The sequence below is a fragment of the Solanum stenotomum genome, chromosome 12, assembly GCF_019186545.1.
Source record: "Solanum stenotomum isolate F172 chromosome 12, ASM1918654v1, whole genome shotgun sequence".
Lineage (NCBI taxonomy): Eukaryota > Viridiplantae > Streptophyta > Magnoliopsida > Solanales > Solanaceae > Solanum > Solanum stenotomum.
The window spans coordinates 28483509-28603177 of NC_064293.1; the positions used below are offsets into that span (position 1 = coordinate 28483509).

General features: G+C 33.0%; 11 protein-coding genes and 1 pseudogene across 18 annotated transcripts; 8 read left to right on the forward strand and 4 right to left on the reverse strand.

Annotated features, from left to right (window-relative positions):
* Positions 1-5636: 5636 nt before the first annotated feature.
* On the forward strand, positions 5637-13042 carry LOC125847782 (WPP domain-associated protein). Its single transcript, XM_049527473.1, has 6 exons — positions 5637-5784; positions 6257-8671; positions 10460-10586; positions 10983-11084; positions 11517-11595; positions 12687-13042. The coding sequence occupies exons 2-5, from the start codon at positions 6270-6272 to the stop codon at positions 11592-11594; spliced, it is 2709 nt and encodes a 902-aa protein (XP_049383430.1). The 5' UTR covers positions 5637-5784; positions 6257-6269; the 3' UTR covers position 11595; positions 12687-13042.
* A 4885-nt stretch (positions 13043-17927) lies between these two features.
* Positions 17928-19367, forward strand: LOC125847925 (caffeoylshikimate esterase-like). The gene has a single exon (XM_049527648.1). It carries the CDS (start codon positions 18016-18018, stop codon positions 19039-19041), a length of 1026 nt encoding a protein of 341 aa, XP_049383605.1. The 5' UTR covers positions 17928-18015; the 3' UTR covers positions 19042-19367.
* Positions 19368-19483: 116 nt separating this feature from the next.
* On the reverse strand, positions 19484-24101 carry LOC125847926 (2-succinylbenzoate--CoA ligase, chloroplastic/peroxisomal). Its single transcript, XM_049527649.1, has 10 exons — positions 23754-24101; positions 23047-23119; positions 22603-22768; positions 22408-22506; positions 21848-21945; positions 21555-21748; positions 21089-21216; positions 20415-20794; positions 19985-20199; positions 19484-19836 (listed from the first exon to the last, which is right to left on the reverse strand). The coding sequence occupies exons 1-10, from the start codon at positions 23951-23953 to the stop codon at positions 19707-19709; spliced, it is 1683 nt and encodes a 560-aa protein (XP_049383606.1). The 5' UTR covers positions 23954-24101; the 3' UTR covers positions 19484-19706.
* Positions 24102-29169: 5068 nt separating this feature from the next.
* Positions 29170-30013, forward strand: LOC125848410 (uncharacterized). Its single transcript, XM_049528264.1, has one exon. It carries the CDS (start codon positions 29327-29329, stop codon positions 29810-29812), a length of 486 nt encoding a protein of 161 aa, XP_049384221.1. The 5' UTR covers positions 29170-29326; the 3' UTR covers positions 29813-30013.
* Positions 30014-50093: 20080 nt separating this feature from the next.
* Positions 50094-51378, reverse strand: LOC125847289 (uncharacterized; annotated as a pseudogene).
* Positions 51379-59881: 8503 nt separating this feature from the next.
* On the forward strand, positions 59882-66443 carry LOC125848068 (E3 ubiquitin-protein ligase DIS1-like). Of its 2 annotated transcripts, XM_049527862.1 has the most exons (4): positions 59882-60190; positions 61522-61754; positions 62492-62878; positions 65846-66443. In XM_049527862.1, the coding sequence occupies exons 2-4, from the start codon at positions 61545-61547 to the stop codon at positions 66164-66166; spliced, it is 918 nt and encodes a 305-aa protein (XP_049383819.1). In that variant the 5' UTR covers positions 59882-60190; positions 61522-61544; the 3' UTR covers positions 66167-66443. The 2 variants fall into 2 exon arrangements, with proteins under 2 accessions (XP_049383819.1, XP_049383818.1); XM_049527861.1 differs by lacking the exon at positions 59882-60190 and having other exon boundaries at positions 61500-61754.
* A 1907-nt stretch (positions 66444-68350) lies between these two features.
* LOC125848069 (nuclear transcription factor Y subunit A-7-like) lies at positions 68351-74345 on the forward strand. 5 transcript variants are annotated; one of them, XM_049527865.1, is made up of 6 exons: positions 68351-68475; positions 69184-69247; positions 70018-70163; positions 72104-72211; positions 72302-72466; positions 73730-74345. In XM_049527865.1, the coding sequence occupies exons 2-6, from the start codon at positions 69220-69222 to the stop codon at positions 73913-73915; spliced, it is 633 nt and encodes a 210-aa protein (XP_049383822.1). In that variant the 5' UTR covers positions 68351-68475; positions 69184-69219; the 3' UTR covers positions 73916-74345. The 5 variants fall into 5 exon arrangements, with proteins under 5 accessions (XP_049383822.1, XP_049383824.1, XP_049383825.1 ...); XM_049527867.1 differs by having other exon boundaries at positions 72110-72211; XM_049527868.1 differs by lacking the exon at positions 68351-68475 and adding an exon at positions 68796-69077 and having other exon boundaries at positions 73687-73947.
* A 638-nt stretch (positions 74346-74983) lies between these two features.
* Positions 74984-76849, reverse strand: LOC125847805 (40S ribosomal protein S25-2). The gene is made up of 4 exons (XM_049527505.1): positions 76707-76849; positions 76549-76623; positions 76312-76446; positions 74984-75210 (listed from the first exon to the last, which is right to left on the reverse strand). The coding sequence occupies exons 1-4, from the start codon at positions 76707-76709 to the stop codon at positions 75097-75099; spliced, it is 327 nt and encodes a 108-aa protein (XP_049383462.1). The 5' UTR covers positions 76710-76849; the 3' UTR covers positions 74984-75096.
* Positions 76850-83540: 6691 nt separating this feature from the next.
* On the reverse strand, positions 83541-87324 carry LOC125849425 (uncharacterized). The gene is made up of 2 exons (XM_049529510.1): positions 87061-87324; positions 83541-83897 (listed from the first exon to the last, which is right to left on the reverse strand). The coding sequence occupies exons 1-2, from the start codon at positions 87244-87246 to the stop codon at positions 83706-83708; spliced, it is 378 nt and encodes a 125-aa protein (XP_049385467.1). The 5' UTR covers positions 87247-87324; the 3' UTR covers positions 83541-83705.
* Positions 87325-90465: 3141 nt separating this feature from the next.
* LOC125847807 (homeobox-leucine zipper protein ATHB-14) lies at positions 90466-98316 on the forward strand. 3 transcript variants are annotated; one of them, XM_049527508.1, is made up of 19 exons: positions 90466-90610; positions 91031-91213; positions 93022-93181; positions 93505-93623; positions 93716-93806; positions 93919-94014; positions 94128-94241; positions 94343-94426; positions 94565-94720; positions 94802-94876; positions 94953-95059; positions 95364-95553; positions 95657-95845; positions 95955-96035; positions 96118-96252; positions 96525-96850; positions 97145-97259; positions 97379-97528; positions 97752-98316. In XM_049527508.1, exons 2-19 carry the CDS (start codon positions 91041-91043, stop codon positions 97896-97898), a joined length of 2508 nt encoding a protein of 835 aa, XP_049383465.1. In that variant the 5' UTR covers positions 90466-90610; positions 91031-91040; the 3' UTR covers positions 97899-98316. The 3 variants fall into 3 exon arrangements, with proteins under 3 accessions (XP_049383465.1, XP_049383464.1, XP_049383466.1); XM_049527507.1 differs by lacking the exon at positions 90466-90610 and having other exon boundaries at positions 90617-91213; XM_049527509.1 differs by lacking the exon at positions 90466-90610 and having other exon boundaries at positions 90617-91213; positions 93508-93623.
* An 802-nt stretch (positions 98317-99118) lies between these two features.
* On the forward strand, positions 99119-102928 carry LOC125849304 (uncharacterized). Its single transcript, XM_049529367.1, has 3 exons — positions 99119-99314; positions 101811-101963; positions 102474-102928. The coding sequence occupies exons 1-3, from the start codon at positions 99199-99201 to the stop codon at positions 102574-102576; spliced, it is 372 nt and encodes a 123-aa protein (XP_049385324.1). The 5' UTR covers positions 99119-99198; the 3' UTR covers positions 102577-102928.
* Positions 102929-105953: 3025 nt separating this feature from the next.
* On the forward strand, positions 105954-112181 carry LOC125847290 (zinc finger protein ZAT10-like). Its single transcript, XM_049526941.1, has 2 exons — positions 105954-106170; positions 111960-112181. Exons 1-2 carry the CDS (start codon positions 105955-105957, stop codon positions 112179-112181), a joined length of 438 nt encoding a protein of 145 aa, XP_049382898.1. The 5' UTR covers position 105954.
* The last annotated feature ends 7488 nt before the right edge of the window (positions 112182-119669 follow it).

Consider the following 119669-nt stretch of genomic DNA (forward strand, 5'->3'; position numbering starts at 1 on the left):
TGGCCGAATTATAATTGGCCACATGTAAAAAATGTTTTTGCAAAAAATGTTTGTTCAGAATTTTGATTTTTTATTATAAAAAAATAATGACGTGGCGGAATTATAATTGGCCACGTGTAAAAAATGGTTTTGCAAAACCACCATTAAAAAATAATGGCATGAATGAGCCTTTTCTTAAACGGTAATGGCATAGATGAGCCAAACTTTTAACGGATGACATAAATGAGCATTTTCTGAAAGTTCGATGGTATATTTGAGCCTTTTCCCTTTATTAAAACTGAATAAACAATTATTGTATAATAAATATTATATCTAAACATATGGTTAATATTATATATCCCAACAATCTCTCACTTAGACTTTTAACCATCACAATTGTTATAATGTAATATATCTAAATGCATGGTTAATAGTATACACCCTAACAATCTCCCACTTAGATATTTAATCTTGAAATTGTTAGGATACTATTTCTAAACACATAATTAATAGTATATACCCTAACAGTTTGCAGACTATTACACAGTAAGGGGTTCACCCAGTGCGCATCCAGGGATTCAAAAAAAATAAATACATCAAAGAAAATCTAACTTTCTTGATTAGGAAGTTTTGGACATTGATTTTGGGGGATTAATGACTTCTTTATTTACGATAAATATATATATATCATATAAAGCTAAATATCGACAAGGTGATGTGGCACCTCTCTAAGACCTCTATTGTTAGTTATCTTTTTTCTCTTTTTTTTTGACATTTTTCTCTAATTATATCTTAATTATTGAATTTAATAATAGAAAACTGAAAAGACAACTTAAATAAATGAAAAGAGATTAATGACAAAATTAAAAATGATAATTAACTGGTAGAATATGGAGGAATGGAAAAGGCAAATATTAATTGTGATAAGTTAATCCATCAAACACTCACCATATGTTTGGAAAAGAGTCTGAAAAATACTTTAACTTTGGTCAAAATTGTTGTTACGATACCAAACTTTATGGAGGACCTTTTACCCCTGCACTATTTAATAGTGTATTTAAAAGGTATATATATACTCACGTGGACACATTATTATTTATAATTATGCAATATTTATGGTGTCCACGTGGGCATATATATACCTTTAAAATACACTATTAAATAGTGTAGGGGATAAAAGGTCCTTTTCAAAATTTGGTATCGTTACTACNAATGTATATATATACTCACGTGGACACATTATTATTTATACTTATGCAATATTTATGGTGTCCACGTGGGCATATATATACCTTTAAAATACACTATTAAATAGTGTAGGGGATAAAAGGTCCTTTTCAAAATTTGGTATCGTTACTACAATTTCAATCAAAGTTCAAATACATTATTTGAGACCCTTTCCCTATAAATATATTACAAACAAAAAGAGATCGTTATGCAAGTTATGAGGTAAAAATGATTTGTGATTGTTGGGTATAAATTGTTGTGTCCAATGGAAATTTGTTCAGGATCAACAAACGATTGAAAGTTGTTGTGTTCAAAAGGAAATTCGGCATAAGTTGGTATGTATACTTTTATTTCAATGTATTTCTTTTTTAAAAAAATTGTTCTTTTAGTATTTTGATGGAATATTGGTCTTAAATTTGGTAAAATAAACGTTGAGATGTATATCTTTGCAAATTTTAAAATTAATAGAAGAAAATATATGATGCAGGTGTTGATGATGTCACTATTGCCTTTTAATTTCGCTTTTGTAGAATCGATTCATCTGGAATGAAGGCTATACGAATAATTTTGTAATAATAATTTTATCGGTGAAAAAGAGATTGTTCGATTAATGTCTAATATATATTTCATCATTTTAGATTGAATAAAGCAATTCTTCTATTTATACTTTTTTTTTCATATGTACATATTTGTCTTACAATTATTAATCTTCACATATTAATGTTTTGCTTGCTGTAATTTTCTTTTGATGTTTTATTCAACTTCTAAGTATTTTCATAACGTGATGTTTTTAACTAATCTATCTATATAATTATATAAAGTTACGCATTAGAAATGTAATGAGACACTTTTATTAGGCCAAAAATGTGATTTAGCTTTGTTTGTCATTATTTTGCATGTCCTTCATTCCTAAATGTTTCCTTCTTTTCAAAGGAAGAGTATAAAAACTTCTAATAATCATAATGGTGAAATTAAACGTAATAAGTAATCTTCTTAACTTTTAGGTTTGTCATACAATCCCTAACTTTTTGCATTTTTCATTCATTCCTCTATCTATATCTATATCCATATGTTAGAAAAGTAATGTGACACTTATCTTTCGCTAATGATTCTATTTATCTTTTTTTCTTCTCATTTTTTTGATGTTTTTTAATTATATTTCTATTTATTTATTATTTATTAACTTAACATTATATTATTATAAAAAATAAATGTGTAAGTTACTACTTCCTCCATTCATTTCTATTCTTAATTATAAAAACTTAAATGTCTCAATATTGACCATTCCAATTTTTCATTTTCTCTTAAAAAAACATATATGTTAAAATAGAATAGTCTAATAACACAATAAAATCTATTTTAAAGTATTTTTTATTAAATATTTATTTTAAAAGTCATCTTCATAACTCATAGCATTTTATTTTCATAACTTCTATTTTAATAGTATCCACTAATGTTGAACCTTTTAACTTAAATAAGCAGCCTTAAAGTCCCTACTAAATTCTTTAGATTTTATGGTTCTTTTACTCTCCTTTTGATCAATTTATGTCATTTGCATCAAGCATCGTGGGACACTTGATGATATTAATTTCAATATTGAATGTATCTCTTTCAATATAATCATATCGTTTTTTATAACTGCGCGAAGCGCGAACAAGTTAACTAGTAGAAAAGTGGGAGTGAATTGGGTATGGAAAAAATATGAATTGAGCATGTTTAGGTTTCAAAACGAGATAAATTTATTCATTTAATAAAAATACGATGCGTAACATTTCAAAATTAAAAACAAATTCTAAACAGATGAGAAATACATTTAACATTATTATTGTTTAATTTATTTATCTAATTTTAATTTGACATAAAATTTTAAAAAATAATTTTCTCTTAGAAAGATTACAATTTAAATTTAAAACACGTACAATATATCTCAAAAAAAGAAGTAGGTTACACAAGCTTCAACAGAAAGAGGAATATTTTTCTTTTGATTTCTCATCCGATGTCAGGAGTTCGTATTAGAACTTCGACTAAATTTGAATCGTGCACTATATGGTCCATTCGATGATAATACTCTAAATAAAATTTTCTCCATCTCAAAAATTTAAATATGAAACCTCTGATTAAAAATGAAACTATCTCACTATTGTATCACAAGTCGCAGCTCATATTGGCGGAAGGAGGACTACTTTTTTGCGGTCATGTGAGCTGTATTTTATTTTTTTTACCAACCAAAGAAATCTATTTTAAGATTTTGTAGTACTAACCGAAAAAAAAGAAAATATTTTAGCATCTGAATTATTATTTGACCTTTAGTATTTCTAGGTTGAAATGTTTAATATTTCTTATTGAAGTACGTGTTGACCTTGCAATTGACTTTTTTTTTTTGGTTGGTTTAAAAAATAATGAACACTAATTTAGTGCCAAACTATTAGGATTTCATAGTAGTAATGACATTGTATTGTCGTATTATATGTGAACAAGTAATTGAAAATCTGTGGCGATATTTTGATTTTGAAATTTACAAAGTTTAGATATTTTATTTAAAAGTTGTTATGTTTTAAATTAATAATGTATATAAATTTAATGAATTTTAAGACAAACGTAAAATTTGACTCAAAATTATTGAGTTCAGTCAAATTTGTAGCTATCACTTTAACTCATCTTTGCTGAAGATCAAGATGAATCGAAACGAATTCAATATTTAAATATATCAAGATTTGACTTTTCAATCTTTAACAATAATTTATTTGCCGTTTAAATTTATGAATTCAAAATACATTTGTTAAAATTTCACGTATTTTTTTTACAACCACACACGTTATATTTATATTTTCATTACCTATATCAAAATATGACATTTTGAATGGTAAATATACATCATAAAAAACTACTAACACATTAAAATTTTCAGCTCCTTTGAGTCCCCTTCCAACTTAACGTCTTTTTTTATTTTTACGCACTTAAATTTTGTATTATTAGATTTATCTTAAACATATTTATGATACGCGAAATAAAAACCATATTTAAACATGATAATACAACTTACATATTGGAGGGTGGTTATCCACACAGATGACCTGGGATCGATCCCCCCTCAATGCCTTCTGAGTCGAGCCTGTCGCATAGTGCTTGCCTAGTGCGGTTTACATCCCATGTGTGGTTTGCAGGCTATTACACAATGGGGGGTTTACCCAGTGCGCACAAAGTGCTCACCACAGAGTGCTCACCCGAAGGGCAGAGGCTGTGGCAGAGGTTGTAGCGGCTGCGGGTTATCCTGGGGTTCCAAAAAAATACAACTTACATATTCATAGAGAAATTAAAAATCTCTTCTCAAAAGACCATAAAATTTAAAAATAGATTTAAGTGACCTACGAAATTAATTTCACGTTCGCTTATATAGTCGAAAATAAGAGGGAGAAATTGGAGGGGTATTCATGTATTATCTCCATTTATTTCATTCACATACAAACAAAATATATATGCGGTCAACCACCTGATAGGGCTATCTACAACCTCCCCATATCTTCAACCACCTCCCCCACCCAAAGAAAATTATTACTATTACTATAAAAAGAACGAACGATAAATACTCTTTTATCTTTAATCAGAGATATTGAGTTCAAATTTTTTTGAGTATAAGTCATTTTTGTTAGGGGATATTTCATTTTTTAATGTGATATTTTTNATTGGAAGGGTATTCATGTATTATCTCCATTTATTTCATTCACATACAAACAAAATATATATATGCGGTCAACCACCTGATATCTACAGCCTCCGCATATCTTCAACCACCTCCCCCACCCAAAGAAAATTATTACTATTACTATAAAAAGAACGAACGATAAATACTCTTTTATCTTTAATCAGAGATATTGAGTTCAAATTTTTTTGAGTATAAGTCATTTTTGTTAGGGGATATTTCATTTTTTAATGTGATATTTTTTTATACGAATTCGAATTTAATCAGATTCTAATATGAATATCAAACACCAAATAAGAAACTTTAAAAAAAAAAACACCACTCCATCCTTTTTCAATTATGTGATCCCTTTTATTTATTTTAAAATTAATTAAATTAGACTAATATTTTTTTGAAAAGTCATAAATTATAATTCTCTCGTGTCACGAAATATATATATTTTTTTAAATATTGATGAATTGACATGTACTATATGCATATTACTATATTAATAAATTAGTGCAACGTATATATTTTGTTAATCAATATATTAATATATATTGTTTTCATAATTGACGTACTATGACTATCTTCTTAAGTAACCAACCTTTTTTCTAATTAGAATCAAACTCCATAATCAAACGTTCCAAAAGAAAGAAAAATAATTAAAAAAACAATTTAATTTAATCCTTCATTTCTTATATGTATATAATTATTAATCACTCCCGCTCATTCCCCCAAACTTTGTTGAAGCTAATTTTACTCTCTCCCAGAAAACCCTAACCACTCCACTGATTTCTCAGAAGAATTCAAGAATTGCTTTTTCTTAGCATTTAACAAACACCCAGAGCTTTTTTGGTAATTTTATTGCTTGAAGGAGAATATCTATTTCTTTCCTTGTAAGTTCACACATTTAAGGTTTTTTTTTTTTTTTCTTGTTTGAGTATTGTTTCAGTTAATTGTTTGATTAATAGTTGTAATAATTGAACACCCTTTTCCCTAATTTGTATACTTTGGGAGTTTTTTTCTTTGTTGGGTTTGTGTTAATTGAGCTTTTGAGTGTGTTTAGTTTCTTCTATTTTTTTGGTTTTCTGTTTTTTTTTGGGTTGTGAAATTTCAGGGGTTTGTTTCAGTATGTTTTGCTTTAGTGTGGGGTAGTTGTTCAATGGTGGCTTTGTGAAGTGGGTTTTTGTTTTCTTCTTTGTTTTAATCATTTTCTTCTGGTTGATGGATTTCAGTGTATATTTTCATTAAGGGTATGTCTGTTTGATGGTTGATTTGTTGAAACTGATTATTTTTTTAAAGCTTAATTTAATGTTTTTCTATTTTGGGTTTAAGTGGGTTTTCTAATATTGGGAAAAATATATGCAGATATGCTTTTGTTATGGGCAGTTCAGAGGTATTAGAGAATTGGGTGGTGAGAAATGGGAATGGTGTAAAGTCATGTGGTGATGAGGACCGCGAGGGAATGACAAATGGTGGGTTTGAGCAAATGGTTAATGGTGCAAAGGAAAATGAGAATTTGGGTGATGAGATTTTGGAGGATTTTGAAACATACTGGGAAGATGTTAATGACCGCTTAATGGTATCAAGGATGGTAAGTGACTCAGTGATTAAGGGGATAGTGAGTGCGGTGGAACAAGAGGCAGCTGAGAGACTAGTGACTAAGGATATGGAATTAGCCAACTTGAAGGAATATTTGCAATTTCATGAAGGGGGTCTTAGCAAAACTGAACTTGAATCTTTTGGGTCACTTATGTCGCAAGATGAGCTAGGAAGCATGGATTTTCGAAAATGTGTGACTTTATCAAATGTTTTTATGGAGCATTGCAAGATGGGAGACTTTCTAGATGGGCTAAGAAGTATGGAAAAAGATGAATTCAAGAAGTTGAAGAAGAGTATTGATGAGCTTAGAGGATCCAATTCTGTTACTAACAAGAGCTCTCGCTCTGAGATGGTGAAACTAGAAGGTATTCTACAGGAGAAAGAATCTGGAATTTGGGTTCAGTTGGACAAAACACTAGAGAACATAAGAATGATGGTGGATACCATCTTTAAACAAATGGATGTTATGCTACAGTTGTCCAAGACATCACTTCATCAGTGGCAGGAGGAACATCTAATCAAAGTGGAGCTTGAGTCCATGGTAATGCGTAGTGTAATTCGGACCGTGCAAGAAGAATTTGAGTACAAACTGTGGGACCAGTATGCTCAGTTATGTGGTGACCGAAATGAGAAGTTGAATGCCATCTCTAGTTTACGGACGGAGTTGGATGCTGTTTTGAAGTCATTGTCAAGTTCAGAAAATGGGCATGTGACTTCCCATGGATTGCATGATGCAGATTTATTTACACGCAAGACATCAAGTGAGTACGTGACTTCTACAAAATCAGTTTGGGATGGAAATGGAAATGGAAAGCTGGAGGATTCTAAGACTGATATACCTGAGAATTTTGATGCTGTCACGTTGAAGCACATGTCAAAAGATGAAATGGTGACCTATTTTAATAATATAATGACAAAGATGAGGAGACACCATGAGTCCATTCTGCAAAAGAAAACCGATGAATATTTTGTTCTAAGGGCAGAGTATCTAAATCTTAGAGGAGGCTCTGCTGTGCCACATAAAAAGGATAAGGGTGAATCTGACATTCTAAGGAAGAAGATTCCAGAAATTATATTCAAATTGGATGATATCCTGGTAGAGAATGAAAAACATCCTGCATTTACCCAGGAGACTCTAAGTTTCGGTAACTTAAAGGATAGGCTTGATAACCTTCTTTCTGAAAATCACCAGCTTAGAGACTTGCTTAAAGATAAGAAAAATGAAGTTAAGTCCCTTTTGTCCCAAGTTTCAGATGCCACTGAGAAGAGGCTGCAACATTCTTTGGCAGAAGCAGACATGCTAAAACAGATAGGAGATCTCAATTTAACCATGGAAGAGTCACTGATAGAAGCTTCTGTAAGGGAAGATGTGTATACCTGTTTTCTAAGGGATCTCAATGGTGGGGCAAGAAATGAAGTTGAGGAATTAAACTTTGGATTTGATATGCTCAATGAAAGTAATGATACTAATGCTGGAAGTACTAAAAAAATTGAAATTGAAGATTTAGAGATGGAGTGCCTGATTATGCAAGAAATTTGTGGAGTAATTTCCGGTGAAGGCATTAAGGAGGCTAAAGACATGCTTAAGGAACTGCATTGGGAGCATTTGAATGAAAAAGAAATTCGAACTTCTCTTGACACAAAAGTTATTGAGATGGAAAACAAATTAAAATTCGAGGTTGAAGAGAAGGACAGACTGAAGCAAATGGTTTCTGTGCTGGATACGTTAGTGAACGAAAAGGAGAAGTTAGCAACAGATGCATCAGCTGCTCTAGCAAAAGAGAGGGATCAGTTTGAGCAGGTTCGTCAAGAGTTGAATGCTGCGAAAGAATTTGCTAGTCAACAACAAACATTAGCTTCTGGGTGCTACAAAGAAGTAAATGTAGTAAAGGACCAGTTGGCAGAAGCAGTGGAGCGAATTGAAGTATTGAAAGAGAAGGCAGCCCAATTAAATATAAGTCTTGAGGAGAAGGCGGAGGAGTTAAAAGAAGCTAATCACAGGGCAAATATGGTCCTTGCTATTTCTGAAGAGAGGCAAACTCTTTTGTCCTCTCTTGAATCAAAAGAAATAGAGCTAAGAAAGCAGGTGGAAACAATAATTGGTAATATAAATGAATCGTCAAAAATGATTGCTGATTTTGAATGCAGGGTGACAGGAAGGTTGAGAACAAATAATGCGAGGTTTGTGCTTTCTTTTCTTTTTTGATAAGTAACTGGAATATCATAGTGCCAATATATACATAAAAAAAAAAACTTTTTGCCCCTTCAAGTATGCAGAAAATATAAAACGTCAATAAAAGGTTTTTCAGCCAGAGGAACTGCAAATTACACCAAGAACGTAACATTTGCAGGACTCTACTTTGTAAAACAAACACTAGCATGGACTTCTTTTCAGAATGCTTGCTGTTCTGTTCTTGCCATAAGGACCTTAAAATACATAAAAGGACACTATTCTGGTGGCATTTATACTTTTTCGTTTGCGTTTGCAGCGAAAAATTCCTCTAAATTTGTGGTATTGTTCCCTTTCATCTTCTCAACATGGAGCGATCTGCCCCTTGTGTTAAACTTTTTCTTTCAAACAAGAGCCCAAATCTCATATACCTTGCAGTCCTCTTCTCTACTTTTCTAGTTCCCCTCCTCCCCCATCCCTTACAAAAGCGTTTATGGACCCATGCCTTCTTCTCCGTTCTCTTTCCAACAAAAATGGCTTCCATCCCATCCTGAGGAAACAATGACCTAGATCCAGTACTTTTTTTATTTTTTCTCCAATTACAACCAGCAGAGGCATACACCAGCAATTAAAGATGGGGATGTTGGGAGGAAAGTTGCTCGCATGCCAATGGGGATGAAGACCACAAAAGAGAAAGAAAAGCTAGATTGAAGGTTCACTTTCCTTAACAAAGCAATCTGGAGCTGCTATTTACTTTGGGAGTAGACAAAGCAAATCGAAAGCTTATTTACTCTAATTTTAACTTTTCCCAACCAATCAAAACATTCCACAATGTAAACCAGATACAACTAAGCCAAAGGCATTGATCAAATAATTATTAAAGTTAGAAATTCCTATAGGGAGCGGCAATCAGAAGGAGTAGTACTTTTAGGACATGAAATTGAGAAGGAAGAAGGTGAAGAAAAATGAAAACAAGATAAAAGTAAGGAATAAAGAGAGATTACATTTTTGCCCTCAGATTTGATGGTTTTCTAACAAGTGACTGATGTGCACTTAGTATGGAAAAGGGGTATAATGCCACAAAACTAGTTAAGGGGATAAATTTCACAGATTTAATAGCTGCGGCCATGTTAAACTTTCATCTTTTCCCTTTTACTTTCTTGTATTGACCTACGTATTTTCTTATCTCAAAAAAAGATTTAGTATGGACCTGCATATTTTCTTATGCGAAAGAAGATTTAGTTTTTGGTGTCACTGTATCCATAGTATTGGAGATTTCATTCTCGTTGACCTATTAACTGACTATATCCTTCTACCTTATTATTTCTTGTCCCATATTTGCGCAATCGGAAGTTGTATGGACTATGGCGAAACTCTTCTTTGTTTTTAATAAACGTTTTCCAATAATTGAGTTGTTTTTCTGTCTGCCAAAAGATAAAAGAGAATTTGTTTTATCTATTTTTCCAGCCGACAGGCCTTCTTGGTTGATATTGATGTGTGTGTGTGTGCGCGCCATCTTTTCAAATGATATATTGGTTGCTCAATCCCCATTCCCATCCACTTTTGTTTCTAAAGTATTGGTAGTGTTTCGACTTGCCATCATTTTTCTAGTCATTGGCGTAATCATTCTGTTCTTGTAGGGGGGAAAAGGGAAAAAATTATGTTAACATTTTTGTTTTAACTGGTATACACATACACACACTCAAAAGCTTGTTCTGCTTAGAAGACATGACTCGTGTGAAGTTTACATTGAATTATCCTCACTCAGACCTAATGCAATTTGTTGGTAATACTTTCAGGTTTGAACACTCGTATTCTCAATTGGATTGTCTTGTTAAGAAGGCCAATTTGCTGAGAAGAACAACGCTACTGTATCAACAAAGGCTTGAAAAACGATGTTCAGACCTTAAATTGGCCGAGGCTGAGGCAATTACACAGAATTCATCTTTCTTTATATTTCTCTTTTTGTAGATAATTAGCAATTAACTATATGCAATATTTTTAATTGAAACTTGGGCTTTTTACCTAGAGTTGGATCCATGATTTGAACCTGATTGGTTCGATCTGTAAAGTTGTTAGCACTGAACTCACTCTACTTTTGAAATTATGGGGTCAGTGCCTATTTTTATTAAAATTTGTAATTTTTCACTTATATATATGTTCTGGGGTCAGTTCAACTTCAACCCATAGCTCAAGTGCATCACGCTTTAACTTTTTGAAATTTGTAATTTACACCTATTACCAAAAATTGCATCATGCTTTAACTTTTTGATGGTTTACTACGGTTTACGAAGTTTTTCAGAGGATTTCTTGTACATTCAGGTTGATCTTTTGGGAGATGAGGTGGATACACTTCTAAGCCTAGTTGAGAAGATTTACATAGCGCTTGATCATTACTCGCCAGTTTTACAGCACTATCCTGGGGTAAGATGAATCACGACTTAAAAGATATATATTATATCAATTTTTCCTATGAAACAAATGTTAGTCTGTTTTTTTTGGATTCAGTTATATGCGCATAGTATTCATCTCGAAGTTCCAATATTCTTTAAGTATGTTCAGGCAGGCTTCAAAATGAGAATCTGTCCTTTTTGCATCTGAACATAAAGTATTAGTTGTTAGCTGGGTATCTAGTTGTTAGCATGTGCAACTTTTACAAACCAATGGTTAAAGGTCAAGTGACGAGGGGTGAAGACTAATTCTACTGCTCTTGCTCTCTCACTGAAGATAATCGGGTATTTTGGGCATGGGAGGATAGCTACTTCCAGTATAAACTTGTGTCACCTCTGAAGCATGCAATTGCATTTATATGGGGCAACATTATATCTTGTTTACATGTTGCTTACTTTAATGCAGATTATGGAGATTCTTAAGCTGATCAAAAGGGAATTAACTGGAGAGTCTACCAAGCTAGTAAAATCATCTCCTGCTTAAGGTAATTTTTCTTCTGCTAAAGTATAGTTTTCACTTTTCAGTGGGTGATATTGCATAACATTTGGTTTCATTGTTGTTAGCTAGATCAGCCTCTTAAGACAAACTTTTATGAGAATGTCTAACTATTGATATTTTTCTTGAATATGAAATTGCTGTTTGTTACTTTCTCTATTCTAAGTTACGTAGCACTCTTTCCTTTTAATTTGTTCTAAAATGAATGACACCTTTCTATATCTGCTTTCATTTTGTCATGGTCTTGTACACATAGAAATGTCAAGGCATGTTTATGATCCCCACCAAGTTGTAACAGTACTAGAAATGTCAAGGCATGTTGATGACCCCCACCAAGTTGTAACCGTACTTTTGGTATATGTGCTAACGGTCTTTCTGAGTTGCATAAACTCCAGACCCAGTCAAATGTTGCCAGCTAAATGAATAGAGGGAGTAATGAAAACATTTGCTGAAAAATTGTCACCTACTCAAGAAAAGGGGAGAGCAAAGGACAGCAAATTAACTGCTTTGTATAACCATGCACCATTATTCCTCAGGGATTACTCTAACAACGAAAAGAAACTGAAAAGGGGAGGAAAACAGATGAGTTGACAAAAAAAAATTAAAGGTTGAGAAAACAAGGGCTGATGAAGAAAGGTGTGATCTTTAAAGGAAAAGGGCGGAGGAAAAAAAGGTTGCTTTAGAAAATTTTAAAGAGGAATCAGAAAATGAAAAAATAAATAATCAAAGGTGGAGTTGGTGAAATCGGAGTATGAAATAAGCGGCTGGTGGTAGAAAGAGGTAACAAATAAGAGAAAAGACGTGAAATTCAGCCGTGGCTTTTAGAACAAAAAAATCTTGCAGAACTAACTGCAAAATAGCTATTGTTTGATAAAAAAAGTGTCATGCTACTGATTTTTCATGGCAGTTGGACGAGGTAGAAAATTGGGAACACCACAAAATACAGAAGTATACAATAACAGGCATAACAGCTTGTAATCACGCCTACTGCAAGACATCAGAACATATCTTAGGTTTTCTTTAAATCGTTTCTTCCATAAATCAACCAGTCCTTTGACGCTTGTTTCTTTTGTTGAACAGATAAAGAGTTCAATTCCCGGAGTTTTTGCATTCCTCCATCCCTGCTGGTGCTAGTTTGAAGTTCAACACGAAGCTAGAAAAACAGATTTTAGTTAACGTGACAGACGACATGTAGTATTACTTTTGTAGCAACTTGAAATAGCACAAAGTTCTTGAAGTTTCAACTGACCTGTCTTGTAGAGGGTGAGATCCTAGTTAGTTCTGTATATTCTGTATCATCATCAGGCAGCAAAATCCCCACACCTTTAGTTGCAGCTGTGAAATTTTAGGTACATTTGTCAGCTTTCTTGTATATAAAGAATCAAAATGTACAGACTACTTTTGGCTAGTTTAATTTTATGGAAATCCATGTGTTTTATCATTTTTCTTTCATTGAATAATTCAATTCTGGACTGACAATTATTCTCTCAGTAGTCAGTACTCAGTACCATATTTTTTTACACGCATGTTAAGAAATCATAAATAAAAACATAGTTTTATTAATTCACCCGTTAAAAAAACTTATTGCAAGGATAATGTAGGAAAAATATAATTGATACTTTCTTGATTCAGTAAGGTGTACAACTAATTATGGGACAACTATTTTTTAGGAAGATGATCAACTAATTTTTTTTTTTCTTTATAAATTATTTGAATTCTTCCTTCCTGTTCATTGACAGTGATTTAAAATGATTGTTTTTGAGCTTTTGTACTTTTTCTAATGTTTTCCTTGATTGGGAGATTGAGTAATTTGTACTCAATTAGGATTTTAGATTAATTTAATCTACAAAGTCATTATAACTAAATATCTAAACGGATAATTTTATAGACTTCCCCTCAAGTTTGATATTGTTATATTAATTTACTTATAGTTTATAATATTACCCTTACTTCTCTTTTTAATTATAATCATAACAATGAACTCTTCTTAATATTTCATAATGATACAAATAGTATTTAAGCAAATAACGTAAACCACTTTCACAATATATGCATGCCTTATATAGGTAATAACAAATTTGTCTAGACAATAACCTAATTAAAAAGAAACCATGGGTTATAAATGTATTTATTATATTATATTGATTTTACTTTATTTATTTGAAAAAGTTAGGAATTCTAATTTTGGAATTAAGGTAATTTTTTATAAATAAAGAAATTTTCGTTCATTTGTAATTTAACCGTCAAGAAAAATAAGAAGTTACTTCTCTTTTAACTTTATTCTTTTTCTTGTTGTTTTATTATTTTCAAAACAATTTCATTCTTTTGGTTTAATGGCTTAGTGTAACCCATCATAGTACAAAAAAATAAAAAAATTAATTGCATCATAAGTCAACTAATAAAGGACCTTAATTATTGAACGAAAAGTAACTTACCTTCGATTGTGTCACTTAAAAGATGACAATTAGGGTAGCGCGGGCAAGGTTAAGCGGATGGGGTGTGACCTGACATGACAAAGATTAATTTTATTGAAAAATTAATGGAAATTTCAATTAAATAGATCACAGACGGATCAAGCATATTAATGAACTAAAAAAAAAACAAATCAAAGGCCTTAAACCTTTGAAAAAATCAATATTATTTTAATTTAAAGTTTCGTAGTTATTAAAATGCAAAATTGTTAAGTAATATATTTCTCTTAAAATTATTTTTGAGATGTTGTTCTTTCTTTTTATATCAAAAATTTCCTTCATGATGTCAAATAAAAATGTACGAAGAAAAACTCATTTATTTATTNGAAAGTATATTTAAGGGATTAAATATTATTACTTTGGTTATATATGTTATTAATTACTGACATAACCGAATAACCAAACCGAAAAAAGCCAAACCGAATAGAGAAAAACCAAACCAAACCAAATTTATTTTGGATCGGATTGGGTTACACTTTTACAAAACCAAAAACCGAAAATCCAAACCGAATAGTGTAAAACCAAACCAAAAAACCGAATGCACACCCCTAAATCAAACCATAAGATATTTGTTATGGTTTTTGGTTTATCAGTTTTGGTCTTTAATGATTTGGTTTTCAGTTTAACCAATAAGAAAATGCTTTCAAAACAAATATATGATTTGTTCAACAATTTAATGCGAAATAAAAAAGAGAGAAATCTAATTACTAATTGAGTGCAAAAATTGTACTTAGTGTAGTAAAAGTATAGTAAATACTCACAAATCACAACCCTAGTCATTGCCTAACCTTTGCCGTCTCCGTTCTTAGTTTTTTAGGTTTTGACATTGTGAACCTAAAGACTAAAGTAATACTAAAATAAACCTAAAGGGTAAATGCAGAAACAAAGTTAATTAAGTAATGTTAAGGGTTCTTATAATTATAGTCTAATATAGTGATTATATTAATATTTTTTGTTTGATATTTATATCTGAATAAAAATTAAAACAATAAATTATTATATTCTTAATGGTTATTGGTTAACCCAATAACTCAATATTAAAAAATCAATATCGAACCGATAACCCAATAATTTTTTTTATAAAACTATTAAATAATCATTAACCCAATAAATCAATAATACTTTATTCGTTCGATTTATTGCTCGGTTTGATTTTTGCACACCCCTATCTACCTATCACGAATTAAAAGACAATTACCACATTTCAAATATCATAGTAAAAAAAATACATCAAAGTATTAGTAAGAAGTCATGATATTTAGGAGTCATTCGATCATGAGAATTATTTATTTATTATGGAATAATTTTTTTATTTTAATTCTAAATTATTGTTCGATTATACAATTTCATGCTCTANTTAATTAAGTAATGTTAAGGGTTCTTATAATTATAGTCTAATATAATGATTATATTAATATTTTTTATTTGATATTTATGTCTGAATAAAAATTAAAACAATAAATTATTATATTCTTAATGGGTTATTGGTTAACCCAATAACTCAATATTAAAAAATCAATATCGAATCGATAACCCAATAATTTTTTTTTTATAAAACCATTAAATAACCATTAACCCAATAACTCAACAACAATAAATCAATAATACTTTTTTCGTTCGATTTATTGCTCGATTTGATTTTTGCACACCCCTATCTACCTATCACGAATTAAAAGACAATTACCACATTTCAAATATCATAGTAAAAAAATTACATCAAAGTATTAGTAAGAAGTCATGATGTTTAGGAGGCATTCGATCATGAAAATTATTTATTTATTATGGAATAATTTTTTTATTTTAATTCTAAATTATTGTTCGATTATACAATTTCATGCTCTATCTGAAAAAGTGTTTCAAACCTATATTTCATTTTCCATCTTCATAAATTTCATGTAACATTCTCTCTTCTCTTCTTTGTAAAGGAAATATAACTAAACAAAACTCTATTTTTAGTTTCAACTTCATAAAAAATTCAAACAAAATGAAAAACATTTAAAATATATGTTGAAACGTCTATTTATAAAGAAAAAACAAAAAACAAATCTAACACATATAGACAAGGCATGATATTTCCCATTGACAGAGGCAACTAAAAAAGTATGGTGGCCTGAAACAAAACTTTAATGAGAGGCTTTAAAGTAAAAAAACAAAAAATACATACATATATATAAATTAACAACGTATCTTATTTTTAAAATTTTTAAAATTATTTTTCGAGGAGACTTATATATAAATATCCATTAAACGACCTAATAACGTAGAAAAGTTATTTATACTAAATAATATAATATATAAAATTTAAATTTAATTAATAATATACACATTAGGAAAAAAATTGATTTTTGGGTTCTAAAGCAACAACTTTAGTTGCTTCACTATTTAATCTTGCCCTGCCAATTGTACCTACTTGCTTTGAAGTAGCTTGATTTGCATTTAAGATTTTATTTTTCTTGTTGTATGTATCCATAAAATATACATTACAAGATATCTTTTTTTATTTATTTATTTGGATGTGTTGAATACCAAAGTTTGAGTTGAATTTAGACTTAAAAATTCCACGGCCCATTTCAAGGATGTTTTTGTTGCAACTTGCATCTACTACGTGTGAAATGTTTGGTGAAAAAATAATTAATACAGTTGAGAGTTAGAAATAAAAATGATGGAAAATAAATAAATTTTCTTCAAATTGAAGCGGGGATATCTCACTCTTTTTAACAGATTCAAATTTATTACAGTAGAGTAGTAATACTCTTGATTTGTTCCGTTCAGAATATAGTAGCTCGAAAATGTTGTATGACTTCCGAACTAGTTATTGATTTCATAGTTGCATCAATAAAAACACTTTCCTTCGACAAAATTACAATTTTTTTTTGTTTGTAGCGAATAGGTTGAAGACTTAGGGGTTATTTGGTACACTGGATAATATAAGATATTCTAAAATTAAATTTAAGATAAAATTTATAATTTGATTGACGGTAATTTTTTTCCTCTATTTTCAATTATCTTTTTCATTACACCAACCTCATGTTTCTCATGCTTGCTTCAATTATTTTCCACACTTCATATACGTCAAACACCATTATTTATAGGTGTACAAATTCTTCCATAAATTAAATAATGAGCTAGTGGGATAATAATATTATAGAACATGATTTAAGCTTTAATGAGTAATTGGTGGTAGATCATAATATGAGTTGGACCAAAAATTGCATTGTAATAATGCTTCTACCTCAGCTGCTTGGTTTAATTATGTCAGGTGCTCCAAAAAAATCATGTCAAGTTTAGAGGTAACAAGATATTTGTCTAAAATTTAATGAATTGCACTTTTAATTCATAGTCCCTCCGTCTCTATTTACTTGCCAAATTTTAACTTGACATGCTTATTAAAAAAATAATGATTGATATAGTGAGTTTACCATTTTGTTCCTATTAAATGAGAGGATTCCAAACATATTTACTCACTATATTTTTCAAAAAACGTTAACTCAACGGTAATAAATTGAGGGTATAATAGAAAAAGAGTTGTCCTTCTTAGAAATCAAATTAGAAAATATTTGACAAGTAAATAGGAACGGAGAGAGTAACAAGTTGAAAATTTTATGAGTTTCACTTTGAATTCATAATAAGTTGGCTACATGGCATGTCCTAAGGATATAGCTAACTAGCCCTTTATTTTATCACTAGAATGTAACAAATCACCAACCTCTTAATTATTACATTAAAGAGTGTCAATTATTAGTGAGTAAAATTATGCAACAAAATAAACAGAAATTTATAAGAAGTCAAATTTGGTGTGGAAATAAATAAAATCCTTATCTTAAAATTTATGCAATTGATTTCATGTCTCATATTTCTATTTATTACCCCAGCATGAAACAGTTGGGAGGTTAAACTCCCAACCTATCAGTACTATTGAACAACATAGATATATCATAATGCACATTTGTGTGTATCTATCAACTCAAATAGACACAAACACAAACAAACTCACTAGTCATACAATGTCTCACCCAATTTTCCAATCTAATGAGAACAGCCCTTATGGTAACTTGACAAGAGAGGAGTTTTACAAGCAACATAAAATCATGCACAAACAAAGTTTCATGTCAAACAAACAAAACATGAAGATATTCACACAATCTTGGCAGCCTGAATCAAGTAATCAGTTAAGAGGCCTTGTAGGCATGATTCATGGTTATACGTCCGAAAGCAGTTGGCTTTTTGAGCTAAATGCAGTAGCTATGGTAAAAGCTGGATTTTTCGTTTGTTCACTTGATCTACAAGGTCACGGTTACTCAGAAGGCTCACCTGGTTACATACCGTGTATTCAACCTTTAGTCCAAGACTGTATACAGTACTTTGACTCTGCTCGTGCTGATCACCCGAAGCTCCCTGCTTTCCTGTATGGTGAATCATTAGGTGGTGCAATTTCTACACTCATATGTCTAAGGCAAAAGACTGTATGGAATGGTCTGATGTTAAGTGGACCGATGTTTGGAGTGTCAAAGAAATACAGACCTGTTTGGCCACTGGAGAAGCTACTACCGTTGGCCGCCTTCATAGCACCATCATGGAGGATTGTGATCACCAAACCACCTGCATCTATATCATACAAAGAGGAGTGGAAGAGAAAGATTATCTCAAACAGTCCAAATCGCGTGGCTTCCGAGAAGCCACCAGCTGCCACTGCACTAGAGCTTCTGAAAGTCTGTGAGTATATACAGAAGAACTCTCATGAACTACAAGTCCCTTTGCTGATTCTTCAAGGTGGGGAAGATAAGGTATGTGATCCTGAAGCTGCTAAACTTGTGTATAAATCGGCAGGAAGTAAGGACAAGGCTATAAATATTTACCCGGGAATGTGGCATCAACTGATAGGTGAACCAAATGAAAGTGTGGAGCTTGTTTTCAATACTATGTTATCATGGCTTGAGGTGAGAGCAGACTTGGCAAAAATCTAATAGATATGATCTCAAGTTATTCAGATGTTTACACACATCATCAGAAGTTCTCTTTTCATGTACACATAACCCATGAATAATAATTTGTAAAAGCTACTGGCAATTACTATATTGTCAGAGCAGTTTCCGTCCTATTAAAGTAGTGTTCTATATGCTAAAATGATGAAACCTACTAGGCATCATATTTCAAAAGTAACTACTAATCAAATGTATGGTTCTCAACACAGAATCCTTAATGGTTCAGTTATTTCATTTGACTTCCTGCAACAACGATGAGCTTCTGTGTTGATTAGCAATGCCTAATAAGCAAGAAATAACAAAAATTGGGAAATAGGTGCACTACAATATTCAACTTCATGATCATTCAGTTTCGATGAATCAGGATGTTATTCCATTTGATGTTACGTAGTGAACAAAGAAGAATCTGTATGAGTATATGCGTAATGAAACAAAAAAACAGTATATTGTAGGTTACAACTTAATGGGAAAATAACAAATACATTAAATAATCTGAGATACGGAAAAAAATGACTAAATGTTGTGAGGAACAGCTGCATATTTTCCAAGCACCATGTCATAAAACTCTCAGTATTTGTTTCATTCTATTGTATTCTCTTACCATGTAATTAGCCGTTCAAAAAAACACAAGAGAAGAATAGGTGGAGTCATAGTCTGCTGGGCGGTAACTGCCTATAAGACATAAGTTCTGCTCTCACTTGATCTCTTCTTAATTTCCCAGTTGTTGTCATTGGAAATTGATTTTTCCATACCACAAACTTCTTGGGTATTTTGAACCTGCAAAATATTACATGTCAATATGTCATCAATATGTATCAAAGCACAGCAAACATCAAGATTCAAGAAGGCTGAGATTGGGGATGGAATATGAGAAAGACTTGCTTCAATCGAATTCATTTGAACAACAAAGGAAAAAAGAAAATACGCTGTCAAATCTTTTGCTCTACAGAAGTTCTGGAGGACAGAGCTGGACAAACAATGCTCGTTCTTGTTAACCGGATGATTAGAGCTTGAATCAGTCCACTGCCAATTGTCTTTCAGCCTAATACAGGCAACGACCATCTCGGTCAAGCGAGAGTCGGGAAGCCCAATAACAACACTAGCAGAAATCCCTGGATGTTGCAATAAGACAGCTTCCACCTGTGTCACAAACAAACTCACTGAATTATTTACAGGCTATTACATTCCCATAGAAACAATGCAAAAAGAAATTATGGTGTTCTATTACCAGAAAATAATTAACACACATATATCATTTTCTCATCAACTAAAGAGATTTCACGTAGGCAGTTCTCTTTTGTGTTGATAGCTTAATTGAACGAAGAGAACGAAAGCATTAAAGTCTGGAGGCTTACCTCTTCAGGATAAACATTTTCTCCCCCACTCTTTATTCGGCCCTTCAAGCGCCCAACGAGCCAGATATTTCCACAATCATCTATATGCCCTATATCACCAGTGTCAAGCCAACATTCATCAGTTGGAGAAGAATTATTGCTTGGCATTTGACCCCAGTATCCAAGCATTAAATGGGGACCTCGTGTCAAAATCCTCCCTATACAAGATGAATCATCCCCAGCAATCCTTATTTCAATATGTGGAGCAGGCTTTCCAACACAGATACCATCTGGTTTATGTGCCAAATTGGAGCTGTTGGCATAAGAATGCTGGATACAACTCTCTCTCGCGGGGTCATAAAGAGTCATGAAAGTCAGAGAAGAACACGCCTCGGTCATTCCTGCAAAACATTTAAAGAACACTTATCAGGAGAGTACAACTAAAACAGAATGATTTGTTTAGGGAAGAGTAGATATTCATGAAGCTAACTTCACAGAATACACCAAGAAGGTTCGGACTTGTGCCACTATAAATTTGTAATGCTAACACAATGTGTAGTTTATGATATATGTCATACATCAGGAACACCACTTTATAACTTGCAATCTGCTGCTATCAACAGAATATTTGTTCAGAAAAAATAAGTACAGAGAAAATGGGAAACTATGTCAAAGCAGTCACAAGACCAACATACCGTAAGCTGAAAGAAGTTTAGCCCTCGGGAATATCTCAATCGCATTTTTGATAAGACCAGATGAAAGACCCCCAGCTCCATTAAGAACCTTCTTCACAGATTTGGACCCTACAGATATGTGCTCCGTCCTATGACAAGTGAAAGTAGAATCAAACAATTGCACTTATCATGAACTAAGTTGTCCATGCAGAGAAACGTAGAAAATAATCAATCACCACTGAAAATTGGCCCAAAAAGAGAAACAAATTTCTTTTGATCTTAGAACAGGACATCACAAAAAGTATTCCTTGTAAAACCAAAAGGAAATAATGCTACAAACTGATATTGGTAGTAAACTTTGAAGGATAAAGCTTGATAATCCAGTCATATGTATGCCCATACAGTTATTATTCACTTCAACTTTGTTCAAAAGATAAATCCTATTGAAACTCGTCTTTGCATCAAGTAGAACAGCTGAGTGCTTTACCTATAAAAAGATATCAGATCAGTCATCATAGCTGGAACTGTAATGAGAGAAGTAACACTATGCTGGTCTATGGATTCAACAGCCAATTTAGCTTCAAACTTTGGTAGTAAAATATGACAACCTCCTGCCATTAGCAAGGCCAGGGCTGATGATATACCACCAATATGGCACAGTGGTGCAGTGTGTAAATAGACCTGCAAGAAAATAACATGAATCAAATTGGCATCTGTTTCAAACATTTGGATAATATATCTAGGTTGCAACATCCATATTATCACAACAGACAAGCATACATCATCCTCACCGTAACCAACGATTGCAATTTTTGCAAGGGATTGCACCACCAAAGCTGAGTGGCTTAAGGTAACTCCCTTTGGCCTCCCTGTGGTCCCTATTGTCATTAGGAAACAGAAAAAAAATCTTAAATATAAGTCAATGGACTTAGCAATACTCCTTGTACCAGAAAAGGAGACACACAATTAGATTGAGGGTTTAAGAATTGAACAGATAAGAATTACTTTGGACATGCAGTTCAATGACTCGACCTACACAACACATTTCTCAGTGGAGCAAATATACAGAATGACCATCTTCTTGTTCAAGAATTTTGCTAGTAGACAAATAACTTTACCGAGGCTAAGAAACAAGATTTTTTCCTAATCTGATCCAGATAAAATTGTGGGAGAGACATTACGTTCCTTAGTTGAAAAAGATGTTTCCAGTACCACATTTCTCTTAGAACTTCATTTTGTCAGTTTCCGTAGGTGTGAGAGATTTGAAGATCACTTTCTGAATCATGGTAAAGAAATGGAAGAACAGGAAATACACATGTGGAAAGGTAGTGCGTATATGCCTGAGGTAAAGCATATTATAGCTGCTTCCTTAGGTGCCCACAGGTAGTCTGCTGTTAAACTCCTTTTGCAACTTCTTTTCAGCTGTTCAGTAGTTAATCCTGGCAGATGTAAGAATGATAAATTAATAAACAGAAGAAGAATATTATTTTTAAAAAATCTATATTCATACTGGTCATGAATGCTTGAACACATACGAATATTAGTGCTATGAACTTCACAAGGAGTATTCATTAGGACTTGCCACCTTAGAGAAGGCACAGAATCAGCATAAGACTCGAACTTCCAGAAATTACCGGTTGCATCGTGGACCAATATTGTTGGCTTTGCTACCTGAAGAGCTGCTCTTGCTTCTTCCAGGCTCTGCATGCTGAGAATAGTTACTAGGAGAACATGCTTGTATCCAGAACAGTTTCTTCCATCCATATCATACAGAAATCAATGTTTTTCTGTAATAGGAATACTTATCCACGTTACCGATTTTCATCTTCCTCATAGAAGTTTAGTTTATATATATTTAAATTGTTTACAACCAAGAGCTGTGTTGTATGGACTTTTCAGATTTGAGTAAATACTTAACCCCATGTCCTACAATGTCAGAAGCAAATGGAAAATTAGAGACTAAGCGTTTGTGCATTTACCCAACGGTAATTGAAAGGTGCAGTAATCCCTCCTACATATGCAACTGCCAGTAACCACTCCAAATACAGATCACTGCAACAAAAATTGGATGATGAAAAAGATTTGTTAACAATTCAACGATAGTTCCGTGACGAAAGCTTCCATACACTTTATTATCTTCTCTAACAAAATATTCCATCAAAAGGTCAAATTTTATTCTGAAATAGTGAATATGTTAGCAATTACTCTTACTATGTAATTTTAGCTATCAAATTCAACTTAGAACCTTTTTAAAGAAATATTGTTCAAACTTCACAAGGAGGGAAATGATATGACTTCACATTATCTCTAACACTTTGTTTTGATAGTTACTTAAATTTTATTGTATCGTATCATCAAATCCATTATGTAATGATGAAAAGCCTCATTTTGTGTAACAATCAATTTGATGTGATTGCATCTTTACCTTAATTTTCTTTCTCATTTTGTCCCTGCCTTTTTATCGGTATCCTATTTTTTGTGGGTTTATCTTTCAAATTGTTTGTGTGTAATTAACACTATGTAACTATATAGTTTATCCGAACATTGTATTCATTAAAACAATATAATACGATACAATAAAACACAACACAATACAATATGATACGTTACGAAACAATACATAACAACCATCCAACCACCTCATACAATGCATTTACAGCTAGTCAGCAGGTAAGTAAGTAAGTACCTGTTAAGAGCGGAAATGGCAACGACATCACCGGGCTTCAGGCCCAATTGAATTAGCCCATGAGCCAGGCCCAAAACTCCCTCAACAAATTCTATACCCGTCTTCCTCCTCTCTCCCATTATCATAACCGTTGAGCTCCGGCGAACCGTTGACAGCCGGCTCAAGCACTGGCAAACGTGAGCCTTGGAGTAATTAGCCATTTTTCTGGAGAATAAATTCGGAATTTCCTAATTTTCCTTCTTCAACCGTTCTTCTGAGCAAACAAAACAGCAAATTCTCTCTAGTCTAGTCTAGAGTATAGAGTTTGGTAGATTTATTTTAGCATAGGGATAAGTCTATAAACAAAATTTCCACAGTTTTAATAGATGGATTATAGTTTTGAAGAATCAATTTGGTTAAATATCCAAGTAAGCTTTGAAGATAATATTAAGAAAGTATTTTTGTTTAATTCTATGGATAAGAGGACGGAGGAGAATTGCAGATAGTGGATACGAACTATTATCATTACTTGTCTTCACATTTTAATTCTTTAATCTTAATGATGTAAAAAGTTTCTTAAATTGATAGTGAATTGTGACAATAAACCTATTTTGATCCATAAGAGATTTCAAAAGTGATTAAATTTAAGAATAAAGTAACTCAAAAGTTCATTTTATTAAATAGAGATTTGGTAAATTGACCCTTACAAGTGTAAATTTGACAAATATATTGTGAGTGAAGTAGTAGTACTTTTCTAGTAAATTTGAATGGCATAAATTGGAGTGGATCCTATTTCTTATCTTACCTTTGTACTCCAAATATGGGAAGATTGTGTGAAAAAAGAGGAAAATCTGAAATTTGATTAATGGGCTTTCAGTTGTGGGTCTTAAGAAGCAGGCTGATCCATAAGGGACTTGTCATGCATTGGACAAATTAGTCCAATTGAGCATTCACAAATCACAATAAAGAGAAAAATTCATAAATATCTTTTATTGTGTAATTAGGAAATGTAGCTATTGTTTTTTTAGGTATATAATTGGTGTATAACATATATATACATGCTGTTTATACATAGATTATACCGTAAGGACAAAAAAAAAATTAGGAGTTTTTTTTTTTTTTTTTTGGGATGAGATTTGTGTCCTATTTAGGATTATACTTTTGGAAAAAGAATGTGTCCTTTTAGGATTTTCATTATAATATATTTTCGGAAAAGTAAAAAAAAACAGCCAACTTTCAAAAATTCATATATCACTCGTTTTAAATCCGTTTTTTCATTATAATATATTTTCGGAAAGCTACAAACGAGTAGATCATGAAAAAATAAGTTTCGACCAAATTTATTGTACAACCAATTTTCAGATTGCTACAAACCTTCTTATCAACAATACAGTGAATGTACATGGAAGAAGCGAATTATGGGATAATTAACGATGACTCTGATACCAATGAAGGACTTTTAAAGGCAAAACAACAAAAAGATGTGTACCTTGTAACTTCCCGCGGAAATATTTTTTGTTGATTTTGTTGTTGAAAGAGATTGTTCCAGATCACTCTTTGAATCTCAAGGAAATAAAGATCGATCTTTGTTCACAAACTAAGAGTCTTCTTAGAGTGTTGATTGATTTGTCTAAGAAACTTACTTCTCTGTTTCTTTACTGAGCTTGTTTTTCCTATTTCTCAGGTTTTTCCTCCTCTCTTTTTTACATTTCACGTCTCTTAAAAGTTACTTCCACTATGAGTCTTTTAAGGAGAGGTTGAACAGTTACAATACTGCCCTATCCCTTTAAAAGAATTATCCAATTTAACTAATTAATTAATTAAATTATATATATAGGACAAAACAGATTTTGGATCGATCTACATGAGCGATCCACGACCCAAAACTTTCCCTATATTACATCAATACTAAAAGGTTCATGCACGCATAAAAGGGTTGAATCTTTACATTATTTTCTTGTTGGTACAATTTGGATCATTGAGATACAAAAATAAAAAACAAATTAAAATATCTGAGAATACTTTCTCGTGAACTAAAAGAACTTTTTCCATGTGCCAACTCTCAACAGTACTGTACATATAACAAACAATAACAACAATTTAATTATTTAAATTTATTAAAACAGAAAACAGTTCTGTTGGCACAAATTTTAATAAGAGGACAAGAACATATGTCCACTCGAAACATGAAATTACGTTCTTACTGTTTTAGATTTTCTAATGTGGTGTTAAGGACCCATCCACATGATATACGACTATATGTTGGAACTTTTTTCTTTTAATTAGAAGTTTCAAATTTTAATTTCGGAAATAAAATCTTAATAATTACGTGACATGTATTCAAGTTACGTGATCATGTAGACATTTTGTACCTCAATTGATCAGATATTTAAATTTTAAACTTTACTATGATAATTTTTCATTAAAAACAAGTACACATAATTTGTAAAAATGTGTGTGCATGATTGAAGCTATAAATTTCAAAAAGTTGCCATCTTTTTCCAAAAGATATTTGACAAAATGCAACATACTAATGATTAAAGGGATTATTAAGCATACCAAATTAACGTGGCCCATTAATGATAGGTTTTAGCTTTTAGGGCATTTGACTTTTGTGTTAGATAAGCCGTCTCTTTCTCTTTTTCTTTGTTTCACGAGTGCACATTAATTTGTGATATAAGATGTTGTATGACATTGTTTATAGGGAAAAGACCTGATATACCTTCAAAATTAGTTTTAAATTTATATTTTTGATTTTTAATTTTCTTTAAAATTATTTAGGGATATATATGATTCTTCTAGCAAAGTTCAAGGTATATTTTAATCTTTTTCATACATAAATTATTTTTTGACTTCTTTGATTATAATTATTTGAGTTTCTTATTCTTATTTTATTTTTTTTCTTTCATTCCTTAGTGTAAAAGAAAAAGATTTAAAACTATTTTTTGTGGCAATATTATAATTTTAAACTATTTTTTTTGTCAATATCGTAATTTAATTTTTGTATTTGAAGAAACAAATTTGGTCATCTATAATAAGTTTTACAAGAATATTAGTGAAACATAAATAAATTTGACCATAAAAAAAAAATCTAAATTAGTCATTGAAACAAAAAAAAGTCAACAAAAATATGTTTGAGGAGGATTAAATATACTCATATGGGATTATATATATTTTTTTAAAAAGTAAAAAATTAAACTAAATTATTTTTTTCCATTTCCGTTAGAGGAAAAGGGTATATATGAGTCATTTGTATATAAGTAAGAGTATTTATGAGTCACTTTCATAACAAGGAGTATATCAGCTCTAAATGACAAAGTTGAAGGGTATATCAGACCCTTTTCCCTTGTTTATATATGAAACTTTGGATCCTTTTGGCAGTAAAAAATACAGTGTCTTTTTTTAATTATCTTTATTATTATTATTTGAAAATGAGTGTTAGGACTATGAATATTTCAAATCTAACTTGAAATTGTATTTTAATTTAGAAAATAATTTATAACGCACTTCAATTCACTTTTCACTTTAAAGTTGTATCGAGATATATTTAGGCATAAACATTATCTCGAGTATTTTTTATAAAAATATATAATTAAATACAACATCATCTTCAATTCTGACTTCACGATAAATTCTAAATAAAGTGAAAAATATTTAGAATCTATAGTCAAACACCTACATAATTATATAGTTCGATTTGGGTGTGTATATTACTCACTTTGTTTCAATTTGTTTGTTTGGTTTGACTAGACACAAAGTTTAAGTAAGTAAAAAAAAACTTTTGAATTTTATGATCTTAAATTAAAGATATATAATAAATATCAAAATATTATTTGTACTTGTAATCTTAAACATATCATGTGAGAAGTTAAAATTAAAAAGTTGTAAAAAATGATTTTTTAAACAGACTAAAAGAAATAAGACAAACAAACTAAAATCGTGAGGATCCATAATAAAATATTAAGTATCACAATTAAAAATTTATTCTGATTCAAAACTTGCGAAAGTTATACTGTAACTTGCTATAAAAGTAATTCACGGGAATTTTGCTTTTATGCGAATCAATTTAAAGTAATTTGTTAACGTAGAAATTAAGGCGACTATTTACCATGGACTAGCAAAGTTTTACTTTGCTTGTTAATCTACTGTGGCTCTATTTTTTTATCCTAACTTGAGACGGACAATATGAAAAAGCTAACTTAGATAACGTTATAATTCATGACAGAGTCAAAAAATTTATGAAGTGAGTTTAAAATATGAAAAAAACATATAAAGAAGTTGAATGTACTACTCAGAGCCGTATCTAGAATTTTGAGATGATGTGTGCACTATTACGAACAGGTGGATCTAAGATATAAAGTTGGTCGCGGTTTAAAATTTAGGTTTTTATCACTAAAAATAATTAAAATTTAAAAATTATAGATCCAAAATTATTTTTACCGATCCAAACCACTTAGAGAGACGTTATCCAATTTTAGAAAGGAAAATAAAATGAGAGAATAAAAAATTCAAATTTCTAACTTCACTTAGAGAGGTGCACCCAACCATATACCAATCACATGGTATGATACTTCAACTATGAGTTCACATATCTATATTTAAATATATGATTTTAGGAGGGGAACATGAGTTCACGTGAATCCGATGACCTCCTCCTGAATACGCCTCTAATGTACGTAGTGTTGAGTTTTAAAAGGTGTGAATGGAAAATGAAGAGTTGCGACTTTTATAAAGAGTTGCGACTTTTATGAAAAGTTGTGACTTTTATGAAAAATTATGACTTTTATGAAAAGTTGTGACTTTTCTGAAAGGTTGTGACTTTTCCAAAGCTTTGTGACATTTCCGGTAAGGCACAATAAGAACCTTTTCACACTATCCTTTATTTTCTACTAAATCTAGTATTCTAAGTGTATTTTACTGTCGTTGAGTGGTTCGATGACACCGTGATTTTAGGTACCGATACACCGATGAATAAGATCGTTCTATCCTGGGAGGATATATTCCATTAACCTCGGGTACTTGAGGGGAATAATTTCCTTAAGAGGACACTGTGCATTCAGTAGGCTCGATTTTCTTCTTAAAGAAAAATATTTTGTATATTGTTTCTAATCTATTTCTGGTTCTATTTTCTCTACTAGTTTAATTTTCTAGTTTTGAAAATACTCTTTAAACTTTGTTGTTTCTTATTAAGATCTTCAAAAGTTTTTGTTCCAAGTATCTTAGGAATACAAGATGAACAACATGTAGTTCAAAAATTCCAATAAACCCCTCTGCCCTGCCTTGTTCCGACCTTGTCATTAACTCATAGTTGTAGACAAGTAGTTACGGTTGCTGATAGCGTAAAAAAAAATCTTTTAATACCAACAGAAATATACCTTTCTTGAGTGTTTAATATGCGTCTCACCCGACAAGAAATCACGCGCATTCTTTATGGGTTATAAAACTTGACAAACTGGCTAACTAATACATGTGCTACCTCCCACACTGCATTTATATCAAGCTCAATTCACCACCATACAACAACAGTATATCTCATCTACTACTCCCACTTTTTCTTTTTTTTTTCACTCAACTACTCTTCAATAATTTTTACAATGAGGCAAAATCTCCAGATTGTTGTTCTCACATTTATCGTCATAGTATTATCGTCGTTTCAATCCAATTGCAGAGAGCTTCGTCCGGCGGAGCACGGGTTAACGACGACGGAGAATCAAAACTCAGATTCCACTACCACGACTACAAACGATGAAGTTCCGGAGATGATGTCGTTCTTCGGCGGTAATGACGGCCGGCGGAATACTCAGCCGCCGGTAGCAAAGCCGATTGCGGAGAACGTGACGTGGATCGGTGGAGAGAGAGGAGGAATGGCAGTTCACCACAACAGCAGAGATCATGTGAGAGATGTGTTGTTGATTTCCAGTTTGGTTTGTGGAGCTACCGGCGTCGTTTTGCTTGCCGTTTCAGTGTTTGTTTGCGTCGTTTTGAGGTTCAGAAAGGAAAAATCAGTGGAAAATGGAAAAGAAACGACGTCGTTGGCTACGCCAGTAGATAACGTTGTTCTCGCCCAGAAAGGAACGTAACTACAGTGCTTCGACAAAAGGGAAATTGCTCGGATGCTAAACATTTTCACCTATAATCGTTATGAATCCAAGTGAGCAAAAAGATGCATGAAAGCAAGAGTAAAAAAAAAAACTACAGTGGTTCATTTATCAAAGGATGATAAGTGGTTCATTTTCAATGTTTTTGTAGTACCTTTTTAATATTCTTCTTTCTTTTTGTTATATTCTGTATGTATAGCTGGAGTATATATTTACCAATTTTTTCTTTTGTCTTTCACTTTTATGCATCATATAAAAAATATTTATACAATTAAATCACAAGTGGTAGACATTAACAATAAGGTGATAAAAATGGCAGGCAATCTGTCATAATTCTACCAGAATTTAAAGGCCAGTGCAAATTCAATTTGGAGAATTTAATGAACGAAATTATGTATATATTGTCCCAATTTACTTGACAACTTTTTAGTCCATTTTATAAAGAACAATTGGAACATGAAAATGTGATTAAATTGGTTCTACTCACTCTTTGAGGCGGAATGGAAGAGGGGAAGGGGGTCTATGCAAGTTCTTCCCTTCTGAGTCAGATAATAAGAATAGATTGATAATAAGTTCTTTCAAAATGATTATTTGCCCCTTTAAGTTAAACATATTCTAAAAATGTGTTTCTTTCATATTTGACAATTACTAAATTGCACTATTCTCATTTTATCATTAGGGTCTCACTTAATACTTTATTATTAAGGAAAAATAACTAAAAATAAATACTAAAGTAACTTTCCCTTCTTTCTTGATTCACTTCAAGAAAAATGGCTATTTTGCAACAAAAATTGGCAAAAGTTGCCCACAAAAGATTTCTTGTGGCGACATAACGGTTGTTGGAATTAAGCCCATTACAAAGGTTTTTTGTAGTGACATCAGACCTGTGAGCCTAAGAACGTCGGTTATCAGACTAGTACAAACTTGAACGGGAAACATAAAATATACTAACTATAACAGGTGCAAAGCGAGTTCTTAATTTCCTAAGAAAGTTTTCAAATGAAGTCGCCACTTGAAATAATACATTCAATGGCGAGTGATATCGCACCAAATGACTGTCAGTGTTCTTACAAACAAATATAAGTTCATTTTAGTATGTACTTTACTACACTATATACTTTAGTACGAAAGGAAAATAATTTCGACAAGAAAATATTATCCTAAAAAAATCAACTTATATTTTTTAGTAACCAAGCAAAGAATAATATTCTAAGAATCTGTCGTATTTATTTGTATAGTTATTTGACACATCTTGTTTTTCAAAAAACATATCTACATATCATTTCTTTGGGGTGGGGTTGTGGATCTGAACAAAATCTATAAAATGGAAAAGAAAATCCCATGCTTAAGTGGAAGACGGGGAGTGGGTTCTCCTATTTTCATTTGTCTTATAATTAATTAATTATATTATTATATATAACTCAAAGTCTTTTGTTTTTTATTTTTAAAAAGAACTAACATATGTATACATTATTTAATTAGGAGCTCAAAAGTAATTGTAAAATTAATAATTACATTACCGATAGCTTTCCTGGTAGGTCAACTTGAGAATGAATTGAATGGAATTATAAACATAATTTTACATCCTTATAATGCTCGTCTATATAATATTTATTGGCGGTTAACATTACGATCGAATTGTAAATAGTAAATTAATAGGTATAATAACTTTCTAGATTGTTTATCCATGACAAAGAAAACGATCTTGAACTTTTTGAAAAATTGATTGATTGACGATAAATTTTGAGTATATTTTTGCAGGATATACAGTAATTTATGAATTTTTGAAATATGAGAGATTATAGAAATATAAAAATATTAAGTTTTCAATAAAAAGTAATAAAATATTTTTATTAAAGAATATTATATGTCTAGCCGACACAATTCCTTGTGCTGAATGTAATATGTATATGGACAAAAATTGTATTAAAAAAAATATAAATTGAAATTTGTGTTTATTCTTCTTTTTACCGGAAGATTATGTATATATATACTTGTTGATGCTTTAACTAAAATCACTTAGGTGTGTTTGGTACGAAGAAAAAATGTTTTTCTAGAAAATGTTTTTTGGAAATCAAATGAATTTCTAACTTAATTTCTCATGTTTGGTTGATGAGTAGAAAACATTTTTTTAATTTTTGGTTGGTGAATGAAAAATATTTTTCAGAAAATATCTTTTATTTTTGGCTTGAAACTAAAACAATACTCTATGATCTGAAAATCAACCCCGATAATTGATCTAAGACCCGGCCCCGACGCTAAACTAGGACAAGATCCTGATGACCGTTCCAAAATCCGATCCTGAGATATGACCCAAGACCTGGCCAAATTTTTTTTTTTCAAAAACAATTTTTATAAGAATTTTTTTATAGGGTCAAGGGGGGGGAGGGGGGGGGTTGCTGGGATGGCATAAAAACTGAAATTTTAAAAAAAATTAAAATATTTTTCAAAAGCAATTTTTTAAAAAATTTTTTGATGGGGATGGCCTGGGAGGGAGGGATAAGGGTTGGCGTAAAAAATATTTTTTAAAAAAATTTGAAATACTTCTCAAAAATATTTTGATAAAAAAAAATTGATAGGGGTGGTGGGGGGAGGTAGGGGGGGTTGGGTAAGGTAAAAAAAAAATCTTAAAATTTGAAATATTTTCAAAAATAATTTTTAATTTTTTTTATTGTTTGATTGGGGAGGTGGTTTGGGGTAGGGATAAAAATATATTTGAAATTTAAAAAATAAGAAAATGTAAAACTTTTAATTTTATTTTGTGAATGGGAAGGATGCACGGGTATGGGTAGGGTAAGAAAAAAATTAAAGGGTGAAGTAGAGTTTTGAAAAATGTTTTTCTTAATTTTGGAAGCAGAGTCATTTTTCTTAAATTTGAGGAAAATGAGTTGATTTGAAAAACATTTTTCAAACATTTTAAGCCAACCAAACATGAAGATTTTGGAACACCTCCGTCCCAAACACACCCTTAATGGAGCAGATTTTGCTTCTGATTTTTGAGAATCTTCAATTTTGAATTTAATTTCAACTATTTTATAGTTCAGAAAGAACCATTTAGGATTGCATTGACCCTCATTTTTCATTTTTTGTAGTTGCTATACGATTATATATTGTATATGAGTTTGAAAAAATTGCACAAAATTTAAAAATTTAATCTCCATCGCACAGATTGAAGGAGAAATAACTTGATTTTCATTCTTCTACATCACAACTATTCAAACATTGTTATAGCTAGGCCATTTTTTGTTAGGCTACAACATGTTTGAAATGGGCTACGAATTAGATAATTTTGAATACTATTGTACATTTAGTTTTATTGCTTTATAATCGTGCAAAACATAAAAAATCTTCTTAATTTATATATATACTTTGGACAAATATTATGGATGCAGTTTGGGAGAGGAAGGTCAAAGTGGTCGAGGTTGAGAGTGGGATAAGGGCAACACGAAAGCAATGTATAGGGATTGATGTTATGGTAAGGGTTATAATTAATTGGGGCATAACTTCTATGAAACCAAGATGAATGTAACTAATTAAGATTTAATACTCATTCTTTTTATCTAGATTTAATTTTATTTATGTAACATTCTATATTAACTATGATAATCTAATATATCGATAATAATTAAACCTTTTAGATAATGTATCAATTGATATCTTCAAGCCTCACAAAATTACTTCAAATTTAAGAGTGTTGTTCATTTGATCTACTTTATTTTATGATGTGATCAAACAACAAAAAAGAAATTATTAATTTTCTAACCGTATGTGTATTAAATTAGATTCAAACACCCCGTAAGTTCACCAAACTTTGTCACAATTACCACTCTCCATAACAAGTTTTTTCCTCTTTTATATATCACCATAGCCATAACTAGTTCTCATTTTGCAATTTGACATTTCTAATCCCCAATACTCCTCTAAATATCAAAAGTATCTTTTAATTTTATCTAGTTTTTGCTGGTATTGAAAATAGGGATGTTACATCCTGTCGAACAAAAAGTGTCTTTGGTATCTATGCAAAGAAATTCATTGACAACGGTAAAAAAATTGCGGCTCTTACCTTTTCTCTTTTCCCTCCTCGCAGCGGCTGTTGCAACGGCAGCAGCAGTGGTGGAGGCAGCGGCAGTAGCTACAGCAGCCCTGCAAACCTACATGTTCAAACCACAATGACATGTCAGAGTATACTCTGCCACAATGTGGGCAAGTAGAAAATGGACACGAGTTTGTTCGTTTTCCTGTCTTTCCCATTATCTTAGCTAGGGGAGAAAGGAGATGATTTGGGAGTGATCTTAGATAGGGAAGAAAGGAGATGATTTGGGAGGAATTTTATAGGCTATATCTAATCCGTTGACAGAAAAGAATTATTTGAGAGGTACTAAAAGTTTTGATTTTTAACTTAATACTCACTCAATTTTGGTAAGGGTTGAAATTGATTATATAATTAGGTAATTTTGTGTTTGAATAAAACTACGCTGAAATTAAAAATAAATTGATAATGTGTGCAGTGAAAAAAATTGTCGACAATTTTTTTTTTTTTTAAAATGACTAAAATATTTTAAGATTTTTAAAATACAATCGTATTGAAAAAATTTAAAAGCATAGTTTACTTATTGCCATTTACCAATTTATCGGAGACGTGGCAAAAATCTCATAGCATTAACACTACATGAAAATGGGTCAGGGCGAACTTATAAGCAAAATTAAAACACGTGAATCATGATCTCTTCGTAAACCTAAACATTTTCTGCATATATTTTTTAAAGGGAAAATTACGCAGATAAGCAAACATATACTAGTTAATTAACTAACATAGCTATAGTTTCAATTAAAGAAAAATTGTATGAAATAACAAACTATTAATTCAAATTAAATGTTATAGCCATAGTTTATTTTATTTGTAATTCGCAGTAAATATCCCATTTTTTTGCCATTTGGTTCGATATATAATTAGTCATTTTCGTTGTACAATTACCCATTCGGTATACAAATGTATAAATGTATAAAATGCGTTTGTGTTTGTATAAAGCGAGAGAAAAGTGTACGTATATACAAATACAAATACGTATATTTTCGTCCTATACACTTATAATTATATAAATACAAATCTTATTATATAAATTAATGTATACATGAATTTATACCAAACTGAACAATTTGTGTAAAATTGGATGTATCTAGCGAATTATACAAATCAAAAGATTCATAACAAACATAAAATTTGATATAGAGCGCAATTATGCAAACTATAGCTATAACATACAAATACGATTTTTATATTTGCTATATGTGAAAGTTGCTCTTGAATTAATTACGGCTCGCAGCTTAATTTTAGTTGTAATTACGTCGCTTAAACACATACAAATACAAATTATACATATATATGACAGATATGCAAATACAATTAGCCTCTCTCCATTTATGCCCTCGCTAGCTCACTTCTCTCGCTCGCCTCTCTCCTCCCTCTTCCAATCTCGCTCACGAGATATACAAATACATATATATATATGTTAAATATATACAATTATCTGACAGATATACATATACAGTTCGTCTATCTCCACTCTCTGCCCTCTCTTGCTCACCGCTCTCCTCCATCTCCCAATCTCCCTCGGTAGACAAATACATATGTATATCAGTTAAATATATACAATTATTCGACAGATATACATATACAATTCATCTCTCTCCACTCTCTGCCCTCTCTCACTGGCCTCTCATGTGTTTCTTTCATATTTGACTGTTTTATTAAAAAACTATAGATAAGAGAAAAAATGACTTAGTTTTCGAAAAACCGATTAAACTTATGATTTAAGAGAAATCGGGTGTCCAAAAGGACAGAGTCGCCACTTAATTCTTTAGTAAAAAATCAAGAAAAATATAAGGTTTTCAAAAGATTTAAACAGATAAAATCAATTGAAAATAAAAGGGTTCGAAGTTCAATATACATTTTGAGAAGGTGTTAGGCCCTCGGAATGCCCGCTAACTTGCGGTTGACCGGTGATTTGACTAAAATGACTTTTGACTAATTTTGAGAAATTTAACATAAGAATATTTAAATAAGTTACAATATTTAATTAATTTTGAGAAAATATTTAAATAAACGACACATTTTCTTTTTTTTTTTAGAGAAAAGAATTCAAAATGACACATTTGGCTTGTGATACAAGTAATTAGAATTTCAATAAAACTAGATTAATTAAAATTTATTTAATTCATTTTTTAAAATAATAATTTGAACCAATTAAAGCATGAGACCATTTTAAATCAATTGATAAAAAGAGAACACACACAATTTTATTTTATTTTATTTTTTATTATTTTAGTTCATTTGAGAAAAGTGTTAACTTAAAACCATTTAAATAAGCAAAATGATTAAAGGAAGAGGCATTCAAAACATATCCTTTTAAAAACAAAAGATTTAATTAAAATAAAATATGGCCAATATATTTGATTAGTAAGATAAAATGAATACAAAAACAAATATAAGAATGTATTAAAGGTAAGCCAATGTAAAGAAATTAACTTATCGTTTGGGGAATTTAATTAGGTTAGTTAACAATTTAAAAGTTAGAGTCAACACGCAATAAACAATAAATAATCATAATTAAATAATTAAAGAGTAGGGAGAAATTGAATTTGGGCCTCCTTTTGGGCCAAATTCGCTGAAATTTGGGGGTTTAATCCTAAACCCGTTTTTGTATATATCCATTGTATATCCGTGTATATCGGATGTATACAGCCCATTTTTCTGTGATTTTAGGACCTGTATTTCAGCTTCCGACCCATCCTTTATTTTTTGACCTATGGCTGCTGCGTTTTAACCTGTATATCAGTGTATATCGATGTATTGTATACAACCCATTTTTGGGACTTTTTCGGGGCCTGTTTCGGCTTCTTTTTCACCGAATATGAGGATGAATCGAAACAATTCGGGGATATGCGAGAGGGGAGTCCCAAGTGAACTCAGCCAATATCACATGTAAACAAAGTAAAGAGAGAAAAAAGAAAATAAAAATTAATTAATAGGGTAAAAGGAATATAACATTCAAGGGTATCAACAAGCAATTTAGTACTACCAGTAAGTAGGGGAAGACGCAAATAGAAACTTAACTTACTCTTAAAATAGGATAGCAACATATGCAAAGAAGATATCAATTAATCTACCCACTACCAAGACGAATCTATTTCCATTTTTATGCAATAAAATACTACCCATTAGATGTGATCATGAGATGGACATCAATTGTATATATCTTCTAAAAAAGAATGCAAGCAAGATATGTTCTAACTGGTGCATGCATCATTAAAGGGAAATAAAGAAGAAAGAAAAAAATAAAAAATAAAAATAAGAATTAAAAAAAATATAAGAAAAAGCTAATTAATTATACACGAACAAAAGAAAGTGATTTGACAATTTGCTAGACTTAATCTAAGTTCAACCGGAGAATTCTCAAATGGACACTTAGTCACGTATTGTATGCAAATCATGAATAACATCAAATTTAATTCATTTAAAAAATCTAAATTATACAATCTCAAGGATAAGAGCACACACAACTTGCTTGGTGATTAACCAAGGACTTAACCTTAGACACTACACAAGAAACTAGTGGAAAAAAAATGATTTAACTTTGACAAAAAAAGTTACTGCCTCAAGGAAATAAAAATCAAACCTCACATTTCACCTCACTATTTCCTACTTAAATCACAGTAAATAAACCAACTACACATAGCTAACATTATTCGTGTCGCAATTACTCATAGCAAGGAGCAAAACAACTAGAAAGAAAGAATCAGTTTATCATTTTTCGCTACTCGAAAATTAACTAATCTCATAACCACAAGCAAAAAATTAGACAGAATGGAGGCATAAACTTGACTCAAACAAGACATGCTAAACAATAGTACAATCATGAGATTTGCAAATGGAGAAAACAAGTTGTCATATCCAACAAACAATAGGCAAACAACATACAACTTTCATACTAATCAGTTATAAGATTCAATCCTCATTGTAACGACCCATTTGGTCGTTTTGAGTACTAGAGCTTTTTATTTCATAAAATACTTTCCGATGGACTCTAAATGGGTATTTTGGACTATTCGTAACTACATTTATAAATTTAATGGGGTAGTTTTTATAATTTATTTAGTTGGTGGTTAAGGAAAATAACATTAAACTTAATAGTGGGTCACTTTCACACTTTTATAGTTTGTCTTATATAACAATTAAGGAGTAAATATTATGTAGAAAGAATAAGGGTTTGAGAAGAGAAAGCGGCTACATCAAAATCAGTCGTGGGTCTTTCTGCTGGTACGTTTCTTTGTAAATTACAATCTGATTTGGAACGAATATTGTACTGCTATTACATCGAATAAATGGAATGGATGAATTGTATATTTGGTCGTTATAAGAGAATAGGAGGGACATATCATATATACTTATATACCTAATAAAGAATTAAATATGGGGATAAATTCTGAAATTAATAACTACCTAATGATTGCCTAAAGATTGCTATAGAAATCTCGTGTGTTAATGTTAGTGGAAAATTAGGATACAATAAGGTGGTAAGTTTATGCATATTCCATGTATGCAGGTGTTATGGTTCACGTGTAGCTTGGGTCGTTGTTAGTTCGTATGCCACTGGTTTCCTGACCAGTGGCTTCCATCTTTATATATTACTCCCTCCGTCCCATTTTATGTGGCACCATTTCCTTTTTGGTCAGTCCCAAAAAGAATGTCACATTTCCTTATATGGTAAGTATTTAAAGGTACAATTCCTCTTTTACCCTTGTTGGTCCCACTTAATCTTAAAATAATACTCCAATACATTTATGAGGAGAGAGAAAAGTGAATCTACTTTTTAAAGGGCAATTTGGTAAACATTTCAAAGTCTTCATTTATTTCTTAAACTCCGTGTCCGGTCAAATGTTGCCACATAAAATGGGATGGAGGGAGTAATATTTTATTCTGACATTATAAATTATATTTTGATATATTGAGATAGGTAGTTAAGTATTAGGTGTATCGAATTATTTAAATTCCATTAAAGTTATGATAATTGGAGAAATTAAGACTTAACCTCAAGATTGAACTTTAGGAAATTAATTATAGAGTTGGGTGAGTATTTGGGGTCAAGGATAGACATATATGAGTGTCTATAGACTCGTTAACTTACAAATTATGTATACTTGATAGATTAAAAAGGTTTGGAGGCATCGAGGAATGGTAAAGTATTGGGAAAGTAGCTTGCTTGACGTCAGTTCTTCGGTGGAGGTAGGTTATGATTTATTCTATTTGATAGATAAACTTTTAATAGCGATTGATATGCATTGAATGATACTGTGAAGTTCTCTATGTACTTGATTGTGTGATTGTGTAGCTTGGTTGTGTGGTTTGTGATTGGTCTAAAATCCTGAGACCGTGAGATTTATAATCTGAAAACTTCTCTATTGAAGTGATGCCTTAAATAAAGAAGGCATGGTGTAATATTATTAATGAATTGAAAAGTGGTGATAATAAATAATAAATTAATAATATTATTGGATCAGAGTGTCACGTTTCGACACGGTATTTTTGGATCGGAGTGTCACGTTCCGACACGGTATAATTGGATCGGAGTGTCACGTTTCGACACGGTAACATTAAAGGAAAAAGATATTAAATTAACTTAATGTACTCAATCTCAATGAACGCATTTCCCAAACGAGTGTGATGTGGAGGCATGAGTCCTCGTGTGTGTGCTTGATATTGTGATTGACTACGTACTTGTTGTAACTGTCACTTGTTCATGTTGTTGTTTCTTATCACCTGCTAAGTGCTATAGTTGACTTTATACTATTATTCATTGTATATTAGTTTCTATTTTGGGTTGGCCGATGATACCTACTCAGTACATGTTGCTCCGTACTGATCCCTACTTGTATTTTTCTTTGTTTTCCTTTTATGGAGTGCAATGAGTGTACCAGCAAATTTGACTAGGCCTCAGCTTTAGCCAGTCTCAACATATCAGGTTTAAGGGTGAGCTATGCATTCGAGCTTGTGTTGGATTCTCTCGGTCATGACTTGATGTCCATAGTTTTCGGACACAAATTGTTTTATTTCATTTATTTCGGTGTCTTTGATACTCTTAGACTTAGTATTTAGAGATTATATGTCCTTGATGTGATGACTTTCAGATTTTGGGGATAATATGTAATAGACTTTAGAGGTTTATTTGATTGGTTACTTTAATAAGTTTTGAAGCTTCCGCGTTACGGTTGTTATTCGTAGTTGAATTATTGTTATGTGTTGGGGTTTAGATTTCTTGGTCCGCCCACTTAGGAGGTTAAGTGTGGGTGTCATTCATGACTCAATTTGGGTCGTGACACTCATCTTGAAAATCCAATAGCATCAATAGTAGCTTAAAGACGATGAAAATAAAGAATATGGATTCGACGACATTCAAGTAAATGGACGAGAAGAAAATAACAAGACAAACCCAAATGGAGAAACAACAACATCAACTACGAAACGGCAAAATTTTTGAATCCACGCTAAGAGTAAATACTGAAATCGATTCAAGATAGACATAGTACCAAGACACCAAGACATGGCATACCAAGTCAAACAGGAAGCGAATAGGATCATGACATATGTCAAAGATGACAAGCCCGCTCCATAAAGCTCATATGTCATGTCACTTAAATTTGATTGGCCGAAGGGAATCCTGTTCCAATCGCAACTCCTCTATTCTAAAACTATAAATAGGGGTCTTCATAATTCAGAAGGAAGACAGAAAATTCTAAACAAGAAGCTAGAGAAAATCCGTGGTACAAACGCCATAAAATTCTCTATAAAGCTACAAGTTTAAGAATTCAAGCATTTAAGTTCAAGAACGATCAAGATCAAGACTATCAGGTTCAAGAACAAGCTCGAAGCCCTTGAATTCAAGCAAGAGTCAAGATCAAAGATAAAGTTCAAAGCTCAAATTCATCAAAGATTCAAGATCAAGCTTTAAAGCCCTTGAATCATATTTGAAAAGGCGAATTCAGAGGAATCATAAAGATTGTAACACTCGCACTTTGAAATAATAAATACCATTGTTGCTATAATTTTCCGTTCTTGATTATTGTTTTCTCGACGCGAATTTTATTGTCTACAAATTCTGGCACGCCCAGTGGGACAATCTCTACCTCTCATCTCAACTTTTCAAGCATCAAACAACATCGAGATGACTTCCATGAAGAACAAGTCTCGATCAACTGCCTCTAAGGCCACTAGCTCCAAGTTCTCTACTGAAGTTGAAGACATTCTTGATGTTACCTTTGGAAGTTTTGGAGTTGTTACGAGAAACAAAGCTGTTACGCTAGGACAACAAACACTACAAGTGTCGTCCGCATCAACTCCTGTTTTTGGGTCTTTAACTCCAAAAAGAGAGAGTTCCTCCACAAATGCTTTGGAAGGAGGAAACAGTATTGCTGAAAAGATCAAGGAGACATTGGCTCTACTTGAACAATCTGGTTCCAAGAATTCTACCACAAGGGGGAACTATGATTCAACTAACGAATCACCTCCACGTGCATTGCGTAATGTAAGTCCGCTGAAGATCAACTTATGCGATAATCCATGCTACTCTCCTACATCTCCAATGATCATGCAAACAATGGTGGCTGCTGCTTCTTCCTCTGATGAACAACTCGCTAATCTGACGAAGTTGGTTGAAGGATTGACAAAACATGTACAACACCAAGAGTCTAAAATCGATAAGTTGATGGATTGAATGGAAGGACTTTTAGATGGAGAAGCGAGTCATGCACCCGAAAAATATGTTGAAGTTCAAGAGATTGGAGATCCTGCAAAGAAAGCACCGATTGTTAATGAGATGCCAGTTTCTTCTGAAGGGATGATCCCACTTGATCGCTTGAAAGAGTTTATAGAAGAAACTATCAAAGATAAGTATGAAGTCTCCACCAAGTCTTCTCACATGTATGCCAAGCCATACACTGCGAGAATTGATAACTTCAAAAAGCCTGGTTATCAACCTCCCAAATTTCAACAATTTGAGGGTAAAGGAAATCCAAAACAACATGTTGCTCACTTCGTGGAGACATGTAATAATGCTGGAACCTATGGAGACCATGTCGTCAAACAGTTTGTCCGCTCTCTAAAAGGAAATGCATTTGATTGGCACACAGATCTGGAACCTAATTCTAGTGATAGTTGGGAGCAACTAGAGCACGAATTTCTCAATCGTTTCTATAGCACAAGGCGTACAATGAGCATGGTAGAACTCATAAATACTCGCCAAATGAAGGATGAACCGGTTATGGATTTCATAAATCGATGGATGAACGCGAGCCTAAATTGCAAGGATAGGCCTAGTGAAGCTTCTGCAATTGAAATGTGTATTCAAGAAATGCACTGGGAGCTTCTTTACATCTTACAAGGAATAAAACCAAAATCCTTCGAAGATCTAGCTACTCGCGCTCATAATATGGAGTTAAGCATGTCCTCTGCTGGAAAAGATATGACGTACGTTCGAGACCCTCGCAAAGGAGGCGACAAGCAGGAACCCAAGAGATGGAGTAAATTTGTGCCTAGCAATGACAATAAAGAATCCATGAATGTTAATGTGTTGCCTGCGAAGATCACTACGAATGAGGGCATGAAGCAAAATGTGAGAACGGCTTTCCAAGCACGTTCAAATCAAAAGTCGACACTAAGGGAGATGCAAGGAAAAAATATCCCTTCTTAGATTCTGACGTTTCTGATATTTTTGATGAGTTGCTCGAGTTAAAGATCATTGACTTGCCAGAGATGAAGCGACCCGATGAAGCTGGAAAAGCTGATGACCCAAATTATTGCAAGTATCATAGACTTGTGAGTCATCCTCTCGAAAAATGTTTTGTCTTCAAGGATAGAGTAATGCGATTGGTTAACGAAAAGAAAATTGTATTTGAAGATGAGAAGGCTAGTTCTAACCAGATCTCTATCACGTTCGGCTCGCTCGATCCGATCCAAAGATATATCTCTGAAAAATAGGCTTAAGTCATCAACGGGCCCTTAAAGTTGTCCGCATAATTCATTTAGACACCTTAACTAAGACTTGTACATATTGAACACCTCTACCCCTTCAAAATTGAACCATTTGAACATTTTTTTGACAATAAGCTAAAAGTATAAAGTGTGTGAAATACACTCGCGATGACATGACTATTTGACGAATTAAATACCGACATCTGGTATTTTTTAGTCCAAAAAATTATTTTAAAAATAAGTTATAAAGTAAAAGAAAAAAGAAATTATTTTTAAGTTAAAAATAAAAAAGAAATGTTGTATCTATTCCATTAGAGCACAAAACTCCTCTTCCTCTATGGTGCCCCACCCCCAACACGACAACCCCTACTGTAAATATGCTATTTTCGAACCTTCTTGGTTCATCTGCAACAAAGAATTCAAGCAAAAAAATAAAAATTTATTGCTATTTTTGATGAGTTGTGGAAGAGTTGGTCATAGGTAATAAAAAAAATTAACTGTCTTCTTCGTTCCATTTTTTACGGAAAGTCGCCGGAAAATTAATCAGTTCCGATGGACATTGTCAGAAAAAATTGAGTTAAGTCGGATTTTGTTTTGAGTTCTATAGTTGATCTTTTTTTTGATTGAAGAACACCCTTACATTCGCATAAATATATATCAATTTAAAGCAAAAAATAAATAGGAAAATCTGTTAACAAAATTCATACAAATCTACATCAATTTAACACCAAAACACTATCTTAACAACAAAGAAAAAATTCCAAACTTCAAGTCTCTACAAATTCAATGGCGATAATGGTGGTGGCTGCCATGGCGACAATGAAGGTATGTACCACCAATCCTAGTATGAAACAATGATGAAGGAAAAAGTTAAGTATTCGGAGAAATAATGAGGAAGAAGATTGATGAATGGAGGTGGTGAACTAGTGTGATTGAGGAAGTGATTGGCAAAGAGGGGAGGAAGAAGAAAGAACATGTTTTCCACAAAAATATGCCTAACTAAAGACCTCCCACGCGCCTATTTTGGGTGAATCACAAACAATGTGCCATGTAGGCAAAAAATGTTCAGATGGTTCAAATTCGGGGTGGTAGAGGTGTTCAATAGGTACTAGATGTAGTTAAGGTGTCTAAATAAATAATGAGGATAACTTTGAGGGGCCGCAGATGACTTTGGCCCTAAAAAATATGAAGAGGAGTTATTGGAGAAAGATAAATCTCAAGATGATATAGATAGTGATGAAGGCTGGATTCTTGTGACTAGGCGAAGACGCAACAAGTCAATCTTACAAAAAGAATCGTCCGAGCAACCAATTAGAAGGAAAATGGTGAAGAAATTGGAGAAGCAGAAATCAATCCAACGCCCAAAGAGGGCAAAGGTAGAAGTGCATCACTACCAAAAACCCCGACGTCCTATGACTCTAGAGGAATTCTTACCAAGTTCGTTCGACATAAAGTCTACTCAAGACAATGTCGAGGCATCATGTTTCAATGCTGATAAAGCAGAAACAACGAAGGTGCATTCTACTGACAAAGAGGAAACAACGAGTGAATCTTCACCAAAAGTGTCTCGTAGTGATGATGAAAAGGCAACAAGGGAAATCTTGTCAATGATGACTTCCTCACCTTTTGAAAAACCTATTGAACCTCCTTCCCATGAAGTACATGCATGTGATACAAAAATCACATTTACAGATAATGATCTTCTGTTTTGGGAAACACTACACAATTGTCCTTTGTATATGATGGGTCACGTGCTAGAGAAGAAGATAAATAGAATCTTAATAGATGAAAGATCTGGAGTCAACATTTTGCCTATCCACACATTGAAGGAACTTGGCATCACGACTGGAGAACTTAGTGAAAGTCGTCTGTTGATACAAGGATTTAATCAAGGGGGACAGAGGTCCATAGGCTCTATTAAATTAGAGATCCACATGGAAGATTTGCAATCAAGTGCATGGATACATGTGATCGACGCAAACACGTCATATAATAAATTACTTGGCAGGCCTTGGGTACATGAGAATAGAATTGTCTCATCTTCTTACTATCAATGTTTGAAATATCTTGAAGGCGGAATTAAAAAGAAGATAGTTGCAGATGATAACCCTTTCACCGGAGTTGAGACACACTTTGCCGATGCGAAATTCTATTTGAAAAGTTATGTTGTTAAAGGGTCCAAGTCTAATGATGAAAAACCAATCATGTCCGATAAGGTCATAAGCAAAAGAATCGATGTAGCTGTTGAAAAGGTAAAAATTGACACTAAAGAACCTTGTCTCAATCTTAATGAAGGGAAGATCATATCTTCGAAGAAAAAACTGACTTCTGGACTTCGCTATGTTCCAAAAGTGAAGAAAGAAGAAGATCAATCATCTAACCTTCAAGAAAATGCATTGAGAGGGTTAACTCTTCCTATAAGACGGATCGATGCAATAAACTTGCCTCCGAAGCTGCAAGGAAAGTTAATTGCTCAAAATCAAGTGCGAGATATGACACTCCCCACAATTCGCACAAGAGAAGGTTTTGATCCCAATGCTTACAAGTTATTTGTGAAGGTTGGGTACAACCCTAATGTGCCATCAATGTTAGGGAGACTTCAATCAGAAGATACAACTAGGCAAGCACGTGAATGCCTAGGCCATAGCCAACCGCCGCTAATTCGCATTTCCATAAGAAGGGCAAGCAATAACTATATAACTTTTGAAGATGATGTCGCTACTCCCAACAAAAAGCCTTCCGTCTTTGATCGACTTGGAGAATCGCCTGCAAGAACCTCTGTGTTTGAGAGGTTAGGTCCATTGAAGAAAAATAAGAATATGAGAAGTTATTAAAAAGTTACAACGCCCGCTTCACATTTGATTCGAAAGGATTTCAAAAGTTTAATTCCTTCTAGAATGAGGCGACGGGTAGAACTTGTGGTTTCGTGGAAAGAAGAACTCAAGGCAAAGGCTCGCACTGTGGTTTACACTAAGGAGCGCGAGGAAGATGAAGAAAGTGTAGGCTCCTCAAATCATGTTACAATCCAAAATGAGTATGATTCTTTGCCTCAAATGAAGATTGATGAAGAATTAGAAGATATTGTCTGGCCTTGTCATATATCTGTCAATGACAATGATCCGTTAGAAGAGGAAGATGCTAAAGATGCTCCACCGGAACTTGAAGAAGGAGTAAAGACCACAATAGATCATTTGAAAGAAGTTAACCTTGGCACTGATAAAGACCCAAGGCCGACTTACTTGAGTGCCTTTCTAGAAGTTGATGAAGAAGCCGCTTATATGAATATACTCAAAGAATATATGGATGTCTTCGCTTGGAGTTATAAAGAAATGCCTGGATTGAATCCTAAAGTAGCGGTCCATCAGTTGACAGTCAAAAATGGTTCTCGTCCGTTTAAGCAAGCTCAAAAACGCTTTAGGCCAGACTTGATTCCATTGATAGAAAATGAAGTTAACAAACTCATTGAGGCAGGCTTTATTCGTGAGGTCAAATATCCTACATGGATTTCAAGTATTGTTCCTGTGAGGAAGAAGAATGGTCAAATTCGAGTATGTGTTAACTTTAAAGATCTTAATAATGCATGCCCTAAAGATGAGTTTCCTCTTCCCATTCCGGAGCTGATGATTGATGCCACCACTGGTTATGAGGCGATGTCATTCATGGACGGTTCTTCTGGCTATAATCAAATCCGGATGGCTCCAAAGGATGAAGAACTCACCGCATTTTGCACACCTAAGGGTATTTATTGCTACAAAGTGATGCCATTTGGTTTAAAGAATGCTGGTGCCACATATCAAAGGCCTATGCAAAATATATTTGATGACTTACCCTATAAAAATGTTGAATGTTATGTTGATGACTTGGTGGTGAAGTCGAGAAGGAGGGGTAATCATTTGAAAGACTTAAGAATGGTGTTTGAGTTGTTCCGAAGATATCAACTAAGGATGAATCCATTGAAATGTGCCTTCAGAGTTACTTCTGGCAAGTTTCTTGGCTTTATTGTGAGACATCGAGGAATTGAAATTGATCAAGCCAAAGTTGATGCAATATCGAAGATGCCTGAGCCTCGAAATATTCATGAGTTAAAAAGTCTCCAAGGAAGGTTAGCCTACTTGAGGAGATTCATCTCAAATCTAGCGGGAAGATGCCAACCATTCGGTCATCTCACGAAGAAAGGTGCTCCTTTTAATTGGGATCAAACATGTAGCGATGCCCTTAAAAGTATCAAATCGTATCTAGCGAAACCTCCAGTTTTGGCAGCCCTTATACCTGGAAAGCCATTGATACTCTACATCACGGCACAAGAAAGGTCTATAGGAGCCCTACTAGCTCAAGAGAATAGTGAAGGTAAGGAAAACGCCCTTTATTACTTAAGTAGAACGATGACACCGAATGAGCTGAACTATTCGCCAATTGAAAAGTTGTGCTTGGCACTTGTCTTCTCAATTCAAAAGATGAAGCATTATTTTCAAGCGCATGTTGTCCGCCTCATTTCTAGAGCAAATCCCATCAAGTTTGTTATGTCAAAACCTGTCCTTAGTGACCGACTAGTAAGATGGTACCTCAAATTCCAACAGTTTGAGATTGTGTACATCTCTCAAAAAGCTATGAAGGGACAAGCATTAACGGATTTCTTGACAGACCATCCGATACCCGATGATTGGGAGTTAACTGATGATCTTCCTGATGAAGATGCGATGTCTATTGAAATTCAACCTCCTTGGAAAATGTACTTTGATGGGGCTGCACATCGTGGCGGAGTTGGCGCTGGCGTAGTGTTCATCACTTCGCAAGAAGAGATTCTACCATTCTCCTTTACTTTGAAGCAATGATGCTCTAATAATGTCGCTGAATACCAAGCATTGATACTTGGACTTGAGATGGCCGTTGACATGAAGCAATTACACTTACAAGTCTTTGGTGACTCTCAGTTGGTGATCAACCAACTCTTGGGGAGTTATGAGATGAAGAAGCCCGAATTGAGTCCTTATCATGGCTATGCCCAAAAGTTGATAGGATGGCTTGGAGATGTAACCCTTCAACATATGCGTAGAACGGAAAATAAGAAAGTCGATGCATTGGCTGCCCTGGCTTCAACTCTAACCCTTCCTTATCAAACACAAGTTACTATTTGTCAAAGATGGATAGTACCACCGCCAAATGAGGAAGAATATATAGAAAATGAGCTTGAGCATCTCGTTGCTGTTTCTGAAGCCGTAAAGGAAGATTGAAGACAACCCATTATTGACTACATGTGTTATGGGATACTTTCAGAAAATCTAAGGAGAAGGACTGTTATTCGTCGTCGTGCACCTCGCTTCCTTTACTACAAGGACACATTATATAGAAGATCATTTGAGGGTGTACTATTACGATGTTTGGGAGAGGAAGAGGCAATTCAAGCTCTGCAAGAAGCACACTCAGGAGTATGTGAATCACATTAATCTGGACCGAAACTCCACTTTCACATAAAAAGGATGGGGTATTATTGGCCAACCATGGTGAAAGATTGCTTAGATTATGCTCGGAGGTGCGATGCTTGTCAATTTCATTCAAATTTCATACATCAACCGCCTGAAGTATTGCACCCAACTATCGCATCTTGGCCATTTGACGCTTGGGGATTGGATGTTGTGGGACCACCACCAAAATCTTCTGGTGGACACTTGTACATCTTGGCTGCAACAGATTACTTCTCAAAATGGGTTGAAGTTGTCGCTCTTAAAGAAGTGAAGAAAGAGAATGTTGCAAATTTTATTCGAGTGAATATCATCTATCGCTTTGGCATACCTCGCTACATAATAACAGACAATGGAAAGCCATTTGATAACAAGTTAATGAACAAAATTTGTCATCTCATTGGTTTCAAGCAGCGCAAATCTTCTATGTATCATGCTGCCGCCAATGGTCTTACTGAAGCATTCAATAAGACTCTATGCAACCTCCTGAAGAAAGTTGTCTCCAAGTCCAAAAGGGATTGGCATGAAAGAATGGAAGAAGCTTTGTGGGCATATAGGACAGCATACCACACACCAACTCAAGCAACACCATATTCACTTGCTTTCGGAGTTTAAGTAGTCCTGCTCACTGAAGAAGAAAATACTCGACTGCGTCTTGCTGAGTTAGAAGCACTTGACGAAAAGAGGATAGAAGCCCAACAAAACCTTGAATGTTATCAAGCTCGTCTATCTCGTTCTTTCAATAAGAAAGTTCGCTTGAGGTGTTTCCAAGTTGGAGACCAAGTTCTTACTGTAAGAAGACTCATTATTACTTCGCACAAGTCTGGGGGCAAATTTACCTCAAAATGGGATGGACCGTATGTTGTACAAGAAGCATATTCACATGGTGCTTACAAGCTTGTTGATGCAGATGGCGTAAGGATTGGTCCTATTAATGCAAAATTCCTAAAGAGGTACTACCCTTGAAGTAAGATGATGCTCTTTAAGGTACGAACCTAAACTACATGTCACTCCTGGCCCGTAAGAGTATAAACTGTGTACGGCACAACAACAAAAAAATCACTCAATCCCCCAGAACTACATTGTGACTTGATCCTCTTTACTGAGGTACGTAGGCGCTTAGAATATATCCTAAGTTCAGTTGCATGAGTGTCGAAAAACCACATGTTCCCACTTGATCTGTCACATGTCAGTCAAAGCAGTAAGTATTTTGTTTTATCTTTTGCCTCATCAAACTGTAGACTTGTACGAAGTATTGAATGGTCAATAGATGGGGGCAAACCCTTATGAAATATGAGCTTCTTTGACAGTAGGCTTGAAGTGTTTAAATTCAGACAAATATGCAAGTTGAAGTATTTGAATCCTCTATATATACAAGTTGAAGTCTTCAAATCCGACAAAGTAATATGATAAGTCCTACAAGTTCGCATGTTAGACTCTTAAATCAACCAAGTTACAAGTCAATGTCTTCGAATTCTATGAATTTACAAGTTAAGACCCTAAAACTTGTTACGAGTTAAATTCCACAAAATTGATCGGGCAAGTTTGAATGTGCAAACTAAAAAATGTGGAACTTGCACTATATTCATTCTTATTGGCATGCGGAATATGGAATGACTTTGAATTACTAAAAGCTTGGAATCAAGAATTAAAGAGCAAATTCAAATTGGATTATGCAATAAAAATGCATGATATGAAAAAAAAAAGAAAGAAAGAAATTCATAACTATAAAATTGTCTAAAACATCAATCAAATGCTAAAGAAAAAAAAAAGAGAAAGCCTAATCTAAGCGTAACTTGTAGTTAGTCAAATCTTGACGACTAGCCTCCAAGCACTCTCTTTTCTGTTCCAAACGAATTGAATCTTCAAGCGTTAATAAACTCATATTTTCATACAAGGATATCTCATCTTCTGTAGCTAAAATCTTGGCTTGAACCTCTTCAACCTTCTTCTTAGCAACTTCTAAAACAGTTTCAAGTCCCTCTCGCTCTCCTTGTAAAGTTGCTAGCTTCCGCTTAACCTTCTTTAGTGATTTCTTGTTAGAAGAAACATGTTTTGCCTTCTCACCTTCTTCTACTTTGAACAATTCAAGACGCTCGTTGGCATTGGAAATCAACTCCATCTTCTTATCTTCATGCGCCTTGTCAACAAAATTAGAGTGTTCTTGATCATAAGAAGTAGCATGATCAAAATGAGAATCTACTAAGCTCTTTAATGGTGAAAGATCTAATAAATTCATCTCACTCATCTCTTTGAAAATCTCACAAATATCATCTTTGTAAAATGAAATATTGTCTAGAGAAGTTCTGTAAAGTTTTCCACAAATCTCTTCCCAAAGACCCAAGATGTACTTTCTTTTGTGGTTGAACAACACCTTTTCCTTCGAAGACAGACATAGCTCCATTACTCTTTGGAAGAACTCGGAAAAACTCATTTGAATTAGGAGTCAACCCTTTTAAAGTTTGGCCACGAGAAGTAGATGATGTCTTTTGCTCTTGCTCAATATTTAAAATTGATTGTGCCTTAGGTCTTGATATTGCAGTAGACTCATCGCTAGCTTGTGGCATCTCATGTGGCGATCCTAGTGGATGTCCAGCAACGTTAACCTACACATGAAAAGAGTGGGTTAGCAAAGTTATTTTATTCACACAAAAAAAAAAAGTAAACCTTGTCGCTCTGAATTGTCATTGATCTTGAAGGACTATCGACACTCTGAACTTCTACGACTCTTAAATCAACAACTTCAGCCCCAGATGGTTCAACCCTTTGCCTCTTCCAACATCGATCCTTGCTAGTTTTGCTTGTTTCTTGAATGGCCCGTTTACTAGAGAAGAGAAATTGGGGACATTTCTCTTTATCAGTAGAAGTATGAACTACTTCTTTCTTAGATACCTTAGAGGAGTTAAGCTTCTTACTTTGATGTTGGGGAGCAAGTGGTGTCTTGACATAACATCCAAATTATCCTCAAGAACCATTCCATAGGATCTCTCCCACCAAGATGAATATTGGGTAGTATAAAGCTTCTTTGCGGAAGTTACCGCAGGAGGAAATGTCGCTTTAGACATAGTTGCACGTGATATGCAAATGCGCCAATATCTAAGGCCTTCATCAAGCGACTCAGCACGAATATCATTTTCTAAATAGCCAGGAATATCTTGATGAAAACCAAATTGGCGACTAAATCGGTGAGGACTATATGACTCAATGACAAAGGAACCTCCCTTCCTCAGTGGAAGATAATTAAAACGAAGGCTCATAAAATAAGCTAGCTCCAACTCTGGTGCTTTTCCATCATCAATATAATAAGTTGGGTGAGGCCTACCAAGCATGGTTGCATTCCATACAATGATTTTCCCTCGATGGACACGCTTTCTGGCCTCATCTTTGTCAAAGTACTTTGCAGCGCCTTCCCCATAATATACCACCATTCGTGGAAGAGAAGGTCCACTAGTAAGCGGATAGTGTGTCTTGAGATAATAAGCAAGCCAATCATAAACATAGTGGATGGGAAAACAAACTTTTATATGGTCTAACTGTGAAGAATTTGAAATTTTATTTAAGCCATGATATATGCTTGCTAAGACCGGAACCACAAGGCTAACCCTTTTACCATTCGCCATTAAGCTTGCTATCTTGAAAGTTTCAGGCCGAATGAAATTCCTTCTTCAGACGGAAATACAAAGGCACATAACCAACATGACAAAAAGGCCGTCAAATAAGTCTCATATTTTTGGTGTTTCGCTCCAAGCTTAGAAAATGCCATCTCTTGAGTACTTGACCATGTGTTTATCTCAGTAGGTATCTCACCTGTTGGACTATGAGTAGATGACAGACGTCGAGATTTCTTTTCTTTCTTTGGGGGAGCTAGCTCATATTTGCGATCTTTCTTGCACCAAAATTGTATCCATTCATTAAAAGAGACCCCCATATTACCATTATTTTTCTCTTTAAGATGATGAAAGGCAGCAAACATACACTCGCAAGTTCGAGGAAGAAATCTTTCCCTCTTGTCATCCAAACCTGTAAGTTCCGTGGAGTTAGGTATCACTTCTTCGTAAGAGACTCCGCTAATTGGCAAACCACCTAGAATATGCAAGTCCCAAAGAGATATAGATGTTTCTCCAATAGATGTAAGTAATGTATTTGTTTGAGGGCACCAAGCCTCATAAAAGGCTTGTATAATATTAGAGTTCCCATCATAGGTAAAAAGAGAAGCAAATACAGCATCAGAAATACAAGCATTGTTTAGACTTTACCTATTTTTGCTTAAAACATCTTCTGTCCATTCCTAGTATCCCGGAATGCAGTGATATTCACCTTCAAGCACAATGTTGTCTCCCCAACGTAGTTCCTCTAGAATCATGCGGCGACCTAAATTTGAAAAAGTGCTAGCAGTACGTGGCACGGATAATTATATAGATATAATTTAATTTAAAAAAAAAAGATTTAATAATTCGTCAATACTTCAAGCCTAGTCTTTAAAAAAATAAAATGTCCCGACAAGACTTGAAGCAGGGGGCATTTGTAATCATTTAAAATTTATTGACTATAAATTTATAAAATGATTCGGAATATATTAAATTCATAAATATATTAGCCCAAATAAATTATAGATTAATATAATTGGACTAATTATTCAAGTCCAATAAATATGAATTTGATTAAAGTCAAAATTAATTGATTTGGGCTATAGATGAGCCCAATTTGCTAAAGTCCAATGTCATCTTATCCTAAGAGGCCCATTCTTTTGGAGCCACATTGTCACGACCCGATTTCTCGAGTCATGATGACACCTACTATACCCTACCAGTAGGTAAGCCAACCCGTAACCCAGAACATCAAGCAATGAGCAAAAGGGTAGAAACTAGCGAAAATAATAATCTAAACAAGGATAACAAAGCGGAAGCAACCTAAAATAAATATATACAGAAATCCCTCCCAGAACCTGGAAGTCACTAGTACAGAGCTATCTAATAAAGAGTACAAGTCCCAAAAGTGGACCACAACAGAGCGTGTCTCAAAGGCAACAAGACTAGCTAAATCAAAAGAAAGAGACAGAACAAACCCCAAAACGCCAAGTGCTCGCCCTCGTCTCCGAATCACAACTGCAAAAGGAGGCTGGAACTAATCACCGCTGGTAACTGGTACTGGGACCTGCATCACGAAATAGATGCAGAGCGTAGCATGAGTACCAACACAACAGGTACTCAGTAGGCATCATAGGCCGACTGAGCAAAAAGGGTAAAAACAATAAGAAAGGATAGAATCTAGACACAGAGAGGTCAAACGGATAAGAAAAGAAAGCACATGAGCATACCAGAAACAAACTAAGTACAACTAGACTAAACCTAACTGGACCCCCATAAGCCCAGAAGGTACACTCGTACACAAGCTTAAATAAAACCTGAACGAACCCCCATAAGCTCGACAGGTACATGGAAAAGCTAAGTCTACTGAGAAAGAAGAAAATCGGGCTCTCAGCCCAAAGTAACTAAGATAATCCATCAGACTCCACCCAGCCAGCAGTGCACTCCCAGCCCAGCTAGAAAGAGTGACCCTAGGGGGCACCCAACCAAACANCTTAGTTTTAGTTGTAATTATGTCGCTTATGCATATACAAATACAAATTATACATATATATGACAGATATGCAAATACAATTAGCCTCTCTCCATTTATGTCCTCTCTAGCTCACTTCTCTCGCTTGCCTCTCTCTCCTCCATCTCCCAATCTCCCTCGGCAGACAAATGCATATGTATATCAGTGAAATATATATAATTATTCGACAGATATACACATACAATTCATCTCTCTCCACTCTCTGCCCTCTCTCGCTGGCCTCTCATGTGTTTCTTTCATATTTGACAATTACTAAATTGCACCATTCTCATTTTATTATTACTGGGTCTCACTTAATACTTTATTATTAAGAAAAATAACTAAAAATAAATACGAAAGTAACTTTATTTTGGTAAACATAGCAATGACTTCTCTTATTTCTTGATTCACTTCAAGAAAAACGTCTATTTTTGCAACAAAAATTGGCAAAGTTGCCCGCAAAAGATTTCTTGTGGCGACATAAGGATTGTTGGAATTAAGCTCATTACAAAGGTTTATTTGTAGTGACATTAGAGCTGTGAGCCTAAGAACACCGGTTATCATCTGTATAGAATTAGTACAAACTTGAACTGGAAACATAAAATATATTAACTATAACAAATGTGGAGCGAGCTCTTAATTCCATAACAAATCTCTTTGTCTTTGTCACTCTTCATTACTTGGAAAAGTCGGCTCATTTGTGTTCTTACTTACATCTAGAAGTCTGGACTTCAATCCATCGCATTACACTCTCTCTTCTATTGCAATATATAATAAAGTCGTCACCTAAAAAAGTTTTCAAATGAAGTCGCCACTTAAAATAATACATTCAATGGCGAGTGGTATCGCACCAAATGGCTGTCAGTTGCAACTTTTGTCACTACTTATAAGCTAATATAAGTTCATTTTAGTACATACTTAACTATTATATACTTTAGTAGGAAGGAAAATAATTTCGACAAGAAAATATTATCCTAAAAAAAAGTAGATTTTTAACTTATATTTTTTAGTAGGCGTTTGGCCATGCGATATCATATCACGATATGGTATCGTGAGATGGAATCAGCGTTTGAACATGCGATTTTACGCTGATTTTATATCATGAGAGGTGATACCATATTCTCCAAAAACCATGATATGGAATTATATGGTAATTCCATATCATGATTTGAGATATTTTTAATACAAAAATTGACCCACAAGTTTATATTTTGTTAAAATAACCCTACATTTATATCTACTAACCATTTATTTCATATGTAAATAAAATTTATAATCACATCATTACTTTTTAAAATTTCTTATTCTCACCGACATAAAATTTATTATTCTCACCAACATATAGTCACTTCAACTCACACCAACCGATTGTTAAAGTGAAGAAATATTTATGGTCTATGAACATGAAAATATAGTTGCGGATGATATTGACCAACAAATGGCTCAAAGTAACAATGTTGGTTCGTCTTCTCGGTCACATGATTGAGAAATGCAAGTTCAATGTGAGAAAATTATCGGTATTATATGGGAGGATTATATTAAAGACTAGTACACTACAATTTATGTTCATTTTTTTAAAAATTAAATTAAAGTTAGATGAAACAATTACTTAAGTGGAAAACAAATATCTTTGTAATAATTTTGTAAAGACCCCAATTCACAAGTCGTGATGGCACCTATGTTCCCAACCAATAGGTAAGCCAACCCAACATATTTACCAATAATGATTAACTAATGAGGTAAAAAGGGTAAACAATGAGTAAAATTTTCAACACTAAGTTCTTTATAAATACGAAACGCGGAAAGCTAAAATACTACCCAAGAAATTGTGTCATAAGTACAAGAGCCTCTAAATATGATGTAAGTCTGAAACTAAATGACAATCCAAACATAAGGGATATTCTGTCTGAATACTAAAATAACAGAATAAATAAAAGGTAGAAGGAGGTGTGGGACACGGAATAGCCAAGCAGCTCACCACAACTCCAAGATACTCCAAGCTCGGACTCAACAAGCTCCACGAAATGTGCTCGTACTCGGAATCGAATCTGCACCACAAAAGAGTGCAACAAGTGTAGTATGAGTACGAAACCACGTGTACCCAGTATATCTCATAGACCGACAACGAAGAAGTAGTGACAGGAGTTTAATAATTCAAAAATAAGTCTTTTACTTATACAAGTCTATAGTACGCTTACCAGTCGAGTTCACCAAAATAAGGATAATCAACTTCACATAATTACAACCATCAATAAAGCACGTAATTCAACAATAATAAATGATGTAATGAGATGCAGTGCAATGAGACACCATGAAATGATATGCCTCAGAATGTCAAGTACTTTCTCAACCGTATATACATGATACTCCTTGGAAATACATCGAGAGTTCATGACCCATGGGGGACTCGCGAGGTCCATATACCGACACGGACGATCTCCACGTGTCTGTGCATACAATCTCAACGCACTATCATAAAATCAAACAATTTCCGCACGGACGATCTCCACGTGCCCAAAATATAATCTTAACATCTCACCATCCCCAGCACGGACGATTTCCATGTGCCCAACTTATACTCAATCTCATGTCAATGCATGTGCACAATATAATCTCAAATAAAAGGGATGATGATGCATCTCAATCAATCAAATATCAGCATAATACATAACCACCTCAACCATCACAAGTATATGGGTTCAAATAAGAACACAATCACACAAAATAATCAGTCAATAATATATCAGCTAATGCCCATATGCTTTGGCATTCTCGGATTAAAATCCACATTTTATAGTAATAAACTTTCCCTTTATAACACCGGTACTCGTACCAATGCCCGTCACACCATTTGTACGAGACCCCCATCTTTCACCCTTACCCATTGTCTATTCTGAATTTTAAATCTTTAATTAGGAAAATGTCCTTCAATGAAGTCTAAAAGTCTTAACATACCTTGAAAGCCGAACACGTGCCACCAATCCTCAAGATTTTTCCTTCCCCTTTCTCAAAGCTTCAGAACGTTCCCAATCTACCAATTTTGAAATATTTGTAAACATGCGAGTTCATAGAAACCCATATCATTATATGTCTATCCTAGACCCAAAACTCACTCATATCTATAATCAAGCTCCTAATTTTGATATAATTACATGTCAAAATATATTTGCTAAATTTCAAGTCTAGGATTAAGCCTCAATCCTCCAAATATCATGAATCTAATGATATTCATATACTATAATACCACCAAAAATGTGTTACCTATATCCCATCTATTAAAACTTCAAGAGTAATAACTATATAAAAGTAATTAAATTTTAAGCCAATAATTACTCACCTGTAACCTCACCCACGAAACAAAATAAAATAATAACCAATGGAACTACACAGATTCCATTATGCGGACATATTGTTGCCAATGATTACCCATTTTCCAATGATTATACCTAATCATTGCTCAATGATTACCCTTTAAAATTAGCATAAAAATTCTCTATTCCTAAACTAGTCTAAGGAACGTTATCACCTTCCAGATTTGTTCCACTTTCCATTCCTTTCAACCCAAACAAAAATTAACCACCTCACTGTATATTCACCCTAAGAGATATCATCACATTAATTACTGCTAAAAAGGTTTCCGTTCCTCCACCTATTCTGGCCAACCCTTCCCAATAGCATTAATATAAAAGGAATCGGATCACTTTCTATAATAAACGAATTTATTATAGGAGCATTGCACAATTTACATATACAAATCGAAGGAATTGAAGTGTTTACCAGAAACCACCGTAACCCCGTAGCCAACCGCTGCTCTCTGCCCTTTTGTTATTATTTTTGAGTTATGACTAAGAAATTATTAACCCTTATTTACTTAGCTTAATTTCATGGGTCAAATATAAAAGGGTACTAAATGAACTATTCATCCGGCCCACTAACTATTAACTATATTAATTATTTAATAAATTTTTCATCAACTAGATACTAGTAGCTATCGAATATTCCAAGTTTTCGATTTAATTTTTACGAGAAGAGTCAAAATAGTCCTAGTTCTCAAAACGACCTAGTGGGTCGTTACAAATTTATTATGCGATTTTATAATTTTTTGTTTATTTGATAAGATTGAATAAACAATTTGAGCTATTTTAATAGTTTTACAACTTATGAGATTTTTATGTTTATGAGAAAATTACAACACAAAAATTTCATATCGCATGTCCAAACAAAACTTCAATTTCATCTCATAATTCTATATCATGATACAATATCGCATGGCCAAACGTAAGCGAGTAAAGAATCTTATCTTAAGAATCTGTCGTATCTATTTTTTTAGTAAGCGAGTAAAGAATAAATCAGCAACCAGTTTCCTTAGAAATCGCTTATATCTACTAAGCGTTGCCAGAGCGGAAAGTGATGAAGGAGAATTATTAGCGGTGTTTATGAGCTGTGACGGGCAATGGGTACAAGTATGTAAGCTTGATGAATCCAGAATGATTTGGGTGGGTCCCTATGCATGATTTAGGAGACAAGTCAAACAATCCAGCTCCATTTGTTGAAACAACTACAGTTAAAGGTACAGAGAACAAGGTTTACGTGCCTTGGTTTCATAATCAACATAAGAAGAACAAGCTCCCCCTCTTTTACTCTCTTGCTACCAGAAAATACCATCAGAAAAAGTCATCGAATAAAGATGACTTTCTAGTCAGAGGCGTAATCAGAATTTATAGATAATGGGTGCACTATTACAAAAAGATGGATCTAAGACATAAATTTAATCGGTTAAATTCTTTTACTGAAAATCATTAAAATTTTAATATCATAGGTCCAAAATTAACTTTTATTTATTCAAACCAGTTACAAAATCTTAGAAAGAAAACTAAAACAAGATAGATAAAAGATTCAAATTTCTAACCTCACCTAGAGAGGTGCACCCAATCATCATCGTACTACATTATATGATACTTCGAGTCTGGGTTCACGCATCTGTATTTAATTATTTTTAAAAAATATAACACTACTATATATGATTTCGGGAGGGGACCATGGGTTCACGTGAACCCGGTGACCCCCTCCTGTATACGCCCCTGATTTCTAGTGACAACTAGATTAAAAACAATAGGCTAGTTAGTAGTTAAACTTGAATGATAGTACATAATATTATTTTTTAGTAGTAGGTGACCGATATCCTATAAAACTGATGGAGGTATTTGAAGGTGACAAATATATTGTCGAATTAATCAAGTTGCACATAAATTAGCTCGACAGTAGTAGGAATGTGCACTACTTGTTTTTTTTTTCCGTCTTAATGCATGTTATAGCTGATCTATGTCCAGTTTTCTCATTGCTTGCCTTGGTCTAGGTAATGTGTAGAAAGAAAAGGAGAACTATTAAATCATCTACTTGGTTCATTTAAAGCTTTCTTCTAAAAGAAAATGTGTATGTCATGTAAGATACGTGTGTTTAACTTGTTCAATTTATACAAATTTAAATGTCTATTTGTGTACACTCAAAGTTGGAGGGCATAGTTATTTGCTGAAGCCAAGTTAAGAGTCATGTTTATGTAGCCTTTGTTTTTTATCAAAAAAGGAAAGAGAATTTCTTATTTATTTTTTAGTATTTGATAAATAAGTCAAATAATATTGTTTCAAGAGCATCTGGTTTCGTAGTGTCAGAGTGGAATGGGCAAGGGAGGAGGTGGGGTGTTAGGTGGGTTACAAATAGGTTAGGTAATGTTAGTTATGTAACTTGATTTTCATACTTTGATTAGAAAAGAACATTTTACACATTTTTAGTGTCTATCGGTGAACATATAAAATTAGAAAACACAAATACTAATAAAAATTTGGGGTAATTATCGAATGCAAATAAACATTCAAATACTACAATTTAATTTAAATATCAAACACAAATAAGTATTTATCCAAAAATAACTCTAGAATTTAGGGGCAGTGTATCTCTCTTCTTCTCCACCAAATCCAAACCCCCCCCATTTGGCGCCTACTGCCTATTTACTAAACCCTGTTTGTCTTAAGTTCACATTCAACTAGCAAACACGGGCGGGCCCTAAATTTTCCAGTTCCCCAAATTCTCTTCTTCTCTCTTTTGTATTCTCTCGAGATTTCTCTCTCTTCTCCTTGTGCTTTAAATTTGAAAATTAAAATCCCTTCATTTTGAATTTTGAAAAAAATCCAGGTTAAATGGCAAGTCTTCTAGCTTCTTCAGGGTTTAACCTATTTTTAATGGGGTTTTGAGTTTCTAGATCCGCATCAGCTTAAAACCTAGGTATGCATATTTCATTTCCCTTTTCAAAATGCCATGTAGTATATATTCTTATTATTTTTGGGTGATTTTTTGGTTTTCATTGGGTGTCTGATTGCTGCATTGGAGCTCGACTAATTCGGATTTTTGCGGGTTAGGCCCATTTGGGTTGTGCTTCCTCCTAAGATTTTTTTTTCCATTCCCATGTCTCAAAATCAAAAACTATAGTTTCATTCCCTGTTTCTTTTTTATTATTGCTGAAGTAAGATATTATTTTGCTGGGTTGTGGGTTTTCCTAGAGAGTGCATATGTGGGTTTGTGAGAGGATTATGACTTTCAGTTATTATTTTGAATTTGTTTTTGTTTTACATGTTCACCTAGTGGTGGTTATATTTAAGAATGTCTGGCTTAATTGATTGTGATCTTGTGTAGTTTAGAGATGATTGTGTTACTGTATCGAATGTGTCCGCTTGGATTGTTGCTCAATCTGCTTTGTTTTTGGCATTTCTATATTCTGAAATAGTTCGTCAATTTAGTGCTTTATTTGTCGAGTCAATTCACCCGGAAAAGACTTGAGAGCATGGTTGAGATCAATTGTGAAAGTAAGAATGCCTAAAACTCTAAATTGTGCTTTCAGAAAATAAACCATTTTGAACCTAAGCAGATGAAGATAAGTAGACCTGGGTAATTTAATATTGTTTACTGTTGGTTTTTTGGTGTATACAGTGTTGGCAACTTAACTATAAATAATTGATTGCCTTTGCTTGTAAAATGGGGATTTCTCTCTCTTTCTTGTTCTGTTAGTTGGAGCCATGAGCTCTAAGAGAAAATCACATCACTAAAGGTAAATAAAATATCATTTTGGATGTTGTTGGATAAAGAGAATTTTAATATCCGTTTCTTTGGGTAACTCAGTGTGTAGCTTGATGGTCAAATCAATGAAGCTGTAATGGAGCATGTGTTGTTGTTTTGCTGTGTGTAAGTAGCTTTGTGTCTTTTAAAGTTAAGTATTATGGGGCACCTAAGGGTGTGGCCTAGTGGTCAATGAAGAAGGTTAAGAACCATGAGATCTCATGTTCAAATCCCAGCGGAGAAAAAAATACTAGGTATCAAGTAGAATTGGTCGAGGTGCCCGTAAGCTGGCCAGGACCCCACAGTCATATAAAAGAAAGTTCATTATTCTGGACCCTGTCTGCTGAAAACAAATATACTCTCAAGTAATTGAGTTATTTTGCATCATATGAGGTGTTACTGAAAATTTAAAGATGTATCTTATTATCAACTTCTGCATGCTTATTTTATCACCAACTATGGAGGTATATAACCATATTTGATGGAATACTCGGCATATGCAGGGATTAACAACATTATAAGAGCAATGACAGCTGTAAGTCCTTATTTTGATGACTTGCGATGTCAACCTGAGGTCATTCATCCTCCACAAAACGAAGACTGCACGGTCATTGGTGAACATATGAATGAGCCTGCTCAACATACAGCAAAACCTAATGTGACTGTTTCCAGTAGTGTTCGTGAATTATTGGAATGTCCTGTATGCTTAAATGCTATGTATCCACCCATCCATCAGGTGTGAATATCTGATTTTTTGCTGATAAATGCTGACATCCTTACTAGCCTTTGCTTAGTGTTACATACAAAAATAAAATGTTCTCTTATCCTCTTGCTCTTACAGATGTTTCAATCTTTATATAAACAAATGAAAAAAAAAGTAAAAGATAAGTTAAGAGGAAAAAGGGTAGTTTCATCAGTTTCTTCTTTTAGAATAGTGTAGAATGAAGTTAATTTACATGGTCCCATTTATCTCTTTTATCTTTTAGAGACGTTAGTGAAAAAAATACTCCTCCATTTCAATGGTGGGTTGTAGATTACAAGGGTAGTGTGGACATTGTTATATTTTAATTTTATTTCGTCTATTGTTGGTCTGGAATGAATTTTATTTGGATAAACCTATAACCTGACCCAACTTATTTGGGACTGGGCCGTTGTTGTCAACTTATTAATTTTTGAATAAATTTTACATATTCTGGAACTGTATAAAAGTAACAAGAAATCAGTTCTATATTGTCAAATATATTTAGAACGTATTTGAAATAGTCATTGTCAAAGAAACATTGTTTGATTCCCAATAGTACCATTTAAACTGGAACAGAGGGAGAACTGATTCACACTAACTAACAATTAGTGGAGTGATATCCTTAATTCTTTGGCATAGCTATTCTATTTATTATAAAGGACTGCTATCATTTTCTCTTGTTCTTGCATCTGCAGTATTTAATTCTTCTCTATCTCTTTGCCCTATTGCAGTGTTCCAATGGTCACACACTATGTTCTGGTTGCAAACCTAGGGTTCATAATCGCTGTCCAACATGTAGGCATGAACTTGGTAATATCCGATGTCTTGCATTGGAGAAGGTTGCTGCATCTCTTGAACTCCCATGTAAATATCAGAGCTTTGGATGCATAGGCATCATTCCTTACTACAGCAAGCTAAAGCATGAATCACAATGCTCGTTCAGACCCTATAATTGTCCCTATGCGGGGTCAGAGTGCACTGTCATTGGCGACATACCATATATAGTTACCCATTTAAAAGATGATCACAAAGTTGATATGCACATGGGAAGCACTTTCAACCATCGCTATGTGAAGTCAAATCCCCATGAAGTGGAAAATGCTACATGGATGCTCACAGTAAGTATGATTGCTCTTCTTCCATTCAATTCAGATTTGTTTGTGGTCTAAGTCTAATAGAAATTAGGCAGCTCTGACAAAAATTTATGATATGTGCTAGATTTGTGTATTGGAGAATGGTAATATTGTGATTTCTTTGCTATGAAGCATGGGCACATAGACTTTAGGTTGTGAGTTTGAGACTGACTAAGTCTTTTTATTTTAGTTTTTTCAGTTGAGATGTTCAAGAGTTCTATTTGACGTCCCTACTTTTTGTTTGTAATGATCGGGGGGAAAATATTACTTTTCACAAAATAAGTTCAGTTCGTTCATAAAATGAACGAATAAAAATTTCAAACTCCTCCTGCCTTTATTATATAGTGTTTTAAATTGGATGATGAGGAGACTTTCAGCTCTATTTGGAAGTCTCTATTAAGTTTGATGTATTGATAGCGCTTTGAAGGTTTTTGGTGCAATAAGTTTTTGTTGGATTGAGGAATAGTTGATTGATCACTCATGTACTTAAAACTAAAACGGATAAGAATGACTCAGGATATATACTCTTATCCATGAGATGATAAAAATACCAACAGGTGTACCCAAGAGGTTGCACATGAATGAACATATTGGTTCATAAAACAAATGAATAGTTTTTTTCTTTGGGTTAAAGTTACATAGCTAATTATATTTCTAATGACACGGTCTTTTATCCAATTCGTGCTAATGCCTCCTTAGTGTTCATAAAATATATTATGTGAGAGTTCTTATTGCTAAGTGGATTTACTAATTTTTGGGAAGAGCAAATGATTAAGGTTGTTAATCCAGTTTAAGAATGCAATGCTGGAACCATATTGTAGTTCCGTGGTCTTATTCTTGAAGCCATAATTTTCCCAACCAATAGTTTTCTTGTTTGTCATATCTGGTGAAAATTTGTCTGTATTGTTTGTTTTTTATGGGTCACATTATATGGTCAGGATATTTTATACTTGTAGCATATTACTTGCCTTTAATTTTGGAGAAAATAGAATGTGGGAGATGTGGGTAGCAGCTTGGTGGTTTTTTATTTTTTTTATTTTTATGGTTATACTTTTAGTTAACGATTTGCATGATTGTATAAGCTGGAAACCCTTCAATCTTTTGTTCGAAACACTGTATACTCTTATCTCAGTGGTAAGGCATTTGGCTACAGAAATGGATTTGTAATTTGGCTGCCCATTGCAAAATGACTGTTGTTTTGGGGAGCCTTTAGAATCTGGATGATCAAATACTTGGCATCATATTTACAGCAAGGGACATGATAATCTGACCAGATTAGGGGACCTTTTTGTGAATTTTTCTCTTTTGGGGAGAACCTTAGCCAGGAAAAACTTTGAGCAACCTCCCATCTTTGCGCTGCATGCCTTTTGGGGGTCTCTTTCTGGAGTGAGTAGGTACAATAAGGGGTTGTTGGTAGAGTGTATTAGGAAAAATAATGCATGCATTAGGTGTGTGTATTAGTAATACCTTGTTTGGTACATTTTATGTCATGTATAACTAATGCAAGCATTAGTTATACACTATATTGTGTATTAAGTTGTGTATTACTAATACCAAGAAATTCTAGGTATTAGTAATACATAGCACTTTAACACTTGCATTAGATTATATAATTACAAAACTACCCTCAAAGCCTTTTAAAAAAATATTTTCTGTAGTACTTGTTTTAGAAACTTTTCCTCTACTCTGTACTTTGTCAATGGAAAGTTAAGACTGAGTTTCTTCTTCCTTCTGCTCAATCAAACATTGTTTGCTCATCTCCACAAGGTTAGTACTCTTATCTTTCATTATTATTTGATTTTTCTACCTCTATTTCACAATTTGGGTATAATTCTTTCTCTATCAAAATCAACGATTTAGAGTTTGCCAACCATTTTGGAATGCAATCAAAGTGTCCAATTGTGCCTGCTGTTCTTGTTGATCCAGAATTGTAGAGTTATGATCTATAAACAGATGAAGAATTTTGACCCCATTGATGAAATTCATTTTGGAAAATCTACTAATAATGGAACTGGCAAATTCCAATTTGAGTAGTCCTTGTACTCTTGTGGTGCTGTTACATTTTGATTATTCGGAAAAAATTCATCAAATGCATCATTATTGTAATAATCCCAAGGAACACGTTAATTTGAGCATGTGAAGTATTGCTTCAAAGTATGTTGCTGGTAAACTTTAGTTTGGGAAATATAGTGGCAAAAATGTGAAGAAGTTTGACTTCTTCTTCTTCTTCTTTTTTAAATCTTATTTCAATATAGTAACAACTATTTAATTTTATATTTGAAAAAAAAAAAGAATAGGAGTAAATAATGTTTTAGCAAAGAAATCTTTTTTAATGTTTTAGCGAAGAACCTTGTTGCAAAGGAAGTGTACAAAGAAATAAAGTGTGAAGGGTATTTTTGTAAACACACATTTTTTAATAGAAATTATGCAAGATTTGTTATTTCTAATACATCAAACCAAACAGTGTATAAGAAATAATACAGGCATAACTAATGCAAGCATTGCTAATACACCATATTTTGCATTGTTCTTATACACTCTACCAAACGACCCCTAAATGTACTAGTAATTGGAAGTCAGAATGGGAGAGCATTCATCTTAGGATGAGCTTACTACTTAAATGTTTTCAGCAATCATCCGTTCCGCACTTGGCTACCCAGCTAAAGACCCAATGAATTTCCCTATTGGTCTAGGTCATTTTGCGGCAAAACGGATTATTTATGACGAAGAGAATGAGCTTCAGAGAGTGATGCGTAGCTTGTCGGATTATACTCAACTGGTTATATGTTATGATGCAACCTATTTTGTGCACTTCCCTGGTCACTGTGTGGAATCTAACACGGTGGTTTTAGATGATTTTAGCAGATATTATTGCTTAATTTTTGGTCCTGTACCTTTTGTGTTTATATCTGAATACATCATAAATTTTTCTCTTGTAAAATTTTCCTCCAGGTTTTCAGTTGCTTTGGTCAGTACTTCTGTTTACACTTCGAAGCATTTCAACTTGGAATGGCACCAGTTTATATTGCATTTTTACGTTTCATGGGTGATGATGAATCGGCAAAGAACTTTAGCTACAGTCTTGAAGTAGGAGGCAACGGAAGGAAGCTGATTTGGCAAGGGGTACCTAGAAGCATCAGGGACAGTCACCGTAAAGTTCGAGACAGTTTTGATGGCCTCATCATTCAACGTAATATGGCGCTCTTCTTTTCTGGTGGAGACCGGAAAGAGTTGAAGCTTAGAGTTACTGGTAGGATATGGAAGGAACAATGATGTCCATTGTAGCAGGACACTTGTAGTTGTAGTAGTAGTAGTAGTAGTTCTGTTTTTGTCCAAGGAGTAGGTTTTATTCATCTAGCAATCAGTGAAAAGTCTTCTGATCAATGTATTTTCTTGAACAAGGAGCAACCTCTCTTTGCCTTGTCCATGATTAAAATACATAAGTGAGTCAGCTTGTAGAATGTGTCTTGCTGTCTAATGTATTCTACAGTTAAAGATGTGTATCCATGAAGTTCTCTTTATTGCAGAAATCCTGTTTATTCTATTTCAATTAGTTAGTTAGTTAACCAAAAGTATCAGTGTTGGTTTTGGAGTTTGTGATTCAAAAATCAAGAGTAAGGGAGCTATAGCTGGTGCCAAGTATATAAAGCACAACCTATTACTAGCATTAACTTAAACGCATTCCTTTAGAAGCAATAATTAAGGCATGGTTGGATCAAAGTAGTAGAAAAAGTGTAATTTTTTATCCAAAAATAATAATAGGGACATTTTTTTAACTAAAGTATTAATGGAGAATACTTTGTTCAATTTCACATAGTTTAAAGATATTTTTGATTAATTTTTTGTACATTCAATGCATTGAAAAAATGACTATAAAGGTATAATAGGGTTAAAATAATTTAACAAGTAAAGACATTCATCTATTGTTAATAAAAAAAAACTGGGAAGTACTGAAAACACTCCTAAATTCAGTGCAAATTATTAGTTTCATTCCAAAATTATTTACAGCCTTAAAAACACTCATTCACTTGATTAACTTAAATACACTTTCGATCTTGCAACATCAGTGAAACATACCTCTAACCTCTTGCTAAGTTTAAGGGTGTTTTCAATGCTTCTCTCGATCTTTTATTATGAGTCTCATGCTATTACAAGCGTTTGAACTCACTTGTTATGTCATGTGGTAGATTGAAAGTGTATCTAGATTAAGTTAGTCAAATAAAAAAATATTTTTAAGGTTGTCGATAGTTCGAAAACGAACCTAAAAATTTAATGAATTATAATTCTAACCATGCTTATTTGTTATTTGCAGAGATAAAATTTAGGACTTTTTATTCTTAAATTAAAGTTTTATATTTAGTTTAATTAAAGACACTTGTCTGATTTGGGTCAAATCCACTTCCACGTGATCAATATTGAATGGAGTAGATTCATTATTCTACTCTCTTTTTTTTATTTTTCAAAACAAATTTATTTAGCTAACAATACCAATCTAGTCCCCACATAAACTTCTGGCTAAAATTGCAACTGCTTTTTCCCTGCCAAAGATTTGGACCACTTCTGTCTTTTCACTCCAAGCCACATATATTCTGTTTACCATTTTTTTTCCTTTTTCTTTTTTCTTCTTATATATAAAAAACAGATTAAAAAAAAAACATGTGTTACTCCTTTTATAGTTTATGCATTATATTATGCTGTCTGAATTTTCTCCAATTCTTTTTTCTGTTACCCTAAAATTAAGCAATTTAGTGAGACTAATTTTGAGTATCTACCAAGTTATGAAATATGTATTTTTCTGTAGAATAACTATTTTTAAATCCAATAAAATCATTATACCTTTATTTTATTTAAGGCAGGTTGAGATACAGTAAATCATGTAAATAGAGTATAATTCATTTACGAAAAAAGTATTGAGACTATAATTTTGTCATCAATTTATAATGGGATAGAGTACATCCTTTTATTGTTTTTAAAGGGATTTTACTTTGTATCAATTTGAATTAATTAATTATAATTAAAGGTCTTGAATAAACTTTACATTATATTTAAATTAATCAAAATTATTGAATTTCTAATATTATTGATTAATATTAAAAAAAAATAAAGCTTTTAAAGAGAGAGAAGAAAAAACAAAGGGTAGGCAGGCAAACAAACAATATGAATTATGAAAGGATATTTGAGATCTATATCATCAAATGAGGATATGAATTTAGATTTAATCGGTCATACTGACGTATGAATTTAGACTTGATACAAATATAAAATATCAGATAAATTTAAATTTAATCGCTTCTTGAATATGAATAAAATTCGAATAAAAAAAGTAAAAAGAATAGTGAAAAAACTATGTCATAAAAACTCACACCACAAATTTTTTTAATTTTATTTCAATGTGTCTTCGATATTCACATTGAAGTCCGACTAAATTTTGATTGGCGCCTGAGAAGTAAAACAAGTAAACAACAACAGTTACAAACACAGAATAAAGCTCTCTCTCTCTCCCTAGAGAAGGAAATTCAACAGAAAACACCAGAAATTAAAGCTGCTTATTGGTTTTCTATACACGAAGCTCTTCCCGAAAGGTAATTTTTCGTCTTCATCTATTCAAAAACCTACTCATAAAGTGGAATTTGGAATCGAAATTGAGAAATTGAGCTTCGTTATTTGTGTATTTTGCATGTGTAAAATTTCATATTTGAGCTGTTTCACTATTCAGTTGCTGTTTGAGGTGAATTCGATGTACGCCTTTTATTTGGATTTGATTCTTTTAATTTATTATTTTTTTGATGAAATTGAGTTTAGATGCTGAAAAGGTTGAGATGTAATACGCTGAATTCGTTAACTCATTGTATGATTAATTGAATTTCATTTAGATTTACATGTTTTTGCAGAAAGGAATGGAAAATTGGATTTGAGCTTGGCAATTTCTGTTATTTGTTGTTTCCCTAATAATTAAAACTTTTTTCCTTACATAGTTAATTGAGTTCTGAACTGGAATGTGTGAAAAATCATATAATTTTAAGGCTTTTTTGTAGTTTGAAAGATGAAAAATATGAAGTGGAATGTATCTGAATTAATTTTACAAGTAATTTGGCTTTGTGGCATGGATATTTGAAGGAAATGGTTTTATGTGTAGAAATGTTGAGACATGACAATCAAAGAAGTCTGATCATTATATCTGAAGGTTGAATTTAAGTTTTGTAGTATGATTTATTTATGCTCCTGGATGTATATTTTTTGGTATAGAGTGTGCTGTTATTTTGCTGATCCATCTTTTGTTAACTGCATAGGTTTGTTACTTTGGAGATTCTGTGGCAAGCAGCAGCATGACGTCCTCGCTTCATTATCATTCAGGTTATTTTATGGGGGTTTAGTATACTATTTGTTGGCGGTATAGATTTGTTTCTCGAGTCCTTCACTATGTTGTGTTGATTGTGAAGTAAGCTTGATTCACATGTCTTTCATTACTAAATGATGTCTGTAGCCTTGCTCTTCTACACAAATAGTATGATACAAACCCTTCATCTCCTGCTAGTACAATCTGACACATTTTTTTGTGTGATTCCTCCAGTTTTATGATATGAAGCACATTCATGACATCAAAAGTGCAGCTTGAGAATTTTTCCATACTATTGTGGAAGATTGTTTTTTTAAATAAGTGTTGTGGGAGATTATTAAGAAGATAAAGGCAGTTGGAAGAATTCTATTCTGCTTGCATCCTTCAGCTAATTTGGATGAAAGAAATAGGAGAATATTCTAGAATAGCAAAAGATGTAAAAAAATATATACAAGATAATTCATATGTTGTATAGCGAAGAATCCGGTTATGTATAGGTAGTCAAGATTCAGGAGTACTTGTTTGATGACACTGGTTGAACTGATTATCTTTTAATACATTCTTTTGATGCCTTCATTGTGTAGTTTAGACTTATCAAAATGAGTTGGACTTATCATGATAGAAGAAAATAAATTATTATCTGCATATGCTTTGTTTCACATTCAATTTGTTAAGAACCATAGTAAACTCAGACAAAAGCAGTAGGAATTTAAAGTGAATTGGATATGTATTTTTGGTTACATGAACAAAAGGTTCTAATGCCTATGTTAATGCAATAAATTTTCAGATGGTAGCGAGAATGAACAGTCAGAAAATCAATCAGAGGCTCACAGCGAGTCTTCATCCCCTGCCGCTGGAATGTCTGTCCCTGGCACTGTAACACCAAATATGCACTATGTTATGCCCAATCAACTTGGCAATGGAAATTCTATGGTATATTTGATGCACCAATTAACTTCTACCGCCAGATTTCTGGAAAATCACTATTAAGTCCTGAATTGATTTCTTCTACTTGATAGTTATTCTTGCTGACAGATGCGACCCCCTCTTGTTCTTTCGATCAGATGTTATCCTATAACTGCTGTCATGAATCAATTAGGGGTCTCGTCAGACGTCAAATAGGTTATAAATATCTCAAGGATTAACTGATTGTAATAGGCATGTCGATATATTGACGATGGTTCTGTGAGTATTATTGTTTTGCACTTGTTAATAGGCTTCTTTATTTTGTGAGATGAAGTGCACATGTTCATATTTGGTCATAATAAAATAAGAGTGTGATATCGTTCTGATCTTCATTAGCAGAGACGCCACTTTGACACTTGTAACAGCCAATAGGAAACCGCGTATATTTCTTGCCCAAATAGTTGGTTTTGCAAAAGTTTGGAAGCCAAGTTGATAATAAATATCTTAATGTGGGGCATAATGGAGCTATGACCGTGCTTATGGATTCTTGTATCTAGAGATAAGTTCATATGATGCAAAAGATATTATTTTAGACATATAAATGAATAGTCAGATGTTTCACGCGAACCTATAAATTGAAGAAAGTTGCTTATTAGATAGCATTGCAGAATACATTGGTGTCGTTCAGACTATTTGAGAAAGCAATAGGTGAGTATGAACCTAAGAAAAGGATATTAATGCATCAAGTGTCTTTAGTATTCCAAATGTATTCAGTAGTAGGATGGAAATATTTCTACTTATAGATTTTCATGTTGATACCTGGCTGATATAATAAGGGTTGATAGTCTCTGACGACTGACGAGGAATAAGAAAATTTGTATAATTCTTGAAGATAGGGAATGACCTTTTTGTGCTTATATATGAAATTGCTTTTGATTATTTGATGACTTTCTCCTGATAGGAGTTAGAAGTTAGAACCACTAATAAGAACATTCAGTTGCAAGAAGAAACACAGGTACCTGTGTAGTGTGTGCTTATGTAAATAGCATAAAGTTTTTGAATGGTGATGTTGTAACATTAAGAATACATATTTCATGACTTCTCGATATTTACGATCCATCATGGTTGGGTTTGTCAATCATAACTGAAGACCTTGTGATGGAGTTTGATTTTCCATTTTGGGCTTGTTTTCTGGTATTTTCATTGGTCTTGTAAATCAGGTATGGTTGGGTTAGACACAAACACTTTAATTATAATCTCTCATTTCTGTTTTAAGTAACATCCGGTTTTACAAGCTTGTGTTATTTTGTAACTAATTCTCTAGGCATTGCTTCGTTTTCAGATTGCTCGATCTGTTTGTCACTCTCTACAACTACACTTGCCACAATTTGGCTAAAATTTTCTTGTAGGTCTACTGGCCTAGAGTTTCATTTAAGGTAAGTCTTTGTCCTATAGGAGGGATACACTAGCAGAATTCTTTGTACACCATAGATAAGATGATCTGAATCAAGTAGACTCTTTATGCGGCAGCTTGAAGTATAGAGTTAGTTATATAGTAAACACTTGTTTAAATGCAAACCTTTTAAATTTTGCCATCTTTTCAGCTTTGTGAATGAAATTTTGTGCTACAATTGTTTCCAACAGTTGTTGAAAATCCGTTGTTCCCTATTTGGACCGCTGCATAAAGATTTTCCTGGATTATCCTGGAGCCAGATGTTGTATCTCCCTCCCTCGCTTCATTTGGCACACATAATAACTTGCAATCTTAAGTATTCTTAGTAGGACACTCATTTTTATTGGACAGTCTTAAACTAGAGGCTTCTGATAGAGATTGCAGATCTTCAAGGTACCAGTTGGGGAATATTTGAAGCCTGTTTCTATGCCTACTAATTTTATATTTATGCTCTGGTGATTGGTTATATTGAGTCTATTTTTCTGATAATAAATCTGCATCGATTTTTCATTAGTTGCAGGCTCAAACAGCTTATCCATATCCAGACCCATACTATAGGAGCATCTTTGCACCGTACGATGCACAGCCTTGTCCTCCACAACCTTATCCAGCACAACCAATGGTATTACATTTTCATAACACTTCTCATTTGGACTTCATCTATGAAATATCCGTATGAATTTGAGAGCTTAGTTGTGTCATTTTCTGTCAGGTTCACGTTCAGCTAATGGGAATTCAACAAGCGGGTGTTCCTTTGCCATCAGATGCGATAGACGAACCTGTTTTTGTTAATGCAAAACAGTATCATGGCATCTTGAGGCGTCGACAATCTCGCGCGAAAGCTGAGTCAGAAAAGAAACTTCTGAAAGCTAGGAAGGTATTTTGTCGAAAAATGTTTGTCTTGTTATTTCTTATACTATGTTGCTTCAGTATCCAATATCACAATTTACAGGCAACCTTGACAGCTTGTTTGTGGTTCATCTGTTGATTTATCACTTCCTACTGTTAAGTGTTAAATAGCCTTCCAGATGATTCATATTTGTGATGCACATATTTTAAGTGTCTGCGCATTTCTAGTGCTATTTTAAACACATACAGGGGTCGCTTGGTTCACTTACTAGTTATGTTAGAGCTATATATATGAAGTATTATGCCATTAATAATATATAGGGATTATTATGCAGTGAATAATGAAGCGAGGGTTGTTACACATCAAAAAATAATACAGGGATTCTTATTCAGGGATATCTACTATGAGAGCATCTTTTTCTATATACTTTTTGGTAGACCAATATTTGCATTCTATCCCACATAAAATAATACATAGATTTTTGCATAAGTTAGGCTGATATTAGTAGTGCACACTTCAATTCTGAAAACATAAAGGCACTTTAGTAATGTAGAGTTCTATGTTGCAATCATATTTGTTACGCAGAATTTTATATCATGATTGGGTTTCCTTGTGAGTCCCAACCTAACAACAAAACCATAAAATTTCCTTTACTAATAATATATATACTGCAAGTGAAGTGTGGATAGCAGAGCATGATTGAGACAGTAGAGCAAGTTCTCAAATGTATATTTTTTCTGGACTGTAACGTTAATCTCCTCTATTTACAGTTGCTACGCGTAAAAATCTAAATAATTACTAGTATACCCTATTAGTTTCACATTACATTGTACAAAGGTTCTGATGCAACAAAAGCTCTTAATTCTAGAACATCTATATTCTATATTATTGATCAATTGCCCATCAAAGTTTAGATTGCTCTGATCATTGGGAAACATAATTTAGATGTATTTTTCAAAAATAAAATAAAATATTGTTGTTGGGGAACAGAGTGATTCCGTTCGTGGTTCGTAATTAAGGATCTTTCTCCAAGCAAAAAAATCCATTTTCTCTATGATTAATATGTGTGTGTCGAAAGTTATGGGTTCTGATCAATAATGTCTTTTACTCCCAAATAAATAGCTCAAAGATGGTTATCAACTGTGCTGGAAACAGCTGCAAGATCCAATAGCATACAGTTGGTAATAAGGTGCCTTACACCATGATTAGAAGTTCTAATATCTGTTTCTGAGGCTATGTTTTTCCAGCACCAATACCTTGGGAGGCTCACAGTGCAAAATAATCTTGCAGCCTTACTTGCATGAATCACGCCATTTGCATGCATTGAAAAGAGCTAGAGGATGTGGGGGTCGTTTCCTGACAGTGAAGGAAACTGATAATCAGCAGAAACTGGATGAATCTGGTGATAAATCACACATCAACTTTAATCTCGAGTCTGGAAAAGACAAGGTTGCTTCTTCAGAGAATGCCTCTTGATTTATGAAATATCAAGGACTTTGTGGACCATAGTATGTATGTTGTAGCTGTTTGTAGAAACAGCAATGCTTTTGTCAAAGTAGAACTGTGGTAGCTGGGCAAAATCAGGGTAATTGTGGCGTTCTGGATGTTTTATCTCAGTGTAGATAGTTCAGAATAGGCTACTTGTACAAAGTGGTCGATGGGAATATATTCTCTAAATGATGTCTTTCTGAGCTTGTTTGTGGACGTCCTTTCTTGTCCTTTTGTAATTACCTTGTGATTCCTTCAAATGTTGTTATGGTAAGTGTACGCAATATCGAGTCTGAAATTTGAGTTATAACTTTTGACATTATGTTTGGTTAGTTTAGGAAGATGAGCGTGTAGAACTGCTGGTTGATGGATTCCAATTTTCGAAGGTCAATGCATTCTGTGTCAATATCTCAGTTATAAGAAAGGTATCCACTGCGATTATTGATTCTTATGTCTTGCAAAGCAGCAGGTCTTATATTCGTATCGTTTTGTATTTACTTCTAGATATTCCTTCGCTGTGGATCTTGTAAAAAAGAAAAAGTTAAAATGTCGAGTGAGAAATTAGTGTTGGTTTAGAAGTTTATATCTACTGTGTTACTAATCAGAACTTCTCCATTAATTGCTCGGTGTAGAAATTCAAAAAAGCTTGTCAGTGGTATAACTTATATATCAAAAATAACAGAGAGCATATAAAATATGGTATGGTTGAAACACGACCTTCCTTAACGTACAATTCTATGAAGAAACGTTTGCTTATTATTATCTACAGGTTCAAAACAAACTACTTTCATGCAGATTATTAAAGTATATGTGAAAGTTGTAAAAAATATTAATATACAAAAACTATAGTTTAAAAAAGTAGAATGAATTGAGTGTTAAAATTTTATCTTGTATAAAGTTGAACCCATCGACAACTACACCGGCATTGCAAATAAAGATTACTAGGAAATATGAAACAAATATTGTAAGATACAGATATAACTCAATGCACAATTCATAAACCTTATACTAGAGGCAAGAATGATTTCAGCAAAAGGTTGCATAATTTCAGAAGCACCAAGAATTCAATGAGTAACAAATCTTCAACTCATAGCACAAAATTGTCTTTGACATAGTGTTTCAAACAAAATGAAAGGCTAATTAAACAACAAAGTCTAAATATTAAAGCCTTAGGTGTTGGTAGCCCGGGTGTAAATCTGCTGGCTAGCATGAGCAGACACCATCCTGATCAAACCTTTAGCCATCAATTCCCTAATTGCCTTCCTGGCAAGGGATCCACTAATCTGCAAATTCAATCAAAATGAACTAATATTAGCATTAAGAATATCAGCATATGGAAAATGCATCTGCAACAAACCACTCAACAATAAGCAATATCACCACTGCATTACAGCACAAGCTCAAATATGGATTACCAAATGTATGGTTCCCACATGAGTATTATAGAGAACCAACTACAGAGCTTGGATTTACATTTCAAAAAATTAGTGTAAGGTAAAGCTTTTCCAGTCAGTAATTAGCGTTGGGCGTCTTCAAGAAGAAAACATCAAACATGAATTCATGAAAAACTTGGACCAAGGGAAACAACAGAAATGCATTCATAAAGGAAGTTGTTGCCATTTCAGCAGTTAGCATTGCATGTAGTGCTCTAGTTTTAACACAACATAGTTGATTTGTTTGTTTTTCAAAACAAAACAAAAGTCATGTTTGGTTTGAAAATCAAATTGGTTTGAGGAAAACACATTCAAAATTGTGAAACTATAATGGGTATGTTGTTATAAGAGAACTATGTGTTCATTCACTTTTCAAACCAAACATCTAGTTAAAAAACCAAAATTTCTACATTTAACAAAATCAGTCATGTTGTTCTCAGAATAGAAAGTCCACCACCCAAATAATATCTTTGAATTCTATTTGTTTGGCTCCTCAAATTTTAGAATCTACATCTTGATCCCATTCTTTTCAGTTTCCGGAAAATGATTTCTTAAACAAGTAACTTTGAAAATGATTAATCAACTTGAAACAATCAAATTTCAAGTTTGGTTTTTCCAAAGGACAACCAAACAATTCCACAAAAACAAACTATCAAAACCAGTTATCCCACATCCAAATTAGAGTACGCATACTATATTTCAAAGGACTTGTGCTAAAATTCAACTAGAACTAAATCATTAGACTAATACACAAGTATTTTGAAAATCTATAACACCACAGTTCACTAGCTATGCTTTTTAGTTGAGTTAGTTTATAAAAAGAGTAGAATCATTCGACAAGTTACAATTGATATAATTCGTTCTTATAAGCAAAAAAATATTCACATTGAACAAAACACACTAGATATTCAATACATAACAACTAGATCCATACTTAAAGAATATACATACCCTCAAACGGTCAGAGAGGACGGAAGGGGTGATAAGCTTATACTTGGGTGCTTCAGTGATGAGCTTGTCGTAAGTACCCTTATCGAACAAAACCATGTTGTTCACCTTCTCCTTTTGCTTTCCCTTGCTCCACTTCTGCAATTCCACATTCAAAATCCAGCATTAAAAACTCAAACTTTCCCTAGTTACCAACAACACAAATAAACAAATCATTAAAACAAGAGAAATAGGTATGACCTTCTTCTTCTGCTTGCCACCACCGGACTTGGCGGGCTTGGAAGACGGTGGAGGAGCCTTTTCCTTCTTAGGTGCCTGCAAACGAAAATCAAACACATCAGGCATTTAATGCTCAAAATACATACAACACTAATCACACCAGTAGCAGAGAAGCTTACCATTATCGCCGGAAGTTTTTAGGGGTAAGGGGGTGGGGAGTGGCGGAGGCTAGGGCAACAGAAGAAGGAGCTGGAATGAAGAGAAAGGCGCTATTTCTAAACCTAAATTTAGGGATTCTAGGGTTTTTATTGGATCAGTTTGTATGGGCTTAATTTATTCTGGGCCGTATGGGCTTCACTCATCCGGCCGAAGGGCATGGATATTTCCGGGATCACTATTTAAGTCATACTTGTTGACTATTGAGTCTATTCACGTCGAAATCATTTGTGTGAGATTATTAATCTTTAACTTCGGACAAAATATCTCAAATTTCATATACATATGATTAAAGTTCATAAATAGTTGAATTCAACTGTTTTTCATCCTAAGCTTCAGTCGTTTATGCTTGAAGTTCACCATATGTAGTTGCACTTGTCAAATCTTCACTCCAGACATCGCATATTTAAAGTTATTTTGAAGTGGATAGCCAAATAAAAATATTCAAAGGGTGATATAGATTAAATAACGGTGTCCAAATAAAGTATTCCTAATACTTTTAGCAATCATCAAAGTTCCATTGAGCCCATATTATTTGAAAATGCTTACTCGCTACTAGGGGTGTACATGGTCGGATTGGTTCGGGTTTTTCAAATATCAAATCAAATCATTTGTGTCGAATTTTTGAATTTATAAACCAAACCAAATCAATAAAACTCGGGTTTTTCAACCTCAGGTTTTTTTGGGTTTTTCAGATTTTCGAGTTTTTTCGGTAAAGTATTCGTACAAATGTATAATGTACTTGTACTTCAAATATTTCTTTAGTCCTATCAAAATACAACTATCTAAGGACTCGTTTGGCCATGGATTTCTCAAATAATATTTGGGGGAAAAATTGACAAATAATGTTTGTCATACAATTTGTTATTATTTGGCAAATATCCCAAATTCTCAAATAATAGTTTTTTCTAGTATTTGGGCAAAATCTCATTATTTGAGATCTTTTAAAAATTGAAATTTTACAACAAACTTTTATCTTTTATAAAAATACCCTCTATAGTAGATGTTTGCGTTGTATTACATAATTTTTTACGTGAACACCAAAGTAGTGATGAAATATTCGGTGAATATGAAAATGATGAACAATTGGCTCAGGGTAACAAAGTCATATGCTTTGTCTACTTTACGATGTATGGAATGATGTTTGTTGCACTCACTCCAAATTACCACATTGCTCACTACTTGTTATTTGTTGCAACGAAGATCCGATTGACTTGTAATACAAACTTATTGTTAGTTTTGATATGTTTTAAAACTTATGGGTATAAATCGTATTTTTTTAAGTGAAATATATTGTCCAAATACTATGGCCAAACACATGGTGAAATTTCATCCAAATTTTCACTCAAATAATATTTGCCAAAAATATTTGAAGATCTATGACCAAACGCTAGCTAAGTGTTTCATAAGAAAATAACTCAAAATATAATATGATTAATGACACTAAAATATCCAAATATATATATATATATATAAAGCTGGATGTGAAATCGTTGATGTGGCATGCTTCTTTGGCGGGATCTCAATTTCTTTTATACTTTCCTCATTTAATTTAGAAAAATAGCTACACTTACACTTTCTCTCTCCTCACTATTACTCCACTATTAATGTCTTCTGAATAACTTTCATTTTTTTTTTTTGGTTAAAACTTTTCTTTTACCTTTATTATCATCCATTTTTTTTTGGGCAAAGGGTCAAATATGCCCCTAAATTATTCGAAAAGGTTTAGATATACCTTCTGTTTAAAGTTTGGCTCACTCATACCCTCGCCGTCCAACTTTTCGTCTAAATATGCCCTTGTGGACATTAGTTGGCCTGCTGGACATATCCAGCTCATTTTCCATTTCTTTAAATGACACATAGAATTGTCATGTCATTTTGACTTTACTACATGACATTTATATGAAAATGGAAAGGGATCAATTTTTCCCCTAAAAAATTCGAACCCATAAACACCTAATCCAACCCATAAACCCCCCTTTTAAATAAACTGCCCGACTCGTTTTCAACAATTTTGTTTAAATTTTTATTTTTTTCAGTAAATCCCAAAAATTACTAATTGATTAATAAAAAATATGAAAAAAATATAAAATTAATGCCAAAAATTCACAAATAAATATTGTAATCTTAAATTCAACAATTTTTTTTATTTGATAAATCCCGAAAATGTGTAATTGATTAATAAAAAATAAGAAAAAAAATATAAAATTAACGCCAAAAAATCACAAATAAATATAGTAACCTTAAATTCAAAATTTTCAATAATTTTTTCTAATTTTTTATTTTTTTTTTGGCAAATCCCGAATATGAGTAATTTATTAAAAAAAATAAAAAATTGTTGAAATTTTTGAATTTAAGGTTAATATATTTATTTGTGATTTTTTGGCATTAATTTTATATTTTTTATTAATCAATTACTCATTTTCGGGATTTGCCAAAAGAAATAAAAGTTAAAAAAATTGTTGAAATTTTTGAATTTAAGGTTACTATATTTATTTGTGATTGTTTGGCGTTAATTTTATATTTTTCATATTTTTTATTAATCAATTACTCTTTTTCGGGATTTACCCAAAAAAATAAAAATTTAAAAAAATTGTTGAAATTGATGAATTTAAGGTTACAATATTTATTTGTGAATTTTTGGCGTTAATTTTATATTTTTCCTATTTTTTATTAATCAATTACTAATTTTCAGGATTTACCGAAAAAAATAAAAAATTAAACAAAATTGTTGAAAACGGGTCAGATAGTTTGTTTATTTAAAAGTGGGGTTGATTTATGGATCGGATTAGGTATTTATGAGTTCAAATTTTTTTAGGGGCATAAGTGATCCCTTTTCATTTTCATAGGGTAAAGTTAAAATGACATGACAATTCCATGTGTCATTTAAAGAAATGGAAAACGAGCTAGATATGTCCAGCATGCCAACTAACGCCCATAAGGGCATATTTAGACGAAAAGTTGGACGGCGAGGACATGAGTGAGCCAAACTTTAAACGGAGGGTATATCTAGACCTTTTCGAATAGTTTAGGGGCATATTTGACCCTTTACCCTTCTTTTTTTCTCNTCCTCACTATTACTCCACTATTAATGTCTCCTGAATAACTTTCATTTTTCTTTTTTGGTTAAAACTTTTCTTTTACCTTTATTATCATCCATTTTTTTTTTGGGCAAAGGGTCAAATATGCCCCTAAATTATTCGAAAAGGTTTAGATATACCCTCTGTTTAAAGTTTGGCTCACTCATACCCTCGCCGTCCAACTTTTCGTCTAAATATGCCCTTGTGGGCATTAGTTGGCCTACTGGACATATTCAGCTCATTTTCCATTTCTTTAAATGACACATGGAATTGTCATGTCATTTTGACTTTATTACATGACATTTATATGAAAATGGAAAGGGATCAATTTTTCCCCTAAAAAATTTGAACTCATAAACACCTAATCCGACCCATAAACCCCTCTTTTAAATAAACTGCCCGACTCGTTTTCAACAATTTTGTTTAAATTTTTATTTTTTTCAGTAAATCCCGAAAATTACTAATTGATTAATAAAAAAGAGGAAAAATATGAAAAAAATATAAAATTAATGCCAAAAATTCACAAATAAATATTGTAATCTTAAATTCAACAATTTTTTTAATTTTTTTTTTTGGTAAATCCCGAAAATGTGTAATTGATTAATAAAAAATAAGAAAAAAAAATAAAATTAACGCCAAAAAATCACAAATAAATATAGTAACCTTAAATTCAAAATTTTCAATAATTTTTTCTAATTTTTATTTTTTTGGCAAATCCCGAAAATGAGTAATTTATTAAAAAAAATAAAAAATTGTTGACATTGTTGAAATTTTTGAATTTAAGGTTAATATATTTATTTGTGATTTTTTGGCATTAATTTTATATTTTTTATTAATCAATTACTCATTTTCGGGATTTGCCAAAAGAAATAAAAGTTAAAAAAATTGTTGAAATTTTTGAATTTAAGGTTACTATATTTATTTGTGATTGTTTGGCGTTAATTTTATATTTTTCATATTTTTTATTAATCAATTACTCTTTTTCGGGATTTACCCAAAAAAATAAAAATTTAAAAAAATTGTTGAAATTGATGAATTTAAGGTTACAATATTAATTTGTGAATTTTTTGCGTTAATTTTATATTTTTTCTATTTTTTATTAATCAATTACTAATTTTCAGGATTTACCGAAAAAAATAAAAAATTAAACAAAATTGTTGAAAACGGGTCGGATAGTTTGTTTATTTAAAAGTGGGGTTGATTTATGGGTCGGATTAGGTATTTATGAGTTCAAATTTTTTTAGGGGCATAATTGATCCCTTTCCATTTTCATATAAATGATATGTGGTAAAGTTAAAATGACATGACAATTCCATGTGTCATTTAAAGAAATGGAAAACGAGCTAGATATGTCCAGCATGCCAACTAACGCCCATAAGGGCATATTTAGACGAAAAGTTGGACGGCGAGGACATGAGTGAGCCAAACTTTAAACGGAGGGTATATCTAGACCTTTTCGAATAGTTTAGGGGCATATTTGACCCTTTACCCTTCTTTTTTTCTCCAAAAAGGATTTGTTTGTTGTCTTCTCCTCTTTAGTTGATTTAAAATATTCACAAAAATATTTAATTAAAATATTAACAAACATAAATCTATATATATATCTCTATATATATTAAAGTTAGATATAGACAAAGTGATATGTCACCTTTTTATGATTAAAAAAAAACTCATTTATCTTTTTTTTCATTTTTGTGATTTTTTTTTTTAATTATGTGCTATATTAAAAACTCCAAAATATATATCTTAGATCTTTAATTCTCATAATTCTAAATCATGTCTTATTTTTGTGATTTTTCATATTTTCTAATTCATGTGTTATATTAAAAACTCCATAATGCACATCTTAAATCATAAATTCTCATAATTCTATATCATATTTATTCTTACTAATTAAACACCATAATTTCAAATCAATTACAAAACTTTTCCCTTTCTTCTCATATTCTATAAATTCACTTAATATTCATATACATATGTTACAATCCCCCATTGAAGGAGATTTCTCTATAATGTAAGTTTTCTTCAAATTGGGAGCATAGTAGGCATTCTTTATTTTTCATTATCATCAATTTGTTGTTGCCGGTTGGATTGTTATTGAACTTACAATGATGATGTGAAATTATTTTCTTAATTATTTTTTATAGTGTCATTATTTGAATTTATTTTTGCTAATCAAGATTTGGATCTGCAAATTATTGTCTTTATGTGCCTCTATTGTCTTGGTTCTATCATTTTAATTTTTTCATGGCTTTTTTCTTTTTAAATTTTTCGATTCTTCAAATTTTATATCTTCTGACGTGATTTTTCTTTGCATTTATTCTACTTTCATTAGTTTGCTGAACGTGTCAAGACTCAAGGCAATCAACTTTTCGGTTAAAGCAAAAAAAAAAAATGAGGTAGGATAAAATTTTCTTTTCAACTTGTATTTGATATTATAATTTTGATTTCTCACATAATATATAATTTTATTTTCATCATCAAAAATTTATTATTGTCTGTTGACAATGAGTCTGAAAAGTATTTTGTGTAAAAGAAAGATTAGGTATTAGCATTCTCACTTTTAACTTTTCGTAATTTTTTGTCTCATGTTCATTCATTTATTTATAAATTTTTTCTTTTTTATTGTTATTGTTCTTGACTATGTTATTTTTATTTTTAGTGATTCTAATGTGATAACCTATTCATGTGAATGAACATAAAAATTCAAATATTTCTTTGATATGTTATATGTTGAATAAAATAATAATGTGACTCTTCTCTTTTATCAGAATTATCATTTACTAGTATAATAATAATAATGAAATTGCATAAAACGAATATTGTAAATTAATAAGTCATAATGAAAATGATCACAATTTAAAAGTACTAAATCATGCTAAAATAAGTATTAGTTACATGACTAAATATTAAAGGAAATTAAAATTAGATTATGTATTTAATTGTCTTAACCTATGTAAAACTAAAGAATAAATATTCAATATTATTGTCATTCTTAGTGTTGATTTTTTTTTTTGCGTTAGTATTAATTTGATTTTGATTTATGCTTTATTATAATTACCAATATTTATGGACTATAATCTATATTGGGTCATTAAGAATTCTATCTTTCAATCATGAAATAATATATTAAAAGATAAAAACTATGAAAAAGTATAAGAAATATTTTAAAATTATATCAAAGTAAATATTTTTACGTATAAAATAAAATTTTAAAATTATATATATAATGTCGGGTTGATTTGGTCTTGGGTTGGTTTTTTTTAGTTGAAACCAAACCAACCCAAATATAGTCAGGTTTTTTTTCCCAATACCAAACCACTAGTCAGGCTTTTTTTTCGATTTGGTTCGATTTTCGGTTCGATTTTGTACACCCCAACTCGCTACGCATGTTAAACACTAATTACAAAACACGTGTTCTTTATACAAATTTTATTTTGATTTATCTCTTAATTATGAAAAAAATGACATAATTTAGTAGGTCCAATTCATATAAATAGTAAAGTAGGTTTACAAAATGAATTGAAAATAATTACAGCATTTAATAACTAAGGGTAAAATGTGTATTGCAATTCCCCCTTTTTCTTGTCTTTAAAAAAAAAGAGAGGGTATAATATGTATAAAATAGTAAATTATATTTTGATTTTTCAAACTGGACTACTAAAAATAAAATTTTATTTTTAGTAGAGTGAACAAAATAAAAGTGGATGGAGAGAGTAGTAACATAAAATTAAAGCATATTAAATTTCCATTGAAGCACTTGTAGTAAACAGAAGAAGACTTCAATACCATTGGTAGAAATTTGCTAACAGAAATGCTAGCACAAAATTATGCCCAACATAGAAGAAAAAGAGTACACAAAGCACAACATAGGAAATTAATTCAAAGAACAATAGCAAGCCCTTCCTTCTTTGGAGGTACTATGGACTTCTTATTCCCAGGGAAAGCGCTGCGAGAGACGTCCACAAGGGCCTTGAAGCTGTATGGCTCGTGCATCGACAGTTCTGACAAGACTTTCCTGTTCAGCTGTACGTTCTCCTTCATCAGCCCGTGCATGAAATTGCCATAATTCACCTGGAATTGGAGGAAAATCGGAAAATTGTTTAATAGATGAGATAGAGGTATTTTTTGTTAACGTGTAGTAAGATGTGCTAAAAATATCATTTAGGAACATCAGATATGATTAGTTAACAGGTAGAGCGACGCCAATGGCCAAATTCATGTCAAAACTTGGTGACAACTGACTTGCATACTAAAGCAGCTTATTTCAGCTAAAGTACCCTGTTGAATAATATCCTAATTAGTTTTCTGTTTCTTTTCTGATTGAACTCACACGAAAGAGAGGGAAGCAGAAAGAGAGAGTTTCGTATACTTCTGGGCTTTGACACTGATAATAAGTTGAGGGAACAAAAAGGAGTACAACAGGCAACGGAAGAATGAAGAAAAGAAGATACAAATCATAAGGCCAAATAATCTAATGAAGGGGATTATTTGGTTAACAATAACACACAGATTAACCAAATGGAGCCAACAACATGATCCTGATAAGTACTGAATTTCATAATTAATATCTGATAGCATGTATGGCGCCAAGTATGACACATGCAAAAATGACCAAAGAATATTTGTGCCAGTTTAGAGGTCAGTTCTGGAATCATTCATGTTACCTATGGATACCTTTGAGGCACCTACAATATTTTGTTCTCTTCTTTTCATCATCATATCAAGGAACTACTGCAATATCTTCCAGCTATAGCCTATGAGCTTTATAGGGCATTGCCCCCACTGTCATTTGGATAGTCAAAGTGTCTAACAAATATTGACTTCCACAATGCTGAAAAAGATAAAGACCAGAAGATTTCGTCCCATTTGTCTAAGCCGCCTTGGTGGGACGTAATAGGTACACAGTGGAACAATCACAAGTTGTCCTGACACCACCTTTATTTGAAAAGAGGAAGCTAAAGTGTAGGAGGAGGATACTACGGCACTTCAAAATCCTAGTGTTCTCTTTCTCAATAAAAAATAAAAAAATCCTAGTGTTCTATAAAAATTAGTACTAGGATGGTGGCCTTGAAAGCAATTTGTAGCTTACAGAGTTTGATTTTGCAAGATTTTACAAGTTCCTATTTTCAAGATTACCTAGACCCAAAGTAGAACTTAGAAAATGTATGCTTTTCCAAATCTTCCACGTCCAAGTCTCTAAAAGCAAATAGTGGAAAGTTTACCCGGATCATAAAACATAAGAAAGTCACCAAACCATTCAAAATATTATGTTGCCTCTGAAAAATAGCAGAAACTATTTGTCTACCACGACACACTTCACTTTGTGCTTGTGCAGCCATTTTAGCATTGAGCACTGAAACTTCGTTTTCCTACCAAAAAGCCCCCCCACCCCAAATTACTTGGTAAAAGACTCCTGAATTCCAAATGCATTTCCTGGTTCATATTCAGTCATTTAATAGTAATGTCTTTCTTCCGAGAAGAAATATCTCACATTGTTAAAATTGTGCTTTTTGGATTATCATTTCACACTAAAGAGAAAAGGCACCAATTTTAAGCATTCCATCTTTCACATAAAAATGATAAAAGTTAATAAGGATGAATCCTGAGGCATCTCCCTTCATAATATCTCCATTTCTAGAGCAACGAGCTTTCACAAACCAAGTATGTTCCCCTTTTTTTTGGATAAAGTAAACCAAGTATGTTTCCCTTAACCATTGCTTCTATCTATTATTATCTGATTTTGCAGTCCAAGATAACTAGAAAGTTATAGCACTTTGCTAAGCTATTCACTATGAAGAATCCTTAGTCTATTGGAGATTAGATGTATCAACAATGGAAACTGAATATTCAGCTTAACTCTTACGCATATTTTGTTATCACTGCCGAAACTAAGGGTCCTGCAATTTTGCTCTTTGACTGCCATACCAGGCTCCCTAATTTAATTATGCAACTTTACAGCCATGCTGGTATCCTATCCCAATGCTGAAAATTCTAGTAAGCACCACAAAATTTCTAGAATCCAGCAGCATTACAGTTGAGTTATTTAAGATCCAATAGACAAAGGTATGATTCTCCACACAGAAGGTTCAAGAACTAAGGCTAGTGGCTCAAAAGATAACCCTAAAAGAGCCAAAGGATAATAGAGGAGAAAAACTAGAATAACAATAGGAAAGCTAAAGAACCATTGCAGGAAAGATATGAAGATACCTAACAAAGTAAAAAAGACAAGTCTATAGAATAATTGTGAAGCCAACAATGTTGTATGAGAGTGAACGTCAGGCATCTGGCACCCAACATATCTACAAGATGAGTGTCAAAGAAATGTTTTTGCTAAGATAGACGTACAAGCATACAATATTGGACAAGATCATAAATTATTTCAACAGAGGATGTAGAAGAATATAGAGAGAATGTCATCTAAGATGTCTTTTCTATTTCCTTGTAAACCTCAAATGCAATTGTTTGTTAGGAGCATTATTATGATAATTGAAGGTGCCAAATGAAATGAGGTACAACTTACAGGGAGAAAGGTTGTCTCAACCCAAAATCTCTGAGAAATCAACGTGAGCTTAACTAATAACATAACACACAATAGAAGCAAAAGACCCACATAGACATAGCAAATAGTTGATAGTAAGCTTAGATACTGCTGTTACACTACATTAGGTCCATTTTTGTCAAGGAGTCTTTGTAGTTGGTTAAATACTTGTGTATCAACATAGGATAAGTGTGAGATTTACAAAACCTCTAGTGATTTGGTATTGGAGTGGAATAGGTTATACAACTTCATGGACCACTTTGGTATTGAATGATTGATCAATCAATAGAATGATACGACAAAGATATACTGCAATAACATGTTGCCTCATTTGCTCCTTATATATGTAGACACTTCTTGAAATCCTTTAAAAGCCTAGCCCCTTGATGCCTACTTAATATTACCTTCTTCTTTATCAAGATAAAAACTAGAGCAATCCTGGGATTCCCCAACCTTTACGAGCTCTTTCTCAAACTTCTCGCAATATTTAATTGGGCCAGCTACATTTTCCAAGACTACTCATCTAATATGATAATGGTTCAGTATGCTGCAACAACCATGACTAAGCACACATCATAAAGTAAGTAAATGCTAAACAAAATCAATTACAATCACAAAAAACTCAAATTCGACAAAATATTTAAAAGGGGGAAAAACCCACAAATCAAAAACTGCAAAAAATGAGATTATGCATACCCCATGTTGGCGAGTTCCGGCATTGATGCGTTGAATCCAGAGAGAACGCATATCCCTCTTCTTGTTGCGGCGGTCTCTATATGAGTACTGAAGCGCCTTCTCCACTCTTTCTCTAGCTATTCTTATGCAGTTTTTAGCTCTTCCTCGAAACCCTTTAGCTAGCTTAAACACTTCCTTTTTGTTCATCTTGAGCGCCTTCTTCTCTGCTTCTCACTACAGATTCTCAAAGTTCTTGGCTTTTGGGGTTTTGGGGGTTCTTGAGAGTGTCTCTAGTTATATAAATGCTTTTTTCACCCTCACATTTCACATATTTGTGACTCTGCACCCCCAACTTTAGCTGTTTGCACTTTGGCTCTGTTTAAAAGATGGTTCTGTAATAAAGGTACCTTATGTTTGGGTAGGTTTAAAATAGTCCCTAAAATATTTGTTTTGTAGTTTTTTCAGTAATTTTGATTTGGTTCCAGTGTTTAGTGTAATTTTGATTTGGTAGCTTCTACAATAACATTTTTTTTTTATATACAATACAACACTTTTATTTTTATATACAGGAAAGCAAGAAGAAATTGAAAGATGACAAATATGTATATACATTGAAACTTGTTGAAATTGTTTTTTCTATATAATAGAAAAATATCACGTGAATAGTTTTTTAGTGTTGTATGATTAAGTTTAATATTTATTAAAAAAAATATTGTTGTTTACATGTAATTATTTGTGAGAAGTTCAAAAATATACTATACGCATATGTGAAATAAGATTTATATGTATTATCTAGTGATGTGAAAAGATGACATTAGCTTGAGTGACATTTCTAAAATGTAATAATTTGTAATTGTTTTTCTAAAATTTAATCATACACGTAATATGTATGCAAAATCGGATCGTAAGCATAATTGTAAGGGTAGATTCGGTGCACTTTATTTTAATTGGGACATGTGGTATATAATTTAGACCAATATTACAAATTAAAAATATAGAAGAGGAGTTTAGGTAATTCATAAGGACAATTTTGAACCATTTGATGACAATATATTCGAGATCAAATTTTATTTAAGAATAATTTTTTTTGTTTCAGATAGTTTAAGACTAGTTTTTTTTCATTTATGTTTTACCTTATTTATATTTGAATTGTCGTCTTCAAAATTTGCACTCTTTCTTTGTTGATCAATATATCAAGTTATAGAATAAATTTATAATTTTTATTGAGCAATATAATATCAAATTTTATCATTAAAAAACTCATCTGATTCATTTGCAATATTTCACTACAATAATAACTAGAAATTTTACTAATTTTTTCTTATGTTATGATTTGGGTCGAAAAGGATGATTTTTCTTTATCTATACTATTAGAGACATATTAAGATGCAATGAACTAATAATCCTAATCATCAGTTATTTTTTCACAAGAAATATTTTGGTAGGATTTAAGTTATATATGTATTAATTTTCGTATTATTTATACGATGTTTGATAGATATATAAAAAATAAGTTATTTGTGTATTAAATTAACATTGTGTTTGGTTGACAATCTAGAAATCCACGCAACTAATTTATGTATATGTTGTAAGGGAATTTATGTATTATTTTATATATAATAGAAAGTGGAATAATGAATTAATACATGTATAACTAATCAATGCATAACTAAGAGGGTGTTTAAATTGACTTAAAAGTTAGTCAAAATTACTTTTAAATCAATTTTTTACTACTTGAAGTGTTTGATAAATATAAAAATAACTTAAAATAAGTCAAAAAAAATGACTTAAAATAAGTTAGGAAGTGTTTGACAAGTTTAAAAATAACTTAAAATAAGTTTAAAATTGCTTAAATAGGTTAAAAACCAAAAGTAGGTCTCCCCTACTTTTTATTTTTTTACTAAAAAATTATTCAAGTTTGATTTTTTATTTTTTGACTTAAAAACTATTTTTTTAAGCCATCCAAACGAACTCTAATGCTGACCTAAAGTAATGAGTATATAAATTTACTCATAATTAATACCCGTATAACTATAACTATAACCTACTACTAAACTATCCCTAATTTACATTATTATATAAAGATGGAGCCAATCTAATAGTAATATTTTCTAACACCATCCTACCAAATGAGTCATAAGGTGCTTTATACCTTCAATCTTTTTTCACCTTTTTAGATATTTGTTGTTATACTTACTTAACATAAACCAACCTCTTTCTAATGTATGCATTCGTAATATTTGTTGTTCTTTCTCAATTTATATATACATATATCTATGCAATAATGTCAATAGTGTTGGGATAAAAGAAAGAAAATAGTATAGGGATAATTTTGGTATCTTATTTGGTTGGAGTGTTTTGGACTACTTATTCCACCATTTATATGACAATGATGAGATGAGTTATCCCATATATATGGCGGGATAAGTTATTCTAGAAAAACTAATCCCTAAATAATTAATCCTGAGATAACTTGTTCCCAACCAAATGATACGTAAGTAGGTTATTTTAAGCTTGCCGTCAAGCAAATAGTTTCAAATAATTCAAGTAGTCAACTTACAAACGAACTCTTGAAAAAACTTATAGTTGCTTCCTCAAGCTTGCATTCAAATAGACAACTTGCAAATGATAATTTTTCGAAAGAACCTTCCAACAACAACTTTTTTTTATCCTCCAATAAATAAGAAGCTAAGGGGTTCTTTGAATAAGAGATATGAAATCATGATTTGAAAATCAGATTAATTTAAAGTTAAATTTTTGTTTGAATATGTCATTTAAATTTTTAAATTGTATTTTTTTTATAATCATGAAAATCAATAAGTTATGAAAATTATCAAAATTTCTTTAATTTTATCAAGTTATAAAAATTGAAAACACCCTTAAACTTGACACAAATTATTAGTTTCATTCCCGAACTACTGACCGCCTTAAAAACACTAATTTACTTGACTAATTAAATTTAGATACACCCCTAATCTACCTCATGACAAAACAAGTTGTCACAAACTCTTGTAGGAACATGAGACTCTTAATAAAAAATCGAGAGAAGTGTTAAAAACACCCATAAACTTAGCGAGAATTTAGGGGTGTATTTCATTCATGTTGCAAGATGAGGAGTGTATTTAAATTTAGTTAGTTAAGTTAAAAATATTTTTAAAACTATCAATAATTCGGAAAGAAACTAATAATTTATGTCGAATTTAAAAATATTTTCAATACTTATCTCTTTTATCAAACGAATAAATCACATCTTATGACCACAAAAGTGTTCTCTTTTTAAAAATAATTTTAAAATATTACAATATATTTTCATAATTTTTAAATTTTATATTCAATTAAACTATATCACATAATTTGGAACGGAGAAATTATCAATATTGAGAATGAGAGAATTTATTTTTTCAATATCATTCAATTAATGTCAAAAATCTCTATTTATGACCATGTTGTAAGATTAGTCAAACATCTCTAAAGACTCCCTACTCTAGCTTCTGTTTTCCAGTTTGTTTCTTATGTTTGTAGGTTATTATTACAGTAGCTTTGGTTTTTTCTGTGTGCTCTATGCATAAAGGTACTTTCTCTCTCTCTCTCCTCAACTTCATTGTCTCATAAATTCTCGAGATTGGCGTCAAGAGAAGGGGACCTCTGTTCTTTCTTTTCATTACTTAATTCTCTACTGGGGTTTTCTGTTTTTTTTTTCACTTCAAAAAAACAACTCTTTTCACTCTGTGATATATATCCGAGAGCAAGAACCAAAGAAAAGGGTATTTAGAGATAGTGAAGGAGAAGGGTTTTTTTGTTTATTAAAAAAAAAGCAATCTTGATGAGTTTGAGAGGAGGCTCTCTTGGAGTAGAGAGCCTACCTGTTGATTCAAGAACCAGTACCATCATTTCTTGTTGATACAAGAATCAGAAAAAAAGAAGATAAAAGGGTTTTTTTTTGTTTTTCTTGTTTTTTGTGTAATTGATTTTGTGATTGGGGTTTTTGTAGTAGCAAAGAGATGGATAGTAGCAAGTATGTGAGGTATACACCAGAACAAGTGGAAGCTTTGGAGAGGGTTTATGCAGAATGTCCAAAGCCAACTTCTTTGAAGAGGCATCAGCTCATTAGGGAGTGCTCCATTCTTTCTAATATTGACCCTAAACAGATCAAAGTCTGGTTTCAGAACAGAAGGTATAAATCATCATTTTATTCTAGAAGTAGTGAGTTTTGTATGCATCTATTTGAAGCTATTTTCAAGAATCTGTTTTTGTTAATTTTTGGTAGAGAGATTGCTAGGAAGTTTGAAAATTTTCCTTTTGCCCTAAATGGGATAGTGTTTTCTTGAAGAAAAAAGTGTTCTTTTTTTCAATATGTCTGGATGTGAGCTAAACCTTTTCCTTTTCAAGCTTTTCCCCCCTTTTTGAAATTGGGGTCAGATGATAAAAGGGACTTTTGAATGAGTTCTGTCTGTTTGTTCATTTTTTCTCTCGTCTTTCTGTGATGGAAGATAAAGTGTGGAACTGCTGACTCTGAATCACAAGGGGAACTTTTGTCATTGCATATTACTTTGTTAAAGGGCCTTGTTTTTCACTTTCTGTCAATTTTAGGAAGTGTAGGACTGAATAATTTTGTGCATTTTTGTTTTTGACTATCTGCACCTTTGATATCTATTTGTATTTATGGAGTGCTAAGTAATTTAGTGCATTTGGTTTGTTTGTCACCATCTGCTTCTGTAACTTCAAATGTTTACTAATTTAATGAGAAGATAGATGTGGACAGGTTTGATTCCTTCCTGAAAATGGTGTTCCTTTTCTTGACCTTCCATATATATGCTATACTTTTAATGAAGTTGCAATAATTAACTTGATGAAAGAAACTTTGATTTTCTCCTCCTGATCAAGCTGCTCTCTTTTGGTCTTAGTGCCTTTTTTTGAGCAACTCTTGTGGAATCATTTGCTTTTTAAAACCTGGTGTCAGTCAATGAGCACCTTCTCAGTGGTGACCCTTTATACTGTACTCGCATATATTTAGGTTTTGGGAAGCCATGATCTTTATTTATTCCGAATATTAGATTACCAAGTTTCTGGAATCGGTTCAGGTGTAACGGGGAGTAAAGACTGGATCTTGAACTTACTTTTTTGGGTTATCCCTCCACTAATAGACATTGCCTTAATCAGTACATAAAGGCAGCAGTTTGTAATTCTTAGTATTAGTGAAGTTGAAATTAAAATTAGTTCAAACTTCAAGGAATTCCCATTCAGCTTTGCTTGTTTCTTTCAAGTGAAATGAAAAATAATAAATTGCAAGCTTCTGCCTGATATATATGCATTTGCTAATTATAGTATATACATGTTTTTTCTTCTCCCAACTTACAATAGGTTAATATGCACACTCTATTTAATTTTGTTGCTATGAAGCTAAGGGGATCCTTCTCCTTCTGGTTTCATTTCTCTTTGATACAGTTAGAAGAGTAAGTTTGTAACATCAGGCGCAATCTCTTCTTTTATTTTTGAATTACTAGTTAAAGACAGAAAAATTTATCCGATTTGATAGGCTTATTTTCCTAAAAATCTTTTCAGGATTGACTTACATATCTTCAATATCTGAGAAATCATTTTTTGGACTGGTTAAGATGGCCCATGATGCGAAAGATGACTTAATGTGAAGCAAATACATTTGTAGATATCCTAAAAGAATAACTGGTTCTTAAAATACTCTTTGTTGCTAGAGTAGGGTCTTTGTTTTTTTTTATTAGCAAATCTTTCTAACTTGTTTTCACTCGAGAGTGGTAGATATGTGTATGCACCTATGTTTTCCTCAAATTCAAAGTCATATTAGAACTTTACTTTTCAGTATTTCTTTTGGCAAAATGTCATATTCTATTCACCATTCTCATAAGTCATAAGTCAATACTCTATTTAAGGCATGCTTCAGTTGGAGCACATGTATAGCTCAGAAGGGTAAATAGCTTAAATCAGTATTTCCTTTACCTTCTGCAGATGCCGTGAGAAACAGAGAAAGGAGGCATCTCATCTCCAGACTGTTAACAGAAAGCTGACTGCTATGAACAAACTGTTGATGGAAGAAAATGACCGATTGCAGAAGCACGTTTCACATCTTGTGTATGATAATGGCTTCATGCGGCAACAGTTGCATACTGTGAGTTCTCTACATGTTTTACAACCTTAGCATTTGGTCGAGATTCCAGTGCTATGAGAAAATTGGTTCTCACAGGGATTGATTAAACATTTTAAAATAAACAAATTTGATCTGTAGGGGTTTCTGTCATACCATATTTCAAATTCTTATGTTTAAATCTGCTTATCTTTTGTTGAAGCTGTAACTTACAAAGTTGACCTGCTAAAACTTGTACAAGCTGCATTCAATTCAGTCCCTTTATCCTTTCATAGATTGTGTACTACAGTACATGCCCTATATTGCATGCTTCTTTTTTGTGTAATGAAACTCAAGATGCATTGTAGCAGGTAAACAGTACGACCACGGATACCTGCTGTGAGTCTGTGGTCGTGAGTGGTCAGCAGCAGCAACAAAACCCAATGCCTCAGCATCATCCGCAAAGGGATGCTAACAGCCCAGCTGGGTAATTGGACTTTATCCTTTTATTCATCTGAATTATTATTATTTATGGTTGAACAACTAATTTATTTCTTTTTTTCATGTCTTCTTTTGAAGTCTTTTAGCAATAGCTGAAGAGACCCTGACAGAGTTCCTTGGTAAAGCTACTGGAACTGCTGTCGACTGGGTGCAGATGATTGGGATGAAGGTAAGTCTTCTCTTTGACTGTCCATTTCAAGCCTTTGTATCATTGATTCATTTCATATGTGTTAACCCCCCCCCCCNCCCCCCCCCCCCCCTCCCCCCTCCTCCTGATTTAGCCTGGTCCGGAATCTATTGGCATCGTCGCTGTTTCCCGCAACTGTAATGGTGTTGCAGCACGAGCTTGTGGCCTTGTGAGTCTAGAGCCCATGAAGGTAATTCCTGTTACTCCCTTTCTGATTGATATTACTTTTCACAGAGAATTGATGTCTGCTTTAGTGTGTCTTGCTTTAGCCTTGTCTTTGAGTTGTTGAAAGTGTTGTTTCAGGTTGCTGAGATCCTTAAAGATCGTCCTTCTTGGTATCGCGATTGCCGTTGCCTTGATATACTGAAGGTAATACCAACAGGAAATGGAGGGACTATAGAGCTCATATACCTGCAGGTTTGTGGTGTTTCTGTGCTTAATGTTTGGTTACTCGAGGCAAAGTGAATCTGAGAATTAAGTTGATTCAGCATTGGTTTGTTGCTATGTTACTTCACTAGACTTATGCACCAACTACATTGGCACCGGCTCGTGATTTTTGGACATTGAGATACACTACAAGTTTAGAAGATGGAAGTCTTGTGGTATGTATTAGGCATAATCCGAAAACATGTATTAGAACTTTCCCAATCCAAGTACTTGTCTCCATACAAGCAAATGTATGTAACAAGTATTTGCTTGCATTCATGTTTCTGGGCTTTAACATGTTGCCTCATTTGCAGATATGTGAAAGATCTTTGACGTCTAATACTGGAGGCCCTGTCGGGCCTCCTGCAACTAGTTCTGTTAGGGCTAAAATGCTACCGAGTGGTTTCCTCATACGGCCTTGTGAGGGCGGGGGATCAATCATCCACATTGTAGACCATATTGATCTCGACGTGAGTAAATTTAATTGGTCAATTATTGAGCATTGTTTTTATCTTGATTTCTTCTTTCTGAGCAAACATTTTGGTGCACAGGCTTGCAGTGTTCCCGAAGTCCTCAGACCACTTTATGAATCGTCCAAGATCCTTGCTCAGAAAATGACAATGGCTGTAAGAAATTTCTTATGTTTCTGTCTCGACAACTGGATATTTTGTGAAGTCATCTTACTTTAAGATATCCGTGCAGGCCTTCCGATACATAAGGCAGATAGCTCAAGAAACCAGTGGAGAAATTCAATATGCTGGAGGTCGGCAACCTGCCGTTTTGAGGGCATTTAGTCAGAGATTATGCAGGTAAAAACTCAGATGGTTGTTAGAGATAAATGTAGTACATTGTGCTAACAGTCTGAATCAAGCTTTTGAGCACTCATGATTAAAAATAGGCAGCAAATCTATATGAATATATTAACTAGGCAACCAATCTCAGTAGTGATGTTCAGATAAAAAAAATAGTGGAGCACTCATTATTAAAAATCCTGGATCCCCACTATCAGACAATCAAACACTTTTGGCTTTGATTTTCTTATATTAGTTCTTGCGTACAAGTCTTGCGACTAGTTTGCTATCTGGAATTTTTCATTCTCAATATTTACTACAGGGGATTCAATGATGCGGTTAGTGGATTTATTGATGATGGTTGGACAATTATGGGTAGTGATGGTGTGGATGATGTAACAATCGCTGTAAACTCATCACCAAGTAAATTCCTTGATGCACAATACAACACCTTGTCAATTCTCCCTACTTTTGGAGGAGTACTGTGTGCACGAGCATCAATGCTTCTTCAGGTATGTTAGGTTCAAATACTTATAGGACATATTGCTGTAATAGTATCACATAATTCTAATTGCTTGATGTGGTGTTATTCTCTTTTGCACTTCCCATTTGTAGGATGTTTGCCCTGCTTTGCTTGTCCGTTTCCTTAGGGAGCACCGTTCAGAGTGGGCTGACTATGGAGTTGATGCTTACTCTTCTGCATCTCTTAAAGCCAGTCCCTATGCTGTCCCTTGCGCCAGACCTGGTGTCTTCCCCAGTAGCCAGGTCATTTTACCGCTTGCTCAAACTGTGGAACATGAGGAGGTAAGTAGGTCATATGCTATATTTTGTGATTGTGACTGTTGCAAAAGTTGTCAATGGTCTCTGACTGATCATATAACTGTGGTTTAATCTGAATTTACTATGTACTTAGTTTCTTGAGGTTGTTCGGCTAGAGGGTCATGCTTTCTCTCCAGAGGACATAGCTTTATCGCGGGATATGTATTTGTTACAGGTTGATAGCTCTGCCTTGCTCGAGATTCACTTTGTTCTTTCTGAGAGTTTTGGGTTCTAATGCTCTTGCTATAACAATGCAGCTATGCAGTGGAGTTGAAGAGAATGCCACAGGTGCCTGTGCTCAGCTTGTTTTTGCACATATTGATGAATCTTTTGGTGATGATGCTCCATTGCTTCCATCTGGTTTCTCTGTCATTCCACTGGAGCCTAAATCAGTTAAGTGATGCCTATTTTGTATCTTACAACTTCAATGTGTTCTGAATTTTTGCTGAAGGAGAAACTTCAAGCTTTTTAGTCATGAGCTTTTTCTGCCTTTCATCTTTTAGAGAATTTTAGATTATTTATGGTGCTTTGAAAAGTTTATTAGCATCTGAAGGCACAATTTGGTGTTTGAGAAGTCACCTGGCATCCGAAAACTGTCATGGATATGTGGATTAGTTTCTTACCTTATTCTTATAGTTTATTACTGTTACTGCTTATGATGCAGGATTCTCCTAGTGCTGCTCGGACTTTGGATTTAGCTTCAACTCTTGAAGCTAGAACTGGTGGGACACGGCCAGCTGGTGAAGTTGAAGGACGCAGTTACAACCATCGTTCAGTCTTGACAATTGCATTCCAGTTTGCTTTTGAGAATCACTATCGAGAAAATGTAGCTGCTATGGCACGCCAATATGTACGAAGCATTGTAGGCTCTGTTCAGAGAGTTGCTATGGCTATTGCACCCTCTCGACTCTGCTCTCAGCTGACACCTAAATCCTTCCCTGGCTCACCAGAAGCTGTCACTTTGGCGAGATGGATTTGCAGGAGCTATAAGTATGGGTTCTAACTTCTAAGGTCTTTGCAGTAATTCACAGTTATCTGAGTATTGCACCACCAATTAGCGATTCCCGATGTATGCAGATAAATGTTGTTGTGTGTGTAGCATAGTATAAATGAAAGGTTCTCCATACACATCCAAAACTGAGGCCCACTCTGATTCATTTGCACCCTTGGATTAACAAATGTTGAAGGGCTCATCCCTTAACTTGCAACCTGATGTACTCATGGAACACTTTAACTTTGTTCCCAGTTTCTCTACCTAGTTTTACTGATTCAATGTGTTTTCAGGAATCATACTGGTGGAGAATTGCTACAGGTGGAGTCTCAAGCTGCCGGTGATGCTGTTCTGAAGCAACTATGGCATCACACTGATTCAATAATGTGCTGCTCCGTCAAAATGAATGTCAGTAACATCACCTCCCGTTGTTTCGATGTTATGCTTTTCTGATAAGAAAGGTTTCTTCATGATTCATTTTCAAGTTAAATCTGTTGATAGCTAAATGGTTTATCTACTTTATGCAGGATTCTGCAGTTTTTTCATTTTCAAACCAAGCAGGACTTGACATGCTTGAAACCACTCTAATAGCTCTTCAGGATATAATGCTCGATAAGATCCTAGATGAAGCTGGTCGAAAGGTCCTCCTTTCAGAGTTTCCCAAGATTATGCAGCAGGTTCGACTACCATCTTACTATGTGAATGTTCTAGGATTCTACATTTAATTAAGTCGGATTATCATGCGGAGATTTATGAACACTTGGAAATATGTTATTCAATACTTAATGAGTTTTATTCATATGGTGCAACGCGTACCTAACCACTCATGTTTAACAAGACGAGGTTTTAGAGATTATTAGCAAACAATTTGGTAATTTCTGATACCCTTTGTGCTTGTAGGGCTTTGCCTATCTGCCGGCAGGGCTATGTGTATCGAGCATGGGGAGGCCGGTGTCGTATGAGCAAGCTGTTGCATGGAAGGTCCTTAATGATGACAACTCCAGTCACTGCCTAGCTTTCATGTTCACAAACTGGTCTTTTATTTAAGTTCAAAACATATGATCTGTGTAAGGCAGGATGTGTGGCATTGGCTATCGACTCATTACTAGCCATTTTGTACTAAACAATGTCTTCTTCCAGTGGCGGAGCCAGAAATCCTTGCAAGGGGATTCCAACTTGTGACATAGAGCAAAGCAACCTTTGAACCCCCGTCAGTCGTCACCTCTGCTTTTAAAGTTTCCCAATGTCAAGAGGATTCAAAAACATGTACATAATGTATGAAAACTTCGTTCTCTTTATCTTATTTGCGCAGTATAATTTTTCGACAAAGGGAATTCAGTTAAATCCTTATTTGGTATTCTTGGATGTATTTGGAAAGTTGGTTGGGTTACCAACCATGAATGATTATGTTTTGCCTAGATATGGGGTCCAACTATTACTAATTGGGCTGCTAGCCTAATACTTATTGTTGGTTGTTAAGTTTCTACTGTTTTTCATTGGTTTCTTGGAGGAGGCAACATTATTACCAACATCAAGTACCTTTTGTAAAAGATGTTTCATCAAAATGTCAAACTAAATTTGGAAAATTGTTGATTTTTTAGTAACAATGAAAGTGTTGTTTGGCCAACTTGTTTGTGTTTGATGTGATTTTCTTAACAGACTAGGATCAGAATTGTGAAATGTCTACAAGATGCTATTATCTTTTGAAAAATTATTGTAAGTGGATTCAGTTGAGTCTTATCAGGCAGAAAGCAGGAATATATGTGTTTTTTTCCTTTTAATGCCACTTTAACTAGTAATTAAGTTTCTAACAGGCCAATTGATTTAATAGTTTTTTGATTTATCTTTGTTTTTTATAAATGAAATATTTGAAAATAACACAATTTTGTAGGATCATTTTCTTGATTCATCATTTTTTATTAAAAAAATCTAAAAATTTGAGAAGGTTAGCAATGTTAAAAATACTTTTGAAAGATTAACTATTCTAATAGAAAATAATGCAAGCTCACAAAAAAATTTAACTTTTTTTTCTTTCCGACTTCCTCCTTCAGAGTTGAACACAATAGCATGCCTCTATAAGAATACTACTAAACATTATCCGACTTACTTGCTAGATTGAAATCAATTCATTCAATAATACTCCTTCAATAGAAATTCAGACAAAAAATATTTTTGAAACAAAATATTTTTTGAAATAAGCAAATTTTAGGTCTTTTGGGGGGTAAGTGTAGTTTTGCAAACTAGAGAGGCTAGACTTGTAAATTATCGAAGAAGAAAAAACATGTTTATACAAAAATAACAAATGAAAATAGTAATCGTCTAAAGTAGTGAACGTGGTGAGAAAAAAATGGAGGAAACAGAGAACGAATCCATCAAATCTGCATCCGAAGAGATTTCCAGTGAATTCAAAACCCTAATCAATGCTAAGGATTTGGATTCCTTGAAGCAATTGCAAAACCTCATGTAATTCTCTTAGCTACCCGTTTTTCTTTTTTCTTCGTTTTCATTTGTTGATAGAAACTTTCCTGAGTAATTTCTACTATAATACTGATCTCGAGTGTGCAGTGAATTAAAGGGTCAATTGGGTTTCTTGAATGCTATTTTGTGGTGTGTTTGATGTATTTGAAGTTGTATTAACTTTTTATTCTGTTCAGTTTTTAGGCATTGCCTCATCGGGTTATACAGTTTAGGGTGGACCCAAGATTGTTTTTTTCCTTGATTTAGATAGAGTGATTGGCTTATTATGGTAATTTAGGATACTGAATGAGTTGGGTAGTTCAGAAAATGTTTAATTGATAAACCAGCCTTCGATCACATAGAGGAGTTCTAGCTGTTGTTGGGAAGGAACTCCAAAATGGCTTTCTTTTTACTTGATTTTAAATTGTGGGGTTCCTTTATTGGTGCTGAGTCAAACCAGTTTGGATAATTAAGATAAGAAGTGTTAAGTTTAAGATGGAAATGAGAGGATATGTTGCTTGGTTATGTGATGGACTGATGGATTTGTGTGTCCTCTTTTTTGGAAACCAGAATGTGAATGCATGTATGAGCTCTAATATTAGTTTCATAACTTAATTCATGTTAGGATTAAATGATGACATTTCCTTTTTTAGATTTCATTGGCTCGCTGAGCCTGGCCTGATAGCTAATATTTTTGCTTATGTTTAGCTCCCTTTTGTTTTGTTTAGAGCTAAGTTGCTCGGACTCGGGTGCGGATCTAGAGGTCGGATCCTTCATGATCTAATTTTTGAGATTCGGGGATATGGATCCATGTATGGATACGGGTGCGGGGATTCGCCTAAAAATAATTGAAATATTTAAAAATAGAGCTATAAAACCTAAATTATGAGATATTATATGGAGAACTTGAGGAGAATCCAGGAGATTAAAGGAAAAGGAGTGAAATAGAAATTCCTATATAAAAGGTATTCCATTTTCTTCAATTTCACCTTAGTTTTTGTATTGATTAAAGAAATCATTAGAACTGCCCAGTCTTTCCCCATCGATTTTGGTCAAAGTACTCAAAATCTGTTGACCAAATTGGACACGGATCCCACACCCACACCCATGTTGTGTCGATACGGATGCGGCACCAAAAGTGAAGAGTCCGAGCAATTTAGGTTTAGAGTATGCTGTAATGGAGCTAACAGCTTCCTTTTGTAATCTTTTCATCTTCTTGATGCCAGCAATACAACATCTTTCTTCTATCCCAAACAAAATCATGTTTGTAGTTACTATTATCAAAAAAAAACAAAATCATGTTTGTGTTTCCAAATTACTTTGGCACTACATGGGTGAATGTTTAGTGGGTGGGGTAGCATTTCCAAAAGTCAAAGTTTCTGTTGTTGCAAAAAATGACTATCTTTCATAGTTGTTGAGTCTAGATGTAAATCAATTGTTTTATATGTAAGCAATTAGACCCGGGCATGGCCAAGTCTCTCTCCTTCTATGATTAGCCAAGCTGTTAAAATTAGGATTGGGGAGCTGTATAGTGAATTAATGATACCAATCTTTGAATGCACTTAAGAGTTTAGATTGTCTATTGTATCTGATCTAGGTTAAAGATCATCTGGTCCGTATTTTTATATGTCAAAGCTCTTCGTGCATCAAGAGTTTGGATAATGAAAGTGTCTTTTGAGATATGTTGGCCAACAATTGCCAAGTCTCGAAACATTCAGTACCAATGTGAGACTGCTTTGGGTTTTGTATATTGAACTTGTAAAATCCCCTCTTTGAGTATGTAAAATTTGTTGCAATCTATCCATTACAACAACATAAATCATCAAAAAGCTCATATCTATCATATGATTGGGTTCTTTACCCCTTAAGATCATAAAGAAAGTTCCATACAGCAGTATTGGAATTTAGCAACCTGGTGATTAGGAATGAGAAAATATATGGGAACCAAAAGATCACCTCCTTAGTGATCTCTTATAGTGTTCTGATTTGATTGGAGAAATTTTCCTGAAGAAGCTTTATTGCAGTCATTTATCGGGGGAAAAAAGAAGAAAAAAAATGAATTTGAGAGAATTCTTATTAGCATAAAGTTCACATAGGAAACTCCTAATAAAGTTGCTTCCTGGAAGATCATAAAGTACCTAATGTCTTGTTTGGGGCTCTGACTTTTGGTTGAGTTTCGGTTGTTTTTCTATGAAGTCACCCATATGCTACATTCAAAACTTGCTCAAAGCGTTTGAAATCATGATTTTTCATCTGAGCACTAATGCTGTTTGTGATTAGAATGTGGTCATGAATAGTAGCCCGTTCCTGAACTCTTCGATGCTTCCACCTCCTTTAAACTTAACTTTTTGTCACCCTTGTGATAGCTTTTTGTCATAATTCTGGAAGTGATTTTTTACCATGTGATTGGTAGGTTCGTTCAGTCCTTTTTGTTCATTGTGTTATTGTCATTCTTGGTGCCTTTTTCATGATTACCTTATGTCTTGTATGCTCAAACTGCAGATTGGGACGGTTGCAGGACAGCAATGCAGTTCTTTCTCACTTCAATGAGTATTCAGAACATTGTTACGCAGAGGTCTCGGCAGATTTCTCTAGAAATACACGTCTCTTAAAATCTATGAAGTCAGACCTTGATTACATATTTCTGAAGTTGAGGTATGATATTTCTTTTCTTCCCTTTTGTTATTCTCTTCTTTCTGAATATCAATATCAGTTTTCAATAAATTCCGAAAGTAGCAGGATTTGCTTGACTATTCTGTATTTCTGCACCTAATAAATCATCTATACTAAATTGCTAGATATAAACTACTCAGTTCATTATTTGAACTTTTCACTAGAATCTACTCAATCTTTTCATCCGGGAATTCTGTGGAACACAAAAGTAAATGTTACTTCCTTGGGATTTTCTTCCGAAAGATGCATTTTTGCTATCAGAGCCACCATCTTCATTTCTTCAATTGTTTCATGTGGTACTTTGTGCTACCATTTCTGCAGTTTCATCCAACCTCATAGTCCTCCGGTGAGCATTTTGGATGATGTTGTAATGTTACATAGAGATAACCGGGCATTCTTAGACTACTGGCTCTACTCTCAAAATTGGGGAGCTTCTTTGTTTAGTGGTTAATCATTTCCTATTACTTTTAAATGTTTGTTTTCCGTTTTTAGGAACATGAAGGCAAAAATCATATCAACGTACCCAGATGCTCTTCCAGATAATACAACTATTCAGGCACTTGATCAAAGGCCTGATCTTGAAATGCCACAATAAGTAAGTCTGGTAATGTAAATGGTGGGGAAATGTTTGGCTTCTTCTATTTCTTCCATTGCAAATATGGAAAAGTAGGTTTAGGGTGGATAGAGCTCAACTGTTTTTATCTGATAGTTCTGCAGCGGTATATTTCTAGACGTGTTATGATAAGTTGCAGTCTCTCCTGAACAGTAGTTCTAATTCGATTTGTGCTTTGCATGTACCTTTTTGGTGACAAGGCACTGATCTGTTTATCGTAAGGATTCTGAGTTTCCGATTAAAACTTTGATTGATGACATGAAAGAGAAGATATTTCGTTCTCGGAATGAAAATGTATACCTTGTTATTATGAAATGACAATTTTCTTATGCTTTTATGGCATTTTTCAACTGCTGAACATAGTGGGAAAACTAGTTGACAATGTTAAATCCAGTGCTAATAGAGCTTTAAAAGAGCATAGGACAAGATCATCAGATTAAAGTTCCTAGATTTCCATTTGAATATTTGATTAGTCGAAATTTTTAGTAAATATTATAACAATCATTGTATTTAAAGTAACAATTCTTTACGCGATCCTCCTTCATATTCCACCCGAAGAACTCATCTGACTTGCCGTCTTCTCATCAATTTGAAAAAACTTGGCAAGAAGATCAACAGGCACCATTAGATTAGCGATAGATTTTGTTATTAATCACAAAATTTGTCCGTTGCTAATTCATTAACTTTACATATATATAAATTATAGTGAATAGTTGTAAAATTAATTTTGATTACCATAATTTTCTAATGTGGAATTTACAAATGACAAAACACTGAGGTGATGAGTGGCATATTTTATAAATTTGACAATAGAGCGAAATGGTAAGATCATATTATAGGAAAGTAATAAAATTTTGAGACGTATATTGCACGTGTATATCAAAACATGTAACATAAATAACAATCTTTCTTTCTATTTTTGTTTGTCATTGATTTTTATTTTCTTTCGTAGTGCGTATATAATCGTTATATTGTCACTAATTTTACATATAATAGTAAAATGGAAAAAATTGTTTTTTATTTATTATAATTTTTTTAAGTAGAATTTACAAAATGACAATGGTATAGCGAGTGACATATCATAACTCAGTGACAAAAGTTAGGCCTTTCTGTTATTTATATTTCCTAAATAATTTCCACACAATTATTTTAGTTATAGTGATAAAGAATAGATTGTTTAAATGTTTATACAATTGAACTATGCCGACCTCTAATTTTATATTTAGGAGGTTGAAAATCAATATATAAACATAAAAATTCTCTAAAATACCTTACATATATATGATGTAATTTTTGTCGAGAAGGTTTGGGTGAACCCCTCGACTAATTAATACATCTACATATGTTTTATTCTTTTCACGTGAGTTATAGTAAGAGAATTAACATCAGTTAAGAGAAAATATAATCATGATATATAAACTTAGTGGTCAATTATTACCTCATGTTGTTTCAGTACTGTTTGCAATAAATTTTAAATATATAGAAAATAAATAAATCACACAAATAAAATCTGAAGAAACATGAATATATTGATAAATATGCGGGTATAATTCTGTTCCTCCATTGATTAAACTCTCCTAAGATTTATTTATGATTCGAGAGCCGTTAGTGGCGTATTTCTCAAACTAGGATGATTTAGATTTGACCTCGATATGAACATTCCATCAACTTATGAAATATTTGAGATCTTGATCTTTAAAAACACCCAAGAGTTTATGGGATATTTTGAGATGCCTTTTAAGGGAATTTAGTACCCATTATATAGGCATAAACTAGAGTTTAGGGTTGAGTAGCCTCCAAAAATTCTAATTGAAAAATGAACACACCTTCTAGAGTCCCAATTCAAATTGAACACGTCTTGTAGAGTCTGCAAAATTTCAATGTCTACAAGTACTTCATTATTTGAAACAAATTTATCAAAGAGAGATTATATTCTAACAATTAATACAACGAAGTGATAAGATCATACAAAAAATATTATATTTTTGACACGTATATTGCATGTGTATATCAAATTAGGTAAAAATAACAGTGTCTCTTTTAGTTGTTATTTATTATATATTTTTTTAGTGTGAGAAATTAAAGTAGATTTTTTATTACAAAATTAAACGGGAAAAGGATCAAGAATACCCCTTAACTTATTTGAAATGGTTTTAAAATACCCCTCTTTCACCTTTTGGTCTAAAAATACCCCCATCTTTGTTTTTGGTTCAAAGATATCCCTCCTTCCACCTTTTGGTCTAAAAATACTCTTAACCTCAATTTAATTAAATTGAATTCTTTACTAATTAGTTAATTCCTTTATTTATTCTAAATTTTTTTTAAAATTTAAATTCTTAATAGTAACTCATCCCAAAAAAATTAAAATATTTAAGTCAAAGAAATAAAATAAAAAATCTATCGTGTAAAAATAAAAAATAAAATCTTCCACGCTAATCCAAAGCAAAAAATGAAAATAAAAGAAAATATAGTTTGGGACACCAAATTAAATTACTTTATAATTAATGCCACAAGAACGTGTTTTTCGGAATGGTGTAGAAAGTTTTCTTTTCCCTGCCCCCAGCCTCTCTCACTTCGTTTCGTTCTTCCTCTGTACCGTCGCTTGAATAAAGACACCCGATCAACCCAACTTTCCCAAATACCCCCATCGGGATCATTTAAACTAGTTTTGTTATTTAACAATATCAAAATAAGAGAGGTGAACGGTAATATCTAAAATCAAAAGAAAGATTAGAATTATAAAGCTAAATGAGAAATAATTATTCTATAATTGTTTCATCGTTTATTCAAGTTTCTGATTTATTATTATTATGTTATTTATTAAAAAGTAAATCAAAGAAAATACTAAATATTAATATAATTAAATTTTAACATGAAAATTTAATATAATTTTCAAAATCACTTCAAATAAATTAAAAAATGATTCCACAAAGTAAAACATAAAAAATAGTGTATAAGACATACAATAAAATAAAGAATTTATTGTGTAAAAATGAAGAATAAGAATTTCAAAAATATTATTGTGTTATTTTAATAATAAGAAGGGGAAAATGATAAATATATCCTCAAACTATCGTAAATGGTATACAAATACCCTCCGTCATACTTTTGGGGGGGAAAAGGACGAACTTACCCCCGAACTTTGATAAATGGTACATCTATGCCCTCCGTTATACTTTGGGTCCATCTCAGCCCCTGTCGTCCAATTATCGATACACACATGCCCCTCTCACTAACGACCCCCTCATCCTTTACACGTGTCGTAATCTTAATTAACTACCCGTTTGACCATTATTTTGAACCCATAAACTAACCACCCACCTTATAAACCCATACCCACCCGATTCACTCTAAATTGAGATGGCCCTTGAAGCTTTGAATTCTCCAACTGGTACTTCAAATCCGCAGACATTTCAATTTGAGAGCAAAGGTCAGCAACAGCTTCGGTACCTTGAGAGTTGGACTAAAGGGGAGAGATCTAAGAGGTCACGGAGTATGGATCGTCAGCCTACTGAAGAGGAATATTTGGCGCTTTGTTTGATTATGCTTGCGCGGAGCGATGACTCTGTTAGTCAGGTACGTTCTCTACCACCGCCGGTGCCAGTGATGAAAATCCACACGCCGTCGGAGAAGATTGAGGAGAAGATGTTGTATAAGTGTTTGGTTTGTGGTAAAGGATTTGGATCTTATCAAGCTTTAGAAGGACATAAAGCTAGTCATCATAAACTCATCGCCGGTGGCGGCGAGAGAGATTATCAATTAACTACCTCAACTACTACTAACGCTATCAAAACTACTAGCTCCGGTAACGATAACGACAGTGGAAGGACTCACGAGTGTTTGATTTGCCACAAGTGTTGTCCTACTGGACAAGCTTTGGGAGGACACAAACGGTGTCACTACGACGGCGATAACGCTAACAGTAGCGTTAACACTAGTGTCGGAGTTACGGAGGAGGAGGACATGAGGTCTACAATCAACCACCCTAATTTTGACTTGAACATTTCGGTGTTGCCGAAATTCTGTCCTGGATTTGGTTCCGGCGAGGATGAGGTAGAGAGTCCACATCCGACGAAGAAATCTCGGCTATCTCTACCTCCAAAATTTGAATTATTCCACTCAATTCTCATTTTTCAACTCTCAAAATTTTTGTGTTTTTGATTTTGTAGTGATTGAATTGAAAATTGACAGAAAGAAATGAGTAGAGTTGGTGCAGAATTAATGGAGATTGAAAAAGAAGTAACAGAAGAAAATAGAGATGGTGATGATGAAGTGAAGAGAATTCCTCCATGGACTAAACAGATTACAGTACGAGGAATTGTGAGATAGGAACGATACTCGGAAGATTTGGGTCTTTTAATTGACTTAGGATATTTTAGAGGGAATCGGGTAGGTATGGGTTTATAGGGCGGGTTGTTAGTTTATGGGTTAAAAATAATGGTCAAACGGGTAGTTGATTAGGATTATGACACGTGTACAAGATGAGGGGGCTGTTAGTGAGAGGGGCATGTGTGTACCGATAATTGGACGACAGGGGCTGAGATGGACCCAAAGTATAACGGAGGGCATAGACATACCATTTATCAAAGTTTGGAGGTAAATTCGTCCTTTTTCCCTACTTTTGGGACATTGGTGTCCCTGCTGTCCAAAAATTAGTGCATATATGTCTTTCACTCTAACGGAAGACTAAACAAAGACACATGGCACATTCTTATCCGTCGATTTGATATTTAATAAATATCGCGTTGGTGGATAAGATTATGACACGTGTATGTCTGTTAGTGTAAAGGGTATATATGTTCTACTTTTTGGACGACATGGGCACCAATGTCCCATAAGTATGACGGATGGTATCTGCATACTATTTACGATAGTTCAACGATATATTTCTCATTTTTTCCCTAATAAGAATAAGAATTTTGAGTTTTTTTATTTTTTTATTTTTTAGACTTAAATGTTTTAAATATTTTTGGATAAATAAAGAATTAACTAATTAGTAAAGAATTCAATTTAATTAAATTGGGGTTTAAGAGTATTTTTAGACCACAAGATGGAAGGAGGAGTATCTTTGAATCAAAAACAAAGATGAGGGGTATATTTAGACCAAAAGGTGGAAGAAGGGTATATTTGAGTCATTCCCAATAGATTAGGGATATTTTTGGCCCTTTTCCCAAATTAAACTGAATAGATCATTATTATAAGATCTTTTTTTTTGTTTAAGGTGGGCAAGAGCCTATAAAAGAACAACTTTCACATATAGCAAACATAAAAATCATAGTTGTATGTTATAGCTATAGTTTGCATAATTGCGCTCCATATCAAACTTTATATGTGATATGACTATTAATATGTATATTTCACTATACATATACAAAAGAAGCAATTGTATAATCTGTTTCGGTATACATATACAAAAGAATCAATTGTATAATCTAAGTTTGTGTAAAGCGAGAAAGAGAGAAAGACAAAAGAAAACTGGGTAGGGAAAAATCTATATTTGTATAATCATAAGTGTATAGGATGAAAATATATGTATTTGTATTTGTATATACAATTTTCTCTCGCTTTATACAAACACAAACACAATTTATACATTTGTGTTTGTATAAAGTGAGAGAGGTGAGTGAGAGTGACTAGCGAAATCTCGGAGAGGGAAACGAAAAGATATGTATATATACAATTTTCTCTTGCTTTATACAAACACAAACACATTTTATACATTTGTGTTTGTATAAAGTGAGAGAGGCGATGAGAGACTGCCCAGCGAGAAACAAAATTGGTGAGCGAGAAAATCAGGGAGAGAGGGGAAATGACAACAGTTTGCTACGAGTTACAATTAAATCAAACTGTAACTATAACATTTAATTTGATTTGATATTTTTCTATTTTATACAATTTTCCTATTTATTATTAACATAAAAGGAGCCAACAATATTTACAATGACCAGGCCCAATTGAAATGCGGTCAAGCGAATCACTAAAGCAAAAACAAACTAACCTAAATATAGAAACAAAGAAGAAACAACTCTAGATAAAAATCTGAGGCTTGATGATTGTCGGATCAGGTCGATCTAAGCCTCTTCATCGTTTTTGAAGGCGTCGTTCGAGCGTTCGTTGAAGACAAGCTTAGGGGTGTGGATCCATTCTGGTAAGCTCAAGCATAAACCTCTTCTACTATATCTCTGTCTAACCCTAATTCTCTATACTACAACACAACAACCTCTCCATGACGAGTCATTGAACTGACGCATGTTGACTCCTAAAGGTAAGTAAATCAGACCTGAAAAGAAATTCTTTAAGGACTTCTTATCTAGTAATTATCAATTCTTGCTTTCTATAGTCAGAAAAATAAGGCTCGATCAACCTAGCTAATACTAGTAATCCCTCTCATTCAATTCATATCTGATGGATTGAACCCTACAAATGATTAATACCAACATCCAGATTTGAATCTATGAGAAAAAATACTAAATACATGAGATTGAGTCTGAGTCTAAAACTGTATAGCACCAACACTAGACTCATATGTGATCTGCATAATTGGGAGTCACAATCTCAAGCTAATTCATAGGTGAACTGGACAATAAACTATTTAGCAGAACAAAAGTTAATACAAATTCACTTGTCTCACCAGATGCATAATACGCAAACACTAGAATCTAATTCAGATGAGATGAAGAGTACATAACCAGCTACTAGATGAATTTATTGACAACCATTGAACCTTCAGAGGTATAGAGTGAGCTAAAATAGACTTAACAATATTGTCTTATCCTAAGATGGGGAATACCCTGTTTATCTGTATTGATGATTCTTCTGCCTACAACTGGTATATCTTGAAACTATTTAAATTCAAAAGTACCTGCAAAATTAAAAGCTAGGTTAGTGAAATAATCCGCAAGAGTATTTCCCTTCCTTGAGGTGTGTTGTACTCTTACTGTTATCAAAATCCTTGTTTTGTTAATATAATTGACCTCCAAAGTCACACTCCAAAGAACAATTCAATCTCAATTCAACATATTAATCAATGACAAAGAATCAGATTCCAATATAACTTGTGAAAAGCTATTCTTTAAACAACATTCAAGTCCTTCCTTCAAAGCCATAGCCTTAGCCAATATGTTTGTTGTGTCTTGGATCCTTAACCCCTTTGCCCCCATCAAATCACTAGAAGAAGCCCTAACACAAAATACAATAGTGCTAGGGCTAGGATTACCTCTTGATACCCCATCTGCGTTACATTTTCACCACCCCTAAGGAGGTAGATTCCACCTTACCACCCTAGATGTAAAAATAGGCATGAAACTATCCAGCAGAGCAACCATGTGAGGCTAATTATTTGGAATATTAGGATATTTAAATTTCAACTTAATGATTTTTTTTATAGTGTTGGAGATATCTCAAATAACTCTATTAGTAGAGTAAGAACCACCATGTAAAATGGTAGTTCTCCTTTTCCAAAGAAACCATAAGATGAATTGCATTAAGGGGTCGTTTGGTAGAAAAATAAATAACGCAGGGATTAGTAACGCAGAGATTAATAATGCAGGGATTAGTATTATTGAGATTAGTACTGCAGAGTATACTTTTTATCAAGTGTTTGGTTCATTGCTTCCCACTGCATCTTGTGTATGCCTTAAAACTCTATAAAAAGCTTCTTTCCAATTATACCCTTGATTTATTATGATATTTTCTATTTTATATAATCTAGTCAAAGGTAGATAATTGCCGGATAATATTATGGCCGTCTAACTAGCTAGGAGAAGAACAATTTTGTTGTAATGTTTGCTATTTTCTCACTTGAATTATTTGAGGGTAAATAATTGTCATCTTAATAAATTAATCACTTAAGAAAATGTTAATTTTCAATTTAGAATAGATAGACCATCCACTTTAAAACCGAAAAGACGGTAAACAATAGTGAAATCGACTATATCATCTACATTTACACATAAAAATTACAATTTGTAGTTTTAATATATATGCAATTTATAAATTGTTCAAAATACAAATAATTAGAAACCACATATAAATCAACAAATAATATATTCAATTAAGATCACAAACGTCATGTGGTGATATATTTATCTTTTTAATTAGTAAATATTAAACAATTCACATTTTAAATATTGTATTGATATGTATTGCATTTATTTATCAACAAACAACTCTCTCTAAATAATAAAATTTGTAAGCTAATTTATTTAAATAAATTTACTAGTACAAATATAAAACATAAAATCAAGAAAATAAATAAAATAATTAAAATAATTTNCAATTTTCTTTTTTATGTTTATTATTTTACTCTTTTAATTTAAATATTTTTTAAAATTTAAATATGATGTTCACTTGCCTTAATAGGCGTGTGATCTCACTCTCTTGCCAACTCAACCATATTAATGCCACATAAGCATGATCAATGGTCAGAGGGGTTTGATATATTGTGTTTTATTAAGTATAAGGGTTCAGATGACAAAAGGTTAAGTAGAAGTGTTCACAATACAAACAGGTACAAGTATAGGTATCCACCAGACCATTTTGCCAAATAATTATTCTATAATTGTTTCATCGTTTATTCAAGTTTCTGATTTATTATTATTATGCTATTTATTAAAAAGTAAATCAAAGAAAATACTAAATATTGATATAATTAAATTTTAACATGAAAATTTAATATAATTTTCAAAATCACTTCAAATAAATTAAAAAATGATTCCACAAAGTAAAACATAAAAAATAGTGTATAAGACATAAAATAAAATAAAGAATATATTGTGTAAAAATGAAGAATAAGAATTTCAAAAATATTATTGTGTTATTTTAATAATAAGAAGGGGAAAAGGATAAATATATCCTCAAACTATCGTAAATGGTATACAAATACCCTCCGTCATATTTTTGGGGGGAAAAAGGACGAATTTACCCCCGAACTTTGAAAAATGGTACGTCTATGCCCTCCGTTATACTTTGGGTCCATCTCAGCCCCTGCCGTACAATTATCGATACACATATCCCCTCTCACTAACGGCCCCCTCATCCTTTACAGGTGTCGTAATCCTAATTAACTACCCGTTTGACCATTATTTTTAACCCATAAACTAACCACCCGCCCTATAAACCCATACCCACCCGATTCACTCTAAATTGAGATGGCCCCTGAAGCTTTGAATTCTCCAACTGGTACTTCAAATCCGCAGACATTTCAATTTGAGAGCAAAGGTCAGCAGCAGCTTCGCTACCTTGAGAATTGGACTAAAGGGGAGAGATCTACGAGGTCACGAAGTATGGATCGCCAGCCGACTGAAGAGGAATATTTGGCGCTTTGTTTGATTATGCTTGCGCGGAGCGATGACTCTATTAGTCAGGTACGATCTCTACCACCGCCGGTGCCAGTGATGAAAATCAACACGCTGTCGGAGAAGATTGAAGATAAGATGTTGTATAAGTGTTCGGTTTGTGGTAAGGGATTTGGATCTTATCAAGCTTTAGGAGGACATAAAGCTAGTCATCAGAAACTCATCGCCGGTGGCGGCGAGGGAGATGATCAATCGACTACCTCAGCTACTACTAACGCTATCGGCGGCTAGTCAGTCACGAACTACTTGACTTTCTTATGATGATTTAATGTTAATGACCTCATTCAATCTTTTTTTGAGCCTTCGCTATCGTGGGCTAGATGGATAGCTAGTAGTTATGAGCAGCAGTCCCCTGACTATAGATAGAAAACGATGTAGAGGTGTTTCGGTAACGGTAACGACAGTGGAAGGACTCACTAGTGTTTGATTTGCCACAAGTGTTTTCCTACTGGACAAGCTTTGGGAGGACACAAACGGTGTCACTACGACGGTGATAACGCTAACAGTAGCGTTAGCACTAGTGTCAGAGTTACGGAGGAGGAGGACGTGGGGCCTACAATCAGCCACCCTAATTTTGACTTGAACATTTCGGTGTTGTCGGAATTCTGTCCTGGATTTGGTTCTGGCGAGGATGAGGTAGAGAGTCCATATCCGGCGAAGAAATCTCGGCTATCTTTACCTCCAAAATTTGAATTATTCCACTCAATTCTCATTTTTCAACTCTAACAAAATTTTTGTGTTTTTGATTTTGTAGTGACTGAATTGAAAATTGATAGAGAGAAATGAGTAAAGTTGGTATAAAATTAATGGAGATTGAAAAAGAAGTAACAGAAGAAATTAGAGATGGTGATGATGAAGTGAATAGAATTCTTCCATTGACTAAACATATTACAGTACGAGGAATTGTGAGATAGGAACGATACTCGGAAGATTTGGGTCTTTTAATTGACTTAGGATATTTTAGAGGGAATCGGGTGAGTATGGGTTTATAGGGCGGGTTGTTAGTTTATGGGTTAAAAATAATGGTCAAACGGGTAGTTGATTAGGATTATGACATGTGTACAAGATGAGTGGGCCGTTAGTGAGAGGGGCATGTGTGTACCGATAATTGGACGACAGGGGCTGAGATGGACCCAAAGTATAACGGAGGGCATAGACGTACCATTTATCAAAGTTTGGGGTAAATTCGTCCTTTTTCCTTACTTTTGGGACATTGGTGTCCCCGCCGTCCAAAAATTAGAGCATATATGCCCTTCACTCTAACAGAAGACTAAACAAAGACACATGGCACAATCTTATTCGTCGATTTGATATTTAATAAATATCGCGTCGGTGGATAAGATTATGACACATATATATCTATTAGTGTAAAGGGTATATATGTTCTACTTTTTGGACTACAGGGGCACCAATGTCCCAAAAGTATGACGGACGGTATCTGCATACCATTTACGATAGTTCAGTGATATATTTCTTATTTTTTCCCTAATAAGAATAAGAATTTTGAATTTTCTTTATTTTTTAGACTTAAATATTTTGGGATAAATAAAGAATTAACTAATTAGTAAAGAATTCAATTTAATTAAATTGGGGTTTAAGAGTATTTTTAGACAACAAGATGGAAGGAGGAGTATCTTTGAATCAAAAACAAAGATGAAGGGTATATTTAGACCAAAAAGTGGAAGAAGGGTATATTTGACTCATTCCCAATAGATTAGGGATATTTTTGGCCCTTTTCCCAAATTAAACTGAATAGATCATTATTATAAGATCTTCTTTTTTTTGTTTAAAGGTGGGCAAGAGCCTATAAAAGAACAATTTTCACATATACCAAACATAAAAATCATATTTGTATGTTATAACAATAGTTTGCATAATTGCACTTCATATCAAACTTTATGTGTGCTATGACTATTAATATGTATATTTCGCTATACATATACAAAAGAAGCAATTGTATAATCTGTTTCGGTATACATATACAAAAGAATCAATTGTATAATCTAAGTTTGTATAAAGCGAGAAAGAGAGAAAGACAAAAGAAAACTGGGCAGGGAAAAATCTATATTTGTATAATCATAAGTGTATAGGATGAAAATATATGTATTTGTATTTGTATATACAATTTTCTCTCGCTTTATACAAACACAAACATAACTTATACATTTGTGTTTGTATAAAGTGAGAGAGGCGAGTGAGTGGCGAGCGAGATCTGGGAGAGGGGAACGAAAAGATATGTATATATACAATTTTCTCTTGCTTTATACAAACACAAACACATTTTATACATTTGTGTTTGTATAAAGTGAGAGAGGCGATGAGAGACTGCCTAGCGAGAAACGAAATTGGCGAGCGAGAAAATCAGGGAGAGAGGCGAAATGACAACAGTTTGCTGCGGGTTACAATTAAATCAAACTGTGGTTATAACATTTAATTTGATTTGATAGTTTTCTATTTTATACAATTTTCCTATTTATTATTAACATAAAAGGAGCCAACAATATTTACAATGACCAGGCCCAATTGAAATGCGGTCAAGCGAATCACTAAAGCAAAAACAAACTAACCTAAATATAGAAACAAAGAAGAAACAACTCTAGATAAAAATCTGAGGCTTGATGATTGTCGGATCAGGTCGATCTAAGCCTCTTCATCGTTTTTGAAGGCGTCGTTCGAGCGTTCGTTGAAGACAAGCTTAGGGGTGTGGATCCATTCTGGTAAGCTCAAGCATAAACCTCTTCTACTATATCTCTGTCTAACCCTAATTCTCTATACTACAACACAACAACCTCTCCATGACGAGTCATTGAACTGACGCATGTTGACTCCTAAAGGTAAGTAAATCAGACCTGAAAAGAAATTCTTTAAGGACTTCTTATCTAGTAATTATCAATTCTTGCTTTCTATAGTCAGAAAAATAAGGCTCGATCAACCTAGCTAATACTAGTAATCCCTCTCATTCAATTCATATCTGATGGATTGAACCCTACAAATGATTAATACCAACATCCAGATTTGAATCTATGAGAAAAAATACTAAATACATGAGATTGAGTCTGAGTCTAAAACTGTATAGCACCAACACTAGACTCATATGTGATCTGCATAATTGGGAGTCACAATCTCAAGCTAATTCATAGGTGAACTGGACAATAAACTATTTAGCAGAACAAAAGTTAATACAAATTCACTTGTCTCACCAGATGCATAATACGCAAACACTAGAATCTAATTCAGATGAGATGAAGAGTACATAACCAGCTACTAGATGAATTTATTGACAACCATTGAACCTTCAGAGGTATAGAGTGAGCTAAAATAGACTTAACAATATTGTCTTATCCTAAGATGGGGAATACCCTGTTTATCTGTATTGATGATTCTTCTGCCTACAACTGGTTTATATTGAAACTATTTAAATTCAAAAGTACCTGCAAAATTAAAAGCTAGGTTAGTGAAACAATCCGCAAGAGGATTTCCTTTCCTTGAGGTGTGTTGTACTCTTACTGTTATCAAAATCCTTGTTTTGTTCATATAATTGACCTCCAAAGTCACACTCCAAAGAGCAATTCAATCTCCATTCAACATATTAATCAATGACAAAGAATTAGATTCCAGTATAACTTGTGAAAAGCTATTCTTTAAACAACATTCAAGTCCTTCCTTTAAAGCCATAGCCTTAGCCAATATGTTTGTTGTGTCTTGGATCCTTAATCCCTTTGCTCCCATCAAATCACTAGAAAAAGCCCTAACAAAATACAATAGTGCTAGGGCCAGGATTACCTCTTGATACCCCATCTGCGTTACATATCCACCACCCCTAAGGAGGTAGATTCCACCTTACCACCCTAGATGTAAAAAAAGCATGAAACTATCCAGCAGAGCAACCATGTGAGGCCAATTATTTGGAATATTAGGATATTTAAATTTCAACTTAATGATTTTTTTTTTATAGTGTTGAAAATATCTCAAATAACTCTATTAGTAGAGTAAGAACCACCATGTAAAATGGTAGTTCTCCTTTTCCAAAGAAACCATAAGATGACATTAGGAATTGCATTAAGGGGTCGTTTGGTAGAAAAATAAATAACGCAGGGATTAGTAACGCAGAGATTAATAATGCAGGGATTAGTAATGTTGAGATTAGTACTGCAGAGTATACTTTTTATCAAGTGTTTGGTTCATTGCTTCCCACTGCATCTTGTGTATGCCTTAAAACTCTATAAAAAGCTTCTTTCCAATTATACCCTTGATTTATTATGATATTTTCTATTTTATATAATCTAGTCAAGGTAGATAATTGCCGGATAATATTATGGCAGTCTAACTAGCTAGGAGAAGAACAATTTTGTTGTAATGTTTGCTATTTTCTCACTTGAATTATTTGAGGGTAAATAATTGTCATCTTAATAAATTAATCACTTAAGAAAATGTTAATTTTCAATATAGAATAGATAGACCATCTACTTTAAAACCGAAAAGACTGTAAACAATAGTGAAATCGACTATATCATCTACATTTACACATAAAAATTACAATTTGTAGTTTTAATATATATGCAATTTATAAATTGTTCAAAATACAAATAATTAGAAATCACATATAAATCAACAAATAATATATTCAATTAAGATCACAAACGTCACGTGGTGATATATTTATCTTTTTAATTAGTAAATATTAAACAATTCACATTTTAAATATTGTATTGATATGTATTGCATTTATTTATCAACAAACAACTCTCTCTAAATAATAAAATTTGTAAGCTAATTTATTTAAATAAATTTACTAGTACAAATATAAAACATAAAATCAAGAAAATAAATAAAATAATTAAAATAATTTTGAGGGATATGTTTATCTTTACATAGATAATCCCATGGTATTAAATTCAATGTATTACTAATACCACCAAATGAAAGGTATTAGTAATACATCATATAATACCATGTAGGGACTAATCCATGGGTTAGTTATGCTTAGGCCCAAAAATGCTACCAAATATAGTACTAAATAACACCATGTATAATACATGAATTATTTCTCCTAATACTTCCTACCAAACGACCCCTAAATGTCATCTTTTGTCTAGAGTTACCTTTAGCATCCCACCATTTCAAACAAAATTTGTTTCACCTAAACCCATATCCCGAAAGACCAGATGCACCAACAAAATATCTCCACACAGAATCTGCCACTTCTCCTTTTAGAAATAAATGATCCACGGTCTCATAATCTGGAACCTCACAGCAACCACATAAATGAGAAATGTTAGGATTTCATTGTGCCATTAAAGTAGCAACTGGATTTTTGTTTTTCCATACCTTCCAAGCTAAAAAAGATATTTTAAAAGGGATGCCTTGTACCCATATCTTCTTATAAAATTTAGTTTCCTCCTCTCTCTTTCTTATAGTATTCCAAGCACTTTTGACTGAAAATTGGTCAGAACTGGTCTTTGTCCACCATAATAGATTTTGAACTATGTCAACCTCTAATTTTACATTTTGGGGGTTCAAAATTAATATATAAACATAAAAATTCTCTAAAATACCTTATATACACAATGTATTTTTTGTTGAGAAGGTTCAAGTGAACCGCTTTGATAACCTCCAGGTTCGCCCCTGAATTAATACATCTATATATTTTATTCTTCTCACACAATTATTTTGCAGTTAGTTCTAGACTTCTAGTAAGAGAATTAACATCAGTTAAGAGAAAATATAATCATGGTATATAACTTATGCTAATGCAATTGCATACTGAATTTGTGGTCAAATATTATCTCATGTTATTTCAGTACTTTATTATTTGAAACAGATTTATCAAAGAGAAGATTATATTCTAACAATTAATATAACGAAGTGATAAGATCATACAAAAAAATATTACATTTATGATATGTATATTGCATGTGTATATCAAATTAGGTAAAATCAACACTGTCCCTTTTTAGTTGTTATTTGTTATATTTTTTTTGAGTGTGAGAAATTAAAGTAGATTTTTTATTACAAAATTAAACTGAATAGATCATTATTATAAGATCAATTTAAGCAATATTCAATTAATCTGTCTATAAATTTAGGTCAACTGAATTTATGATTAACCCAATAGACCAGTAAGAGAACTAATTGAATGAAAGCCTTTTCTTCTGATTAGTTTATTAAATAATAAAATTATATGTTGATTGGGATAGGTTATAGGCTTATAGCTTATAACATACGATCAATTATTTCGTTAAAAAAATGCAAGTATAAATATATTTATATATTTTATCCTTTCTGTATAATTGTTTTTTTAGCGAGTTCTAGTTAGTGAATTAGAATTTAAAAAGTTTCTATTAAATTGCTAAGAATCATAAAATAGGATAATGATAAATTATATGCCTATTGCACGGTGTAAATTATATGAGTTTTGAGAATTATAAAATTCAGAAAAGTTACTCCCTCCGTTCTTATTTATATATTACAATTTTAAAATTTACGTCCCTTAAGAAACTATATAAATTTACCATTATATCTTAATTTAGTATTCTTTTGAAGTCAAGTTTTCAATAAATAAACATAAATTAATTTATTTTGATTAATTAGGTTGACCAATGAACATGAATTAATCATTTAGTTTCCTATGTCGGTCAAATTCATATTTTCAAGTTTAATAACTCTCAAGGATAAAATATGAAGAATATTGTTATTTATACATTGATCTTGTGAAATGACAAATATTAAGAACTACCTATTTTTAGTAAGAACGACATATAAACAGAAATGGGGGAGTAGTACTATTACTTGATTTCATAAGATTGTCTATATGTTTTATCCTTTTCACATAATTATTTTGCAGTGAGTTCTAGTAAGAGAATTAGCATTATGTGTATCTCAATATAAAAATTAGCTAAGTTAAGAGAAAAACATAATCATGATATATAGCTTATGCTAATGCAATTGCATATCGAATTTGTTGTCAAATAGTACCTCATCTTGTGTCAAAAAGAAGATTATACTCTTAACAATAAAAAAAAAAGGTAGATCATATAAGAAAATATTATTTTTTGACATGTTATAAGCATTAAAATTTTGTGGGATTCTATCAGATGAATTTAATTTTATCTAGTGTTCTTGAAAATTAACCTATCCTAAACCTTAGCTTATGTGATAAAACACAATTATTTTAGTATAAAGTACAAAAATTCCATACATTTGGAGATTAATTACATCATATCCCCAAAAATTTTCCAATTACAAAAAATCTCAATTTATTACTCTCAGATACATTTCTTGGTTGTCCGACACATTGTAAATGATACATTACTTGTCCTATACATTGCAAATGATACATTACTTAATGGGAGAAGAAAGTATCCGAGAAGAGATAGAGATGTATCCGAGAAGAAATTTTTGTAATTTTTTAGAGATTATAATATCTTCAGTTGTGTATTTATGTATTTTTTTTTCATTATTTTAAGTCGTATCCGCCTCATCTTAGCCCAAACAAGCTTTGACGGGGTCGGATATTGACCCATCTATTGATACAACCCATCTTAATCTGTTCAACTTTGATCCGAACAACCCATTTGCCGCCCTTCCCCTTTCCGCCCACACAACAATCACCATTATAAATCATCATTCACTATCATAATTATTAACTATAATCATTAACCATCATTGTTAGTTTATCATTGAATACTATCTATAACTGACATTAGTTAATTCCATCTC

What these genes read in the sequence shown, in the direction of transcription:
- LOC125847805 (XM_049527505.1), bottom strand. An exon ending in GTGGCAAGCAGAAGAAGAAG is followed by an intron (nt 76,447 to 76,548) that starts GTCATACCTATT and finishes GTGGAATTGCAG; the next exon opens with AAGTGGAGCAAGGGAAAGCA. An exon ending in TCCTCTCTGACCGTTTGAGG is followed by an intron (nt 75,211 to 76,311) that starts GTATGTATATTC and finishes TTGAATTTGCAG; the next exon opens with ATTAGTGGATCCCTTGCCAG.
- LOC125847290 (XM_049526941.1), top strand. Translation starts at nt 105,955, where the DNA reads ATGGCCCTTGAAGCTTTGAATTCTCCAACTGGTACTTCAAATCCGCAG. An exon ending in GCGATGACTCTGTTAGTCAG is followed by an intron (nt 106,171 to 111,959) that starts GTACGTTCTCTA and finishes TCTATTAGTCAG; the next exon opens with GTACGATCTCTACCACCGCC.
- LOC125847926 (XM_049527649.1), bottom strand. Translation starts at nt 23,953, where the DNA reads ATGGCTAATTACTCCAAGGCTCACGTTTGCCAGTGCTTGAGCCGGCTG. An exon ending in TTGGTTACGGTGAGGATGAT is followed by an intron (nt 21,749 to 21,847) that starts GTATGCTTGTCT and finishes ATTTTCTTGCAG; the next exon opens with GTCTATTTACACACTGCACC. An exon ending in AGAGCAAAAGATTTGACAGC is followed by an intron (nt 19,837 to 19,984) that starts GTATTTTCTTTT and finishes AATATTTTGCAG; the next exon opens with GTTCAAAATACCCAAGAAGT.
- LOC125848410 (XM_049528264.1), top strand. Translation starts at nt 29,327, where the DNA reads ATGAGGCAAAATCTCCAGATTGTTGTTCTCACATTTATCGTCATAGTA.
- LOC125847925 (XM_049527648.1), top strand. Translation starts at nt 18,016, where the DNA reads ATGCACATTTGTGTGTATCTATCAACTCAAATAGACACAAACACAAAC.
- LOC125848069 (XM_049527865.1), top strand. Translation starts at nt 69,220, where the DNA reads ATGACGTCCTCGCTTCATTATCATTCAG. An exon ending in CTTATCCAGCACAACCAATG is followed by an intron (nt 72,212 to 72,301) that starts GTATTACATTTT and finishes ATTTTCTGTCAG; the next exon opens with GTTCACGTTCAGCTAATGGG. An exon ending in AACTTCTGAAAGCTAGGAAG is followed by an intron (nt 72,467 to 73,729) that starts GTATTTTGTCGA and finishes ATAATCTTGCAG; the next exon opens with CCTTACTTGCATGAATCACG.
- LOC125849304 (XM_049529367.1), top strand. Translation starts at nt 99,199, where the DNA reads ATGGAGGAAACAGAGAACGAATCCATCAAATCTGCATCCGAAGAGATT. An exon ending in AAGCAATTGCAAAACCTCAT is followed by an intron (nt 99,315 to 101,810) that starts GTAATTCTCTTA and finishes CTCAAACTGCAG; the next exon opens with ATTGGGACGGTTGCAGGACA. An exon ending in TACATATTTCTGAAGTTGAG is followed by an intron (nt 101,964 to 102,473) that starts GTATGATATTTC and finishes TTCCGTTTTTAG; the next exon opens with GAACATGAAGGCAAAAATCA.
- LOC125848068 (XM_049527861.1), top strand. Translation starts at nt 61,500, where the DNA reads ATGGAATACTCGGCATATGCAGGGATTAACAACATTATAAGAGCAATG. An exon ending in TGTATCCACCCATCCATCAG is followed by an intron (nt 61,755 to 62,491) that starts GTGTGAATATCT and finishes GCCCTATTGCAG; the next exon opens with TGTTCCAATGGTCACACACT. An exon ending in ATGCTACATGGATGCTCACA is followed by an intron (nt 62,879 to 65,845) that starts GTAAGTATGATT and finishes ATTTTCCTCCAG; the next exon opens with GTTTTCAGTTGCTTTGGTCA.
- LOC125847782 (XM_049527473.1), top strand. Translation starts at nt 6,270, where the DNA reads ATGGGCAGTTCAGAGGTATTAGAGAATTGGGTGGTGAGAAATGGGAAT. An exon ending in TTAAATTGGCCGAGGCTGAG is followed by an intron (nt 10,587 to 10,982) that starts GCAATTACACAG and finishes TTGTACATTCAG; the next exon opens with GTTGATCTTTTGGGAGATGA. An exon ending in TTTTACAGCACTATCCTGGG is followed by an intron (nt 11,085 to 11,516) that starts GTAAGATGAATC and finishes ACTTTAATGCAG; the next exon opens with ATTATGGAGATTCTTAAGCT.
- LOC125847807 (XM_049527508.1), top strand. Translation starts at nt 91,041, where the DNA reads ATGGATAGTAGCAAGTATGTGAGGTATACACCAGAACAAGTGGAAGCT. An exon ending in TGCGGCAACAGTTGCATACT is followed by an intron (nt 93,182 to 93,504) that starts GTGAGTTCTCTA and finishes GATGCATTGTAG; the next exon opens with CAGGTAAACAGTACGACCAC. An exon ending in AAACTGTGGAACATGAGGAG is followed by an intron (nt 95,846 to 95,954) that starts GTAAGTAGGTCA and finishes CTATGTACTTAG; the next exon opens with TTTCTTGAGGTTGTTCGGCT.
- LOC125849425 (XM_049529510.1), bottom strand. Translation starts at nt 87,246, where the DNA reads ATGAACAAAAAGGAAGTGTTTAAGCTAGCTAAAGGGTTTCGAGGAAGA. An exon ending in CCGGAACTCGCCAACATGGG is followed by an intron (nt 83,898 to 87,060) that starts GTATGCATAATC and finishes CTCCAATTCCAG; the next exon opens with GTGAATTATGGCAATTTCAT.